General features: G+C 40.4%; 7 protein-coding genes and 1 long non-coding RNA gene across 10 annotated transcripts in view; 4 read left to right on the forward strand and 4 right to left on the reverse strand.

Annotated features, from left to right (window-relative positions):
• Positions 1 to 1,882, reverse strand: part of amn1 (antagonist of mitotic exit network 1 homolog (S. cerevisiae)) — a 22,949-nt gene extending 21,067 nt beyond the window's left edge. The window contains exon 1 of the mRNA XM_085411715.1: positions 1,696 to 1,882. The gene's annotated coding sequence lies outside the window, so the exon portion shown is untranslated. The remainder of the gene's footprint in view (positions 1 to 1,695) is intronic.
• A 40,881-nt stretch (positions 1,883 to 42,763) lies between these two features.
• Positions 42,764 to 71,508, reverse strand: slc41a2a (solute carrier family 41 member 2a). Its single transcript, XM_085411719.1, has 11 exons — positions 71,358 to 71,508; positions 70,096 to 70,514; positions 69,899 to 70,006; positions 59,748 to 59,819; positions 59,457 to 59,601; positions 54,152 to 54,298; positions 53,785 to 53,932; positions 53,474 to 53,553; positions 45,638 to 45,769; positions 45,411 to 45,559; positions 42,764 to 45,319 (listed from the first exon to the last, which is right to left on the reverse strand). Exons 2-11 carry the CDS (start codon positions 70,444 to 70,446, stop codon positions 45,143 to 45,145), a joined length of 1,509 nt encoding a protein of 502 aa, XP_085267845.1. The 5' UTR covers positions 70,447 to 70,514; positions 71,358 to 71,508; the 3' UTR covers positions 42,764 to 45,142.
• Positions 71,509 to 71,589: 81 nt separating this feature from the next.
• Positions 71,590 to 87,465, forward strand: washc4 (WASH complex subunit 4). Its single transcript, XM_085411716.1, has 33 exons — positions 71,590 to 71,743; positions 72,549 to 72,688; positions 72,790 to 72,843; positions 72,949 to 73,014; positions 73,209 to 73,254; positions 73,365 to 73,432; positions 73,517 to 73,599; positions 73,881 to 73,923; positions 74,010 to 74,113; positions 75,835 to 75,955; positions 76,048 to 76,171; positions 76,267 to 76,394; positions 76,513 to 76,673; positions 76,747 to 76,873; positions 77,766 to 77,891; positions 77,980 to 78,087; positions 79,426 to 79,572; positions 80,197 to 80,276; positions 81,673 to 81,778; positions 82,265 to 82,381; positions 82,464 to 82,632; positions 83,182 to 83,336; positions 83,422 to 83,496; positions 83,576 to 83,680; positions 83,773 to 83,907; positions 84,060 to 84,168; positions 84,255 to 84,321; positions 84,474 to 84,560; positions 85,625 to 85,772; positions 85,868 to 85,964; positions 86,074 to 86,270; positions 86,367 to 86,463; positions 86,601 to 87,465. The coding sequence occupies exons 1-33, from the start codon at positions 71,683 to 71,685 to the stop codon at positions 86,663 to 86,665; spliced, it is 3,516 nt and encodes a 1,171-aa protein (XP_085267842.1). The 5' UTR covers positions 71,590 to 71,682; the 3' UTR covers positions 86,666 to 87,465.
• A 174-nt stretch (positions 87,466 to 87,639) lies between these two features.
• On the reverse strand, positions 87,640 to 100,071 carry cnot2 (CCR4-NOT transcription complex, subunit 2). 2 transcript variants are annotated; one of them, XM_085411718.1, is made up of 15 exons: positions 99,949 to 100,071; positions 96,847 to 96,975; positions 96,680 to 96,752; positions 96,365 to 96,512; positions 96,102 to 96,284; positions 94,837 to 94,913; positions 94,279 to 94,368; positions 93,968 to 94,092; positions 93,724 to 93,841; positions 93,229 to 93,385; positions 92,566 to 92,627; positions 92,042 to 92,091; positions 91,853 to 91,953; positions 89,234 to 89,378; positions 87,640 to 89,151 (listed from the first exon to the last, which is right to left on the reverse strand). In XM_085411718.1, the coding sequence occupies exons 2-15, from the start codon at positions 96,961 to 96,963 to the stop codon at positions 89,065 to 89,067; spliced, it is 1,533 nt and encodes a 510-aa protein (XP_085267844.1). In that variant the 5' UTR covers positions 96,964 to 96,975; positions 99,949 to 100,071; the 3' UTR covers positions 87,640 to 89,064. The 2 variants fall into 2 exon arrangements, with proteins under 2 accessions (XP_085267844.1, XP_085267843.1); XM_085411717.1 differs by having other exon boundaries at positions 94,279 to 94,404.
• A 1,568-nt stretch (positions 100,072 to 101,639) lies between these two features.
• On the forward strand, positions 101,640 to 105,335 carry lrrc10 (leucine rich repeat containing 10). The gene is made up of 2 exons (XM_085411723.1): positions 101,640 to 101,834; positions 102,024 to 105,335. The coding sequence occupies exon 2, from the start codon at positions 102,099 to 102,101 to the stop codon at positions 102,966 to 102,968; it is 870 nt and encodes a 289-aa protein (XP_085267849.1). The 5' UTR covers positions 101,640 to 101,834; positions 102,024 to 102,098; the 3' UTR covers positions 102,969 to 105,335.
• Positions 105,336 to 105,662: 327 nt separating this feature from the next.
• LOC146664559 (seipin-like) lies at positions 105,663 to 107,858 on the reverse strand. The gene has a single exon (XM_085411722.1). It carries the CDS (start codon positions 107,639 to 107,641, stop codon positions 106,376 to 106,378), a length of 1,266 nt encoding a protein of 421 aa, XP_085267848.1. The 5' UTR covers positions 107,642 to 107,858; the 3' UTR covers positions 105,663 to 106,375.
• A 28-nt stretch (positions 107,859 to 107,886) lies between these two features.
• On the forward strand, positions 107,887 to 114,830 carry fnbp4 (formin binding protein 4). Of its 2 annotated transcripts, none has more exons than XM_085411720.1 (17): positions 107,887 to 108,112; positions 108,561 to 108,632; positions 108,751 to 108,881; positions 109,159 to 109,333; positions 109,742 to 109,889; positions 109,982 to 110,084; positions 110,190 to 110,534; positions 110,614 to 110,806; positions 110,900 to 111,039; positions 111,120 to 111,224; positions 111,562 to 111,695; positions 112,697 to 112,857; positions 113,037 to 113,338; positions 113,442 to 113,559; positions 113,709 to 113,902; positions 114,102 to 114,259; positions 114,404 to 114,830. In XM_085411720.1, the coding sequence occupies exons 1-17, from the start codon at positions 107,989 to 107,991 to the stop codon at positions 114,486 to 114,488; spliced, it is 2,688 nt and encodes an 895-aa protein (XP_085267846.1). In that variant the 5' UTR covers positions 107,887 to 107,988; the 3' UTR covers positions 114,489 to 114,830. The 2 variants fall into 2 exon arrangements, with proteins under 2 accessions (XP_085267846.1, XP_085267847.1); XM_085411721.1 differs by having other exon boundaries at positions 109,982 to 110,078.
• Positions 114,831 to 118,597: 3,767 nt separating this feature from the next.
• Positions 118,598 to 119,606, forward strand: LOC146664561 (uncharacterized). The gene is made up of 3 exons (XR_014912486.1): positions 118,598 to 118,758; positions 118,845 to 118,962; positions 119,094 to 119,606. It is a non-coding gene; the product is annotated as an uncharacterized LOC146664561 (long non-coding RNA).
• The last annotated feature ends 2,290 nt before the right edge of the window (positions 119,607 to 121,896 follow it).

Consider the following 121,896-nt stretch of genomic DNA (forward strand, 5'->3'; position numbering starts at 1 on the left):
TGCAGGCAGGCAAGGTGTTCAAATAGCTCACGACTTCAGGTTTTTTATTTCTGTATGATGAATTCTGCATTATTAAGTGATAAGAACAAGTAATCTGATGTCCTGTAATCATTATGAAACTATAATTTGAGATACAATAAATAAAATACGTTTTTGTACAAGGTATCGTATCGGATCAGTATCGCCGATACCACCCTCAATATTACTTGGTATCAGATCGGAAAGGAAATCAGTGGTATCGCACATCACTAGTATCGGCCTGTGTTTACTTGGTATCAGGTCAATACAGAAAAAATAATTATGGCAAAGCACAGCAAACCTCATCATCAAATGTTCTTGCTCTGTGGTGACTGGTTATCTGAAGAGGTTAGAAAATAATGCATTTTTAGCAGTTAATATCCTGAGAAAGGTAGCTGGGGTTAACTTGTGCAAACACGAATTTTATTTTTAATGTAATCTTACGAACAACATTTATTTCCCTCCACAGAGCAATAGTGAATGATCAGGGGTTTGCCATCAGTGATCAGAGAGTGGCTCGGAGACCATAAAACATCATTTTCAGACATTGACTGGCTGCCAGAGTCCACACTTCGGGATGTGCTGGAGATGTTAGAGCTGGTCCGACACTCCCCTTATGCTGGGCTTACACTGTGCGATTTTTGGCCCATTTTGAGCCGATTTTTGAGTCGTGCGACCGTTTTGGCGATCGGCCCGATTTTGGCCTTCATCGTCCGTCGTGCATCGTGTAGTATACGTGGGGTAACGAGAAGCGATTAACACCTCACGACCAGCTCCCGATCACCAATCGCTTGGTGACCGTCGTGAGGGTGTCACCGCAGCTTCTCACACTGCGAACGCGCAAACACAAATGTCAGCGAAAAAGACTGCGCAGCACAGCGGTGCAGCGTGTGATCTGGACACAAGCGATGGAGGCACAACTTGTAGAACTATGGCAAGCTCATCCGAGCCTTTTCGATGTGGCTTCACAAAATTATCACAACAACCGTGAAAATAGTTGGATTTACATTGCTGCTCAATCCCAGCTGCCTGATCAGTGTTTTTCATTAGCAATTTAGCAAAGTTGATGGTGGTGGTGCGCGTGTCTGTGTGAGTGAAAGACAGAGAGGGAGAGCGAGCGACAGAAATTCTGTTATAACCTTCCTTTTATGGACGCACAGTGTGAGCACTCTGGTCGCATCCAAGCATAGTATAGTGCGAGACCCTGCATCGTGACCTACCAACTTCTAACCCCTGCGAGTCAATCGTGCAGTTTGAGCAGAAGCTGAATAACGCGACTGAAAAAAAGAAAAAAAAAAATCGCACAGTGTAAGCCCAGCATTAGCGAAACGTTAACGCGACGCTGGATGCAGTATATTCAGACAGTCAGCCGACTTTACATTTTAGGTACATAACGCTGCTGAATGTAGCCCTCCAGCTAAACTGGCGGCTCTCCCGACGCTTAAAAAGGTTGTGCCTTTATTTTCAATGCAAGGCTTACATTTGTGCTTTACTCTTTCTTAAAATCGTAAAACTCAGTAACATCCGGTTTTAACGCTGATCAGTAACGTCGGATGTTAATATTAAAATTTAATGTAGTCTATTATGCTCATCCACAGCTTCACTCATGTGTGCAGGCAGCGTACACTACACAACATCTGTACTGTACTTGAGTATTTGAGCAACTAAGAAACTTACTTTTTCACGAATTCTGGCTGAGCCGCAGCGGTTTCAAATAGTCCGCATCCTCTTGGATAAAACAGCTTCTCTTTGTGGAAGTGGCGTGATTTCATCCATATCACATCCGGGTTTAATAAGGGAAAGTTTTAGTCCTTCTCCTGGGGTTGGTTAAACGCCATGGAGATTCAACTCTTTCACCTCGCGCTAACGCCCTCTGCTTATGAGTGTCGGCGGGTCGGAGACGTCATCGAAGGAGGCGGACCCCGACGAACACGTGTGGCTTCACAAAACAGGACCACGACTCATCTTCGCCCAGAGGAAGTACGAATGTTCGAGTTCCCACTCGGAAAGTCGATGCAGTCCCAGCAACAGTGCTGTGCCAAAATTAAGATTTTGGAGCCCATACCAAATACAGGGCCAGTATTATACCCGTACCCATACTTTTAACCTATAAAGGCAGTTTATGTAGGGGAGAGCATGATTGTAGTGATTTATGATATATTTAGTGATTTTCCACAATAATTAGTTAATACAACTAAACGCACCTTTCAGCTTTTCATGCATTTTGAAACTGTTTTTTTTTTCTGGAAACCTTAAACGTAAACGTGTCTAAGGGACCGAGCTCTAATTCTCCAGAGAATCTCATTCTTCGAAGCACCACCCAGAGCTTGTGACCAAAGGGACAAAGCAAATCAATTCAAGAGCTTCTGGGTTAGCTCTTCCTTCACATCAGACTGGTACAGTGTCCACATCACTGCAGAAACTACACAAATCTGTCAGTCACCTGCACTCTCCCCTTACGCACACGTACAACGACTAACAAGAGCTAAACACACACTGCAGCCACTTGTAGCACACAGATTTGCCTCATGCTCTCCTCAGGGAGAAACAAACAGTTGCTACATCTTGATGCATGCTCAATCATCCAGGTAAAGAAATCCCAAAAAGTTGATTCTGTTCATCTGGACGTAACGTTTTTTTCAATGGAAGAAACATTTCATCAGTTTCTTCATCATTATTATGCAAATTGTTCTGACCATTGGTCAACAACCATGAGTACAGCTCACAGAAAGTTGGGGAATGGTTGAAACCACATCATCGTAAGATGGTGATTTGCAGCCGTTTAGAGAGTTTTTCCCTTTTCATGTAAATGGCCCTCGGATTTGAGCAGGAAGTCAAGGAGGCCGTTAACATGAAAATGAAAAAAAAAACACCTCTGAATCGAGGAGGGGGACTAAGGGTCCATCTTTTTACATCTTACAATGCATCATTGCAGACTGAACAAAAACTGCAAATGCAGAAGCAGGAAGTGAAAATTAACCACAACCTTACTACTTCCACAAGAATAATAGCAGGGGATATCCAGGGGGGATAATAGCAGCCAGGTGCTGCTAATAAAATCAACTTGATTAAGTGAGTGCCAACAAGTGTGACCAGAAAAACAACGGTTTTGGCAGTTTGCTGGTCTGGAGAATTCAAATGGGTTAAGCAAAATGTGAACAACTATAAGGCCATTTCCAAACAATTTGAAGTTTGTCATTCTATTGTAAGAAATATTATTCTCATGTGGAAAATAGTAGTTGCCATTTTTATCAAGAGTGAGCATGCTAGCAAATTCTTCCCAAGATTAAACCGATCAATACTCAGAGAAATGACAAAAGTCCAAGTGCTGCATCTTGGAACATTCAGCCATCATTTAGCATGTTCAAGATCATAACATTAAAATTAGCAAAAGGCTTAACTGGTGTGTGGATGTTTTGAGAAAAAGTCTCTTTTCTAAAAGATTTTTCTTTGAACAATGTTGAGTCAAAAATTCTGAAATTTTGTTCACTTCTTAAATGAAATTTAAAAAACAAATACTGAAAAAAAAATGCCACATGAGAAGAGGAGAGTTTGTAACTGATCAGTCTATTGAACCTCTACAAATAGTCAAAAGCAAAAATCACATCTTTCATTTGAGGTTTCATTTATTTATTGTCCCAATATGCAGAATATTAGAATTTCACATATTCTCCTGCATGCTTTCGATGGGTGAAAGACACAGAGGCGGCAAGATGCATATTCAAAATCCAGGGGCGTAGATTTGGCATGGACGGAAGGGACATGTCCCCACCAATATCCAGCGATTATTGAATTGTCCCCACCAATAATTTGATCTCTTCGAGTAAAGAAAACAAACCCGATAGAAAGAAAAAAAACGATCTGTCAACGTCTCATTCACCCAGCGGTGCAGAAAGAGTTAAATTACGTTCTCTACTGGAGTCCTACCTCATGTGACAAATATGGCCAATGTGATTGGCTGTGCTTTTTAGGGAGTTCTGTTTAGTTTTAGCAGCGGCAAGCCTGCGCTGCCAGGAGGAGAGGAGGATGGCAGCAACAAGGAAGAACCTGGCTATAAGAAAGTATTTTTCAAAGAAACCTGTAAGTCACTTAAAGTCAAGTTCACTCATAAAATGTGTCCGTCATAATAACGTTACAGGCTATGCTAGGCTTTGGCCCACATCAGTCTAAAATTGTATGTAACCATGAATAACGTGTTTTGGAAACTAACTGCACAACAGGCAGCACTATCAGTTCTCTAAGTCTCAGAGCAGCATTTCTAATTTTGATTGAAACTGTCAGAGAAAACTGCAGACTCGAGTAAGCCAGGATATTAGTTTTAGAATTATGTCTAACGTTAAAATGTTGGTGACACAATAATTTCGTCCTAATGGCACTGACATATTCATAGGGTTAATTTTTGAGACAAAATATCATGAGGTAGTCATGATTTTGCAAATATTCCACCTTGTTTTAAAAATGCACTCACCCTACAAACATTACTGATGAGTCAAGATCTGCACAAACTGACAGAAACACTGAAGCAGCTACACATTTTATTCTTATTGTCATGTATGTCCTATTTGTCAGGTGACAGAGGCAGCTCTGCCATGTTGTAGCTCAGAGGTGAAGAGGCGAGGTCACAGATGACTGACTGATGATTTGGTGCTATAGATTAACTAGTATTTATCATCATAACAATTGTTAGGCTGCTGATGCAAATTGATTCGTTAGTGTATATTTGACAAAGAATCTGAATTGACATGTCTCACTTTTTATATGGCATGAATCAATGTATTATTTTATCAGGTAGCAATATGTCCTAGTGCAGGGGAAGAGCCAGGGCCAAAGCTGAGGCACATCAAGCACATAGTAATAATTTTAATCTGAGGATAAAACGCAGGTACTTAGGATGAAAGATACTTCAGTGCTCTCAGGAGACTAAAAAGATGGCTACGGTCAACAATGACTCAAATGAAATTAAACAATGCTGCTGTGTGTCCACCAGGAGAGACTGGACAGTATAGATGTAAAACAAACATGCCAGCAGTTTATCTCAGTTAACGAGAGGAGCAGGCATGTGTTCGGCTCCTTCACATAGTGGACATTGAAGTAATGATGTTAAGTGCTTAAAGTCATTTTCTTTTATTGTCATGACTGTATTTGAAGCTATTTTTATTTTTGTATGATACCTGATTTATATGGAATGTGGAAGTAAACTAAAGCCTAAAATACTTTAGTCAGTCATTTGTTTAATAGTAATTTAACATTATATAATTCGCATATAAAACTATGAATTGTAATTTTAAATGGTTTTAAAGCATGCAGAATAGCATATGTAGGCAAGTATATTTCTCTTTTTTTTTCTTTTTTTTTTTTATCAAGAAGCAAAGACAAAAAAAAAAAAAAAAAAAAAAGAAAAGGCAGGGTTCGATGGTAGAATCATCCGTCCCCACCAATGCCAAAACCAAATCTACGCCCTTGTCAAAATCCCAACAATTTAGAAGCTACGGTATATGCAAGATGCTGTAAGCCTACAAAAATCTTTGATGAGCAGTGTGAAACCACCTCATCTTTATTGATGGGGTTATTTCCAGCGTGCTCCATATTCTGATTAACCAAATGCATGGATCACCTTTTTAGATGTTAAAGATGCAGCAACCCTGTTCCCAGACAGGGCAGCAAATGCTGTCTCTGCTCAACCATAAATTCCCCCAAACCCTGCCCCCAAACAAATGTGCTGAGCAATAAAAAGGTTTCTGGTGGAGTCTGGAGAAGGCTTCAGTGTAGTGGGGGCGTTGCAACTTTAAACTGTATAAACACTGGAATGATGGCTTAAACAGTTTAATTCCACCAAGACCCAAGAATGACCTCCATGTTTAAACTTAGTGACAGGATGGATATGAAACATGCAGAGGAACCCCTCCCTCTACCCAATAAGCTGGTTGTCAGTTTGATTTGAATGAAGTTGGATGAAGAAACTGTGTTTTCCTCTTCTTTTGGAGACATTGTCATATGCTTAAATGCATGTAGAAATATATGTTATGACCTATTTGCTTCCATAGTTTGTTATAACCTCAAAATGAACACTGTACCTCCCACACACATGCACACACCTATAAAATGCAGAACTATATCTTTCCATATCATAAATCTGTAGCCAAACCAGAGGTGGGGGAAATAGTGCCTTTGTCTTACTTAAAATTATGTTTTAAAGACTAAAATAATACTATTTTTACGATCAACAATATATTAAAATCACACACTGCTTTTAAAGCTTTGATTTGGTTTTTTTTTTAACATTTGTGATTTTATTGCAAGCTGTCATGTTAAAATCTAGTTTTGTCCACCTGTAAGATTTATATTGCCCTGAACTCTCAAGATAATGATAAAAAATCATTTTAATGTGGTTATTCATGCCTTAATTAGAAATAAAGGGTTAAATAAATTGAAGCCACATCCAGAATAAAAAAATGTGATGATAAAGGAACACAGAACCCACTGTGGGATAACCTATGATGTAAATGCTCTGTATATTATCAGTAGTAATATACCTACACTACAAGGCTGAAAACTGATTAGATTAATGTCTGATGATCTTTTGTGCTTCTTCAAGAGAGAGATACTCCCATACAGCTTATGACAAAATTTAATCCGAAGTGATTGATGGCCCTAATCATGACCTTTTGACCTCCCCCCTCCCCCCCGGAAGTGTGTAATTTGATCCCCTAAGCGTGTCGAATTGCATCCGGAGAAGGGAGGGGGGAAACCTCCGGAAGCGCGCCATCTGTTGTTGGGGAAAAAAAAGTTTTTAGAGGGAGGGAGTGCAGCAGGGGAGGAGAATAAAAAGCAGAGAGGAGTCCGTCACAATTTCTAAGGCACAGACGCAAGATGGATTTCCTTCTGCAGCCCAGCAGCGTTCCTGTGTCCGATGAGATCTGCTCTCCCAAAGAAGAAGGCTTTGAATATGACATATTCAAATACAGCATATTTACTATGGAAGGCCTCGATCCGGACCTTATGACCCTACCGGAAATACTCCGGAAGTGTCTAGTCATTTTCAGACCTGATGCGTCATGTTCCCTAAGCATGAGGGGAGGGGTATGGTTCCTGAAGCACAGCGGTGATGCAGCAGATGATTCTGTGATGTATAGAGAGACAGAGCGGCAGTTAGTTTTCCGCAAACTCATAGTTTGAATTCTGTTTCGATATTATGACAATTTTCTCTGTTTTTTACAATAGCGGGTGTAATTTTACTTTCTTAAGCTGCACCGGCGTTTGTAATGGGAATAAAGACTGACTTCCTGTAGAGATTTCAATAGTATTTTATTTTCCTATAATACAGACGCTGTAAAAAACCTTTAAGATACACCATAGCTTGTGATGAAAAGAAGAACTTTCTATCCGCTTGTAACCTACAGGCTGCCTATGTGTAAAAAATGAATAAATATCCCTTAGTGAATACTACTTTTCCTTTTGAGAGACTGAAAAACAAACCATAATTGCCGCGACAGGCGATCTTGTTTCTCTCACACACACACACACACACACACACACACACACACACACACACCGCGGGTCAAGGAGGAGTGAGACGGCGGAAGAGTTTTTTTTTTTTCTTCATTACTTTTACAATGGGTTTTCTCAATAGATAGAAAATGATGACGCTGAGGAGTCAACATCCGATATTATCATTGCTTGTAACCCGGTAAATAATTTCGTACATCTCCCCATAAAACAAGTCTTAGTGGAAAAAAGCTCATATTCGAATAAGTTTATTAAAGCACCCCCCCTCTGTGGGAAAGAGTCAACCATGAGGCGAGTTTTGTCAACAGGAGACGGGTTTTGTCCATTTGGTAAAACAAATATCCGCCTCAAAGTCGTAATTTTACCGTTGCAGAATGTGGAAAACAGACAGCCCTCACAGGAGGCACCCAGGGGCCCACCTCACACACCATAGTTAAAATATTTAAATTTCAACTAAATTTGTAGTAATGATCGGATTTCCTCACTTATCTACACCACACTCCTTGTCCTTGATTTCTTATCGTTTCTTATCGTTCCTCTGTCCCTTAATAGAAACCACATATATAGAAACTATCCTCCCTTTCAGTTGTCTTTTGCACTTCCATATCGCAAAGCAGTTACTGTAGGTTATTTTCTGCTTATGCATTAATGTAATTAATTAACTTATTTATCCTTAAGTAAGGTAATGACTTGAGTTCTAATGCTTTTTGTCTCTTGAGTTAGCTGTCAATGTGGGATTTTTTTCCCCTTTTGTCCAGTTAAAGCTGCCTTTCATTCTTCAACACAGCTTAAACTCTAATAGGTAAGCTTTCTTGTAATTTCTTAGTTCTGCAGGCTTCTTGAAAGACATCCGAGACTCTTCTTTGGATGCTGGCTGCCTTTTGTTTTGTTTTCTGTCAAGATGATCCCACACTGCTTCGATTATCTTGAGGTTCGAACCCTGGAGAGATCAATCCATGACTGATGCGTTGTTTCATCCAGGCATACTTTGACTACATTGGCAGTATGTTTGCGATCATTGTCGTACTGAAAAATGAAGTTGAAGCCAATCAGACACTACGTGGTATTACATGGTCGATCAAAATCTGGTGGAACTTTTCTACATTCATAATTTGATTAATTTGGATAAGAGCTCCAACAACACTGGCTGAAATCCAGCCTCAAAGCACGGTAGAGTATCCACGCTGTGTTAAAGACGGCTATAGACATTCACTGTTGTATCTCTCTTCGGACCTCTTCCATGCATATTTCAAATTTGGATTCATTACTCCATAAGACATATTACAGCTGATTTCTTTTTCCAGTCAATTTCTTGTGTAATTTGGCACACCTCAGCCTTATTTTTCTCTGTTCTCCTTCCTTAAGAATGGCTGATTAACAGCCACCCTTCCAACTCAGATAACTTTTGATGAGGTTTCATGAAATGTTTACAGCACTTGAGTTACTCGCCACGGCCATCCTAAATGCTAAAAACACTCAACTTTAATTCTAAATTACGTAATTAACGTTAACCAGAAAAAACAAGCCAAAGTCGAAATGTTGCTGAGCTGACCTGTGGTATGCTATGTCTTCTAAAGCACGTATAATGTAAACAGAACTGGTCTTTGCACAGAAGCCTGTGGAGCTTCATAATTAACCTCAGTGTGTGAAGAGGACTCTCCATTTAATAATAGCTGTAATAAAATGTTCTGGCCGACGGTGTTAAACGCTGCACTTGGGTCTAGCAGGGAAGATTTCAACTTTTCAATATGAATGAAGGCTGAAAACTGATTAGATTAATGTCTGATGATCTTTTCTGTGCTTCTTCAAGTTTGTAACACCAAACATATTAAAGGATGATGTAAGGCTCACAGGAAGAGTTTAATTAGACACACATTTACTATTTTTCTTTATACTCTTTCTTTCTTGACATGTTTAATATGATTACTATCAGAGGAGAAAATGAACCTTGTGTAGTCTAAAAACTTTTTTATTTAATCAAACTGTAATGTTGTTGAACTCTGTCCGGGGATGGGCGTCCAGGTACACACCGGCTCACTCCTTGGCGGCCGCTTATCGGGGCCTGGAGCCTGGGGCTCGGTCACTCAGGCACGGCTGGCTGCCGGCGGAGCTCACGGGCGCGTCACTGCAACTCCCCCTGGCTTCTGCTCCGCGGCTGCTGAGTGAGCCCTCATCTGGGACTCTCCTCAGCTCTTTCCGGGACAGTGGCGCAGCTGCCCCTCTGTTGGTCTTCCTTGGTCTCTTGTGTTCTGGGGGCCTCTGGATGTCTGGAGTTTTGATCTCCTCCACACCTGCTTCACGCCCTGGAGGACGGGGCTGTGGCCCCCCCACACCCTCTAGCAGATTATTACATGAAGGAACCTTTTAAAAAAACAAAAAACAAGCGCGTCCATGCTCACAGGTGTACACACGGGTGATCACACCCACAAACTACACCCTTTTTGGCTCCTACCTCAAAGCACACTGTGTTCTGTTGATCTTATGTGCTGCACAATAATGTTTAATATTTAGTATTTACTGTCATATTCCCATATATCATTGTGATGTTGTTTATTCTATTACTCTTGTTCTCTTCTGCTTGCTTTCTTTTTTCTCTCTCAGCAGGTGATCCAGGTGATTGATATATGCATTTTTTTTCTCTGCCCGTTCTGTTGGTTTTTGTCTTTTGCCCTTCTCCCCCGTCCCTCTTCTCAGCTGTTTCTCTTTCCCTCTTTCTTTCTCCCCTTCTTTCCCCCAGTCAAGTCTGTCCCGTATTAAGAGAAAAGAAAAAGAAGAAAAGGAAAAAAAGAAAAAGGAATTCATTTCACGTTGAAATACCTGGAGAATTCAACTCTCCTGCGCTCTGTGAATGAAAGTCTCTGCAGTTTAACAAACCAGAGCTGACACTGCCATCCTGTCGTCTCATTAACTGACTCTGATAATGTAACCAGAAGGCCTCAACTTCCGTTCATCAGTGATAGCAGTGTTATTGATTATGTAATTATGTCATCCTCATTTCTCCCTTATGTGGTAGATTTTGAAGTTGATATTTTTGGATATATTGTCATCTTATAAGCATTGTCCTATCTGTGTTGAGCTTACAAATGAAGTGCCAGTAAGGAAAAAATAAATTTAAAGAATAATGAGGGCCAGACTAGACAAAAGATTTTCTTGATAGTCTACATCAGAGGTTAATTAGCAATGCATTAAATTAATTGGATGCAACTGAGGATATGATTGTTAACCAAGAAAAAATGGATTCAGTAGTAACAAAGCTTGAAGATGTATATAAAATTGCAGAGGTTTGATTTGGTATGTTGAAAAATGCTACCGTAACTATTATGAAGAGAAGAATTAGTTTAACATTGAGTGTAAGAAGGAATTGTGTTAAGGCAAAGACTTAAGGAAGTGTTAGAAACCTAATAAGTTCCAGATCCTGCTGAGAGAAAAAAAACAAAAAAAACTCTGACGGACGTGTCTTTTAATCTTGTCAACAAATCCTTAATCATCTAAATCTGCCATTTATCATCTTGTAAAATGTTCCCTCTGCTTCTGTTGCACATCTCCCCCCGGACACTCTCTGCTTCACCTGTCCTGTGCAGGTGGTCCAACCCCTGCCTGCCTCCTTAAACTGGGGTGTTTAAATCTCTTTACCTCTGTTGTGAACTTCACACAAAGTTTGTGGTAACAAAATCAAACTGACGAGGATCTCGTTTGAAAAACACACACACTCACGAGACAAAATAAAAACAGACTGCTCAAAGCAAAAGCAGAGCCCTCACAGCTGGTAGTACAAACACAGTGACAACATGCGTATTAGATACCCTCAGTGCCAAAAGCATAAATATGAAAAAATGTGATCACCAAGAATATCCTAAAAATGGCATTGAGGTGGGTGTTACAGTAAAGAAAAAAAAAAGTAGCCAAATTTTCATCGGAAAATGTTGAATTTTAGTAAAAACAATGCTCTGTAGTTTGATACTGTCGTTACAGACAAAGCAGATGTTTAAAGCCTTTGGACGCACATTTGAAATGCACTCATTCTCCTTATCAGCTGGAAACATTAAAGCCGTAAAATGACTTTTTCAAACGGATAAAAACTATTGAACAGCAGCAATGTTGAGCCTGTTCCAAAATTTGAATGTACATGTGTTGAAGGTGCGGGTCTTGTTGAATTATTAAACATACTTTCTTTAATTTTTCGAGCCACAAAAACAACAACTTTTAATTTTCTTCTGCTTGAGTCTCGGCCTCGGGTAGCTCTACTTATCATTGCTCAGTCAGTCGTCTGTTTGTGCTACTTTTTTTCAAGGAGCAGTGGATTATTGGTAAGGGTGACTTTATGTGTTTAGTTACTTAAGTGGAAGTACTGTGGAAAGTTTTACCTTACATACATAGATCTACCAGTACAGCTTCTGAGGTATCTGTTTACAAAATGTTATAATCTATTCAAAGGTTCTTTGCAATTTTACATTGATAAACATTATCCTTAACACATTTGGCCCACATAAAGTACTATGGCCATCACATTGTCATTTAGAATTGTTTAAATAACTCGTGTCTTAAGTCCTTCCATCAAACAGAAAATTAAAAAAAAAAAAACATGGTTCACTTTTATATCACAAAATGTTAGAAATATAAGCCGTTCATAACAACCTGAAAGGTTGGGAGTTTAAAATGCAAACCGATGGAAGCAGAAGTAGAAGACTATAATGTCTCAGAGCACACGGTGTCTATTAATGTGTAGACATGTATAAATAAGAGCTTAATAAAGATGCTTAATTTCTTAAGAAATAAACAGGTGGAGTGATCTTTATCAAAAGTGGATGTTGCATCTGTGGCTAAACCACTGTACCCAAAAAAACTTTAAAAATCTACTGTGTGTGAGGCTGTGTAAGTAAAGCTTGCCCTTCACACCTGCGTGTAATAAACCATTTGTTGGGGGTTGTGGATTTGGCACCTCAGCATTGTGAAAGTGGGGAAACATGTTTCTGGCTGTGCATAAGATTCCTCCTTACAACTTAGAATCTCAGTTCTAAATGAAATTCAGATGTTTTTTTAAGTATGGCTAATGTATTAATTGACTTCTAAGGCACACACACACACACACACACACACACACAAGAACAACACAGAGAAGAAGAAGAGGGGGTCGTTTTACTACACATCATAAAAACGCAATCATTCATCTTCCAACTGTATCTTTCTGTTCTGGCTTTAGAGTCATAGGTTGTTTACTGAGCCGTACTTTGGGAGTCATACTGTTGTGATACTGAGGAGAAAAGGGTAAGGTTTGATAGACTAAACCCTTACACACATAACTTGAAAAACCTAAAGAGTGTGTGAGACTGCTAGCTGTGTTGTTCAGCATTAAACTCATCTACAAATGTGTTAGTAAAGAGCGACTTGTACTTCTGTCCCATTAAGCAACGGTTTAACAAATTTCACTGCAAACTATAAAAGGAATCTGGATTTATATAGAACATAGTAGTGATGGATTAAGTGCAGGAAACACTAGTATAAGGTGTCTATTGAACAAATCTCCTTCAGCGTTCAAAATGACCAAAGTGAGGCCTACAGGCGTTTCTCTCGGTTGGTTGTGTTCAGGGAAAAAGCAGCTAAATACACTGAGACTGCTCCGCATTGTTAGTGAGTTAACTCTGGATATCTGTAGGTTTTGTCAAACTTGGAGTGAACAAAAGCAGAAAAACAGTAAAAGATGCAGACAGTGAAAGTCTGGTTTATTTCATGAACACAATGAAACATTTTACAGTCCACAGAGCAAAGTAGCATACATGATAAATAGATACACATAACATGAGAAGTAAAACTCGTCGTCTTACCACATGTTATATTCTGTAAACTTAAAATAACCACAGAAATTAGAGTTTAGTGTTTTAAAGTCATTATTAAAAACATGATCATCCCAGCAAAATACACTCCTAGACATAGAATACAGAGTTCTTTCATTAGTGAATTCTGAAACAAACCACCTGGCCTTTAACGAGCCTTTTCCAGGAGATAAAGGAAAAGGGAGGATGGGAGTAAGGAAGTGGTCTCGTCTCTGTGGTGTTTTCGACCTTGGGGTACCAGCCTGTGAGTCTTACACATTAATTCTTGGGTCACAGAGAAAGAGAAAAACAACTAGTAAATGGGCCTTATTGAGTAGCAGTTTCTCTGCACAACATCACCACAAAACATTATCCTGTAAATGCTACCATGGTATCAAAATATCACAACACTTACTATGTCAGTAAACTTTTTGAAAAGGAAGCTGCTGTAGATTTAAAGAAACACCTTAATTGAAGCAAAGGCAAAAAAATTGGAATGAATTTTATGTGACTGTAAAGCCAACAATAAGTGAAAATCCAAAAACGCCTCCAATCCTAATGATCTTCCCCCTCTCTCTCTCTCTCTGTGTGTGTGTGTCCTCACAGAAGGAAGGTCACGACAGGAGCTTTTTTCAATCAGTTTTTACAAGAAGTGTAGCTCATACAATGGTATAAATGTATTATTTGCGATACTTTATAAATATGAACCTCTAAAGATTGAGTTCGTGCACATTGTGAATCAAGAATCTAAATATTTGTATCACAATGATTTCTATAAAAGCATTTTGTTTATGGGGATAATGTGACAAATCTTTTGTGACCCTATTAATGATCAATGGTGATTAAAGAGGAACCCTGGCTCTGGACATTTTCATGACAAGTGACAGCGCAGACATCTACTAACGAGAGAACATGTTTTATCATCATAAACACGGTGATAAGACGCATCGTTAAAGCGTCACTTCAGTAATGTTGACTCATGTTTTTAATAATGACTTTAAAACACTAAACTCTAATTTCTGTGGTTATTTTAAGTTTACAGAATATAACATGTGGTAAGACGACGAGTTTTACTTCTCATGTTATGTGTATCTATTTATCATGTATGCTACTTTGCTCTGTGGACTGTAAAATGTTTCATTGTGTTCATGAAATAAACCAGACTTTCACTGTCTGCATCTTTTACTGTTTTTCTGCTTTTGTTCACTCCAAGTTTGACAAAACCTACAGATATCCAGAGTTAACTCACTAACAATGCGGAGCAGTCTCAGTGTATTTAGCTGCTTTTTCCCTGAACACAACCAACCGAGAGAAACGCCTGTAGGCCTCACTTTGGTCATTTTGAACGCTGAAGGAGATTTGTTCAATAGACACCTTATACTAGTGTTTCCTGCACTTAATCCATCACTACTATGTTCTATATAAATCCAGATTCCTTTTATAGTTTGCAGTGAAATTTGTTAAACCGTTGCTTAATGGGACAGAAGTACAAGTCGCTCTTTACTAACACATTTGTAGATGAGTTTAATGCTGAACAACACAGCTAGCAGTCTCACACACTCTTTAGGTTTTTCAAGTTATGTGTGTAAGGGTTTAGTCTATCAAACCTTACCCTTTTCTCCTCAGTATCACAACAGTATGACTCCCAAAGTACGGCTCAGTAAACAACCTATGAGTCTAAAGCCAGAACAGAAAGATACAGTTGGAAGATGAATGATTGCGTTTTTATGATGTGTAGTAAAACGACCCCCTCTTCTTCTTCTCTGTGTTGTTCTCGTGTGTGTGTGTGTGTGTGTGTGTGTGTGTGTGTGTGTGTGTGTGTGTGTGTGTGTGTGTGTGTGTGTGTGTGTGTGCCTTAGAAGTCAATTAATACATTAGCCATACTTAAAAAAACATCTGAATTTCATTTAGAACTGAGATTCTAAGTTGTAAGGAGGAATCTTATGCACAGCCAGAAACATGTTTCCCCACTTTCACAATGCTGAGGTGCCAAATCCACAACCCCCAACAAATGGTTTATTACACGCAGGTGTGAAGGGCAAGCTTTACTTACACAGCCTCACACACAGTAGATTTTTAAAGTTTTTTTGGGTACAGTGGTTTAGCCACAGATGCAACATCCACTTTTGATAAAGATCACTCCACCTGTTTATTTCTTAAGAAATTAAGCATCTTTATTAAGCTCTTATTTATACATGTCTACACATTAATAGACACCGTGTGCTCTGAGACATTATAGTCTTCTACTTCTGCTTCCATCGGTTTGCATTTTAAACTCCCAGCCTTTCAGGTTGTTATGAACGGCTTATATTTCTAACATTTTGTGATGTAAAAGTGAACCATGTTTTTTTTTTTTTAATTTTCTGTTTGATGGAAGGACTTAAGACACGAGTTATTTAAACAATTCTAAATGACAGTGTGATGGCCATAGTACTTTATGTGGGCCAAATGTGTTAAGGATAATGTTTATCAATGTAAAATTGCAAAGAACCTTTGAATAGATTATAACATTTTGTAAACAGTTACCTCAGAAGCTGTACTGGTAGATCTATGTATGTAAGGTAAAACTTTCCACAGTACTTCCACTTAAGTAGCTAAACACATAAAGTCACCCTTACCAATAATCCACTGCTCCTTGAAAAAAAGTAGCACAAACAGACGACTGACTGAGCAATGATAAGTAGAGCTACCCGAGGCCGAGACTCAAGCAGAAGAAAATTAAAAGTTGTTGTTTTTGTGGCTCGAAAAATTAAAGAAAGTATGTTTAATAATTCAACAAGACCCGCACCTTCAACACATGTACATTCAAATTTTGGAACAGGCTCAACATTGCTGCTGTTCAATAGTTTTTATCCGTTTGAAAAAGTCATTTTACGGCTTTAATGTTTCCAGCTGATAAGGAGAATGAGTGCATTTCAAATGAGCGTCCGAAGGCTTTAAACATCTGCTTTGTCTGTAACGACAGTATCAAACTACAGAGCATTGTTTTTACTAAAATTCAACATTTTCCGATGAAAATTTGGCTACTTTTTTTTTTCTTTACTGTAACACCCACCTCAATGCCATTTTTAGGATATTCTTGGTGATCACATTTTTTCATATTTATGCTTTTGGCACTGAGGGTATCTAATACGCATGTTGTCACTGTGTTTGTACTACCAGCTGTGAGGGCTCTGCTTTTGCTTTGAGCAGTCTGTTTTTATTTTGTCTCGTGAGTGTGTGTGTTTTTCAAACGAGATCCTCGTCAGTTTGATTTTGTTACCACAAACTTTGTGTGAAGTTCACAACAGAGGTAAAGAGATTTAAACACCCCAGTTTAAGGAGGCAGGCAGGGGTTGGACCACCTGCACAGGGCTGGTGAAGCAGAGAGTGTCCGGGGGGAGATGTGCAACAGAAGCAGAGGGAACATTTTACAAGATGATAAATGGCAGATTTAGATGATTAAGGATTTGTTGACAAGATTAAAAGACACGTCCGTCAGAGTTTTTTTTTTTTTTTTCTCTCAGCAGGATCTGGAACTTATTAGGTTTCTAACACTTCCTTAAGTCTTTGCCTTAACACAATTCCTTCTTACACTCAATGTTAAACTAATTCTTCTCTTCATAATAGTTACGGTAGCATTTTTCAACATACCAAATCAAACCTCTGCAATTTTATATACATCTTCAAGCTTTGTTACTACTGAATCCATTTTTTCTTGGTTAACAATCATATCCTCAGTTGCATCCAATTAATTTAATGCATTGCTAATTAACCTCTGATGTAGACTATCAAGAAAATCTTTTGTCTAGTCTGGCCCTCATTATTCTTTAAATTTATTTTTTCCTTACTGGCACTTCATTTGTAAGCTCAACACAGATAGGACAATGCTTATAAGATGACAATATATCCAAAAATATCAACTTCAAAATCTACCACATAAGGGAGAAATGAGGATGACATAATTACATAATCAATAACACTGCTATCACTGATGAACGGAAGTTGAGGCCTTCTGGTTACATTATCAGAGTCAGTTAATGAGACGACAGGATGGCAGTGTCAGCTCTGGTTTGTTAAACTGCAGAGACTTTCATTCACAGAGCGCAGGAGAGTTGAATACATTTATACCATTGTATGAGCTACACTTCTTGTAAAAACTGATTGAAAAAAGCTCCTGTCGTGACCTTCCTTCTGTGAGGACACACACACACACACACAGAGAGAGAGAGAGAGAGGGGGAAGATCATTAGGATTGGAGGCGTTTTTGGATTTTCACTTATTGTTGGCTTTACAGTCACATAAAATTCATTCCAATTTTTTTGCCTTTGCTTCAATTAAGGTGTTTCTTTAAATCTATAGCAGCTTCCTTTTCAAAAAGTTTACTGACATAGTAAGGAAGTAGCTAGGGAACTCAGTAAGTATGAGCAACAACAGCTTAGGGACTGTTTCTACAATAAAGAGGAATTCATCATCATCCGCAGTTCATCAAAAAAAAAAAAAGTGCCATTAAAAACAATTCAGCAGATCCTCAAAGTATGGATACAATCTGTTTTCAGCTGTAGAGGTACGCTTCATGTACTTATCAACATGCAGTTTAGAGGCTTGCATTTGAGTGCTTTGGTACTTGGGCCTCTTTTATTTAGCACGGTTATGCCATTGTGTATTTAGCTATATAAATATGCTCAAGAGTCTATTGTATGTTTGTCATGCAATTAAAAATTCAAAAATATAATTTTTAAATCAGTAACTTTGCAAATTTAGAGGAAATGTTTTTGGATAACAAATGTGTCACATTTTCAACAGGGTTTGAATAATCAGCGTTAACACAGAGACATTTATGCGCTGGGTATAACAGACATCCTTACCTTGGAGCAGAGAAACACGGTGTATTGTTGCTTTTCTCTATTGTATAAGCAGCGCCCGACTGTCAGAAACGCTCTGTGCGGGTAGCAAAGTCGGATCCAACGCACATCCAGGAATCCGTGTGAAAGAAAGGTCTCGCTGCAGCTAGGCTCTCAGGATAGTCAGGCTTTTATTTATATTTGCATTCTGGTGCGTTAAAGCAGCCTCTGTGTCCCGCTTGGATCCTCATTCCGAAAATTCAGATATTTAAATAAAATGGTGAATTGGCTAGTGATGAGGAGCCACTTAGATCCGTAAAATGAGGTTTGATTAAATTAAACTCTTATGAACAGCTATGAACTCTACCTCTCTGCTGATGTGTTCCAAACAAGCAATGTTTTCTACACGTCCAAACTGTGTGCTAACTACCTCACACCGCTGTGTCTGGGATCCGAAAAAATAAAAAGTTAAAACGCTATACCTTGCGGCAGTTGTGAAGTGCTGAGGAAACTACTGTGTGTCTGATGGGGTGTTTTTATATAGGTGGACTTGGTTTCAGTTGGCCTCTGACATGATAAGATAAAATAAAGGAAACTGATTGTAATGGAACTACAGTGCTGGGATGCTCTTGATAAGGGAGCCTCTTTTATTGTTTTATGACTTGTTTTGCTGACTGTTGAGGGCCTAACTGTAACCAACTCTGTCTAACTGTTGCAGAGTTAAGAATCTGTAGTTTTTAGAAGTAACACAAGAAAAGTTTATTTCTAAAGGAATACCTGTTGTTTGTGGTGCTCTATTTAAAACTATTAGTGTCATGAACCAAAGTTCAGCGCACAAGCTGGACCCAGAAGCAGAGCCAACACACACAGGAATACGAGAAAATAAACTTTATTTTAACTGAAGGTGTCCCGGGAGGGTAGAAGGAAAACGCGCGTGAAACTCGAGAAACCAAGGGACCGGGAGATGAGTCGCGCAGGAACGCCGAAAACGGGACTGTGGGAGGCTGCAACAGAAAAAGGACAAGAATTATTGGGGCGCGGGGAAATAGCAGCATACGTGGGGGAAGAGTATGAGTCTTACGGTGACAGCGGGGCCGTGGGAGCCGGAGGGAGGGGTGAGGGTCCGCGCTAAATTTGCAAAGTTACTGATTTAAAAATTATATTTTTGAATTTTTAATTGCATGACAAACATACAATAGACTCTTGAGCATATTTATATAGCTAAATACACAATGGTATAACCGTGCTAAATAAAAGAGGCCCAAGTACCAAAGCACTCTAATGCAAGCCTCTAAACTGCATGTTGATAAGTACATGAAGCGTACCTCTACAGCTGAAAACAGATTGTATCCATACTTTGAGGATCTGCTGAATTGTTTTTAATGGCATTTTTTTTTTTTTTTTGATGAACTGCAGATGATGATGAATTCCTCTTTATTGTAGAAACAGTCCCTAAGCTGTTGTTGCTCATACTTACTGAGTTCCCTAGCTACTTCCTTACTATGTCAGTAAACTTTTTGAAAAGGAAGCTGCTGTAGATTTAAAGAAACACCTTAATTGAAGCAAAGGCAAAAAAATTGGAATGAATTTTATGTGACTGTAAAGCCAACAATAAGTGAAAATCCAAAAACGCCTCCAATCCTAATGATCTTCCCCCTCTCTCTCTCTCTCTGTGTGTGTGTGTGTGTGTCCTCACAGAAGGAAGGTCACGACAGGAGCTTTTTTCAATCAGTTTTTACAAGAAGTGTAGCTCATACAATGGTATAAATGTATTATTTGCGATACTTTATAAATATGAACCTCTAAAGATTTTGAGTTCGTGCACATTGTGAATCAAGAATCTAAATATTTGTATCACAATGATTTCTATAAAAGCATTTTGTTTATGGGGATAATGTGACAAATCTTTTGTGACCCTATTAATGATCAATGGTGATTAAAGAGGAACCCTGGCTCTGGACATTTTCATGACAAGTGACAGCGCAGACATCTACTAATGAGAGAACCTGTTTTATCATCATAAACACGGTGATAAGACGCATCGTTAAAGCGTCACTTCAGTAATGTTGACTCATGTTTTTAATAGATGACTTAAAACACTAAACTCTAATTTCTGTGGTTATTTTAAGTTTACAGAATATAACATGTGGTAAGACGACGAGTTTTACTTCTCATGTTATGTGTATCTATTTATCATGTATGCTACTTTGCTCTGTGGACTGTAAAATGTTTCATTGTGTTCATGAAATAAACCAGACTTTCACTGTCTGCATCTTTTACTGTTTTTCTGCTTTTGTTCACTCCAAGTTTGACAAAACCTACAGATATCCAGAGTTAACTCACTAACAATGCGGAGCAGTCTCAGTGTATTTAGCTGCTTTTTCCCTGAACACAACCAACCGAGAGAAACGCCTGTAGGCCTCACTTTGGTCATTTTGAACGCTGAAGGAGATTTGTTCAATAGACACCTTATACTAGTGTTTCCTGCACTTAATCCATCACTACTATGTTCTATATAAATCCAGATTCCTTTTATAGTTTGCAGTGAAATTTGTTAAACCGTTGCTTAATGGGACAGAAGTACAAGTCGCTCTTTACTAACACATTTGTAGATGAGTTTAATGCTGAACAACACAGCTAGCAGTCTCACACACTCTTTAGGTTTTTCAAGTTATGTGTGTAAGGGTTTAGTCTATCAAACCTTACCCTTTTCTCCTCAGTATCACAACAGTATGACTCCCAAAGTACGGCTCAGTAAACAACCTATGAGTCTAAAGCCAGAACAGAAAGATACAGTTGGAAGATGAATGATTGCGTTTTTATGATGTGTAGTAAAACGACCCCCTCTTCTTCTTCTCTGTGTTGTTCTCGTGTGTGTGTGTGTGTGTGTGTGTGTGTGTGTGTGTGTGTGTGTGTGTGTGTGTGTGTGTGTGTGTGTGTGTGTGTGTGTGTGTGTGCCTTAGAAGTCAATTAATACATTAGCCATACTTAAAAAAACATCTGAATTTCATTTAGAACTGAGATTCTAAGTTGTAAGGAGGAATCTTATGCACAGCCAGAAACATGTTTCCCCACTTTCACAATGCTGAGGTGCCAAATCCACAACCCCCAACAAATGGTTTATTACACGCAGGTGTGAAGGGCAAGCTTTACTTACACAGCCTCACACACAGTAGATTTTTAAAGTTTTTTTGGGTACAGTGGTTTAGCCACAGATGCAACATCCACTTTTGATAAAGATCACTCCACCTGTTTATTTCTTAAGAAATTAAGCATCTTTATTAAGCTCTTATTTATACATGTCTACACATTAATAGACACCGTGTGCTCTGAGACATTATAGTCTTCTACTTCTGCTTCCATCGGTTTGCATTTTAAACTCCCAGCCTTTCAGGTTGTTATGAACGGCTTATATTTCTAACATTTTGTGATATAAAAGTGAACCATGTTTTTTTTTTTTTAATTTTCTGTTTGATGGAAGGACTTAAGACACGAGTTATTTAAACAATTCTAAATGACAGTGTGATGGCCATAGTACTTTATGTGGGCCAAATGTGTTAAGGATAATGTTTATCAATGTAAAATTGCAAAGAACCTTTGAATAGATTATAACATTTTGTAAACAGATACCTCAGAAGCTGTACTGGTAGATCTATGTATGTAAGGTAAAACTTTCCACAGTACTTCCACTTAAGTAGCTAAACACATAAAGTCACCCTTACCAATAATCCACTGCTCCTTGAAAAAAAGTAGCACAAACAGACGACTGACTGAGCAATGATAAGTAGAGCTACCCGAGGCCGAGACTCAAGCAGAAGAAAATTAAAAGTTGTTGTTTTTGTGGCTCGAAAAATTAAAGAAAGTATGTTTAATAATTCAACAAGACCCGCACCTTCAACACATGTACATTCAAATTTTGGAACAGGCTCAACATTGCTGCTGTTCAATAGTTTTTATCCGTTTGAAAAAGTCATTTTACGGCTTTAATGTTTCCAGCTGATAAGGAGAATGAGTGCATTTCAAATGTGCGTCCAAAGGCTTTAAACATCTGCTTTGTCTGTAACGACAGTATCAAACTACAGAGCATTGTTTTTACTAAAATTCAACATTTTCCGATGAAAATTTGGCTACTTTTTTTTTTCTTTACTGTAACACCCACCTCAATGCCATTTTTAGGATATTCTTGGTGATCACATTTTTTCATATTTATGCTTTTGGCACTGAGGGTATCTAATACGCATGTTGTCACTGTGTTTGTACTACCAGCTGTGAGGGCTCTGCTTTTGCTTTGAGCAGTCTGTTTTTATTTTGTCTCGTGAGTGTGTGTGTTTTTCAAACGAGATCCTCGTCAGTTTGATTTTGTTACCACAAACTTTGTGTGAAGTTCACAACAGAGGTAAAGAGATTTAAACACCCCAGTTTAAGGAGGCAGGCAGGGGTTGGACCACCTGCACAGGGCTGGTGAAGCAGAGAGTGTCCGGGGGGAGATGTGCAACAGAAGCAGAGGGAACATTTTACAAGATGATAAATGGCAGATTTAGATGATTAAGGATTTGTTGACAAGATTAAAAGACACGTCCGTCAGAGTTTTTTGTTTTTTTTTTGTTTTTTTTCTCTCAGCAGGATCTGGAACTTATTAGGTTTCTAACACTTCCTTAAGTCTTTGCCTTAACACAATTCCTTCTTACACTCAATGTTAAACTAATTCTTCTCTTCATAATAGTTACGGTAGCATTTTTCAACATACCAAATCAAACCTCTGCAATTTTATATACATCTTCAAGCTTTGTTACTACTGAATCCATTTTTTCTTGGTTAACAATCATATCCTCAGTTGCATCCAATTAATTTAATGCATTGCTAATTAACCTCTGATGTAGACTATCAAGAAAATCTTTTGTCTAGTCTGGCCCTCATTATTCTTTAAATTTATTTTTTCCTTACTGGCACTTCATTTGTAAGCTCAACACAGATAGGACAATGCTTATAAGATGACAATATATCCAAAAATATCAACTTCAAAATCTACCACATAAGGGAGAAATGAGGATGACATAATTACATAATCAATAACACTGCTATCACTGATGAACGGAAGTTGAGGCCTTCTGGTTACATTATCAGAGTCAGTTAATGAGACGACAGGATGGCAGTGTCAGCTCTGGTTTGTTAAACTGCAGAGACTTTCATTCACAGAGCGCAGGAGAGTTGAATACATTTATACCATTGTATGAGCTACACTTCTTGTAAAAACTGATTGAAAAAAGCTCCTGTCGTGACCTTCCTTCTGTGAGGACACACACACACACAGAGAGAGAGAGAGAGGGGGAAGATCATTAGGATTGGAGGCGTTTTTGGATTTTCACTTATTGTTGGCTTTACAGTCACATAAAATTCATTCCAATTTTTTTGCCTTTGCTTCAATTAAGGTGTTTCTTTAAATCTATAGCAGCTTCCTTTTCAAAAAGTTTACTGACATAGTAAGGAAGTAGCTAGGGAACTCAGTAAGTATGAGCAACAACAGCTTAGGGACTGTTTCTACAATAAAGAGGAATTCATCATCATCCGCAGTTCATCAAAAAAAAAAAAAGTGCCATTAAAAACAATTCAGCAGATCCTCAAAGTATGGATACAATCTGTTTTCAGCTGTAGAGGTACGCTTCATGTACTTATCAACATGCAGTTTAGAGGCTTGCATTAGAGTGCTTTGGTACTTGGGCCTCTTTTATTTAGCACGGTTATACCATTGTGTATTTAGCTATATAAATATGCTCAAGAGTCTATTGTATGTTTGTCATGCAATTAAAAATTCAAAAATATAATTTTTAAATCAGTAACTTTGCAAATTTAGAGGAAATGTTTTTGGATAACAAATGTGTCACATTTTCAACAGGGTTTGAATAATCAGCGTTAACACAGAGACATTTATGCGCTGGGTATAACAGACATCCTTACCTTGGAGCAGAGAAACACGGTGTATTGTTGCTTTTCTCTATTGTATAAGCAGCGCCCGACTGTCAGAAACGCTCTGTGTGGGTAGCAAAGTCGGATCCAACGCACATCCAGGAATCTGTGTGAAAGAAAGGTCTCGCTGCAGCTAGGCTCTCAGGATAGTCAGGCTTTTATTTATATTTGCATTCTGGTGCGTTAAAGCAGCCTCTGTGTCCCGCTTGGATCCTCATTCCGAAAATTCAGATATTTAAATAAAATGGTGAATTGGCTAGTGATGAGGAGCCACTTAGATCCGTAAAATGAGGTTTGATTAAATTAAACTCTTATGAACAGCTATGAACTCTACCTCTCTGCTGATGTGTTCCAAACAAGCAATGTTTTCTACACGTCCAAACTGTGTGCTAACTACCTCACACCGCTGTGTCTGGGATCCGAAAAAATAAAAAGTTAAAACGCTATACCTTGGGGGAATTGTGAAGTGCTGAGGAAACTACTGTGTGTCTGATGGGGTGTTTTTATATAGGTGGACTTGGTTTCAGTTGGCCTCTGACATGATAAGATAAAATAAAGGAAACTGATTGTAATGGAACTACAGTGCTGGGATGCTCTTGATAAGGGAGCCTCTTTTATTGTTTTATGACTTGTTTTGCTGACTGTTGAGGGCCTAACTGTAACCAACTCTGTCTAACTGTTGCAGAGTTAAGAATCTGTAGTTTTTAGAAGTAACACAAGAAAAGTTTATTTCTAAAGGAATACCTGTTGTTTGTGGTGCTCTATTTAAAACTATTAGTGTCATGAACCAAAGTTCAGCGCACAAGCTGGACCCAGAAGCAGAGCCAACACACACAGGAATACGAGAAAATAAACTTTATTTTAACTGAAGGTGTCCCGGGAGGGTAGAAGGAAAACGCGCGTGAAACTCGAGAAACCAAGGGACCGGGAGATGAGTCGCGCAGGAACGCCGAAAACGGGACTGTGGGAGGCTGCAACAGAAAAAGGACAAGAATTATTGGGGCGCGGGGAAATAGCAGCATACGTGGGGGAAGAGTATGAGTCTTACGGTGACAGCGGGGCCGTGGGAGCCGGAGGGAGGGGTGAGGGTCCGCGCTAAATTTGCAAAGTTACTGATTTAAAAATTATATTTTTGAATTTTTAATTGCATGACAAACATACAATAGACTCTTGAGCATATTTATATAGCTAAATACACAATGGTATAACCGTGCTAAATAAAAGAGGCCCAAGTACCAAAGCACTCTAATGCAAGCCTCTAAACTGCATGTTGATAAGTACATGAAGCGTACCTCTACAGCTGAAAACAGATTGTATCCATACTTTGAGGATCTGCTGAATTGTTTTTAATGGCACTTTTTTTTTTTTTTTTGATGAACTGCGGATGATGATGAATTCCTCTTTATTGTAGAAACAGTCCCTAAGCTGTTGTTGCTCATACTTACTGAGTTCCCTAGCTACTTCCTTACTATGTCAGTAAACTTTTTGAAAAGGAAGCTGCTGTAGATTTAAAGAAACACCTTAATTGAAGCAAAGGCAAAAAAATTGGAATGAATTTTATGTGACTGTAAAGCCAACAATAAGTGAAAATCCAAAAACGCCTCCAATCCTAATGATCTTCCCCCCCCCCCCCCCCCCCCCCCCCCCCCCCCCCTCTCTCTCTGTGTGTGTGTGTGTCCTCACAGAAGGAAGGTCACGACAGGAGCTTTTTTCAATCAGTTTTTACAAGAAGTGTAGCTCATACAATGGTATAAATGTATTATTTGCGATACTTTATAAATATGAACCTCTAAAGATTTTGAGTTCGTGCACATTGTGAATCAAGAATCTAAATATTTGTATCACAATGATTTCTATAAAAGCATTTTGTTTATGGGGATAATGTGACAAATCTTTTGTGACCCTATTAATGATCAATGGTGATTAAAGAGGAACCCTGGCTCTGGACATTTTCATGACAAGTGACAGCGCAGACATCTACTAACGAGAGAACATGTTTTATCATCATAAACACGGTGATAAGACGCATCGTTAAAGTGTCACTTCAGTAATGTTGACTCATGTTTTTAATAGATGACTTAAAACACTAAACTCTAATTTCTGTGGTTATTTTAAGTTTACAGAATATAACATGTGGTAAGACGACGAGTTTTACTTCTCATGTTATGTGTATCTATTTATCATGTATGCTACTTTGCTCTGTGGACTGTAAAATGTTTCATTGTGTTCATGAAATAAACCAGACTTTCACTGTCTGCATCTTTTACTGTTTTTCTGCTTTTGTTCACTCCAAGTTTGACAAAACCTACAGATATCCAGAGTTAACTCACTAACAATGCGGAGCAGTCTCAGTGTATTTAGCTGCTTTTTCCCTGAACACAACCAACCGAGAGAAACGCCTGTAGGCCTCACTTTGGTCATTTTGAACGCTGAAGGAGATTTGTTCAATAGACACCTTATACTAGTGTTTCCTGCACTTAATCCATCACTACTATGTTCTATATAAATCCAGATTCCTTTTATAGTTTGCAGTGAAATTTGTTAAACCGTTGCTTAATGGGACAGAAGTACAAGTCGCTCTTTACTAACACATTTGTAGATGAGTTTAATGCTGAACAACACAGCTAGCAGTCTCACACACTCTTTAGGTTTTTCAAGTTATGTGTGTAAGGGTTTAGTCTATCAAACCTTACCCTTTTCTCCTCAGTATCACAACAGTATGACTCCCAAAGTACGGCTCAGTAAACAACCTATGAGTCTAAAGCCAGAACAGAAAGATACAGTTGGAAGATGAATGATTGCGTTTTTATGATGTGTAGTAAAACGACCCCCTCTTCTTCTTCTCTGTGTTGTTCTCGTGTGTGTGTGTGTGTGTGTGTGTGTGTGTGTGTGTGTGTGTGTGTGTGTGTGTGTGTGTGTGTGTGTGCCCCTTAGAAGTCAATTAATACATTAGCCATACTTAAAAAAACATCTGAATTTCATTTAGAACTGAGATTCTAAGTTGTAAGGAGGAATCTTATGCACAGCCAGAAACATGTTTCCCCACTTTCACAATGCTGAGGTGCCAAATCCACAACCCCCAACAAATGGTTTATTACACGCAGGTGTGAAGGGCAAGCTTTACTTACACAGCCTCACACACAGTAGATTTTTAAAGTTTTTTTGGGTACAGTGGTTTAGCCACAGATGCAACATCCACTTTTGATAAAGATCACTCCACCTGTTTATTTCTTAAGAAATTAAGCATCTTTATTAAGCTCTTATTTATACATGTCTACACATTAATAGACACCGTGTGCTCTGAGACATTATAGTCTTCTACTTCTGCTTCCATCGGTTTGCATTTTAAACTCCCAGCCTTTCAGGTTGTTATGAACGGCTTATATTTCTAACATTTTGTGATATAAAAGTGAACCATGTTTTGTTTTTTTTTAATTTTCTGTTTGATGGAAGGACTTAAGACACGAGTTATTTAAACAATTCTAAATGACAGTGTGATGGCCATAGTACTTTATGTGGGCCAAATGTGTTAAGGATAATGTTTATCAATGTAAAATTGCAAAGAACCTTTGAATAGATTATAACATTTTGTAAACAGTTACCTCAGAAGCTGTACTGGTAGATCTATGTATGTAAGGTAAAACTTTCCACAGTACTTCCACTTAAGTAACTAAACACATAAAGTCACCCTTACCAATAATCCACTGCTCCTTGAAAAAAAGTAGCACAAACAGACGACTGACTGAGCAATGATAAGTAGAGCTACCCGAGGCCGAGACTCAAGCAGAAGAAAATTAAAAGTTGTTGTTTTTGTGGCTCGAAAAATTAAAGAAAGTATGTTTAATAATTCAACAAGACCCGCACCTTCAACACATGTACATTCAAATTTTGGAACAGGCTCAACATTGCTGCTGTTCAATAGTTTTTATCCGTTTGAAAAAGTCATTTTACGGCTTTAATGTTTCCAGCTGATAAGGAGAATGAGTGCATTTCAAATGTGCGTCCAAAGGCTTTAAACATCTGCTTTGTCTGTAACGACAGTATCAAACTACAGAGCATTGTTTTTACTAAAATTCAACATTTTCCGATGAAAATTTGGCTACTTTTTTTTTTCTTTACTGTAACACCCACCTCAATGCCATTTTTAGGATATTCTTGGTGATCACATTTTTTCATATTTATGCTTTTGGCACTGAGGGTATCTAATACGCATGTTGTCACTGTGTTTGTACTACCAGCTGTGAGGGCTCTGCTTTTGCTTTGAGCAGTCTGTTTTTATTTTGTCTCGTGAGTGTGTGTGTTTTTCAAACGAGATCCTCGTCAGTTTGATTTTGTTACCACAAACTTTGTGTGAAGTTCACAACAGAGGTAAAGAGATTTAAACACCCCAGTTTAAGGAGGCAGGCAGGGGTTGGACCACCTGCACAGGGCTGGTGAAGCAGAGAGTGTCCGGGGGGAGATGTGCAACAGAAGCAGAGGGAACATTTTACAAGATGATAAATGGCAGATTTAGATGATTAAGGATTTGTTGACAAGATTAAAAGACACGTCCGTCAGAGTTCTTTTTTTTTTTTTTGTTTTTTTTTTGTTTTTTTTCTCTCAGCAGGATCTGGAACTTATTAGGTTTCTAACACTTCCTTAAGTCTTTGCCTTAACACAATTCCTTCTTACACTCAATGTTAAACTAATTCTTCTCTTCATAATAGTTACGGTAGCATTTTTCAACATACCAAATCAAACCTCTGCAATTTTATATACATCTTCAAGCTTTGTTACTACTGAATCCATTTTTTCTTGGTTAACAATCATATCCTCAGTTGCATCCAATTAATTTAATGCATTGCTAATTAACCTCTGATGTAGACTATCAAGAAAATCTTTTGTCTAGTCTGGCCCTCATTATTCTTTAAATTTATTTTTTCCTTACTGGCACTTCATTTGTAAGCTCAACACAGATAGGACAATGCTTATAAGATGACAATATATCCAAAAATATCAACTTCAAAATCTACCACATAAGGGAGAAATGAGGATGACATAATTACATAATCAATAACACTGCTATCACTGATGAACGGAAGTTGAGGCCTTCTGGTTACATTATCAGAGTCAGTTAATGAGACGACAGGATGGCAGTGTCAGCTCTGGTTTGTTAAACTGCAGAGACTTTCATTCACAGAGCGCAGGAGAGTTGAATTCTCCAGGTATTTCAACGTGAAATGAATTCCTTTTTCTTTTTTTTCTTTTCTTCTTTTTCTTTTCTCTTAATACGGGACAGACTTGACTGGGGGAAAGAAGGGGAGAAAGAAAGAGGGAAAGAGAAACAGCTGAGAAGAGGGACGGGGGAGAAGGGCAAAAGACAAAAACCAACAGAACGGGCAGAGAAAAAAAATGCATATATCAATCACCTGGATCACCTGCTGAGAGAGAAAAAAGAAAGCAAGCAGAAGAGAACAAGAGTAATAGAATAAACAACATCACAATGATATATGGGAATATGACAGTAAATACTAAATATTAAACATTATTGTGCAGCACATAAGATCAACAGAACACAGTGTGCTTTGAGGTAGGAGCCAAAAAGGGTGTAGTTTGTGGGTGTGATCACCCGTGTGTACACCTGTGAGCATGGACGCGCTTGTTTTTTGTTTTTTTAAAAGGTTCCTTCATGTAATAATCTGCTAGAGGGTGTGGGGGGGCCACAGCCCCGTCCTCCAGGGCGTGAAGCAGGTGTGGAGGAGATCAAAACTCCAGACATCCAGAGGCCCCCAGAACACAAGAGACCAAGGAAGACCAACAGAGGGGCAGCTGCGCCACTGTCCCGGAAAGAGCTGAGGAGAGTCCCAGATGAGGGCTCACTCAGCAGCCGCGGAGCAGAAGCCAGCGGGAGTTGCAGTGACGCGCCCGTGAGCTCCGCCGGCAGCCAGCTGCGCCTGAGTGACCGAGCCCCAGGCCGAGAGGCCGGGGGCACCCCACCTCCGAAGTGGCCCGAGCGAGCCCCAGGCTCCAGGCCCCGATAAGCGGCCGCCAAGGAGTGAGCCGGTGTGTACCTGGACGCCCATCCCCGGACAGAGTTCAACAACATTACAGTTTGATTAAATAAAAAAGTTTTTAGACTACACAAGGTTCATTTTCTCCTCTGATAGTAATCATATTAAACATGTCAAGAAAGAAAGAGTATAAAGAAAAATAGTAAATGTGTGTCTAATTAAACTCTTCCTGTGAGCCTTACATCATCCTTTAATATGTTTGGTGTTACAAACTTGAAGAAGCACAGAAAAGATCATCAGACATTAATCTAATCAGTTTTCAGCCTTCATTCATATTGAAAAGTTGAAATCTTCCCTGCTAGACCCAAGTGCAGCGTTTAACACCGTCGGCCAGAACATTTTATTACAGCTATTATTAAATGGAGAGTCCTCTTCACACACTGAGGTTAATTATGAAGCTCCACAGGCTTCTGTGCAAAGACCAGTTCTGTTTACATTATACGTGCTTTAGAAGACATAGCATACCACAGGTCAGCTCAGCAACATTTCGACTTTGGCTTGTTTTTTCTGGTTAACGTTAATTACGTAATTTAGAATTAAAGTTGAGTGTTTTTAGCATTTAGGATGGCCGTGGCGAGTAACTCAAGTGCTGTAAACATTTCATGAAACCTCATCAAAAGTTATCTGAGTTGGAAGGGTGGCTGTTAATCAGCCATTCTTAAGGAAGGAGAACAGAGAAAAATAAGGCTGAGGTGTGCCAAATTACACAAGAAATTGACTGGAAAAAGAAATCAGCTGTAATATGTCTTATGGAGTAATGAATCCAAATTTGAAATATGCATGGAAGAGGTCCGAAGAGAGATACAACAGTGAATGTCTATAGCCGTCTTTAACACAGCGTGGATACTCTACCGTGCTTTGAGGCTGGATTTCAGCCAGTGTTGTTGGAGCTCTTATCCAAATTAATCAAATTATGAATGTAGAAAAGTTCCACCAGATTTTGATCGACCATGTAATACCACGTAGTGTCTGATTGGCTTCAACTTCATTTTTCAGTACGACAATGATCGCAAACATACTGCCAATGTAGTCAAAGTATGCCTGGATGAAACAACGCATCAGTCATGGATTGATCTCTCCAGGGTTCGAACCTCAAGATAATCGAAGCAGTGTGGGATCATCTTGACAGAAAACAAAACAAAAGGCAGCCAGCATCCAAAGAAGAGTCTCGGATGTCTTTCAAGAAGCCTGCAGAACTAAGAAATTACAAGAAAGCTTACCTATTAGAGTTTAAGCTGTGTTGAAGAATGAAAGGCAGCTTTAACTGGACAAAAGGGGAAAAAAATCCCACATTGACAGCTAACTCAAGAGACAAAAAGCATTAGAACTCAAGTCATTACCTTACTTAAGGATAAATAAGTTAATTAATTACATTAATGCATAAGCAGAAAATAACCTACAGTAACTGCTTTGCGATATGGAAGTGCAAAAGACAACTGAAAGGGAGGATAGTTTCTATATATGTGGTTTCTATTAAGGGACAGAGGAACGATAAGAAACGATAAGAAATCAAGGACAAGGAGTGTGGTGTAGATAAGTGAGGAAATCCAATCATTACTACAAATTTAGTTGAAATTTAAATATTTTAACTATGGTGTGTGAGGTGGGCCCCTGGGTGCCTCCTGTGAGGGCTGTCTGTTTTCCACATTCTGCAACGGTAAAATTACGACTTTGAGGCGGATATTTGTTTTACCAAATGGACAAAACCCGTCTCCTGTTGACAAAACTCGCCTCATGGTTGACTCTTTCCCACAGAGGGGGGGTGCTTTAATAAACTTATTCGAATATGAGCTTTTTTCCGCTAAGACTTGTTTTATGGGGAGATGTACGAAATTATTTACCGGGTTACAAGCAATGATAATATCGGATGTTGACTCCTCAGCGTCATCATTTTCTATCTATTGAGAAAACCCATTGTAAAAGTAATGAAGAAAAAAAAAAAACTCTTCCGCCGTCTCACTCCTCCTTGACCCGCGGTGTGTGTGTGTGTGTGTGTGTGTGTGTGTGTGTGTGTGTGTGTGTGTGTGTGTGTGTGTGTGTGTGTGTGTGTGTGTGTGTGTGAAACAAGATCGCCTGTCGCGGCAATTATGGTTTGTTTTTCAGTCTCTCAAAAGGAAAAGTAGTATTCACTAAGGGATATTTATTCATTTTTTACACATAGGCAGCCTGTAGGTTACAAGCGGATAGAAAGTTCTTCTTTTCATCACAAGCTATGGTGTATCTTAAAAGTTTTTTACAGCGTCTGTATTATAGGAAAATAAAATACTATTGAAATCTCTACAGGAAGTCAGTCTTTATTCCCATTACAAACGCCGGTGCAGCTTAAGAAAGTAAAATTACACCCGCTATTGTAAAAAACAGAGAAAATTGTCATAATATCGAAACAGAATTCAAACTATGAGTTTGCGGAAAACTAACTGCCGCTCTGTCTCTCTATACATCACAGAATCATCTGCTGCATCACCGCTGTGCTTCAGGAACCATACCCCTCCCCTCATGCTTAGGGAACATGACGCATCAGGTCTGAAAATGACTAGACACTTCCGGAGTATTTCCGGTAGGGTCATAAGGTCCGGATCGAGGCCTTCCATAGTAAATATGCTGTATTTGAATATGTCATATTCAAAGCCTTCTTCTTTGGGAGAGCAGATCTCATCGGACACAGGAACGCTGCTGGGCTGCAGAAGGAAATCCATCTTGCGTCTGTGCCTTAGAAATTGTGACGGACTCCTCTCTGCTTTTTATTCTCCTCCCCTGCTGCACTCCCTCCCTCTAAAAACTTTTTTTTTCCCAACAACAGATGGCGCGCTTCCGGAGGTTTCCCCCCTCCCTTCTCCGGATGCAATTCGACACGCTTAGCGACAGATGGCGCGCTTCCGGGGTTCACCCCCCTTCTCCGGATGCAATTCGTCACGCTTAGGGGATCAAATTACACACTTCCGGGGGGGAGGGGGGAGGTCAAAAGGTCATGATTAGGGCCATCAATCACTTCGGATTAAATTTTGTCATAAACCGTATGGGAGTATCTCTCTTACGTGATAAATAGATACACGTAACACGGACAGTGAGAAGTAAAACTCGTCGTCTTACCACATGTTATATTCTGTAAACTTAAAATAAACCACAGAAATGAGTGTTTAGTGTTTTAAAGTCATCTATTAAAACATGAGTCAACATTACTGAAGTGACACTTTAACGATGCTTCATATCATCGTGTTTATGATGATAAAACAGGTTCTCTCATTTGTAGATGTCTGCGCTGTCACTTGTCATGAAAATGTCCTGCGCCAGGGTTCAAGCTTCCTCTTCAGTTACCATTGATCATTAATAGGGTCACAAAAGATTTGTTACATTATCCCCATAAACAAAATGCTTTTATAGAAATCATTGTGACGTGTGCATGAACTCAAAATCTTTAGAGTTTCGTATTTATTAAGTATCGCAAAGAATACATTTATACCATTGTATGAGCTACACTTCTTGTAAAAAAATAAACTGATTGGTAATGCGTTTGAGAAAAGCTCCTGCTGGGACCTTCCTTCTGTGAGGGCACACACACACACACACACACAGGGGGGGGGGGGGGGATCATTAATACAAAGGATTGGAGCCGGTTTTTGGATTTTCACTTGTTGTTGGCTTTAATATGAACAGTCACATAAAATTCATTCCAATTTTTTGCCTTTGCTTCAATTAAGATGTTTCTTTAAATCTACAACAGCTTCCTGTTCAAAAAGTTTACTGACATAGTAAGGAAGTAGCTAGGGACCTCAGTAAGTATGAGCAATGTGGGATTATAATATTATAATATTAGTTTGCATTATTCTCCTGAATTAGAAGAAGGTGATAACTATTACATTTGTTAAACTGATTTGCATTACATTAGACTGCTGATTTATTGTGAATGAATGATATTGTTTTATGATGCATTATACTGCTGAGTTATGAGAAATACTGTTCGCAGAAAGTCATCGCCTTATTTGTCTGATTAGAAGAGAACAGAGCATACTGCCTGATCTCAGCAGGAGCAGATAAACAGGGAGCCAAGGCCATAGCTTAGGCGCAGTGTGAGAGAAAGAATGTGAATGTTTAGGCTTTTATGATTAGGTGGGGGCCACTAGAGGCTATAAGAGGTTGATCAATGCTCCACCATTTTGAGATCTGATGCTGTCTGCGTACAGTGTCCATCTCCCACGCGTGTGTTCATTAAAATCATCGTTTGACTCAACCCGGCCGGACCAGTGTTGTTATTTTGGTTTTCCTCTTGTATCCATCTCCAATTCTTTGAATCCGTAACAGTTTGGGGGCTCGTCCTGTGGTATTGGGGTGGAAGTTGGAGGCTTGGATGGTCCGAGGTGGTCAGATAGGCAGACATTATCCGGCAATCGTACTGAGTGGACAGGCGCCTTTATAAAAGAGGTATGCACAGGCCTGTTGATTTTATCCGAAGTGTGCTGAATTGGACGATAAAATTAAATGTCTATTCAGTAAAAGTTGCCGGTGAGTGTCTGTTTTGATTTTGATGAGAAAATGTCATGAGAATTGAAGTTAAAGTAATGATAATGAAACGTTGAAAGTGACAGTACTGAGGATTTAAAGCAGTTGGACTGCTAAGAGAATTTAAAGCAGTTGGACTGCTGAGTGAATTTAGTGTGATAGGGAATTGGTCATTTTGTGGGTTAGAGTCCCCATTGGTCAGACAGGTTGGACCTGCGTCAGTCATACTCTTGTTTTGGGGTGTTGACTGTTGTTTCAAAGTATTATAAATTTTTCAAGGACGGCAGTTAAGATAAGATAAGACTTTATTGATCCCACAACGGGGAAATTTTTGCGTCACCTCAGCTCAGGTACAGATATATGAAGGAAATACAAAAATACAATTAAGTACAATCAATGGGGGAAAAAAAGTAAGATAATACACTATATACAATGGTAGCATACACAGTATGTGATTATGGAGATAGTTGGAAATATGGAAGACAAACTATATAGCTTGGAAGGTCATGGAAGGTCCATTATGCATGAAGTGGTGACCGTGGATGTTCACAGTGTCCAGTGACTTATGGCATCATGATTGAGGAGTTATAGAGTCTAACTGCTGTTGGGATGAATGATCTGCGAAAGCGCTCCTTCTTCCAGCGAGGGTGTTTCAGTCTCTGACTAAAGGAGCTGCTCAGCCCACTCACATACTCATGCAGTGGGTGAGGTGGGTTGTTCATGATGGATGTCAGCTTTACTAACATCCTCCCCTCACCAACCAACTCCACAGACTCCAGGGGATATCCCAGCATGGAGCTAGACCTCCGCACCAGTTTGTCAATCCTGCTCCTGTCCCTGTCCGTGCATCCACTCCCCCAGCAGGCCACTGCATAGAAAAGGGCAGATGCTACCACAGTGTCATAGAATGTCCTTAACAGAGTCCTGCAGACTCCGAAGGACCTCAGTCTCCTCAGCAGGTGGAGTCGACTCTGGCCCGTCTTATACAGGACGTCTGTATTTGTAGTCCAGTCCAGTTTATTGTTGAGGTGAACACCCAGGTACTTATAAGAGTCCACTATCTCAATGTCTTTCCCTTGGATGTTCACCGGTGTTGTAGGGGGTGACTTCCTCCTGAAGTCTATGATCATCTCCTTTGTCTTGCTGGCGTTGATTTGGAGTACGTTGGTCTCACACCAGCCAACAAAGTCACTGATGACCCCCCTGTATTCCTGATCATTCCCGTCTGATACGCATCCAATGATGGCTGTATCATCTGAGAACTTCTGTATATGGCAATCGTCCGAATTATAACAGAAGTCTGAAGTGTAAAGGCTGAACAGGAAAGGTGAGAGAACCGTGCCCTGTGGTGCCCCCGTGCTGCAGATTACCACCTCAGACACACAGTCATGGAGCCTCACATACTGTGGTCTGTTGGTAAGGTAGTCGATGGTCCATGCAGTCAGCTGTTTGCCTACTCCGGCTCCCTCCAGCTTCCCTCTCAGTAGTGCGGGTTGGATGGTGTTGAAAGCACTGGAGAAGTCAAAAAACACGATCCTCACAGTGCTCCCCGCCTGCTCTAAGTGAGAGAGGGATCGGTGTACCAGGTAGATGACAGTGTCATCCACCCCAATTCCAGAACGGTAGGCGAACTGCAGGGGGTCCAACACTAAGCCTACCAGTGGCTGAAGGTGGTGCAGGATGAGCCTTTCCATGGTCTTCATCAGATGAGAAGTCAAGGTAACAGGCCTGAAGTGGTTGGGCTCCCTGGGGTGTGCGATTTTTGGCACCGGAACCACACAGGAAGTCTTCCACAGTTCAGGAACCCTCTCCAGGCCTCAGGCTCAGGTTGAAGATGTACAGGGCCACCTGACAGAGCTGGTCTGCACAGTCCCTGAGCAGTCTGGAACAGATTCCATCCGGACCTGCTGCCTTCCTTGCCTTCGTCCTCTTGAGCTGATTTCTCACCTGATCAGCTGTGAAGTAAGGCAAGGCAAATTTATTTGTATAGCACAATTCAACAACAAGGTGATTCAAAGTGCTTTACAGAGACATTAGAAACAAAAACAAATAAAAAGCATTATTTAAAATTGATTAAAACAAGCAAACTAACTAACTAACTAAACACACACATTTCACACCTGTTCGCGCGATCTGAACCCTTATCGTAAGGGGAGCTACCAGTCCTTCTGTGGACGAGCTACTTTCTATTTTAAATTCCCTGAATTTAAAATACTCTCTAGACCCAGTCTAGACCCAGTTGGGGAGCTACCCAGAGCTTTAGTCCCACACCTGTTCGCGCGATCTGAACCCTTATCGTAAGGGGAGCTACCAGTCCTTCTGTGGACGAGCTACTTTCTATTTTAAATTCCCTGAATTTAAAATACTCTCTAGACCCAGTCTAGACCCAGTTGGGGAGCTACCCAGAGCTCTAATCCCACACCTGTTCGCGCGATCTGAATCCTTATCGTAAGGGGAGCTACCAGTCCTTCTGTGGACGAGCTACAGTAGATGTGAGGCTGGGCTGGAGTGGGGGGTGGGGCTCGCTTTGTTGTGGATAGATGTGTAGATAGGGGTGAAGCAGAGTTGTGGTGAGAGGAGAGCTCAGGTGACAATGGCATTGCACCCGGAGGGGGAGGGGGGGGCAAATGGAGGGGGGGTTAATGGAACCTGGGGGGTGGGAGAGGTGATAAGTGGGCCAAAGTGGGCCATTGTCAAATCTGTTAAAAAACAGATTCAAGTCGTTAGCCCACCCCCGGCCAGCAGACACTGTGGCTCCTCCATTGTCCTGGAAATGTCCAGAGATTTGTTTCATGTTCCTCCAGACTTCTCTGACGTTTTTCTGTTGGAGTTGGTTTTTCATCTTCCTCCTGAAGCACTCCTTGCCTTCTCGGATCTTGTATTTAAGATCCTTTTGGACTTAAGTTCCTCCTTGTCTCCCGACCAGAAAGCACTCTTCTTCTTGTTCAGCAGGGCCTTCAGTTCTGGGGTGACCCACGGTTTATTGTTTGAGAAACACTGTATCTTCTTGGTAGGCACAGTGTTCTCAACACAGGAATTAATGTAGTCCGTGATGCAGTGAGTGAGGGCGTCTATGTCCTCACCGTGAGGCTTGCAGAGTTCCTGCCAGTCTGTGCATTCAAAACAGTCTCTTAAGGCCTCAGTGCATTCCTCAGACCACACCCTTATCACCTTCTTTGTGGGGGGGGGGGGGGGGGGGGGGGGATCCTCTTCACCATATGAGTGTAGGCGAGGTGGAGTAGGACCAGGTGGAGAAGGACCAGGTTGTGGTCTGAGTGGCCAAGCGGGGGGAGGGGTGATGCACTGTAAGCCTGCTTTGTGTTGGCAAACAATAGATCCAGGGTTTTGCTGTCCCTTGTATGGCAGTCAACGTACTGGGAGAAGTTTGGGAGAGGGACAGCTAGTGAGGCATGATTGAAGTCCCCAGAAATGATAATCAGGGACTGCGGATGTGCCATCTGTAGCTGAGAGACAGTGGAGTGAATGTAATCACAGGCTGCTGTAGCGTCGGCCGAGGGTGGGATGTAAACAGTCAGCACAATAATGTGTGAAAATTCCCTGGCCAGGTGGTATGGCCGGACGCTAACTGCCAACAGTTCATTGTCTTTGGTACAGCTCTGTTCCTTCACAGTGATGTGCCCGGGGTTACACCATCTCTCGTTGACATACATTGCTAGTCCCCCACCTCTCCTCTTACAACTCTCCATTGCATTCCGGTCCGCTCTAACCAGTTGAAAGCCATCCAGAGTTATGACAGTGTCCGGTGTGTGGTCCGTGAGCCATGTCTCGGTAAACAGGAGGAGGCTGCTCTGCTTGTACTCCCACTGCAGTCTGGTTAGCGCAATCCGGTTGTTCAGTGATGACGCGACGAATCCTACTTCCGGGTCTAAAGTAGTCTGCGTTTAATATGGCTTTTGTGTTGTTAACATGTTTAATGTTATGTATTTTCTTCTATTTGATCTCAAAAAGCTCCTAAAACAGTCAGTGATCCCTGTTGACCTCCCTCGGCTTTTATTATCACTAATCATTTATTTAAGCTCAGTTTTTAAAACCTTAGGATGTAACTAAGCGAAGCTCTCAGTTTACCGGTCGATCTACGTCCCTACCCTCACCTATGGCCACGAGCTGTGGGTAGTGACCGAAAGAACGAGATCGCGGATACAAGCGGCAGAAATGAGCTTCCTCCGAAGGGTGGCTGGCCTCTCCCTTAGAGATAGGGTGAGAAGTTCGGCCATCCGGGAGGGGCTCAGAGTAGAGCAGCTGCTGCTCCACATCGAAAGGAGCCAGCTGAGGTGGTTCGGGCATCTGACAAGGATGCCCCCTGGGCGCCTCCTGGGTGAGGTGTTCCAGGCATGTCCCACCGGGAGGAGGCCCCGGGGCAGACCCAGGACACGCTGGAGAGATTATATCTCTCGGCTGGCCTGGGAACGCCTTGGTATTCCCCCGGATAAGCTGGAGGAGGTGGCTGGGGAGAGGGAGGTCTGGGCCTCTTTGCTTAGGCTGCTGCCCCCGCGACCCGGCCTCGGATAAAGCGGATGAAGATGGATGGATGGATGGATGGATGGATGTAACTACAGCCCAGCCCATGCAGCAGTATATGAATGACTAACCTCGTATTGTGGATGGATTATCTCAGTTGTTCTCCTGGCTGAAGTTTGGTCCTTTTACAGCATCCTGCCATGCGATTACATTTGTTCCTGACCACCGAGAACACTCACGTTAAAAAAGTTAGCTTGTTTATATTATGCTAACATAGCTGTGTCGCTAGCGGTCACGTAGCACATCATTATATACCAGCTAGCCCAACTTCAGTAACCCTACAAACGTCACTGCTGTTTAGTTTTCTGTCTTCATTTATGCTGGAAGTGATAGCAGAGCTGTACGTTTTAATTTGTTTCCAAAACCCCGCAGTCAGGACATGCTATATTGTATTTAGATAGAAGCTAGCGAGCTAACGCCCTGCTAACTTCTAACTCCGTTAAATGTCATAAATTCCGTTTTCATGGATGCCTGGATGTTAAACTCAATTGTTACACCTGGTAGAGCAGAACGCTGATCATTTTATTAAAGATGAAAGACTTAAGACAGTTTTTCAACTCTCAGTAATGCCATAGTGATCGTTTGATATATGGACCTGCAGTGGAGTTTAGACCCAGACACGGCTAGTGACGTCAGACTGAACAATCGGATTAGCTCTTCCATCTTGTTGGGTAAAGATCTTACATTACCCATGAGAATGGATGGAATGCTTGGTTTGTACCGTCTCCTTCTTTCCTGGTATTTCACTCCAGCCCTGCGTCCCCTCCTCCAACGTCGTAATTCCTTCAGAATCTTGGGTCGCTCCTCCGGGAGTACTTTCCTGTTGCCCAGTGCTAGCAGCTGCTCCCTACTGTAAACAATGGCTTGGCTTACAGATTCTCCAGAAGTGGTGGTAAAAAAGTCCCAAAAAGAGTAGAAGACATACTACTATCTCTCACGAAAATTTGTGGGTCCATGTCCCGTTGCACAACAAATAAAACACAACCAAGAGTGTCGGGTAAAAACAACTTAAAGCACAAGAAAAAACAGAAATGAAAGAAAAAAGCTGGGAGCTGAGGAAACAGGCTGCCTACCGTGGAGCCATCTTGGACTGCTAGGAAGCGCATAGCCCGGACGTTACGGTCCCTCCTGGTCGCGGACGTGCGACCTTGACCTGTTGGCGAACAGGGTTAGTTCAGTTTGGCTTGACTGTGGGGTACAGGGCATCCTGGAATAAGCTAAGAGTTTGAGTCTCTTTACTGTTTGGAATGGTATCTGCGCTTTTTTTTTTTTTTTTTTTTTTTTTTTTTTTTTGGGCAGCAAAGGTTGGACCTTGGGTGTTGGACACTTTTAAATTGAGTTAGGGATTTTAGAGATGAGGCCAGAAACTGTTGGACAGATACTGGTTAATTGATCACAAAAAAGTTGGACTTTATCGGTTGGACCATTAACTTAAATTTGTCGAAATTGTTTAGGCGCTAAAGCTGTCAGGCCTGAGAGTGATTGTAAATATAAGACGTCTTTGTAATATAAAATAAGAGAGTTTGGTGTGAGAGGAGGCGGTGAAACGCTTAGAGTATTAACGGCTTTATAAACACTGTTGCAAACAATGATACATGCCTATAATTAAGACGCTGATTTGGCTGATTATAATATTACAAATAAAGTTTTGAATGACTACGGTGAATGTTTGATGTTTGGCTGGGTTCTGATATAGAAGAGACAAATCATGCATGATTTAGACCGGCACTTCAGTCGGCAGGGTAAGATTGAGTGATAAATACGGGGGGGATTTGTTTCAGTTTTGTGGTGTGAAGCAGGATTTATAAGATTTTTAAGTGGTTCTTGGTTCAGTTCAATAATATAAGCAGTTACATTTGATTTACTTTTGGTTTTATCATAATATAGGGTGTGATCAAGCACGAATTTCAGCACTAGATGTGGTGTAGTAATTTCATTTTATTTAGATTGTGAGATTATTCTCTTATCATATGTTATCTTATATTTGTAGTTAAAGTAGTTGAATTAGGATACTGCTGTAGGTCATATAATATCCTTTAGTCTAGATTGTGTGCGGTAGTTTCCATTATATTCTTGGGTTAAAAGAATGTGACCATTTTTGGATTTGTTAGACAGGTGTGCATTACCCTGTACCCTTGATCTGCTGTGAATGTGTTACACTGTTTCTTGACATTTCATACTGCTGAATCATGAAGAGAATGTTGTGTGCAGAGGACCTTGTGCCGATAATAGAAGAGACAGACCACATTCCATACCCCCACCTTTACAGAGAGCAGAAAGACAGGGAGCCGAGGTCATAACTTAGGCGCCGTAACAGAGAAAGAATGTGAATGTTTAGGCTTTCACGACTGGGTGGGGGCCACTAGAGACTATAAAAAGCGGAGTAGCCCGTCACCATTTTGAGATTTGCTGTGACCCTCTTCATGCATGTCTCCCCATCCGGATGGCTTGTGCTCATAAGTGTTGAATTGTATGGGAATAAATGATTGTTGATTGAGCATTTATACACCGAGTATTGTCCTTCCTTCAGCCCAAAGATTAAAAGAATTGGGAGATTTTAACAACTTGGTGCCTGGTGACCCGGATCTTTGGCGTGCTGAGGAGGGGCAGATTTGGCCTGTGGTGAGATCGTGGGGCGAGGCGAACAGAGGACCGGTCCAAATATAAAAAGGTAAGCACATCCTGTTGTATTATAAATACCAAATGTGCATATTGGGCTTTCCAAATTAATCTGTTCGCTGAGTTACACGTATTTTCACATTAAATTGTCGATGTCTGGTTTTCGGCGCGAGATACTAACAACATAAGTTGAGGCTGATTTCCAGTGTGTCATAGGAACTGGCTCTAGCAAGATACTAAAAACATTCTACGTTGAGACTAGAGTTGCAGCCCACGTTACCCTCCACATTTAACTTTGTCTATGACTGGCTTCTGTTGCAAGAAATGGGGAAAACTTCTAAGACGCGGCCAAAGTTTAGCATATGAAATAGAGGTGAAATAGAGTCTGGCTTATGGTGTGCTTGCATTTTCAAAGGTGAGCTCAGAGGTTTCTGTGTGTGTTTCTGCTTGTGAGACGCGCTCTTTGTGTGTTTCTGTGTGTGAAATATGAACATGGTGACAGTGACGGTTGATGTGTGAATGGGAGGACATTAGAGCAAAGACACATTTTAGGATCAAAGGTTGATGCCTAGTGGACCTGTGGAAATTAAGTTTGTTCATGGTGTGGCAACCCCCCTGTCTGTGGACGCACAGGCCGGTCCAGCGGCGTCTGGTTAGCCGAGGTGGCGACTTGGGACGTTAGAACCCCCACATAGCTACAGAGTAACACTGAAACTTCTGTGTAATCATGGGTTTACATTTATTCTGGACTAGAACAAGACACATTTTGCGAACAAAGGTTGAGTTCTATATTAGTAAAAGAGAAAGGTTGAATTCCTCGTTTCAGTGATTGAAATTGCTGTTTGCCTCTCCCCTGACGAGTGTGAAATTAAATAAAGAGGGAATTTGGAGCCACATAGAGATAGACGGGCATAATTGGGTGTAATACTCTGTGGTGTAAGAAAAAAGGAATAGAGGAGTTAAAGTAGTAAGAGGTGAGTAGTGGTGTGAAATATGTTGGGTTTTAAAACTGACGTAGAGAAAGGAGAAATAGAGGGAGAGTGGAGAATTATTGAGAAGCAGAGAGAGGAGTGTGTTGGGAGACTGGCATGCAGTCTGCACTGTAAAGGTGGGCGTGTTGCCTGCCGGTCTATTTAACAGTGATGAAGTTGATATTAAATAAATCTCTTAGTGTGTTAATACAGGTGGCTACGGACCTGGACCAACCGCCCCCCACAAGCACAGCGGCCGAAGCAAAAGTATAGTAGTGGTAACCACACCCAGCAAGAATCAGCAGCTGTGGAAAAGACAGCAGCGAGGAGAGAATTAGAGGAGAAATTAAGAGAAGTTTTAACACATAAAACTGGGGCCAACGGACTTGTGGAGGATGGGAAGGCGTCCGGAGCATCACAACAAAAGGTGAAACAAAAACACACACAAGCAGAGAAATGTGAGAGAAAGGCTCCTTTTAAGGTAACGCCTTGTTTGAGAAAAAAGTAAAAATAACCCGCCTACAAATGCACACACACGCAATGAAAAAACAGCTTACACTCATGAACATGTGTGTGTGTGTGTGTGTGTGTGTGTGTGTGTGTGTGTGTGTGTGTGTGAGAGAGAGAGAGAGAGAGAGAGAGAGAGAGAGAGATTTGTTTTTATGTTTTAAAATTTCTCATGAATTATTATGGAAGCTTGTCTTTGTAATCTTGTGCTTACTATCATTAATCATCATGTCTCAATTTAATGCCATAATTTCTTCATGCTTCTGAGCACATAATAGCTGTGTGCAGCTGTCATAGATATCATAGATAACATACTCGGAAGCAAGCAGGAAACAGTGACAGGAACATTTTATTTTGTGACTGCAGAGTCATCAAAGGTCAAATTATACTTTTCTGAGAGACAAATTTGATGTCGGTGCATACCAGACCCACGAGATCTTGGTTTAAAGGCGCCTTCATACTGTGCAGTTTCAGCAGTTTGTTGCGATCATGTGTGGCATGATGCCACAATGTGTGACGTGGATCACTAAATTTTGGCGAGAAGTCAAGATTAATGCATAAAGGTTGTATAATGATAACACAGACTCACGTAAGTATGATAGTGATAACAGCTGCAGAACACATCATACAAATAAGGCTTCTGGTGCAGCAGCTCAACTAGATTTTATTCTTTTTTGAAATCCCAAATGTTTTTCTTTCCCACACTTTACTTATATTTGTTACATTTAAGTTTGCTTTGTTTTTGAGTTTCTTGGGGTTTTTTGCACAAATAAGGGAACCGATTGATCCGTGCTCATTTTATTCTCCAGTTAGTCAGCTGACATAAGTCACTTTAAAAATCACAATAGTGAAATTGTGTCATGTTAAATGTTAAATTTCTTTCTTTTTTTAACACAGTGTGCTTTGAACCCGACTTTGTCCAAGAAATTTAAAAGCATCCCATTTTTGAACATCACACATTTGACTTCAATCTTTAGGTGAGCAATCCAGACTCAGAGGCAAAACTGTGGAGGGACTTTTCCCAGATATGGTCCCAAATTTCATAACTTTTGCACATACAGTTCTTGGGGCTGCTGTTAACTCTACTGGTAGACAAAGAAAGATTAAGAAGAATTTGTTTAACATTCAGTAGCTTCATTACTAGAGCCCCCAGATAGGTTTACAGCTGCTACATAGTACGTTATTGTGTTGTTACTAAGCTGGACTGTTCTGCCTTTTCTGTGTTCATTCATCAGCCTTTCTATTATCTCAAAACTATCTGAAACGGAAAGACAAGAGACACAGTAGCTGGTTTCTACCACTTAATGTACTTTTTCAGACATAGCAAAGTTACAATGTAGCAGAGCTACACTGAATACAAATTTGCAACATTATAAAAAAAGATTTAAAATGCAATACATCTGAATAGGCCTCCACATAATGTTTCATTGCACTTTCATTTCTGTACTAAGAGAAATTACAGGGGGAAAAAAAACATATTGTGACAACACACACACACACACACACACACACACACACAGTGAAGCACAAGATGAAAAAAATTGCACTCTCGCTGTCATGGTTTGTCTGTTTTCGTGACGTCCTGACTTTGTAAGTACATGATGGTTTGCAGTGGATTAGACAGACACAAAGATGTGAAATGTGCAAAAATTAAGAGTATTTGTATGTGTCCTGTAGGTGTGTTTCTTGTGTTTTAAATAAACACCTTAAGGCAGAAAACTGTGTTACTTGTTCATAAAGGTGAAGGCACATTTGTGTGTTGCAAATCTTCAGTATTACTTGCATTTTGCCTTTTAAAATAATAAGCACTATAAGGGTTTTGTTTTCTCATTTTGAATCTACACACTGCCTGGATCACCAATGCACCACAGCATGAGAAAAGCAATTGAAAGTAGAGCAGTCCCTAGAAGATCTCCAAGGGCTGTGAGGTAAGGTATTGAGTAACTGTCGGGGTCTTTACCCCTCCTCCACAAACAGTGAACCAAACAGTCAGCCATGCAGAGCAGAATTAACACCTAAAAAAAACAAAGAATGAGACATAAGATCACAGCAGACTAAGTTGCTCTATGCAAAGAGAAATAGCCTGTCAGTGCACATTTGACTTACCTGAATCAAAGATGCAAACAAGAAGGCGATGGTGAAGAGAGGACTTGGCAAAGTGTGGCCTCCTTTGATCAGGTGAATAACATGTAAGAAGATCAACTGACCAGGGATCACCAGGAGAAGCAGAATCTTAGCAGATCGATGGTTTGCTCCTGCCCAACAAAGGTGAACGTCAGATTGTGTTGGCAAACTGTGTTTATTATGTAAATTGTTTCAAATTTGATTTTTACCTGAACCAAAGAATGTGTGCCAAGGGTTGGAACAGCTCTGTCGACCCTCAGGCAACTGCCCCGGTGAGTATTTCAAATGCAGATGAGTTGAAATACGACTAGATTGTATGGAAACGAGATTTCCGCCAACACCTCATGAGAAAAGAAAAGGAGCATTTAAGCCAGCTTTTGTGCAAGTAAAGAATAAAGAATATGAACAAAAAAGGAGAACATTCAACTGGTGACCAACCTAATGTATGTATGCACTGTCAGGAAAAAAATAAAAAAATAAAAAAAAAATAAATATATATATATATATATATATATATATTTATTTATTTTTTATTTTTTTATTTATTTATTTATTTATTTATTTTTATTTTATATACATAACGTTGCACTTTTGCTGTAACAAACAAATTTCCCACCTGTGGGACTAATAAAGGTCATCTTATCTTATCTTATATTGTGTGCTGTGACAAAACAAGGGAAACTGCCACAATTAGCATGAGAGTCAAAAACTTTCTTTTTTTTTTAAATTCATTTCAGGCACAACAAAATACATATATTGAACATAAAGTGCACAAAACAAAAAACAAAAATTACCTGAAAAGGAGTGGGACGAAGAAAACTTATTAAATCCCACCCCTATACTCACTCATCAACAAAAACAATAAGCTTCCCACAGCTACGCCCATCGTTACAACCAAACAAACCATCAACAGCCGCGGGCACATGCAAGCATCTCAACGGCAGCTCGCAAACAACAATTAGAACCATCATAACTAAATACAGAATATATAATAATTATAAATTGCGTTACCACAGGTAACAGGCAATAATAATTACATAGTGACAAACACACATACATACATACATACATACATATATATCTACACACACATGTAGTAGTAGTATTTATTTATTGTCATTGTCAAGAACAATGAAATTGCGTTTGGGGCTTCCATACAACCCAAAAAAAGAAGAAAATAATAAATACCCCTTAAAACCCAAGTGTACATATTTAACCCAGTGTGACTCCAATGCAATAAGACAATCCTTAGCAATAATGTTCGTAGAAATTCAGACAAAGACCTGAGAAACATGACAAAATACAACAACGCAACCCATTCAATATTATTGTACTGTGAGATATGATATCAGATATGATAGTTATCTATTTACGAAAGAGGGGGGGGGGGGGCAGGAGGGGGAAGAGAATAAAGATATGATGCACCAATGCAGACCAGTTCATTGCTATTAAGAAGTTGGAGCCTCACAGCCTGTGGATACAGGCTGTTGGCCAGTCTGGATGTTCTGGCCTGTATAGACCTGTACCTTCTCCCTGAGGGCAGCAGATGGAAAAGGTGGTACGCAGGGTGATGTTGGTCCCGCAGGATACTGTGCACCCTCCTCAGACAGCGAGTGGGGAAGATATTACTGATCTCTGGCAGACTTGTTCCAATAATTCTGCCAGCTTCTCTCACCACCCGCTGGAGTGCTTGCTGGTCGGCCTTGGTGCAGCTGGGGAACCACACTAGAAATCCATGCGTCAGAACGCTGCTGATGGCACAGTTGTAGAAGTTCAACATCAGAGATCTGGGAATGTGTGCGCTCCGCAGTCTCCTCAGGTAGTAGAGGCGCTGTTGGGCCTTCCGTGCAACTGAGGTGATATGGTTGCCCCAGGACAGGTCCTCGGTCACAGTTACCCCCAAGAATTTAAAACTGCTCACCCTCTCCACCGCCTCACTGCCAATGAAGAGAGGCAGATGGTTGTTATGACCCCTCTTCCGGAAATCTACAATGATCTCCTTGGTCTTTTTGGTGTTTAAGACCAAGTTATTGTCGTGGCACCATGACTCTAGTTGTTGCACCTCTGTCCTATAGTTTGTCTCATCGTTGTTGGATATAAGTCCGAGCACTGTAGTGTCATCTGCAAACTTAACAATGAGATTGGACGCGCAGGAGGAAATACAGTCATGGGTGAAGAGAGTGTATAGCAGAGGGCTCAGAACACACCCCTGAGGGGCACCGGTGTTGACCACAAGGGTGGAAGAGGTGTTCTTACCCACTCTGACACTCTGTCTACGGTTAGTGAGGAAGTCCACAATCCAGTTGCACAGAGAGGAGTTAAGTCCCAGTTGGTGGAGTTTGGGACGGAGTTTGTATGGCCGGATATACAAACTCCGTCCCAAACTCCACCAACTATATATATGTACATACATACGCACACTTTTTTTTTTTTTTTTTTGGAATCCATACCAGCAATGGTAAGAGAACAGACATTACAGAGCACACTAAACCATCATTGAGTATACTGTGACCAGACCAACTGTTTGTAGAGGAATTTAAATCTATGAATGTTTTTGCATTGTTTCAGTTGTAAACTCAGACTATTCCAGATTTTCACACCACATACAGACACACAAAAACCTTTACGGGTTGTTCGAGTTCTGGGTAATTTGAATTCCCCGAAGCCTCTCACATTATAAACCCTTTCTCGAATTTCAAATATAATTTGTAAATTTGTAGGTAGAAGTTTATTAAAGGCTTTGTATAAGAATATAGATGTATTGTAATTAACCAGATCCTGACTTTGCCTGAAGAAAGAGTTTGTGAGTATGATCTAGATAACCAGCCTTGTGAATAATACGCAGTGCTCGTTTCTGTACTGTGACTAATGGATTAGTTGTATTTTTATATGTGTTTCTAAGAATTGTACTGTCCCAAAATCAGACTTCTGGTCATGTTTCAGAGCTACAAATACCATAAAATGTGACACAAACAAAAGGAAAAAATAGCATTTCCACCATAAGCTTCCTAAGAGAAAAACACAAAATGCTACTTTGCTGAAGGGAAAGTGGGAAGTAAAAATCCTCATTAATATTTTGACTAGTGTTTCATTGAATGAGAAATATTATGTGTGAAAAGTACCATAATTATTTACCCCACTATTTTCAGTTACTGTGTGTATTAAAATACATGTGTACAACTCAATTTGACCAAAGGACAGTTAACTTGTTAAAAAAATTCTAAAGCACTGGAATATCACATATATGGTACTAATAGATCATTTATTTTACATCACATGTATTTGTCTCACAACACAGAATGTTTTGAGAACTTTTTGAGCTTGAGTGATCTGTATCTATCTAAGACGAAGACTCTGTGTGGGTGTTGATGTTGTACTTAGACTCCACATGTAGCTTGGGAAATGGATTGTACCCATGCTGCTCAAGGTGTTTTTCATGGCAGAAGGATGGGCTGAATGGTTGCAATACACAAGGCCATGTGGCCTCATAAAAGGTTTATCAGAGCAAGAGCCACATTGGAGATACATTAGAGATAAGAAATAGGAAGAGAACAGTGAAGTATCTGCTCCATAGGTTGATTCTGTTCATCTGGACGTAGCGTTTTCAGTGGGAGAAAGATTTTGTCACTCATCCAAGTGACTTCTTCAGTCTCAGCTGACTGCAGGTTTCCCCAACCTTATAAACAGTACATTGCACCACTGAAGGAACAATGGGCTGGGAGGTCAGTTCCTTCATCATAATTATGCAAATTCTCATGACCATTGATCAACAACCACTGATCAATGGCCATGAGTACCATTCACAGAGAGTTGGGGAATGGCTGCAATCACAGCATTGTAAGATGGCGAAAGATGTACCCTTAGGCCCCCTCCTCGATTCAGAAATGGTCTTTCCCTTTTCACGTAAATGGCCTCCTGGACTCGGCGCTCAAACCTCCCTGTGCACGATGTGTACATCCTCATCATTGAAAGAGTGTCCACTGGCCTGTAGGTGTAAATAGACTGCAGAGTCCTGGCCTGACGAGGTAGCTCTTCTGTTTTGTGCCATCCGCTTCTCCAGAGGTTGTTTTATTTCTCTGATATATAAATCCTGGCAATCCTCCTGGCACTTAACAGCGCACACTATGCTCCTCTGTTTGTGTCAGCGGACCTGATCCTTGGGGTGGACCGATTTTTGGCACAGTGTGTTTTGGGTTTTAAAAGCCACAGAGACACGTATTTACTTACCTGGGTGATTGAGAATGCATCAAGATGTAAAGTATCAGATTTTCTGAACATCTGTCAGGGCAAGGAAATCACAGATTGGGCAACCTTGGTAGAAGCCGTGGAGCTGTTGATGTTGCTGGTCCGCATATTGATTTTGTTCAAGTCTGTTTGGTACAGCTTTTTGGTCCAGGAGTTCCTTTTGTTTATTTTCTCAACACATTATTAAAATTGTATTTCAGTAAATTATTTTCATGATTAAATTAGCATTTTTTTTTATTCAGTTTAGTGAATACAGGACTGTGTGGTCATAAAATGATTTCAATCTTCCATTAAGTTAAGCCCCTTATCTACAAGTAGAACACTGCACTGTGCTTCATCATAAATACTTATGAATAAGATAAAAAATAAATAAACTTCATGCCAATGGAAATACAAGTGTTTTCTAATAGTGTTCCCTAAATCTATGGAGGAGCAAACCTAACAAAACTTAAAAGAAAGAAACAAATGAATAAACAAAGAAGCAAAGAAATATGAAAAGAATCAGGGTGATTATGCATGTAAAAGTGGAAAAGCCCTTGCACAGAATTCTAAAGAACTTCACATATTTTTGGTGTCAAAGACTTGTTGCCTACAACAAGTAAGGACTATGCATATTCATGTATTCATGTTTTGAAAAGCAAATTGCTTTTAAGATAAAAGATCCCAGTTGTAGGATTGACTGTGCAAATTAAAGCTAAAGGAGAGAAGTCTTCCCCAGATCGCTCTCTGATTATCAGATTCTTATCCAGGTCGTCACACTTTCAGATCTTTAATAGGCCTTAAACTGTGGCGACAAGATAAAGTCCCAGCTGTGAGTGTGGAGTCCTTTTGAAATTTAACAGTCAGAGCGTCTGTGTAGACAGTGACGTGTGTTCGCAAGATAGAGTTTACTCGGGTCCCAGTGATGAAACTAAGTTTTTGCATCTTTTTTAAATGCTACAGCTCTGTTCTAGGATGCCCTCTGGACCCAGTGGAGGTGGTGAGTGACAGGAGAACGGCGGCTAAGCTGTCATCCCTGATGGACAACATCTCCCACCCCATGCAGCAGACTGTGACAGCACTGAGCAGCTCCTTCAGTGGGAGACTGCGGCACCCACGGTGTGGGACGGAGAGATTTCGCAGGTCTTTCCTCCCCACTGCTGTCAGACTCCATAATAAAGACTTTAACTGATCAAGCACACACATCCATACATATGCAATAATACCAAGTGCAATAATCCTTTCTGTCATCGTTGTATTTTTACTCAGTTGTATATAGTATTTGTATTTGTATTCTATTTTTATCTTATTGGATATTTATTTTATTTTATTCTACTGTATATAGTATTTTATTTTATTCTATTCTGTACAGTTGTGTACTGTATTTATTCTTATTGTATTCTAATTTTTGCCTCATAACTTTTGCACTGTCCACTTCCTGCTGTGACAAAACAAATTTCCCACGTGTGGGACTAATAAAGGTTATCTTATCTTATCTTATCTTATCCACTGCGATTGGTTGATAGAGTTGTTGTTGTTGTGTCTTTCAATAATGACATATAAAGTATCTTAATCTTACAGGGAATGGCTGTCAGCTGGTCATGTGAGACATGGTTTACCCAACATTTTATAGATTTTGATCATTTTGTTTAAAGGTGCAAGTTGCATGCAGTTTAAACATTTGGATCCCTTTGCAGGATTTGACTTAACCAATAGCTTGAGCCAAGAGCTTTGGTTAAATTCCAGGTCACGTTGTTAATTGTCTAGACTAAACCTACAGTTGTAGTTGGAAGTTTACATACATTCATTGGGGGTCTTTCAACTCTCTTTTTCCAGGGTGGTATGATTTTACACCATACATCTGTAACGTATTTAAAAACAAGAATTAGGTGCACAGGTTTGAACTTGTCACGGCTGCCGAGGCGAGCCGTGTGGAGTTAGAAGAAGGACCCAAGATGCAGGCAGTGGATGAGATGCCGGTGAGTTTATTTACACAGTGGTGAGAAGGCAAAACAGGCAAGAGGGAAGACAAAACTAAAGACCTGAACTGGGAAAGCTAAATGACAAACCTGAGATGAAACAAAAAAGGGAAGAGAGGCAGAGAGACGAGCAGGACACCGAGGAACACAGACTGACGCGGAGTTACACAGACGAACCGGCAACAGGCAGGAGAACACACAGGGCTTAAATACACACACCAGTAATCAGGGGATGAGAGACAGGAGGGCAACACAGCTGGGAGGAATCTGGGCTGACGGGACAGGGGAAACGTAAACTGATCACACTCACATACGACACGGACCTTCACAATAAAACAGGAAACTCAGATACATGGAACCAGACAAGACATTGAACTAAACAGACAGATTCACAAACAGATGGGGGGACACCATAGACAGACAGATACAGACTCAGAGGCAGATCGAAAATAACACAGAACTTAAACAATCATCATCTAGAAAATGATAACAAACTAAAAGCGCTGGGTCACCGACCCAGGACCATGACAGAACTTATTTTGGATTTTCCCTAATCCAGCAGTCCCCAACCCCTGGGGACCACTTTATCATTTTTTATCGTTATTTTGTAATTGTTTTTATCATTAACTTGGTTTCCCTGGGTCTTTTCCCATGTGGTATGAATACATCTCTTTTTTTGATACCGATACTGGTTTTGTTTGTATTTTTTTGTATTAGTGCGCGACACCTTAAAGGCCAGTCCGTGAAAATATGGTCGGACATAGACCGGCCTGTGGCGCAACTTTACTTTACTTATTTGCCATTGTAAAAATGTCTTTTAGTGACTCTATCAACTAATGGAAAGGGATAAAAGTGGCCTTTTAACAAGACACAAAAATAGTAACAAAAAGAACTATAAAAACTAGCAATTAAAAAAAACTACATACAAACAAAAGGAAGAAATAGCGTACAAAGAACGGGAATATATGCAAAGATTGGCTTGTTGCTATCTATCAGCAATACAGAACCACAAATGATTTTTCAACTCATATTACTGGTCATATTATTTTACAAGCAGAAATATAATACTTCTTTCACTGGAAGAGGTTTGAGTTCCAGGTAATACGGATGCATACGCAAACATCCTGGGCGAACCAGCACAAAACTGTCCTCGGAGAGTAAAAGGAACACTGCTGAAGAATATACAGCAATGCATATTAACTTATCTATCTTGGCTGACATTTTAACTTCCTCATAATAAATTTTTAGGGCCTGGCTTCAGCTCACTAAATCACCTCAAGTCGCAAATTTTGACACAAAGCTGTGGTGGTCCAGCTTTTCAGATCCAATTAATATCAAATCACTCATAAAGATCTTTTGGAAAAGAGTAGAATTCTTAGAACAGAGTTTATTAAACATTGTCATATGAACAGCAGAACAGTACATTTTGCAGCAAAAATAACACGTAGAAAGCAAGCAAAGCAAACTAAAGTGAAGCAACCTTGGGGTGTACAGCCTTAAAGCACATCTGGCAAAGACATACCAAAGGACAGACAGGAAAAAGGCAGCAGTCTGGGGTATATCGACCTTCCTCTTATATAGGATCAGCATTGGGTACCCTTTCATTCTTTGTTCTTTCTTTTCATCTTCAACTTATGATACATAACTTTCTGACCCTACCCCATTATTTCTCAAGGACCGGTCTTACAGCAGGATTATTTTTTTCACATGTTCGCTAAGAATAGAAATTATGATTATGCGAGCATTACCAAATTATGTACAAAATGTAGAATTGTCCATACATTACATCAATATGTTGTTATGATCTCAAATACAAGAACACAAATAAAGAGAACAACTCACCATTTATGACAGGGGCATAAACTATAATCCCTGCCAAGTTTGGATCTAATACAGTCTTGTCCAGAATAACTCCTCCAATACTAGAAGAAAGACAATCAAAATAATACCAGTAAGAGGTATGTGAGGGTATTCATAATATTTTTCTATTATCTTTTTCTAACATAAAGCAAACGAGTTAATGGTATCAAATGATCAAATTGTTATTATAGAAATTATCCATATGATGACTTACTGTTTGTTTGCTTTATTTAAAAATTCACACTAGAGAACACCATCAGGAAATCTGAACATGTGAAAGCAGCAGAGAGTACCTGCTGATGAGCATTGCTATAATGATGGGTTCCCAGCCTGTGTGCAGCAAGATTTCACTGGCTGGATGTTTGGATGAGGCAGCCACCCAGGCAGGAATCAGGCATAAAAACAATAGATTTACCAGATACAACACATATGGATAAAGTTCTGTCAAAAAGAAAAAAGAGATTATTTTGCCTTTTATTTTCTATCAGGATTTAGTTGAAAAAGTAAAGGCTGTGATCTTGGTGGACTTGGGTGAACTGGTGTCATTTGTTGGCCAAAAGTAAAAAATACATGACTTCTAGCACTTGCACCAAATATACAGCATTACTCTTCACTGTTTGTACATTCAAACCAGACCATGTTATGGCCCTTATCTCTCACCTATAAAGGAGTAGAACCACTGACTGAAGCATGCCAACAAGGCAAGAGTGATGAGATCTCCAAAGCTGGCTGCTATCGGTGTGGCCACATTGTCAGGGTTGATTCCTATCCGCTTGGAGCCAATGATCACTCCCACCATAACGATACCTTGAAGAAGTTAAAGACAAGCTAAAAGTGTTCAGTGTTCATTCTGCTTGAGCATTTGACCTTAAAAGATTTTCATTCAAATATTTCAGCTTTAATAGAATAAAGTAATATAGAGTCAAGAATGAATGGAAAGCAAGGGCCAGAGTTCATTCAGTTGTAACCAAAAACACATTTTAATGGGGAAAATTAGGAAAAAATTTTATCATTTTGTAGTATTCAGGTCACTGCTAGAACACTACGCCCAATAAATAATAGTAGTAATTGAATTATTTTAGACATTAGACATCAGTAGCTGTGAATATGTACTGTGTGCATTGTAGCTACAGAGCAATAAAGATGATATGAAATGATGTCTGTGAAGGTCCTCAGTAATCCACGTCATCATAGTCTACGGAGCTAAAAAAAACCGTGACATCTCATCCGAGAAGCTTCTTTAGTTCTAAGAGCAATTGGTGGAGAGTCCTACATTTTTAAGCCCTATTGGGAATGTTAATAAGAGGGTCGTGGACCCCCTATTGATCCCCTGCCTAATCACACGAGCCAAGGTGTGAAAATGGGAGTGGGTCACAATCAGACAAGTTTTATGTGTGAACCCATTGTGAGATCTAGCCCCACCCTATCATGTGATTTACTGAGGTCGAATAGCCCAAGACGTGAGTGGGTGTTAAGGCATCTTTGAACAGACGTAGGGTTTTCAGTGGCAGAAAGATTTCGTCACTCATCCAAGTGACTTCCTCAGTTTCAGCTGACTGCAGGTTTCCCCAATCTTATAAACAGTACATTTGCATAATGACTGAAACCAGCCCACTGAAGGAACAATGGGCTGGGAGGTCGGTTCCTTCATCATAATTATGCAAATTCTCATGACCATTGATCAACAACCACTGATCAATGGCCATGAGTACCATTCACAGAGAGTTGGGGAATGGCTGCAATCACAGCATTGTAAGATGGCGAAAGATGTACCCTTAGGCCCCCTCCTCGATTCAGAGATGGTCTTTACCTTTTCACGTCGGCGCTCAAACCTCCCTGTCCAGGATGTTACATCCTCATCATTGAAAGAGTGTCCACTGGCCTGTAGGTGTAATAGACCCATTTCTGTAATATATTTACATATCTATATTATTGCTAATATTTATTGTAATATATCTATATCACTAAAGCACTTCTGGATGGATGCAAACTGCATTTCGTTGCCCTGTACCTGTGCATGTGCAATGACAATAAAGTTGAATTCTATTCTATTCTATTCTAAATAGACTGCAGAGTCCTGGCCTGACGAGGTAGCTCTTCCGTGTTGTGCCATCCGCTTCTCCAGAGGTTGTTTTGTTTCCCTGATGTATAAATCCTGGCAATCCTCCTGAACATAACATATGTTAACATATGTTAACTTAAGATAGGTTAACATATGTTGTAACTTATGTTACTCTCACTGAAAACGCTACGTCCAGATGAACAGAATCAACCTTTGGAGACCTATTCTTGTTTTCACCCCTTGGCTCGTGTGATTAGGCAGAGGATCAATAGGGGGTCCACGGCCCTATTAGGGATACTCCCAATGCGTCTTAAAAATCTTGGGCTCTACACCAATTGCTCTTAGAACTGCAGAAGCTTCTGGGATAAGCGGTGAAACATCTTCAAGAAAGTCAAGAAATCCAGATGCTTTTTTTTTTCAAGCTCTTTAGACCATGATATGAAATTATATTGTTGGGTTTATCTAAGTACAAACCCTGCTGGAACAATTAGACAACCAACTGCAGCAGCAAAACAAGACACAAGACAAAGCTCGTTGTGTGATCACTCGCGAGGGAGGCCGACTAAAGCCAAGCGCTGTTCCTTCCACTTGAACGTTGTTGACCTCGGCCAGACTACAGGTGGCACTCCTTTTATTGTGATTACATGAATATGCATAGTCCCATTAACACGTGATAGTCTCAAACAGACATGTGCGTGTAAGACTTGTAACAGTCCAACTAAGACAAAAGACTGTTGTAACTGAACCTGAACCAAACCTGTCGTGAGGACTAAAAAACTGTGGAGCAACGAGGCTGTGGAGGAGCTTCACACGTGTTTGGAGTCTACAGACTGGGACACAATGAGGGCTCCTTCTAACAGCTTGGATGAGTTTACGGACAGTGTCACCTCCTATATCCACTTCTGTGAGGACAGCATTGTGCTATCACGCACTAGGGTGAGTTATAACAATGACAAACCCTGGTTTACTCCTAAACTCAAAAAGCTGTGGCTGGAAAAGAGAAAGGCGTTCAGAAGTGGAGACAGGGACTGCTACAGAGAGGCCAAGTACAGGTTCACTAAAGAAGTGGACGTTGCTAAACATCAGCACTCTGAGAAGATGCAGCAGCAGATCTCAGAGAATGACTCGGCCTCTGTGTGGAAAAGTTTTAGGAATATCACCAACTACAAGCGTAAAACCCCCCACTCCACTGCTGACTTGCTCTTGGCCAACACCCTTAACGACTTTTACTGCCGTTTTGACGAGCCATCAGGCAGCCTTCACACCTCCAACGGCCCCAACAATAGAGACACTTTGGACATTCATTCCCCGACCTCTCCCGTCTCCATAGAGATTGAAAATGTGACGTCATTCAGGGGTAAAACCGCAAAGGATTCTGGGAACGCGTGGCAAGCGGTACTAGCACATGCAGGCTTTCAATTGAAATCAATTACACAGCGATAAAAAGAAACACAAAAAATGTCAAGAAGCTGTTGTATTATTAACTGCAATAGCCGGTCGCATGACAGCCACGGGAAGCCGACGGGTAAAGAGATCGGTTGTTATCGGATTACGTCGTTGAAGAGAAATTGTTCAATCATGTTTCCGAAGTAACAAAGAGGCGACGGATGGCCTGGATTGCAGCCATTCGAAGACCAAATATAACGTCCCAGAACACTCCAGCTCACAGGTTAGTCTGCTCCAAGCATTCCCACAAAGGTCAGTCTTCTGTTGTAGTTAATACGTCATTTTTCATAACATAATTAGTGATATAGGTTACAAGCAAGTCTGGCGCTGAACAGAAATTGTCGCGCTATGCTCCTTTGTTTATTGTGCATAAATAGTGAATTGTCCTGACACAATATTGCGTTTCGCTTCTGTTATTACCATGGTACATTGAGAAAAACATATGCTTTTATTCACAGGATAAAACAGTTGTTTTGTGTCACTAATTGCCCAGTACGATTACAGCATACAGTATTATTGTCACTGCTACATTTCTGTAATGCGTACCAGAAATTATTTCCACTACTAATTAATTACCGTTAACCTCAAAGGTCCTATTAATAAACGGTTAACGAATGTGTATTTATGAAGACAATTTGTGAGACTGGTAAACTTACCTTTGTTCGTACAATGGTCTTTCATTCTACACGATGCATTTCAAGGTCCTGTACCCATCCGTCAGTAAACTGTACCTGGGCTTGTTGCAGTGACCTGAAGTTACTAAACTTCATGAGTGTATGCACTCACTCTAAGAACCGTATAATTATAAATCTGAGCGTGGTGAAAGTTGGGCAGCGCGCGAACGTCTTTTGTCCACTCTGTTTGCTCTTAAGGGTCTGACCCTTTCACTCCTTTGATTTTTTTCCTCGTATCTTTTCTTTGACTTTTCATCAAGTCTGTCTTTGTATGGACCGGCATTGTTCTCCTTCATTTTGTACATACCTTTTTTGGGGGGCAAAGAAAAAGCAAAAAGGTATTGGAACCGGAGAATGAACGTTTTGCGGTGCTGCAAATGCTTGCGTTTGATGCATTGCTTTGATTGTTTCCCACTAGTACCTGGCATGCAATGCGCGAAAATCACGTGGTCTGTCAATCTCTATAGAGCCATCACCACCATCAAACACTTCACCTACAACACCCCCCTCCACACCCCACACCAAGGAGGATTTCACACCACCTTCTCCCACTACAACCCTTCATATTCATGAAGCAGATGTGATGAAACAGTTCAAGAGTCTGAATGCTCGAAAAGCTCCTGGCTCAGACGGTGTGTCTCCTGCCACCCTCAGACACTGTGCAAACGAGCTGGCCCCAGTGTTCTCTGGCATTTTCAACTCCTCGCTGCAGGCATGTCATGTGCCTGCCTGCTTCAAGTCCTCTACCATGATCCCTGTCCCCAAGAAACCAAGGATCACTGGACTAAATGATTACAGACCTGTAGCTCTGACATCTGTGGTCATGAAGTCATTTGAGCGCCTGGTTCTCTCCTACCTCAAGACCCTCACGGCCCCCCTCCTGGACCCCCTGCAGTTTGCATACAGAGCCAGCAGGTCTGTAGACAATGCTATCAACTACACTTCATCCTGCAGCATTTGGACTCCCCAGGAACCTACGCCAGGATCCTGTTTGTGGACTTCAGCTCCGCCTTCAACACCATCCTTCCAGACCATCTCCAAGGCAAGCTTTCCCAGATGAATGTGCCTGATCCTATCTGCGGGTGGATTACTGACTTCCTGACGGACAGGAAGCAGCATGTGAGGCTGGGAAAGAACGTCTTAATGCTCAATTCTGATTTTTTTGATCAAATCCGATTTTTTTGTCTGCTTGTTCACACTACAAATAAAATGTGACAGCAAACGCGCTCTAGTGTGAAGCGGCCCACATGTGGAAAAGAAGATGATGGTCCTTAATATAAAGACTTCGGACTTCGGAGTCAGCTGCTATAAGAAGATCATTGGTTATTTTTATAAGTGCTGTTTCAGTGCTATGGGAGGGGCGAAAACCAGACTGGAAAACATTGATTGCAAATGAAAAATCCTTCATTTGCAATCAATGACCTCATGACCCTATATAAACAGGAAGTACTGGGGCGGCCCTTCCCACACACCTGGTTTAGATATAGGACCTGAATAAATGAACAAACATGGTAAGTGTAACCAAAGCAACATAAAGAAATATAATTTACCAGACATTTGCCTGTGAACAGAAGAAAATTCAAATGACCTGATGGTTAACAGTATTTGCTTTAAAAAACATATGCATGAATGTAATGGATGTAACTACTATTATGGTTGACTGTAAAATAACAAAGAATAAATTCTCAATATCGTTAAGGGACAAGTGGTAAATGAGTTCATGCCTAACCACTTTGTCACAGAGAGGTCAAGGACAGTGTAGTAATGGCAAGTTATTATTTACCTTGCAGCAGTGAAGCCACAAATGCAGTAGAAACACTGGTTGAGCATAGGAGCATTATATGATTAAAGGGCATCTGTCCTTCTGCCATCCAGCCCAACAGAGATGCCATTAGGGAAGCCAGCAGGCCCAGCACTGTAGCTTGTAGCTTGTTAAATGAAAAGAATAGTGAGAAAATATCATTCCTGGCAGACAAAATGTCATACTGCACAGATAAGCAGATATATTGAAATTTATCCATATATTTTGTCACAGTTTTTTATTTCCTTGTCTTTTTGAATGAAAATGATGTACCTGCTTGAGTGCCAGGTTTCCAGCAATCAGCATCCACTTTTCTCTGGGAGAGTCCATTTTTCCTGCATTCACCTGACAACATCAAACATTTTATCTCCTTAAAAAATGTGCTTCTACAATTTAATTACATGACAAACCCATTTAGCTGATGGAGATACTATCCATCTATCTTCTCTCGTTTATCCAATTCAGTGTTGCAGGAGGTCTGAAACCTATCCCATCTATCACAGGACAAAGGGTAGGGGACAGCATGGACAAACTTGTATACACTGAACATGTATACTATATAATCATATATACTGACATACACTATATGCCTACACTAGCGTTTTTATATATTGGGCTCACCATGTGTCAAGAGATGTATTCTAAATACACTTCTTCAGCTGAGAGTCAGAGAGTGGAGACACACAGTTTTACTTGCAGCACGAGAGTGAGGGCTCCAGGACTCGCACTCTGCCACTGCCCTGGTCTTTATTTATATACAACAGTAGGTGCGTTCGTTTATTGCATTGGAATGTGGATGTGTATATGTGTGTGTGTGCGTGTGCCAGGAGAGGCTCCTCTACCTGGTACAAAGTGAAACTGCTTGTTAAGCTCTTATCTAGCAGGTACTGTTCCTTCCCTGCATGATAACGGGTCACAGTGAATTAAAACAACAGTCTGAGTCATAAAGAGGTCATCATGCAGTATTCTATCATATGCAAACTTATATTATTAAAAGATTATACTGACTACTAAGTACAATTTTCTATTGACACCATGTTAAGCATTTAACAGCATAATTAAGATTAATTTGTAACTTGTGATTGTGTTATGACCTGTGGTGACATGCCAAGACAAAGGGTTAATCGAAGTTGGCCCTGCTGAAGATGCACCTCTGACAGCCTACACTGTCCAAAGTTGTCAAAAACCTGTCATGAATAAAATTTATAGCTTACTTTTGGCAGCAAAACTGACAAAACTGTCAGGCAGATTAATCGTTTCTACTGCGAAGCCGTCCTTGCACCTGTTGTTTCTGAATTTCTCACTCACTTTGGCCATAAAAGGACTGATTAAAATGATGGATGAAAAGGTCTGGGAAGGGGTGCCAGGAAGTTATATAAGACAAGTGCTGAAGATCAAAAAGAGAACAAAAATGAGTAAAATCAACATATTAACTGGAGTTAATATGTTAAAGTATCGATGTTTGTAAAATTGGGAAAATACCTATCGTTTTAATTTAAAACTAAATAAGTAAAAAGACAAGAAATGGAAAGTTACCCAGCACCAGGATGATGGTTTGTGGACTCCTATAAAAAAGTCAGGTAAGCTTTTTCCATCAGTTACCTTGTATGTCTCTGCTGTTTGTGCTTAAAGGCTCTACACCCCATGGGTTTGCTTTGCTGCTTTGCTATGTGTTGTGATGTACTGTTCTGCTGTTCATATGACTGTGTTTAATAAACTCCGTTTAAAGTACTGTGCTCTTTTCCAGAGGATCTTTTGAGGCAAATTTGATTTTAATAGACTCTAACAAAACGGGATTTCCTCGTCATTAGCTGGATAACAGTTATCATGTTATCATACGATCCGACAAGATCACCAGTCTATTGCAGCGCTAATTCAGAAACAGACAATCATACGTGCACACATTCTCACTCTCAACTATGACCAGTTAACAATGACCAGTTAATTTGATTCTATACATATATTTGGGGTGGAAGCAAGAGTTACCCGGAGAGAACCTACAAAAACGTGAGGAGAGCATGCAAACTCCAGACAGTGGGGCCTCAGGTGGCCAGTGGATTCAAATCCAGGACCTTCCTGCTGTGAGGCAACAGTAAGAAGACCAGAGTTGGGTAGTAATGAGCAACAGTGGGGCAAAAAAGTATTTAGTCAGCCACCAATTGTGCAAGTTCCCCCACCTAAAATGATGACAGAGGTCAGTAATTTGCACCAGAGGTACACTTCAACTGTGAGAGACAGAATGTGAAAAAAAAATCCATGAATCCACATGGTAGGATTTGTAAAGAATTTATTCGTAAATCAGGGTGGAAAATAAGTATTTGGTCAATAACAAAAATACAACTCAATACTTTGTAACATAACCTTTGTTGGCAATAACAGAGGTCAAACGTTTACTATAGGTCTTTACCAGGTTTGCACACACAGTAGCTGGTATTTTGGCCCATTCCTCCATGCAGATCTTCTCGAGAGCAGTGATGTTTTGGGGCTGTCGCCGAGCAACACGGACTTTCAACTCCCGCCACAGATTTTCTATGGGGTTGAGGTCTGGAGACTGGCTAGGCCACTCCAGGACTTTCAAATGCTTCTTACGGAGCCACTCCTTTGTTGCCCGGGCGGTGTGTTTTGGATCATTGTCATGTTGGAAGACCCAGCCTCGTTTCATCTTCAAAGTTCTCACTGATGGAAGGAGGTTTTGGCTCAAAATCTCACGATACATGGCCCCATTCATTCTGTCCTTAACACGGATCAGTCGTCCTGTCCCCTTGGCAGGAAAACAGCCCCATAGCATGATGTTTCCACCCCCATGCTTCACAGTAGGTATGGTGTTCTTGGGATGCAACTCAGTATTCTTCTTCCTCCAAACACGACGAGTTGAGTTTATACCAAAAAGTTCTACTTTGGTTTCATCTGACCACATGACATTCTCCCAATCCTCTGCTGTATCATCCATGTGCTCTCTGGCAAACTTCAGACGGGCCTGGACATGCACTGGCTTCAGCAGCGGAACACGTCTGGCACTGCGGGATTTGATTCCCTGCCGTTGTAGTGTGTTACTGATGGTGACCTTTGTTACTTTGGTCCCAGCTCTCTGCAGGTCATTCACCAGGTCCCCCCGTGTGGTTCTGGGATCTTTGCTCACCGTTCTCATGATCATTTTGACCCCACGGGATGAGATCTTGCGTGGAGCCCCAGATCGAGGGAGATTATCAGTGGTCTTGTATGTCTTCCATTTTCTGATGATTGCTCCCACAGTTGATTTTTTCACACCAAGCTGCTTGCCTATTGTAGATTCACTCTTCCCAGTCTGGTGCAGGTCTACAATACTTTTCCTGGTGTCCTTCGAAAGCTCTTTGGTCTTGGCCATGGCGGAGTTTGGAGTCTGACTGTTTGAGGCTGTGGACAGGTGTCTTTTATACAGATGAGTTCAAACAGGTGCCATTCATACAGGTAACGAGTGGGGGACAGAAAAGCTTCTTACAGAAGACGTTACAGGTCTGTGAGAGCCAGAGATTTTCCTTGTTTGAGGTGACCAAATACTTATTTTCCACCCTGATTTACGAATAAATTCTTTACAAATCCTACCATGTGGATTCAAGGATTTTTTTCCACATTCTGTCTCTCACAGTTGAAGTGTACCTCTGGTGCAAAGTACTGACCTCTGTCATCATTTTAAGTGGGGGAACTTGCACAATACTTTTTTGCCCCACTGTACATTTACTCTGTTCCATTTACTTGAGTAAGTTTTTGAAAAAAGTATACTTCTAAAAGGACCATTGAACCATACTTTTTACTTTTACTTGAGTAAAGGGGGGCTTGAGCAGAGGGAGGGGGACTCTGTATTTAGGTGCATGAGGCCTGGTGCAACAACGGGACAATTATAAACAGTCACTGCTCCCCGAACCTCGAGTACATGTCAGTAAAATGCCGGCCTTTTTTTCTACCAAGATGGCTAACAGTAGTGATCATCACCGCTGTGTACATGCCACCTGACACGACGTGTAAACACAACGCTGTCTATCCTGCTGAACACCATTAACAAACAGCAGCAGGTCCACCCTGAAGGTGTTTACATATTTGCAGGTAACTTTAATAAGGCCGACATAAAGACTGTACTCCCAAAGTTCTATCAGCATGTAAAATGTCCCACCAGGGGAGAGAACACCCTAGATCATATTTACTCCAACATCAAGCATGCATATTGTAGGGATTAGAGAAATTATTTTACTGCTATTGTCCAGATTACCATTGCATTAATAATACAGTTTACAGTATTGATATTGTATTCAGATGTTTAAACATATTGGTACCCAATTAGCCTTTATTACAGGTGCAGCTATAACCACCTTAAACTGCTGAGTTGAATCTATATTCTTAAATGCTTTTGAATGCTTTTTATAATCTTAAATGTTTATAGGCAGATTACATTGCATTATATGAAAGGCTCACCTTTGAATATAATCTGGGCCTAAAAGTCTTGACAGGAAACTGCAGGTTTGCAGTTATATAAGAATATACTTTTATATTATTTTATTAAAGATCACCTCCTCCAGGGTGGAGAGCTTCCTGCCAACAACCACAACCAGGCTCCACCATCAGCCAGCAGGCCCAGCCAGGCTCCCCCATCAGCCAGCAGGCCACAGCCAGGCTCCACCATCAGCCAGCAGGCCCAGCCAGGCTCCACCATCAGCCAGCAGGCCACAGCCAGGCTCCCCCATCAGCCAGCAGGCCCAGCCAGGCTCCCCCATCAGCCAGCAGGCCACAGCCAGGCTCCTCCATTAAGCTTCTAGTAGTGGTTCTTGCTTATGAGATTTATTCAATATATTACACATATAGTTTCAGTTGTGTACGTGCTGGCCTTCTGTCTGATGAAAGGTTATGAGCAGAGGTGAGACAAAGTGCAGCTGAGGTCGTGACATATACACACACACACACACACACACACAGTTGATAGATTTAGTTATAGGTGAGAGGTTAATCATGTTTTTCTTGCAACTGCAAAACTGTCTCTGCAAAAAAGAACAGTTTCTTGCAGGATGTGGGCCTGATGTTTCAGACGATAAGCGAGTGTCCGGCAGCGACAGAAAGACACCTGCCGTGGAGACGGAGACAATGTTCTTTTCAAACTGTGTTAAAAGTCATTGTGGTTTTGATTTGACGTATGCATGTAATGTATCTGATGACGCATGAGGGGGCGTTAACCCTGATGAATCAAAAGCAATCTGAAGTGTCTTTTTGGGTGGAGATCTACAGCTGATGTTTTGCAGTGTACATCTCACCACGCTGCGTGTGGTCATTAAAATCAATTGTTTGACCAAGCTCTTCTGGACCATGGTTGTTTTTACTCTCCTCCTCAATATTTGAACCCTTAACAGAGTCATACCCCTCCCCCACCTTGGCCAGTCCGACCACCTCTCCCTCCTGCTCTTCCCAGCCTACACCCCCCTCAAACACAGTGCCAGGCCCACCACAAAAACTGTTAAAAGCTGGCCTGAAAATGCTCTCTCCAAACAGCAGGACTGCTTCACAAAATCAGATTAGAATCAGAACACCAGGACCTAGAAACTTTCACAGGATCAGTACTGGACTATATCAAGTTCTGTATTGGAACTGTGACTGTGGACAAAAGCATTTGGGTTTTCCCAAATCAAAAACCCTGCATACTTTCACCAGAATCTTGAACCTCTCACTGATCAGGCAGCCATCCCATCCTAGTCACTCTTGGCCTCTCCCCTCTCACATGTGCCTGGATAAAGGACTTTCTTACAAACGGACTCGGCCCTCATCTCTCCTCCACTCGCACACTGAGCACTGGGTCCCCACAGGGCTGTGTGCTGAGCCCCCTCCAGTATTCTCTCTACACCCAAAAATAACCTGGAACTGAACACTAAGAAAACCAAAGAGGTCATTGTCGACTTCAGGAGGCACAGCACGGACTCAACCCCCCTATACATCCTCATCTCCGCTGACATCTCCTGGACAGACAACATCTCAGCAGTAGTCAAGAAGTAGTCAAGAAGGCCAAACAGTGGCTGCACTTCCTGAGGGTCCTCAGGAAGTACAAGCTGGACTCCAACTTGCTGCTGACCTTCTACCGCTCGTCCATTGAGAGCCTGCTAACATACTGAATCACAGTATGGTATGGCAGCTGCACTAAGGCAGACAGAGCGAGGCTTCAGAGTGTAGTCGAGGCAGCACAGAAGATCATTGGCTGCCCTCTTCCCCTCCCTGATGGACATTTATTTCTCCTGCTGCCTCAGCAGAGCAGCACACATCATCAAAAACCGTTCCCAGCCTGGTTTTAGCCTCAGCACAAAGACCCACAGCCTCAAGAACAGATTCTTCCCAAAGGCCATAACCACCCTTAACTCATACATGCGCCAATAACACAGTCCCACCCCCAATTTTTCCATTTACCTCTATAAACCACGACCGTGCAATACCAAATTCTATGTGCAATAACCCGAATCGTATATACATAACACTATTTATTTACATATTTACTTTTTTACTCTGGATTGTATATTTGTACATTTTATATACTTTTTCTGTTAATACTGTTCAGATGTATATAGTGCTGCAGAACTGTGCACCCCCCAGCCCACCCACACATGTTTGCACTGAGTTGGAGATGCTCTGTATCTCACTGTACAACTGTATAGTGATATTTGACACTTTTTTAAATAATTCATTTCACACATTAGATAACTACTAATAATGGATCATCCCGCCAGTGGAGTTACCTGTAACTCTTTCACCAATCAGATATAGCCATCCAGTCACATGACCAGTGTGGAGATACAGAAATTATTTTACTGCTACAATATAACCCGCATTATTAACATTGCATTAATAATATACCCTACAGCATTGATATTGCATTAAAGATGTTTATTAAAGCTACTGCCACCATATTAACCTTTTTATTACAGGTGCAGCCATAATCATTTTATACACATTGCATGTTTGTGCTCATTCAGAGTTGATGCTCAGTCTATTAAAGAAGGTTTTAAGCTTCGTGAAGCGCTATGTCTTCACATACTGTGTAGGTGACTTGGAGCACAGAAGGATTGCGTACATGCTTACGACACGCATATAATCCAGAAACCTGTCAGGCCAAAGGCCTGAAATTCATTTAGCTTCTAACCGCATTTTAGTTTGCTTAGTAACAGATGACAGAAGACAAGTCAAGAAAAGGACAAGCTCTCAGGGACCATCTAGGCTTGCAACTCATTGCCGTGTATGGAAGGTGTTATAGAAAGAGGAACTTCTGTGTCTGTTTTTAGCCATCTAAGATGTACCTTTTAATCTAATCGATGTATTTGATCTGTAGTCGACGTGAGAAGGGGCATTAACCCTGATGTTATAAAATCATTTTCAAGTGTATTCTTAGCAGGAGTCGTGTGCTGATGTGATGCTGCATACTTCTTCTCCTGCGTGTGTTTTAATAAACTCATTGTTTGATTGCACTCTTCTGGGCTTCTGTTGGTTTGTTTCATTGCTCAACATTTTTTGGATTCGGGACACCAGTTACAAACTGTGACGGGCAGGGCGGACCAAGCCTTTCAAACTAGCGGACACACGGAAAGAAGAAACACAGAAGACAACTGCCCCAAAAACTCTGTAACATAAAAATGAAACTAGATCTTATTGATTTACTGCAAAAGGACTCTAGAAGTAAAAGTTGCACGGCTTTTGTCTTGCAATCTAATCATTCAAATTAATGGGTAGTTTTGACAGTTTTTTGCTGCATTTTGACAGGTTTATGACTTATAGTTTGTAAACAAAAAAAAGGGGTCCAGATGGAGATTATTATTAGTTATGGATTACTTTGACAACACAAATTGTCCAAAGTTTTAGAAATTCCTAATTAGTAAGATTTGTGGTTAATTTTTTGCACTATAACTTATTTTCATAAAAGCCATAAAAATGTCAAGTAGGATTTATTACTTTTAACTGTAAGACTGGCACAACAGCCATTGTTTCTGATCCTACGAGCTGACCCTGACTATAAATCTGTCAAAGTAATGAAGACGGCCTATAAGGTCTGGGAATAATGCCCAGAAAGTTATGTTATGTTATTGGTTGTCATTTGCTTTGTGTTCTTTTCCTTCTCTGTTGTTGTAAAGTTTTGTTTTATTGTTTATATGACTGTTCAACAAACTCTGTTCTTTTCCAGAGGATCTTTTGGAGCGATTTGATTTTTAATTGGATCTTTAAAAAAATGAATCCACAAGTGACAGGTTTGATAAAGTTTATATACAAGATCCAACAGTTTCTCTCCAGCTAGCTTAAGTGTCTGGTTTTTCAAATACATACTAAGCCTTTAAACAACATATGTTTTTCCAGATCGTCTTTCCTGTGCATCTCTGTGCATTCTTGTGTGTCATAAAATGCAAGTTGCAGAGTCAAATGGAGACTGGAATCTTTATTGAGGCAATGCATCCAAGAGAGGCATCATTAATCTCTGCAGGGAAGGGCAACAGGAGAAGATGCAAACTGAAACTTTAAATAGATACAGGAGGTATTTATGAAGAGTAGAAAGGCTGGGATTAAAGAGCACACCTTAAACTATGTGTGATGATAACAAAAGAAGCAAAGCAAAGGACAAGGCACCAGATACAGAGGACTAACAAAATAATACAGGAAGTAAGTGAATGGAGAATCTACAGTCGTTGCTCTGAACACTGAAAAGTCAACTCTGCTAGGTTTTACAATGGGTGATTTGCACTACCGTAACTCTTCGACCAGTTGGGACTTAGGAGACATTTCAAATGGTTAGTGAAAGAGAAGACGAGGTTTACGAAACATTACATGTGCATCATTAGAATGCACGAGCCATGACGGTTCAATCACAGGTAAGAATTGATGACGCATGAAGCAGAGATGCGGGTGTGGAGAAGTGGCAATGCCTAAAAACACCTGGAACTTTGTAATATAAAAGGGACAATATATTAAAAAAACAGAGTGGTCTTAGGCTCAAAAAATGTTTTTGTACATATTTAGTATAGTTCATATTTAAAGCTGATGTTGTGTTACATTTGTTCATGTTGAATATCAGTTTCCACTTAACTATAAATCTGAAAAAACTGAGTCTATTTTGTGTTTTTTCCCACTTTAAACTGTTCCATTGTCATAACAATACAATAATGTAAAATGACTGTCAGATATTGAAAGCGGAGGTTATTCTGAAAAGTGCAAAAGCATTCGCTTATAGTATGATTTCTGACCCTTTTACAGCCAAAATTACCAAATAAGTCCAGGCTGCCTGTATGTATATTAATGTATACATAGCAAGAAAAGGAAGCAGTTTACTATCAATTATTTACTATCTATTATAAAACACTACTCTTAAGCAGTGGTGTTTCAAAGACATCATTATGTTCTGACTTTATTGAGTTGCATTTTGGTAAAACCTATATGGATTTGGTAAAGTGATCAGAATAGGATTCCCTTAACTGGCAGTAATGTGTTTGAAAGTTCTACTGTGTGAAAAAAGATCTTGACTTTCTTTATTTATAACTTTATTATTTAAGTTTATTTCTGTTCGTACTTTTAACTGTTGAAAATTATTCTGATAATTTAATCACCAAAACCAATCTCTGATGATAACACCTCTGTGATGTGTGTGTGTGTGTGTGTGTGTGTGTGTGTGTGTGTGTGTGTGTGTGTGTGTGTGTGTGTGTGTGTGTGTGTGTGTGTGTGTTTGCATTATGCACTCGCTCCAGGGCACCGAAACACAGGGTAATGAATATCTTGGACTAATGCCCCCATATCCTCTGGCTTTTCAGCCCAAAAAAGAAAGACATGTAGCCATGTGTTGTTGCTATGGCCCCTTCTGCAGATAGAACAAAAGACAATACTTGATCCTGGCACGATGGCATTTCCCTTTGCCACCAGTTGACACTGATACTTGTGTCTCATGAACTAGCAAACATGTCTAGTCTGGTAGGGTCGTGCATGGGTTGAGGGGGTGGGGGTTTTAAATATCTACTACTGTAATATTAGTAACAGAAAGGGGAAAAAATTTGATTCTTGTGATTTGAAAAATGAATGTGCTCCAGTGTTACAGTGCAGATTGTGGATGTTAGGGAAAATGTTGCAAATAAATTTGGTAACAATTGAAAATGGTATTTTCTAAAAACAATGTGCAGTCAAATAAACATTTTTGGAGTATTGTTGGAATTTATTTGTCTCAGTATGATCCACATGTATGATAAAAAAAAAAAAGGGGGGGGGGGGGGGGGGGAATTATAATTGAGAATTTGGCTGTTGTCAGTATACCCTTCCATTGTATCATTTTTTTTTTACTAATCTTTAACTTTTTAAATCATAACTTTATTTAATAGAATGAATAGTGGTTGTCTTTATGTTTTTAAACTCAAGCTTGTAGTTTTTCAGTAAAATATGTAAAATTACACACTCACAGCAGTCGAGAGTCTTGAAGCCAGAGTCATTTCCAAGTTTCCCTTCATGCCTAAAACAGCTGGGACCAGAATTAAGATCTCTGTGATTTCTTGGAACACCTCCCAGCTCTGCCCAAAAAACATATAAATAAAATACATATTGCAAAATATTTATGTAAAGAAAACAATTTTAAACATTGCAGTGTTCTGTTCCTGACCTGAGCAATATCGAGCAGTATCCCGGCAGAAACTGTTCCAAGCCCAGCCAACAGAAATGGCACCAGAATCTGCACAACCATGGAACAGATGGACTCTTCGGGTGCACCTGAGACATTTGCATCTCTTGGTTGAGGGGATCTGGTGAGCCGTGACCTGCCATAAAGCTGATTTGGGAGCAAAAAATCTGTCTCGGTGTACTCCTCTGGCTCATAATAGATATTTTCATTAGAAGTAAAATGCTGTGAGTTTCCAGAGAACTGGGATAAAGATGTGTTGGATCTGTTTTGTTGGCTTGGGGAAACAGAATCACTGTGGGTCAGTTTTGTATCCTGTGACTCTTGGACAACCATGGTGCAAACTTTGGTTCAGCAATATGTTGCTCCAGCTGCTCCTACGCCAATGATTAGAAAAAGTTGATCTAAATAGGAAATAGAAAAACTTGTGTCATTGCCAAGTGTGCAACTTTCATATAGAGATAGAGAGAGGGTTTCTTGTACAAGCCTGTTTCAGAATCATCTGATTGCAAGGATTGCTTGAATTATCATTCTTCATGCCCGTTTCACATCAGTATCACTGAGGCTGCATTGTCTTGCAGAGACAGTGCTCTTTATTTGAAATTCCTTAGACATGACCAGGTACTAAACCACTGAGGTTGGCAGTTTATAAGATGGGAAATGGACAAAATGTGTTACTTTTTAGCTACTTTTTATCACAAGCTAAAATAAAAAATTACAGACTATGTCAGAATCGAATTCGTCCTTTTTTTTGTTTTGTTTTTTTATTTTGTTATTCTTCTTTTCAGTTGGGAATGTTAATATAACAAAAATACAGTATCTTATAATCACAAGACATCCAACATATAATAACAAAGATATACTTTTATTAAGATAAGAGTTTAAGCAGGTTCTAATTAACAAACCCTTAAATGATCAAAAACATACAAATATCTAACAGTACTAATCCAAATATAAATAATTTTGTTCTTAGTTTTTACGGTTATCAATGCGGACTCTTGTATTGCTGAACCCACCAGATACACTTAAAAAAGTGTATCCGGTTTGAAGATTAACATCAAATTGGTTAAGGACAGAAAAAAGGACTCCGTTGAGAATTTTGCACTGCTTACTTTTTCCTGGTGTTTCGCCATCTCTCCAGTACCTCTGATAACAAACTCCCTTGATAATGAAACATTTCTTGTTTTAATCTAAGACACTCCAGTCTCTTTTTTTCCAAGTTAAAAAACAATGAAAATGTGCCTTACCCTTTTCTTACACCATAAGTGAACAACAGGAGGGCATCTCTTCTGGCACACTGCTGCTGAGCGTGACTCTTCCTTGTGGTTTCTGTTAATGTCTGAATGGTGTGTTCAATCTCCAGTGTGGCAATATTCTAACAACCCATCACCACACACACCTATCTGTCTGTCTATCCTGAGTGTCAACTCGTCTAGTGTTCCTTCCTCAGAGACTCAGTTTCCCATGAGCATTAGCGGCCTTTCGGAGAATCATGAGATCCATCATGGGATCGTGTAGTACTACTTTTTAGCAGCGCTGTGTTTGGGGTTTTCGCTTATTCATTCTAGCACCATGGCGGTGGAAATCATCTCACCCGACTGGGAGTTTGACCGTTTTGACGATGGTTCACAAAGTAAGTGCTCAATTGAGCCCTGACATGCAAAGAAAGACTGTGGCAGGCTAAAGTTTACTACTTTAGCATCAACCGCTAGCTCAAGTTGCTAGCTCGATGCGTTGCAGCTGGGCTTCGTATTAGTGAAAGAAACTGCACACTGCTGTTTAATTCCCAAAATGTATGTTTAGTAAATGCCATCAAAATAAAAGTAAGTATTTACTACCCCCGGAATAATTAAAACTGAAGGAGTAAATTAGTGGAATTAATAGCTAGCTGTAGCTGGCGAACGTAAATCGACGCAGTTTGTCACGTACAGCTGATCGATCTGACAGCTGGTTTTGACTGTGTAGTTAACGCCGTACTCTTTCGCTTACTCACATTTAATTTACTTGTTTGTTTTTTTCTTTAATGTTATGTTTAGGGCGAGAAAACTGCCCAGTGCTTTCCTGTGTTTATCTCCTTGTGACTTTCCTTCTCAGGCTCTCAAAATATTTATTTACGACAACCTGAACGAACGACCTACATGTGCCGTTACTCAACTACATTTATTGGAAAATGTAGTTTGGTAACACCTTGTAACCAGGCATAGTGTAGATTTACGCATTTTAGGTTAAATTTAGAATCTATTGGGCATCTGAATCATGCTTTAAGTTTTAAATGACAGTTACAAGTGTCTCTTTCTTTAATGAAAATCTAGTAGTGCAAGAGCAGCATTGTTGCTTATAAAATGTTGTAAACTTGTAAAGGAAGGGCAGAAAATCAACCCATATTTTTTTTCTGGTTTGACAACGTTACTGACTTTTACTAACCTTCCTCCCAACAGAGATACACACAGAGGTTCAACTGAAGAACTACAGGAAGTTTCTGGAGGAGTACACCTCTCAGCTGAAGGGTATTGAAGAGGCTCTGGATGAGTCCATTGGAGATGTATGGGACTTTACTCTGGACCCCATCGCCCTTAAGGTAAAACCCCCAAATATACTGGCTTGGTTGAAAAGACTGACATTGCTTTTACACAGTTATAACTTGCGTAATTTCCTTCCTTATACTTTATGCCCTTTCAGCTTCTTCCCTATGAGCAGTCATCCTTATTAGAATTAATTAAAACTGACAATAAGGTAAGTAAAGACAAACAAATTAGTCATTTTTCATTTTCATATCCACAGAGTTGTTCTTTTTTTAAAAAACAAAACAAAAACAAATGTCACTTTGGTTGTGTGCAGGTCCTGAACAAAGTTATCACAGTTTATGCTGCTCTCTGTAGTGAAGTTAAGAAGCTTAAATATGAGGTAAGTGTGGTCAAACAGCTCAGTTACTTTGTGCATGGCTTATGATTATGTCATGTTTATATCGGCATGTCTGCATACTCTTGACTAAGGTGGAAGTAAAGCTACTGTTACTTTCAGCAATTTTAGTAGCTCTTTTTTTTTTAACTTTGTTTTCTTTAAGATATTAATTTAGCCTCGTTTTGTTGCTTTTCAAGGCAGAAACCAAATTCTACAATGGCCTATTGTACTATGGAGAAGGAGGTAATCTGTCAACTTTTACTGTTTCATGTTGTTTTTGTTCTAGGTTTGCCCTCTGTGATACACAGTGCTTATTAAGATTAAAAAAAGGCATGTGTGAATTTCTCTTACAGTGTCTGAAACCAGTGTTGTTGAGGGGGAGTCCCAGATTCAGATGGGCAGATTCATCTCATTCCTACAGGTGGGTAGTAACTGATTTCTGCCATAACCTTATTTACTGATGTCTGGAAGACAGAAATATTTATTTTCCTTTGTCCTTTCATAGGAGCTGTCCTGCTTTGTATCCAGATGTTATGAAGTGGTGGTCAGTATTGTGCATCAGCTGGCAGCACTCTACAACAGCAACAAGTATGAACCATGAATACATGACCATAATGTTACAGTCATTGCACTATTTTTGCAGGATTGCAGAGAGAGGTTGTGTGCACTTTATATTTAATGAAAGTCCTCAGCTACTCTGCAATGACAGTCTCATTGTATCCAACCTACCTCATATTAGATAAGTGGTTGTGAATGGCCTGACTTGGGTATTTGCTATAGCGAATGAAGCATGAGCTGGTTCCCAGGCTGTATTTTGCTCTGTCATGGTCAAACAGAATGTACTAAACTATCTTTCTTCTAAATTACAGGGGTGCAACAAAAATCATAGAATCCTCTGGTGTCCATTTCCAGGTAGGGTTCAAATTTTGTGAGACCTTTAGTATTTGCAGATGTTACTCAGTCATTTATACCATGTCTGCCCTGCTTTTCCTTTGCAGATAGTATACGAACACCTGGGAGAGTTGTTGGTGGTGCTGCTCACACTTGATGAGATTATGGAAAATCACAACACACTAAGAGACCACTGGAAGATGTATAAAAGGTAATTACCCAGTAAGCTATGATGGCATGTGACATACAGTGTAAAAGATGCAATGAAGCAGTTCCACATCTCTGGCCAGAAATCACCACATTCGGACAGGAAAGGGTATAGAATGCTATAAAAGCACATTTCTCTTGTGGTTTTTTTTGTTTGTTTTTATTTTAGTCTAAAAATAGGTAAACGAGTTAAGTTTCTGTAAAAACAAAAAACAGTTTGCATACATGATGCTGAGGAGCAGGCAGGACTCGCCAAACACAACAACCTCCATTCATGTATGTTGAGGTTTCTGTCCTTACCTTCACTCTAGAATGATCGCTGTTTTCCTCGTGTCACACAAGTGTCTCATTGCATAGTCATAGTTTATAAGCTACAGTTTAATGATCACTTGACCTGTTAAATAGTACACTGTAGACATGTGTTTTCATAAATATGAAGAGAATGTGACCTGTAATTATGAAAGTAAAGCAAAATATATCTGCCACAATACAGAACTGCATCCCAGTCTTTTGTTCACATAAGTACTGGGGTTTGATTTATCATTTGTAGGTTTTTCTTCCACACACTCACACAATCACACGTACATATATGTGCACTTACACTCAGTGGTAAATATATGCATCTGGTTTTGTTCCCTGCTTGGGTCGTGGAATCTATATATTCAGTTACAGACATGTAACTGAATATGGGGCAAATCTTATACTGGCCCCAAGATTTCTGGAGTTTGTTTTTTGCAAAGTGGCCTTCATATAGGCCAGCCCCTTAAGTGAAAACATATGTTAAAATCTACATACTTGTTGGAGTTAGCCGATGTTTTTCTTCCTTTTTCATGCGAGGAGTTCCCACGTATGTGTGGGAACTCCTCGCACTAGATCTGAAAAGCATCTCTGTAGTCTTCCTCTTTTCCTCTGACCTGGTAACGCCATATTCAGCATTCTTTGTCCAGTGTAGTCATCTGCACGTCCAAACCGTCTCAGCCTTTTCACTTTGTCTTTACACTGCTCAACCTGAGCTGATATACTATACTTTTGATATACTCATTTCTAATCCTCCCCATTGTTAGAGTCAAATTGTTGAATGGCTGTAGCTCAGGTGGTAGAGCGGGTCACCTACTCACCGCAAGGTCGGTGGTTTGATCCCAGGCTCCTCCAGTCTACATGCCAAATATCCTTGGGCAAGATACTAACCCCATGTTTGCCTACTGGTGGTGGTCAGAGGGCCCGGTGGCGGCAGTGTCTGGCAGCCTCACCTCTGTCAGTGCTGCCCCAGGGCAGCTATGGCTACAGTGTAGCTTGCCATCACCAATGGGTGAATGACTGATTGTAGTGTAAAGCGCTTTGGGGTCCTTAGGAGCGCTTTACTTAGGGACTAAGTAAATTTGTTTAAGTAAATTTTATTTCTGTCACAGAAATAAAAGGCTGCAGAGGAAGCTGGTTCTTCGAAGTGTTCTGACACCGACGGCAGAAGGGCTGTTCTGAGATCCTTCCCTTGCTAGCATGTGAAAAACTGGTTGAGCTGTTCGTCTTGCTTCGTTAACAGGAATACGTTTCTGAAACAGCAGGGCCTGTGGAAGTGCAGACCCAACACCCATCCTGGTCACTCTCACTGAAAAACCCAAGCTCTACCTCTGTCTATGCCACCATCTCCAAACCATACATTATAGAAGGTCTCACGAGCATCTTGCAATCCTTCCTGTTCACTCTTGCTGTTTATCCCTTACACAGGTTACTGAAATCTGTGCACCATAACCCTGGGAAATTTTCCATTCCTGAAGACAAGCTGAAACCTTTTGAGAAGCTCTTGCTCAAGCTGGAGGGGCAACTGCTGGATGGCATGATACTCCAGGTGACTTTCCCTTAATTTATTATTATATTGGTGTTAAGTAGAGGTTTTTGGGAAGATAATATGATGAACATTATTCGTATGATCTGCAACAGGCCTGTGTCGAACAAAGATTTGATGATCCTGGGGAGGGAGTAGCAGTTTCCAAAAACAGTGCCTTTGCTGAGGAGTTTGCCTTCAATATTCGCACCATATTTGCAAGTGTTGAATCCAAAATTGGTCAGTTGTTTCTTCTTCCACAATAGACTAGTTTCCTTTAAGTTGTTCTTCAGAGCCGGACTTATTTCTGGTTGTGTTTCTTTTCTCTTTTTCAGGTGAACCTTCAGAAATTGACCAGAGAGACAAATATGCTGGTGTCTGTGGTCTCTTTGTGCTTCACTTTCACATTTTCAGGAGTGTTGACAAAAAGCTTTACAAGGCGCTGCTCGATGTCTGTAAAAAGGTGGATTTCTGTTCTTGGACTTTTTATTACTTGTTCAGTGGGAGTCCCTGCTCATTGTTTTCTTTGATCTGGCCTGAGAACTAAAAGTCTGCTCTTGTGTGTCAACATCTTCACTTAGGTTCCAGCAGTCACTCTGGTTGCAAACATCATCTGGTTTCCCGACACTTTCCTCACCAATAAGGTCCCTGCTGCAGCTAAACTGATGGATAGGAAGAGTCTACAGGCCATCAAAGCACAGAGAGACACATACCTGCAACAAAGAGCGCAGACATTAACAAAGTGAGTAAAGCTGAATGTCAGCCACATTTATTAAATATAAAGTGAAGTATCTAAACATATTGTTTGTGTTCAGGGACATTCAGTCCTACTATCTGTTTGTTACTTCTTGGATGATGAAGATGGAGTCCATCTTGTACAAAGAACAAAAAAGTGAGAAGTTGCAAGAGGACCTTAACAGCAGGTGTAATGTGTTTGTACAGGTGAGTAGTGTGTTGGGTTTATCTAGGCACAAACCCCGCTGGAACACAAGACACTCAACTGCAAGACAAGACAAGAAGGCGCTCTCCGTGTTTAGTGGCTTGCGAGGGAAGTCAGCCAAAGTTGAGGAAAAGATTCCTTCACCCGAACTCAGCCAACTTCGACTGATTCCTTCGCTACAGCTCTTTTTATTGTCAGCGAGCAATCATTCATGAATATGCAATTACAAATACATGTGACATTCTTAAGCAGGCATATCTGAAGAGTGTGTGTGTGTGTGTGTGTGTGTGTGTGTGTGTGTGTGTGTGTAACCACTATAAATTGACATATGGCCTTTCAATGAACTTAAACTGTGTGTATGAGGTATGCAGGAAAGCAGAAGTAAGCGTCTCGCTAAATGATAGGAACAGGAACTTGCAACAGGTCATGTCTCAGACGAACATTTAAAGGTGTGAAGTCTTGCACTCTTAAGAAACAGAACAATCTAGTTCCTAAAGCTATAATGGAAATTATAACATCGAGGCTGCTTCCTCTCATCTCATGGTACACGAGTGCACACAGAATCTTATCAGACCTAATAAGGATATGATTTTTATCAGCATACAGATGATTATATATTTCTAAGCATAAATGATTGTGTTCCTAAGCACAAATGACAATATAAAAAATATCAATTCCAACAAATGACTTTTTATTTTGTATAATCTCTGAATGCATGAATGATTTTTTTTTTCTTTTTTTTACATTGAGTATCTTCTCACCGCAGAAGTAACTTTATTGATTTGTCGTCTTCAGTTAGATAAATCTACTTCCTGTTTCATTTCATAAAGTTGTGTGGAGCTTTACATTCATGTTTGACCCGTTATTTAGCAAAGTGTTGTGTTTCATTTATAGGGTATTCTGTATGCTTACACCGTCAGTACCATTATCAAGACGACCATGAACATGTACGTGTCGATGCAGCGGCCCATGACCAAGACATCGGTCAAAGCTCTCTGTCGACTAGTTGAGTTACTCAAGGTGTGTGTGTGTGTTTGAGTGTTGCCCCTCTGTTTAAATACCTGTTGCATTGAGAAAAATAATGAATGTCATGTGACTCTCCTCTCAGGCTGTGGAGCACACGTTTCACAGACGCTCTATGGTTGTTGCTGACTCCGTTTCTCACATCACTCAGCAGCTGCAGGCGCTGGCGCTCAGTGCCATCAGCATTGCCAAGGTAAACGAAACAAGCAATAAATCCTGTCAATGTTGCCTTAAGGCAACTGTTGTTGTAATTTGGCACTATATAAATAAAATTTATGAGTTGAATTGATGATTACAGTTATGTTACCATTTCCACTACGTTTTCTGTCAAGGTTGCTCAGAGTTGAATTTCATAAATGTTTTTTTTAGAGATGAAGCTTGAGCAAAGAAGAACCCTGTCAGGGGTAGACATTTGTTCAAACACAAGTAAGAGAAATAAGACACTGCAGACCGACTCAGAGAGTATTAGAATACGTGCGCACGGGTGAATGTCTCTGGGAAGACACACACACAGAGTGCAGGCTCGGTTGCTTTATTTATAGTGAAAGTAAGTTTACATAGTACTTCCTCTTTTAACAGAAAGGGGAGAGGTCGGGCATTATCTCAGCTTATCTGACCTTGCTCACATACACTGAAAATAACAATGCAGAAGTATATCATGCTTATCTGACATCACACACTGAGGTAAGGAATGCATTATGTTCTCTTTAACAATAAGCTTGGTTATGTGAAAATATATGAACACACAAAATATAAGGCACACTTGATTATATTGTATTATAGAGATTTGGTTATATTGTATAATGTAGAAAATCTCTTGACAAACCCCTTAGATTTCAGTACAGATGTGGGTTGCTGTCTTTAAAATGGTTATGATGGAACATTTCTAGTTTATTCTTTATTTGGGTTTAGGTGCTTAAAATTTCCATTGTAGAAGTTTTATGTAGCTTCATCTCTAGGTTGAATGACAGGCGTGCAAATATGACCTGATATAGCCTGCTTAACTTTGTTATCTGGTGACTGTTAGGGCATAGAAGGAGGAAACTCCCAGAAAGACCAGTGCCAGGTGCTTCCTGCAACATAGGGTGTAGGAGTTTGCTTCCTGCCCAGGTATTGCACAGCAACAGCATGGTGGGGGGGAGACAAGAAACTGCGGAAAGAAGTTCTTACAGGGTGTGTGTGTGTGTGTGTGTGTGTGTGTGTGTGTGTGTGTGTGTGTGTGATATTATAAAAGGGTTGCTGCAACGTCTTAAGGGCAGAGCTCTCATGACTGTATAACTGTGAATGCAGAAATAAAAGGCTTCCCTACAGCTGATCGCATTGCAAACTTTATTAACAGAAAATTCCATGACATGGTAAAACTGACATTAGTGCAGATGTGCTCTTTGAATGCGTTTTCTGAATGGTGTACCATTATTGTAGGGTCTACCTTACAGTATAAAGAGCCTTGAGGCAACTGTTGTTGTGATTTTGTGCTGTATAAATAACATTGAATTGAAGCATTTAATAAAAATGTCTTCTCTCCCTCAAGAAAAGGGTGATCTCTGACAAGAAGTACAGTGAGCAGCGGTTGGATGTGCTGTCCTCTTTGGTGCTGGCAGAAAATGCTTTGAGTGGTCCCAGCACAAAGGAGCGACGCCTTGTGGTGTCTCTGGCTCTCTGCGTCGGCACTCAGCTGGTAAGTCAGGAGGAGACTTCATTTTATACACAAACCGTCAATAGAAAATTGTACTTAGTAGTCAGTATAATCTTTTAATAATATAAGTTTACATATGGTAGTGATAGGATGTGCGATCCTTAATAGTCTGCAAAAGCTTTGCGTGCATTCCAGAGTGCTCTGGCATTCACACCCACATCCTAGGAGCGTGGGAAAGGTCGTACCTTGTCTTATTGTTTTACGGTAGGATTAACGTAGCTATGTCGGTTTTAGTCTAAGTGCCTTTTTTACATATAGATGAACTATTGGATTTTCCAGACCAGCAGGTTTAAGGGAAGTCGTTTATGGGGTCACACTCTGACACACACACACACGCACACACACATACATATACACCTCCACATTCCAATGTAAGGAACAAACACCCACTGATGTATAAATAAAGACCAGGGCAGTCTCTCAGTGCGAGTCTTTGAGCCTCACTCTTGTGTGTGAGCTCTGGTGGCTGCCCTTGCTAGCAAGAAAACTGTGTTTCTCCTCTCTGATTCTCAGCTGAAGATGTGTTTTAGAATACATCTCTTGACAGAAACAATTTTTCCTTCGTATTTTCTTTTCTTCTTCATTGTCATCTTAATTTTATTCCAGAAAACTTTCAAGGATGAGGAGCTTCTTCCGCTGCAGCTTGTACTGAAGAAGCTGGATCTGATTAGTGAGCTAAGTGAAAGGTGAGACCTTTTCCCTCTTTTGTCATGCGCCACAGTGCAGGACACTGTTTGGGGGATGGATGGAACCAGCCTTAAGTTGAAATGACACTGTGGAGATCAGGGAAATTATTTTGCTGCTATTGTTAATGGTCATCGTCATTACCATTGCATTAATAATATAATCTACAGCATTGATATTGCATTCAGATGTTTAAACAGTGTGTGTCTTTCAGAAAGACTAAGTTGCAGGCTGACAGGAAATTGCAGGTTTGCAGAGTGTGCCTTTTGCAGAAGTGAAACTAAAAGCAGAGTCTAAGTGCAGGTTATTCTGAGGATTACATGTGAGGATGAGCCTCTGTTCTGGTGAAAGGTCAGAAGTGCAACGGGTGAGATGAGAGAGCATTTAAGGACGAGACACACATACAGTTAGTGGGATCATTTATAGGTGAGAGGTTAGTCATGTTTGTTTGCAACTGCGAAATTGTCTCTGCAAAAGAGGAACAGTTTCTTGCAGGATGTGGGTCTGGTGTTCCAGACGAGAAGTGAAAGTCAAAAGGTTGACAGGAAACATCTGCCATGAAGATAGAGACAATGTTCCTTTTTAAACTGTGTTAAAAGTCACTGTGGTCTGGGAACCTATGCATATATTGTATCTGATGACGCATGAGGGGGCGTCATTAAATTCAAACCCTGATGGTATAAAATATCTGCTTAATGCTTTGATTAGTCGGAGATCAGCGCTGTCTGCGAACGGAGCTGGTCCCCCCACGCGTGTATTTCATTAAAATCAATTGTTTGACCAAGCTCTTCTGGACCATGGTTGTTTGTACTCTCCTTCCTCAATTTTGAACCTTAACAACACACAATTGTAAACTCATAACAATAAAAAAAGAAGAACTAGAGCAGGTTGACAAAGTGGGGGGGGAAAAAAATGACGATCAAAAAAATCAAAGCAGCCTTTTATAATTAGAAGTGGTTGGAATAAACCACTCTAGTGGTCTACTCTATTCACTACAGCATACTTCGTGCCAGTGTGTGTGTCTAGTGCTTTGCTGAAAACAGTGCAAGTGTCTACACACAGCAGGACATACTTATAGAGGTCCAGTACCACGTGTCGGACGGACAGAAGAATCCAAAATGCACCATTTAGAACTCTCATGTGTCTCATGCCACTAATCTAAAGCCAACAAACACATCCATTCAGACACTGATCCAAATGTTCAGCACAAGCACATGCTGGCAGGTGACTCACTGATTATTTGTTGAAGCTCACAGCCATCTGGCATCTCGGTGAAGTTTCCATTAGATGGTGTGGAAATATTTGGCGCAGATGGGACTGATTCAGTCTCATCTTTCACCTACCTTAAGATTATCCCTGCATGCTAAAATATTCAACAAAGTGTTCTTTGTTCCTCAGGGTCAAGCTTCAGTGTGACTGCAGTTTCCTGTACTGGCACCGAGCTGTGTTTCCCATCTATCTAGATGATGTATATGACAACGCCGTAGACGCAGCACGAATACATGTAAGCAGACAGACCTGTGATGAACATGACACAGTGAAACTCTGAAACATTGTGGTGTAACTCAAAAACAGTTGAGGAAATCTCTAGAAAATGTACAAAGACACTTTACAAGTCCTTGGCCCTCAACTACAGCAACATCTGCTTTCATTGCACCTTTATAAGGGCTGTTTATCACACAGGACTGAGTGCAGTGTTCACTGGGTCAGATTGACCCTGGCAAAACACATTATTCTTTCCCCGCTAATTTCTTAACTCACACTTGTTGAGTAGAGTACACACATACCAGCAGAAAGTAAGAGGTGTAACCATACACAAGATAGAAATGTATGAGTAATAGGTTACATATTGCTTCACATCATATTCACTACACAATACTTCGTGCTAGTGTGTGTATTTTTTGTCTTTATTTTAGTGAGGTTTTGAGTGTTATCTCATTTTTGGCTATTCTGCTGTTCTGTCCATCTGCACGGTGATTGGCGTGAGCAGTACATGTTCAGTGCACTAAGGGACAGTGTGCTGTCTATGATGCACTCCAAACACATGGAGTCATGTGACCAGCTGCTGGAGAGCTACGACAAGGAGATCATGGACGTGTTCAAGGAGGTGAGAGCGTGCTCTGAACAGGCTTCTTTCGTGGCTATTTTAAGGCTTTTATTTGTTAAGATTCTTTCTTCCTGTGTTGTAGCACCTGCTCGACAAGCTGTGTAAGGAGATTGAGAAGGACCTGCGTCTCTCTGTTCACACGCACCTGAAGCTTGATGACAGGAACCCTTTTAAAGTTGGCATGAAGGATCTGGCCCACTTCTTCTCCCTCAAGCCCATTCGATTCTTCAATCGTTTCATTCATATCAAAGGTGCAAAAGAACTTTTCATACGTCTGTGCCCTCAAACCATGTTTACTCCTGTTTTTTGCTTTTAGTTTTAGCCATGGGAAACGCTTAATGTTTTTTTGTGGGTGGGGACACTTTAAAGAATATATTTTTAGTCACCTGTATGGTTATTTGTGAAGACATCTGTTATTTTTCTAAAGTCATTTGAATTTTTAAAAAGTGTCCTATCATTTTTATTCTTTTCATTATTTTTTTAATGTAAGGTGTGCGTTTGATTTGCACTCTCAAATTTTTAATAGTACAGTGACTTCTTATGCACCAACAACATGAACTAAACTCTTGTCTTGTGCCATTCTGTGCTGTGGCACACACACGTTTTTTGCATTGCAGAAAAGCACAATACAAACATCCCTTTTTGCTCTCTGAAGGTTGCTGCTATTGCTTTCTGGTGACTTAGTCCCAAGTTATAGTAAATATAAAAAGGTCCTCCATAAGTGATTTGTTCTTTGCATGAATGTTTCTTTAACAGTAAACCGTTTACTGCAATACTGTAAGGTTTTTAATGTGCTACAGCCTATGTGACGCACTACCTGGATAAAACGTTCTACAACCTGACGACTGTCGCTCTGCATGACTGGGCCACCTACAGTGAGATGAGAAACCTTGCTACACAGCGCTATGGACTCACAATGACAGAGGCTCATCTGCCCAGCCAGACGCTAGAGCAGGTCTGTTTGGTTACACCTCCTCCCTCATGAGCAGAGGTGGAGATTTACATAGACAAATTAACTAAATCCTCCTTGTTCTCACCAGGGTTTGGATGTTTTGGAGATCATGAGGAACATTCATGTTTTTGTCTCACGATACCTTTATAACCTCAACAACCAGGTCAGAGTCCATACGGATTTTTCTCCCATTGAATCGCAAAGTGTTGCTGCCTCTGCAGTTATAATTGTTTTTGTGACAGATCTTCATTGAGAAGGCAAGCAACAACAAGCACTTGAACACCATCAACATCCGTCACATCGCCAACTCCATCCGAACACACGGTACAGGAATCATGAACACCACTGTGAGTTTCCAGCAGAAAACAACAGCATGTGTTTTGACATTCTCATATGTGGATGTAAGGCCTGTTTTATATTTCCTCTATTCTTCCGTCAGGTGAATTTCACCTACCAGTTTCTGCAAAAGAAGTTTTACATCTTCAGTCAGTTTATGTACGACGAACACATCAAGTCCAGACTCATCAAAGACATACGTTTCTTCAGAGAAACAAAGGACCAGTCTGATCAGAAGGTGCAGTCTTCTCTGTCTTTCCATTTTCAGTCATTTTAAGTGAACAGAAGTTTGGCAGAGGGGGAAGACCCTGGAGCCAGGGAGTAAAAGTAGAGCTGTCATTGCTCGGGCTAAGCTGTCACAGTACCATATGTCTTGTCTTGTTGTTACAGTATCCGTTTGAGCGAGCAGAGAAGTTTAACCGTGGCATCAGGAAACTGGGCATCACTCCTGATGGACAGAGCTACCTGGACCAGTTTAGACAGCTGATCAGCCAGATCGGTGAGGATGCTTTTATTGGTTTCTGGTATTAAACATTAAACTGCAGTTGCATGCAAAGACAACACAATTTCACACTGTTCTTTCAGGTAACGCCATGGGCTATGTACGTATGATCCGTTCTGGAGGCCTTCATTGTTGCAGCAGCGCAATCAGGTATAATAAAAGGAATTTGAGTGAAAGTTTATATGGCTTCAGTTAGAAGGAATTACTGATATATTGTGTAAACGTGAGGTTAAATGTGATTTTACATCAGAAACATTTTTATCTTGCTATTGGAAACATTTTCTTTTTCATTATTGCTTCAGATTTGTCCCAGATCTGGAGGATATAGTCAACTTTGAGGAGCTGGTGAAAGAAGAGGGACTGTCAGAGGAGACCCAAAAGGCTGCTGGGTGAGTTATCTGTAAAAAGTCAGTCAGTCGCTTCTTGTGTGTCACTGTTTGCTGAGCAGGCCCTTTATTTTGGAAGGACGGTGCATCAATGAATTTTAAGTCATATGTCAGCTTCAGAGTGTAATCCAACAATCCTGCACCTAGCAGTTAGTGCTGTGTGCATTGCTGTTATTGTACCAGCAGGGGGCACCAAAGATAGGAAAAAGATAACTGAAGTGCTTCCCACATTGTTTTCAGTTTATCATTTAAATTCTAAAAGAAAAGGGAAAGGTTTGATGTTGATAAATTACAACTCTAAATTATAGCAAAAGAGTATGATTGTTGGAGTGATATTTTATGATTGTCAATTGTACTTAGAAACATATAATCGATTGCATAGTGATACAATGTCTGATCCTTAGTAGTCTGCAAAGAGTCTGTGTGCGTTCCAGAGTGCTCTGGCGTACCACACACATCCTAAGGTCATGAGAGAGGTCGTACCTTCTCTTTCTGAGACATAGTATGGGAGGACACCTACTCTGTATCTGTTTGAGTACAAGGGCCCTTTGTTTAGGTGGACCGCTGGACTCCTGGCGCCAGCTTTGGGGAGTCGTTCTTGGGGTCATATTTTAAACCCCCACACACACACACACACACACACACACACACACACACACACACACACACACACACACACACAGACTGGTACTCTTTGTTCACATGCATGCCTGTTTAAGATGTCATATGTTAATGAAACCATGCAATGATGATTTGTAATGATGGAAAAAATGTAAAGGAAATAAATCACATCACATCCCGGCCAAACACCGGAGTGATCTCTGCCGATGGCCACCGCCGTATTGCAATGTTACATAAAAGTTATATGTAACATTGTTATATATAATCACAATTGAATTGAAATGAACACATACTGTATTTTTCCCATATAGTTTCATATATTATCTACTGTGGGGGTAATAAATTCAAGTTTCACCCTGCACTTTTCCAAAATATGTATTCCTTCAATGTAATTCCTTCTTTGCTGTCATTTATTTGCTTTCTATTATGATTATTATGCTTCACAGCATCCTGGACTCTGTTTTGGGAGATCTGACCAGCAACTCTGCCGAGGGGACGGAGTACTTCAAGATGCTGGTGGCCGTGTTTGCGCCTGAGTTTCGCAGTGCAAAGAACATGCACCTGAGGAACTTCTACATGATTGTACCACCGCTGGTCAGTGCTGATGCTGTTTTGCTACATGTCATGTTCTCTTCACTTGAAATCAGTTTGTACTTACTTACATTTATTGCAACAAATCTCACTCCTAGACGGTGAATTTTGTGGAGCACTCCATCAGCTGCAAAGAGAAACTCAACAAGAAAAACAAATCTGGAGCTGCTTTTACAGACGACGGCTTTGCAATGGGTGAGCAGACAAACCTGATAATACACACGGACATCATTAATCCTTTCTTCTGTACTGGCCTTGGACGTACTCTCCTCTTTTTCTGTCCCCTCTCTGCCTCCTCTCTCAGGTGTGGCGTACATTCTGAAGCTACTGGACCAGTATCTAGAGTTTGACTCTTTGCACTGGTTCCAGTCTGTCAGAGACAAGTACAAGAAAGAGATGAATGCAGTGGTGAAAGAGCAGAGCGTTCAGTCTGCCAACCAGGATGAAAAGTTGCTGCAAACCATGAATCTCACCCAGAAGAGGCTGGACGTGTACCTCCAGGTACATTTTGGTTTCAAGAAGTTTAACTGCTGGTTGGCGTGGTTGTGAGCCTGGCACTGAGATGTGTTTCTGAACTGTTTTCCCTTTTCATTTCAGGAGTTTGAGCTTCTCTACTTCTCTTTAAGCAGCGCCCGGATCTTCTTCAGAGCTGACAAGACAGCAGCTGAGGAAACTCAGGAGAAGAAAGATAAAGGTTAGCAGTTTGTGGGGTTCTTATTAAAGTCCTTTAATTATGCAAAACCACTGGCACACTCCCACCGTCATGTATGCTTTTTGTAGATAATTTTTCAAGAGATGGAAAGATTAAAGTTGTCATTTTATTTCCAACAGAAAATGCTGCCAAAGCAGGAAGTTCTGCAGATAGTTCCACCCCCGCTGACCCTGCCTCGAAGTGAGCCTCGCTGTCAGATCACTGTCACGTACTGAAGAGGAGAGCTCAGCAGCAGGCTGCGTTCGTGTGTCCATTTCAGGGATTTAAAATAACTGGAAGATGTTGAAAACGGTAGAAAGACAATGACTTTAAAACGCTTTGTGTTCTGTCACAGCACGGTCGTCTTCATTAGACAAAGAATGTGTACTTAAAGTGCTAATCAGGATATCACCCCTGCATCTAATAACTCACTTTGTATTAGTAGCATTTACAAATGCAGCAGCGTTTTAAAAAGATGAACCGGCTTAACAAATCTAATGTAAAAGTGTATCTTTTGATATTTTTACTCAGTCTGGATGAACGTATTTTTACTACTGCACTGTCAGTCATGAACTAGTTTGGATCTTTGTTTCAATTAACTGGTGTGCTGCCTATTTGTTGGTGTCCACTGTACTTATTGTGATTCTTTATGGCCTTCAATGGAAACTTTGAAATGAAGTCTCTTGTGAATGTTTTCAATGTATAATTTCACATTTGTGTGCCATAACGGTGTACCATTTCTTGGTCCACTTTATACATTGTATGAATTAGGGCGTGTATGTGCCTTTCTAAACTGTGGATACTTGTTTTGATAACATAATTTGGAAATAATTCATCCGATGCAAAAGATACAGCGCTAAAATTAAATTATTTTATACTGCTGCTCTGAAGGTGTATCATTACATTTGTTTTCCAGTTTTGTATCTTAAGCATGTGGTACGTGTGTAATTACATTCCATGTATTAACTAAAGGAATAAAAAATAAACTTTGCATTTTCAGCAGAATTTAATGGCTCATTTCAGAGTCTGTATTAAAAGGTGTGAAAAGTCGAGTGTCTGCTGTGGATGATTTCTCTAAACTGTCTTACAAATTTGAATTTAATTTTCTCTGTTGCACTGCACAGTATTAACAAATCAGAGGCCAATTTTAGTAAGATACTCAATAAACAAGACACACGGTTCAGGAAAGCCTTTTTCTGCTTTAATACAAAGAAATTAAGATTTTAAATTCAGAAAATACAAGATTGGTCTGTTTTTTTTGTTTTTTTTCCTCATGTCTTTTTTCCGTTTGCTATGAAATGCTGCTGTCCACCACTGTTCAATCAGCTTAAAATGAAATGCATCCTTTTGGTTGTGTTTGAGTCGAAATTCAGGGGATGATAATGATCTCTAGGTTTATTTAATTTTTTAATGGTGGGGCTTAGATTCAGGCCTTTCCTCATGTGACATTTTAATATTTTTTAGTTTGATGCAAGTGCCCAGTGTCATGTGACACCCTGTCCAGCAGATCCCGAAAACTCCTGTCGCATCCACATATTGCATCCATGCTTACCTCATAAAAACGAGGTACAAGTCAGGGCAAAATTTCTTCCAAAATAAATGTCATATATATATATATGTATATATATATATATATATACACACACACACATACATATATGTAGCAATCATATATACACATTCGTACATACATATACTAATTTATGTGATGCAAAGAAAAAAAATGTACACATTTCTTACAAAATTGTAACAAAGACTGGAAAGAGTTCTGTTTGCTCTGGAGCAAAGTCGTGTAGATGTTCAGCCTCTGAGGACTTCTCCATCAAAGTAGTCTCCTACATTTGTGTCCATGTTTGGGCAGCACAGACGTCACAGAGAGACGAAGAAACTGTATGTGACAGAAAAGGTTTGGTGACGCAAAAACAGGGTGGAAGGATGAATGTAAATTGAAAGGAGGGAGGCTAAAAAGGTGAAACGTATAGATGTGGGAGAATTGCATGAGCTCCCTGACTCAAAACATCAACAACAAAAGAAAAGCAAATAACAATAGAAAAGAGGGGGAGAAATTATCAGGGGGTGTTCACATAAAAAAAGGACAAACAAATTTTGTGTTCTTTTATTACTAAATATAGTGCAACAATAAACATTGCATTTCTTTCACCCTTTAACTTGCTTCCTAGGATGTCAACGTTTCTTTTCCCCGTCTTTAATTCAGTTAACACTTGGTATAAATACAAAGAATAACCTTTGTTCTGTCACTGCCCTGTGCCACAAGGTCAGTCCTCCTTTCAGAGAAAAAACAGGCTTCAGATTCAGAGACGTAAACATAACACAGACCCTGCTCAAAACAAGAGAGGAGGAAAAAAAAACAAAAAAAACAAAAACAGGAGGAACATGAAGAATAAAAACAAAACATTCGTTGGTGTTTTGGGGCAGCTTGTAAATTTGAAAATGCAGGGCAGTTTTAATGGTGGTGATGACCCCTACAGTCAAAGAGCCAAATCCTCGAGGAATAAAAAAAACCAAGCTGTGTGGACCTCCTCGTCCCTCCTGGACAACGGTGTCGTGTACAGGAACAGCTGCGGCCTTTGGACTGGTTGGGCCTTAGAAGGCCTGCTGGGCTGGGTTGTAGTTGAATGTTGTTGGCACGTGAGGCCTCTCTTCCAGCTTGTCGTACTCCAGATGAAATTCCTTAGAGAAACAGATAGTTTTAAGATAATAGCTCTAATCCTCAAAACTAAAAATAATAAAACTTGATAATATCAACTCTTACCTTGGCTACTTTCCTCCAGTTAAGACAATCAAAAAAGTAGTAGGTACCCCTCTCATAGGTGTTAGTCTTCAGTGTAGGCTCCATGCCAGGTGCCCTAGTTATCCAAACCCGTTCCTCTTTGTGGTACCTCCAGTCCCGGTTAAAGCTGGAGAGTGAAGAACACATTAATAAGTATTACAATAAATAAATAAATAAATAAAACGCTGCCACCTGGTGGCTAACCAGGGACCAAGAAAGATTCATTTCAAGAGTTTCACTCACACTTCCAGCTATTTCTACAAAAACTAAAAATGATTATGTTCATACAAAAGAAGAAAAATTATTCCATAAACAAACAATATTGTACCTTGTTAAGTGTTAATCTAAGAGTACACAGCAGAATCGATCATCATTTTAAAGCTTTACAAGCGTTTTTTCCAAAGGTTTGTTTATAAGAGATGTACTTGTGTAGTTCGACTTTAAAACCCTGACTTGGCCGTTTCGAGCACTGCCATGTAGGGCTGGGCCATATTATACCGTTCACGGTAATACCGGTATAATGTTAGGCAACGATAGGAAAATGAAATATCGCGATAGAATGGGAGTAAAACGCGCATGCGCAGTGCCTTTGTTTTCATACGCACATGGCCGATTGTTGAGTGAAACAGATGAACCAGAATTGGTTTGTAAAAATGGTGCAACTTCCGTGATGTGGAACTGGTTTGGTGTTTGTCCGTCAGATACACGACAAAGCACATTTTTTGCAGAACATGCAAGCGGCCGTTGTTATTGTCATATTTGTCGGACTAAGATGCTCTTAAATCTGGGAGTAATCTGGGTCCTAAACTCCGTATTCTTCAGGTCAAACAACACTGCAGCATCACTTAGAGTTAAAAACTGTCTAAATTCTTTCATCTTTAATAAAACGATCAGCATTGCTGCTTTACCAGGTGTAACTATGAAGTTTAACTTCCAGGCATCCATGAAAACTAAAGTTATTACATTTAACGGAGTTAGAAGTTAGCAGGAAGCTAGTGGAAGTTAGCTCGCTAGTTTCGCTAGTTACCTAAGCATGATATAGCATGTTCTGACTGAGAGATTTCTGAAAAAAATCAAACGTACAGCTCTGCTATCACTTCCAACATAAATGAAGACAGGAAACTAAACAGCAGTGACGTTTGTAGGGTTACTGAAGTTGGGCTAGCTGGTATATAATGATGTGCTACGTGATCGCTAGCGACACAGCTATGTTAGCATAACATAAACAGTGAAGCTGGAGGACGAACACTAACACTTTTCCACTTATAAAAGTTAATGTGAAGGTTCTTCATGGTTAGAGACAAATGCAATCGCATGGCAGGATGCTGTAAACGGACCAAACTTCAGTCAGGAGAACAACTGAGATAATCCATCCACAATACGAGGTTAGTCATTAATAGACTGCAACAACATGGGAATAGAGCAGCTGCCAGAGAATTCAACATTAATGAATCAATGGTACAGAAGTGGAGGAAGCAAGAAGAATGAGTTTAATAAAGTTTGATTTATCTGACTGCTTTGTTTCGCTTAATGTGCCTTATAATCCCGTGCACCTTATGGTCCGAAAAATACGTACTGCACACTGCAGTTTAATGTTGCAAAGCACCTCTTTTTAACTTCAGTGGATATTATACATGGTTATGCTCAGGATATGTCAGCCCATTTCTACTGGAAATGCCTTTTGGTTAAACTTTCAGCAAGGAATTTGCATTTGCACTGTTACATTTTTATAAAGCTTTAATGTACATAAAAACCAGCTTCTTGTTTAAGTGAAAATAAATGGAAGGTTGTCTTTTTGCGCTAGTAATGTTGTGGAGTTGTATTTTGTCTCGCATCAATTATATCGTCGGTTATATCGTTATCGCAAATTTTCAAATATATATCGTGATAAATATTTTTGGCCATATCGCCCTGCTCTACTGCCATGTAGTGTTTTTGAAATCTGGTCACAACTGAGGGGTGGAAATAACAGAACCTGTTGTGTCATCTATTCAACTCCAAATAGGACAAAAAACAGAAACTGAGATAAACAGATTACCTCAAGTGATGAGTATGGTTCATTTTCCCCCCCATGGACTTCTACACAAGAAGAAGTCATTAAGAATGAATGCAGATTTGAAAACACTTCTGCATACCCTTTACTTTTTAGATCAGCAAGCTATGTTCATCGTTAATAAGTAGTCTAGGCTTTTTCTTAATGTGCGTTGGTTCAACCCTCCTGGCTTCCGCTCTCAGTTGTGTCTTCCGAGGCCTTTGGACTGAACGGGCCTTAGAAGGCCTACTGAGCTGGGTTGTAGATGAATGTTGCTGAACTTGTGTGTCAGGAAAAAGTCAATTATATTTGCATCTGCTGAGAGAATCCCTGTGGTTTAGAATTTAGATTCAGTTTTATATAATGTTCTAGCTTGTTTTTCTGTTTACGGATTGCTTAATTTCCTCTTCACAAAACTGTCTCATCTGCTCGCCAGTGAAACGTTTTTAATACGAAGCAGCAACTGCAAAGACTGTCGACTTTACACGACTCCTTTAAACTTCTTTGCTAAGTAAGGTGATCATCTCCTGGACAGACAAACACCTTTCTAGCAAAAAGTCAGTACTCACAGCTCCACTGCTGCCAGAAGCTGTAGCAGATCTCCTCCATTCATGTAGTACAGGTAGAACAACAGGTCTTCACCGTATCGAGACAGTTTGATGGCAGCCAACTAGAGTCAAGACAAGACAGTATAGATTAATTTTATTTTACTACATTAATCTTTGAACCGCTTACATTGAGCTCAAGTTCATGGTTACCTTGTCCCTTATGTGGATATTTGTTAAATACTCCGATGGAACATGGAAGTCTAAAAATGCAGATACAGATATAGGTTAGCAGCACACACAAGAGTGTCTAAAGCAGTGTGTAACTGTTTTAATTCACTGTGGCTTTGAAAATTTATGCTACCGATATGCCAAAAATGTGGTCTCCAGGTCGGATAAAAAAAGCAAAAACCAGGAGGCCTGCCAGAATCTAAATCTTATTAATTAACTCTGTCAACAGCCAACTACTTGTAATAAAATAGTTGAAGGTTTTTTTAGCTGCACTAATTTTAAAGGGCCACATGTATGTCTGTACTTTAATTTCCACAACAACAGTTTTTGTTAAAAAAGAAAAAAAAAAAACATGACTAAAAATGTAAATATTTTACAAAAATACTAAGATTGCATTGCATCCTTTCTCTGCTCCTCCTCAGCACTAATGCAAATGTCTTGACACCTGCTCTGACTCTGGTCTTGAAAGCTACTCAGGACTGTCATACATCAAATTAATGTCTTACCGATGTCTTGAGGTCGACAAGGTGCGGAAGCCCAAGGAGAGGCAAACTTGGGGTACAAGTTTCTGTCAAAGAGTTTAGTTGCAATCAGTTCTTGCTAGTATTAATATCAAAAGCAGACTGTTTGCTAAACGTTTTAGATAAAACAGGAAGAAATGTCAAAAACTCTGAAAATACCAACTTTTACCAACCTACTGATGCAGTCAGCAGGGGGCAAACTTAACTAATGGAGTCTCTTTCCTCTTATTTCTTTATTACCTCTGAGTAAGAATGAAATTTGATGTATATCAAAAATCATAGACCCTGAAACTTAAAAGACCAGCGTGTATGATTTAGTGCTCCTCCCGTGACTGTTACAAATGCAAAAGGTTCCTAATGTATAAAAATGACAGTGAAGGGACTCACCCCTTCTGCAGATAATAAAAAGCTAATTCTAAGGCAACAAAGACACTGCGCCTCTTGTATTCAGCCACTGATACATTAATGACAATACGATTACATCCATCCAAAGAAACGGTGGGGAACTAAATAGATTCATTCATTAAAAATAAAAGCAGACAGATGTAACATGCATTATTGGACTAAAAATTTTTATTGTTTCTTTGTGTGTGTGTTTTTTATAGGAAAAATCAGTATGTATTTGCAGGGTAATGAAATTTGTCTTACTCTGGTGAGTTTAAGTTGAGTCCCAGTGTTGTGAGGTCACTTCCTAACGCCAGATGGACCATCCCCGGATCAGTCTCTGCTGCCCGGATAAACGTCAGTAGGCCAATCATGCCAAATTGATCCGTCACCATTCCTGCGGGAATGTTCGTCACCCGACCTGCAGCAGCAAGACAACTCAAGATTAAAACAAACTGTAGAAACTGGACTCTGAGCTAGATTCAGTACTTAATGTCAAATCACCTCTGCATTAATAACTACACTTTGTGAACAAACCAACTAAATACCTCTTTGAACTCATGATCACAGGTAAATTAATGGAAAAGTGATTATGGCTGTGTTACAATGAACGTTATTTTGTTGGTTTCCTCACTGTAGCTTAGTTGATAATTATCTAACCCCAAATGCAGGTTAGCACGTCCAACTGCCTCACTCAAGGCAATTAAGAAGGGTTGTTTTGGTGGAATAGCAGCAATACGATTGGCAGTGAAGACTCACCATCAGGCAACACCTGAATCCCTTTCTTCTGGTTGTTGTTCTGTGCTGAGGCCGTCTTGTCTCCGGGAAACTTGGGCCCATCTGCATTGGATGTGCTCTTGTTTGTGGAGTTCAAGTTCTAAAGGGAAGGGGGAAAAAATCAATAGGCAGGAAAAATAATGCATGTATTTATTTCAATTCTTTTGATCTGTACCCTTCTCACAAAAAAAATAAAAAAGTTCTGCCAGTGTGCTGTGTGACTTACAGTTTTGCTGTCATCGTTGTTCAACGTGGGATCCTTATAGTTTGGCCCAGGCAGTGCAGGGAAGTCCTCATTGTGGATGGAGAAATCCTGTGTCTGCTCAGTTGATGGCTTTGTCACCATGCCAACTTGATGATGAAAGTGTAACAGCAAAGAAAAAAACAAAACAAACAAAATGGTACAATCAGCAATGATAGTCTGTCGTGTGCAGTGTAACAAAAGCTTAGCTAACATTATGAAGCTCATCTGATGGAATGTGCTGTCAGTGATTCATGTGAGGAAAATAAGACACTTTCTACAGTCTAATGGCTTACCATAAGGCGCTCGTCCAGTCAGTGGGTTGAGAACTGGTGTAGGGTTTCCGGTCCCTTCTCTCCGACTCCTATCTGCTAATGCAGGGAAGTCTGACAAATCCAGTCCTGTTACATTTTCACTCCCATCTGTTACACAAGGACAATACAAACATGTGAATCCTTAAATACACTATTTTTGTAAATATGTAATAATGTAGCCTTATTGTAAAGTAGATTAAGGATGTAGCAGCTCTCCCCTTTTTTGATGTGTATTTATGTAACAGTTTAAAAAGAGTCAGATCAGTTTAATGAGATTTTTATTCAGACCTAATTTCCTGCAATTCATTTCAAGGATACACAGTTTATGTATGATGGGTAGCACTGTTTGCTGCTGTTAACTCTTGTAAGACCCTAACAGCAGCATTAATGGAAAGCTGTGATTTTGTGCAGGAAACAGTATTATTTATCAGGCTGTGGCTGTTTTTTATGCTTTAAACACACACAGACAGAGCAATGTTAGTCTAAAAGTAGCTGAAACCTAATGGTTACCTGATGGTTAGACAAAAGTGAACAACCAACCTGTGCCGTTGAAGATGTTGCTTGATAATGAGTTGTTCATGAAAGCTTGATTGCGGTTCATCCCAAATCCTGACATGCTGCACAGACAGAAAAAAATAAGAAAAAAGAAAGAAAAAGGATACAAACATTTCCTTAATTAGAAAAAGATGTTTTAGAAAGCAACTGTACACACAAAAGGACACACCGAAGGTAACCCATGCCAGCACTATGAAGCAAGATTTGAGCTCATCCAGGTAACTTCAAGGTTAACCCTGGCTTTTCATTATTACAAAGGTGGTACATCACCATGGTAACTTACATCCTAACCTGTTTCAGAGCATATTACGTTCACAGTTAAAGATAAACAGGTACAAAACCAGTGCCTACTCATCAATCAGTTTTATGCAAAATGTCACTGTTCCTTGGATTTCAGTGCATGGATAAAGTTGTGTAGTTCACTGTGTTGGATTAGAAACAGATTCTTAGACATAAGTTTATTTTTCCTGTTGGGTGCAAACCATTTTATTGTTCTAAATTTACAAACGGGGCGCCTATTTTTACTTATTTGTTTTGAACTTTTTTTGTTTCTTTTTTTAAAATCTCAGACCGGGATAAAGCTGAAAGATTAAAAAAAAAAAAACATCTTGTGTACATCGAAACTTTAATGTAAAGTAAATATTCACTGTATTAGTTTCTCCTGTTCTTGATTGAGCTGTGATAGCTGTGAGGTGCCTGTTAACTTCAGCAGCTTGCATTCTTACCCGCTTTCTTTCAGGCTGTAATAGGCTAAACTTTATTAATACAGTAGGACTCTGGGAGTCTCCCTGATCAAACACTTAAAGCGCACATACATTCATATGGCGCTTTTAATACTACGCTACTATTTAATAAAAATTAAAAAAAACTCTCTCTCACACACACACACCACACACACAGGTTTGGGTTCAGCATGTATTATTTTCTTCAGATTTTTCCTCATATTACAGTTTTGTCATTTTCTGCAAAATCAGCTGCTCTGCTGCCAACAGACTTATCCACATTTCAGATTGGTCAAAAGCTGTAAACAGCACCTCTTTCATGCTGGTAGCTAGATTGAGAAACCCTGGGTTGCCTTGTTAAGTTGATAATCAGCTTCTTGTGACTGCTTGGCTCAATCACCAGTTTTAAGATAACTGAACCCAGATAGCAGAAAGACATCCTGTGTATGTTGAATTTGCATCATAGTACAGGGCCATGTTCCTTTGAAACACTGGTGGATATGTGCAATAAATACTAAATCCATCTACCTGTTTATGGTAAAGGGCTGGCGTGCTGGCTGCTGTTTGGGCATACAGATGATACTGGGTGAGCTACGGTTGGGGCTTCCCAGCCCCGAGCTGCCCATGCTGTTGGTCCTGCCGCTTATCCCAATGCCTTGACCGACCTGAGAGTGATTCAGCACGTTCCTCGAATTCATCGGTAACGTCCCCCTGTTAAAACATCATCGTCCAATTTAGTGAATTCAAAGTTTTCTTAAACAGCACGATTAATCAGTCAAGTTCACACTCACCTGCTTGGTGATGGTGGGGTATGGAGAGACATGGTGGGGACTCCTGTTGTGGGGGTGATATGACTCGGTAGCTGCGACCCTTGCGTTAGACTTCGGTTTAACTGAGGTGTGTTGTTTCCCATGCCTCTTACTGAGAAGCCGAGTGCACCTGCACAAAGACAAAAGAAAGCTTTTCAGTTATCTGTTCAAATAACACAATCAAACTTTAAGTAACTCTAGTTCAGAGGTAAAAAGCAGAATTGTCTTTACGATTTTAAGTCCATCACAAATGACAAAACTGATGTAACAGGCTGTAAGATAAAGGTCAGCACTCACTTTGTGGACCATATAAACTCGCACCGAGCTGCGACAGCTGACCCGATGACGATGGTGAGGGAGAGGACAGCATCTGGAGAAAAACATTCAAGGACAGAACAGAGTAAGATAAATGTGGAAAAAAAATCTCAACAGGTAAGAAAGGTGTACCAGCACACAAAACTCACATCTTTATCCGACCGATGTGGAAACATCGTCGGCTGGTTGTAGTACATGCTTTCATCGGTAAAGTCGTTATCGACAACGTCAACGAACTCTACAAATTTCTTTCTAGCACCAAACATGCCTTTTGTCACCTGAAGAGAGAGAAAGGAACATTAATTAAAATGTGCATGTGAAAGAAAGCAGACGCTCAAGAGTGAACTTTTTGAACTTATACTGTGGCTTAGATTTGAATTTTAATTCTCTTTAGATTTCTACTTGAACTAGATAAAATTCAGAGCCAGTAAGGTTCAACCTATATATATATATATATATATATATATATATATATATATATATATATATAGTACATATATTTATTAGTTTCAGATGTAGCCATTCTTGTATTTTGCTTGTTTACATTATTGTATTTTGCACAACTCTGTTGCTTGTGAAGCTCGCACACAAGAATTTCACTCACATGTGCTGTACCAATGTACCTGCACATGTGATGTGACAATAAAAGTGATTTGATTTGACCTATACAATATTTTCTGGTCAACTTCTACACTAGCCTAAAAATGTTATGGTTTCAAAATTGGACATTAAATTTTTTTTTTAGTTTTAGTATTTATAGAATAATTCTTGCAGCATTCATTCAGGCAGTCAGCGTGGCAATTGCCTGATCTCTGCTCACAGTTGCAGCAGCAGGGTAAGAATTAGGAACAGGGGTACGCATTTTCTGCTAAAGACTCTCTCCGAAATGGTCCGTCGGCCAAATTGGTTTGGTCAAGATAATGCACAGACAAACATATGTCACCACTAGTACCCTGCACCTTATACTACTCTACTAAGTCTGTGATGGGGAGAAGAAATTAGCAAGGAGACATTGCAGGGATCAGAAGTGGATAATAAATTGGCATCAAGCAATCCAAACCACCCGTTAAGGTGTATTGTGTGTCCTAAAACCCCCTCAGCATTCCTCTGGGGTAAGGAAGGTGGAAGCAGGTTCAGAAGGGTAAGCAGGCAGGGGGTGAATCCCAGTTTTGGTTCCTCCTGGGTTTTGAATAGGAGTCAGCTCAAGGCATACTGGCTAATAGGTAAGGATTAGAGTTAAAGAAGCACATACGGGGAATTAAGATTAGAATTTAGCTCCTAGGGTTAGAGTCTTGTATCAGACTGCCAATTGCACCTTGTGTTGATGGCAACTTGGCCTTGGAACACTACTGACTCATTACTCCTGTTTTGCTATACTTATTTGTATTTGGGATTTTATTTTATTTTTTACATGAGTACTTGTTGCATTTTTAATCCCTGTGACTACATTTTAAACTTAGAGCAAGGGTCAGGGAGCAAGTGAAAATAACAAATTTGCATAGATTATGTTTAGCAGAAGTACTTTCTCAGTTATAATGAGAGCACCTTGGAAACCAGAGAAATCTGTTCTAATCTGGTAAGACTACTGGGCTGAAATTTTTGTTATGCAGTACAACTTGTTAGGCTTCCTCAATCCAGAATGGTAGCTGAATAAAAATAACTATTTCTTCATTTCTGTGATTAAGCATTCTACATGTTTGATTTTGTACTATTGTGAAATATGTCAATACCTTCCAGAAACTGTCTCTAACTAATAACTAATGTTATTCTTTTTTGTTAGTCTATGAGACGGTTTTTTTTAAACACATTTGAATAATTCTTGGAACTTTTTACTGTATTTGCTCCCATTTAAAGAACCTGATTCACTTTCATGGTAAAAGAAGCCAGTTCTCTTTAACAGATTCTCAGATATTCGAGTTCAAACACTGCTTTAGATATCAAATCAATGTGTGGGGGGAAACACACACGTATATATCATCGACAAGCCTAAATCCACAGACGATCTGTGGTTAGTTGTCCAAGATGTTTAGAACAACCTACCAGCCGAGCTCCGTCAAAAACTGTGTGCAAGTATACCTAAAAGAATTGATGCTGTTTTGAAGGCAAAGGGTGGCCACACCAAATACTGATTTGATTTAGATTTCTCTTTTGTTCCTTCACTGCATTTTGTTGTTTGATTAAAATAAATGATTAACACTTGCATTTTTGAAAGCATTCTTTGTTTACAGCATCTTTCCTCACCTGCCTAAAACTTTTGCACAGTACTGTATATCTCAAGTACTTTATATTTAAAGTACTTCCTATGCGATGCTGAAATTTCACAGCAATCAGTCTATATGTTTAAACTTTGGACTACACTTTTTTAGGCAAATCAAAGACGGCTGAGCAGAAAATGTTGTTAAAAACCCCAATGATCTGAGACTGAATAGCCCATGTCTGAAACTAACAGCACCGCATTGTATTGTTTGTGCAACTGGAACTTTACTGCCGCCACACAGCGTTGATATTTCATAACCTTTGTATAAACAAAAAGATATCTTATATGACTGCAAGGCTAAGTTAAATGGAAGCATCTGGAAATGCAATATGTTATAATTTCTTTGTAATTCAATGGGCTACAACTGGCACCTTACGGTTCTTAAAATAAACTTTTGAATAGTTGCTTTCTCTACGAATTTAAAATGAAGATTGATTTATTTGACTTTTACAACAAAAAAAACAAAAACTGCAGCCCTACGATACCTGTTAACTAAATGAGATGACAGCAGAACTGGTTGTTAAGTTCCATCCCGTTAAACTTTACTATTGATGTGTTTAACAGCAACAAAGCTAACAGGCTAGCCAACACTAGTTTAGGTAGCTAACATTAGCAGGCTAGGTGCTTGTCACTTTGAGTTAGCTTAGCTAGCTTAACGTCAGCTTGCTAACTGGCTACTCTAAAAACAACCAAAGTAACAGAGCGTTTAAACTGAGAAATACACAGTGGTTTAGCTACCAGTAACACTGGCCCTCTTTGCCTCCGTTTATCCACTGTCAGCTGTGTGTTTTCACGGCTCAGTTTATGCTCCGATTGCAGGCAGTGCAGTAGGAGCAGATAGACCAATAGCGACAATCTGCGGATGCTAAAGGCTAACGACGTGCTACGTATTTAAACGAAAGAAAGCAAGGGAGGTAAAAAGCTCCAGCTGACGGAGTTTAATTTACATAGGGCAATTTTAACATAAGAACAAAAATAAGTAAAATAATCTCACCGCATCAATTTCCCTTCGCTTCGTTAGATCCAAGATGGCTGTGAGTATTCTCAATCGAAAGAGGTCTAGCCTTTACCCCCTGACCTTACAACCTGCTGATCACTTCCGTACACAAAAACGAACACATCTGATAGTTTCCCTAACAGGGTGCTGGGAGAAGAACCAACAGATATCCAGAAAAGTACTTCACGGAGGGGGAAAGAAAAAAAGAAGATTTTGCAGTCATTTAAAGCAAATATGACACTGTCGAGTTTTTGTCTCCCTCGTGTGAACATCAGGTGTCTCACTCCAGTAAAATAAATGTGTGGATTTACATACTGCAGAGGATGTGATTGTCAGCAATAAAAGTTTGGTTACCAACCACATTTGACACATATCTCATAGAGTATCCCAAATCTCACAGGTTTCTGTGCAAAAACATGAACTTTGCATGTTGACAAGGGCCTTATGTCACAACTGGGTTTTTGGTTGTTTTTTACTTAACGTTTTTTGTTTGTTTGTTTTTACTCTACATTTAATCAAATTAGCACACAACAAACTGGGGGCTATATCTGTTCATATCTTACATAAAATGAGTAGTTGAGAAAAGCCTGGTAGTCAGAGGTATTTTAAAGTGGACCTGCAGGAGCTAACACTGTTCACAGTGGCATGAATTACTCAGTGAGGTTGGAAAACAGCAGCTTCACATGAATTTAATATGGCCCGGAAACTTAAAACCACATTGTATGGACTTCCTCAGCAGATGGCGTCTTAAGGCTGTTATAATGATCCTTTATCAGTTAGTTTGCCAAACACTTAAAGTGTTTGGCAAACCATCAATCATCATTATTTATCTGCTGAGGAAAAGAACTGGACATAGCTGAAAGCTTTGGGAACAACAAGTAAGCCTAGTGTAAGGGGGGGAAATAAATGGGTTTTACAGTAGAAAAGGCAGGTATAAAATTAATGATGTTTCCATTCCAGTTACTTCACCCTGGAACCATATATTATATCTGTGCTTCCCTTCCTGTGAGATATCCAGATTTTTAATATGAACAGGATCTTTTATGACAGTCACACTATTGTGCTCTGGCAGTAAGTGGCTGCGGGAAAGTGATAAAAACAGTGTGTCAGTGAGTGAAAGCAGATGAGGGTCAACTATTGCCCCCTCAGATAAGGACAATGAAATCCCTTCCTAATTTTATCTAGTTGGAAAATAGCCCCAATGAAGATATGTCAGATAGCATGGACACTTCACACCTCTTGTAAGATATCCAGCTTACTTACAGGATATTCATCTTTGAGTATAAGCTTGCATGAAGATTGTTTGGATTTGGAGGATTTGACTTGCTATGTGTTCATTCTAAATGAACCCATTTCCAAGACTATACAATGTGGCATTGGCAAAACACAGATCTACAGAGATTTTCCATAACTGAAAACATAGTATACTCTAATCAAAGTAATCTGATATCCCTGCAAACACTGGCAAATTGCTAAGAACATTTCACCTGTTGAGCCCAGTGGCTTCCACCCAAGACTGCCTCTGGGATGATTACAGCAGAATGCAAATGACCTTTGTTGCTCTTTCATCACAAAGCACTTATTCTGCTTATCCATGTCACCCTGCCCCTCCCTGTTTCTCTCTCTCCCACCTCTGTCATCTCAGAGAAGAAGAGGGGAAAGTCATTAGGCACAAATGGGGAGGAGAGAGCTAGTGGTTGCTATAGCCATGAGAGTCTGGCAGAGCTTGGAGCCACAGAGAGATAGTGAGAGGACTGCACTGGGAAATATCTGCCCAGGGAATACAATAAGTTTTCAGCTCATTAAGTTGGATAAACAAATGGCTTACTGTAGGAGATACTGGGAGTCATACTGGATATCATCAGCAAGACATTAGAAAGAAGGTATTTTGAATTTTTTGTATGAACATCTTAACACTTACAATGTTTTTCTGTTTAATTTTATTATATATTACCTTGACACAACACCCCCTTTATTACATTAAAGGATGCACTTCATAATATAACTGATGTGTCATCCTCCTTCCTAAGCTGTTGTATGATTTCACTGTTTCTTTTTTCTTGATTATCAAGATGAATAAACGCAGAGGGGAAGTGGAGGAGCGTTAATGGAACACCATGAAATTCACTTGAAGATAAAGGAGATGGATGTCGAGTAACAGTCTTGTGGCAGAAACAGTAAGAAAAATGGGCAATGCCATGAGAAGTATTCTCGCCTTCATTCCTTCTGAACGCTGCCAGCGCTTCTTAGTTGGGGACCTGAAGGAGATGCCACTAGATCGGACCCTGGACCTGAGTAGCCGACAGCTGCGAAAGCTGCCTGTTGCTGCCTGTCTCTTCAATGAGTTGGTGAAGCTTTACCTGAGTGACAACAACCTCAGCAGCTTACCGGCTGAAGTGCAGAGCCTGAGAAAGCTGCAGCTTCTGGCCCTCGATTTTAACTGCTTTGAGGAGCTCCCACTAGCCATATGCAGGTTGCCCCAGCTTAGTATTCTTTACTTGGGTAATAACAGGCTTTATCACCTCCCCGTAGAGCTGAGAGAGCTTAGGGAACTTAGCACTCTGTGGCTGGAGACTAATTGCTTCACTGTTTTCCCTAAGGTTGTTTGTGAGCTCTCAAATCTAAAGACCCTGCACCTCGGATATAACCAGATACGGAGTTTACCCAAAGAATTTGGACGGCTGCACGAGCTGCGAAGTATTTGGCTTGCTGGGAACCAACTGCCAGATTTCCCACCAGTGTTACTTGAAATGCACTCTCTGGCTGTTGTTGATGTAGATCGGAACAGAATACGTCATTTTCCTAGCCTTTCTCACATGCAGGGGTTAAAACTTGTGATCTATGACCACAACCCCTGTGTTAATGCCCCAGCAGTGGCTGAGGGAGTCAGAAGGGTTGGGCGATGGGCTGATAGCTCAGATGACGAGCAGGAAGATGATGCTTCAAAAGCAGCAAGTGAGACTACAGCTGAGGTTGTCGAAGTCCATCCTGAAGAGCAACAGAACATTCAAGGTTAAGGACCAAAGTGACCTTCAGCTGTGGGGAGCCGGGATTGACTGGCCAGGCTCGAGTGGCGTCCTGGAGCACTTAAAGCAGAGTGGCATGACAAATACCGTCAGGGTGATGGTATTTGGTCCATATATGGTAAAGCCAATCATTTAAAAGGGAAAGCTCACCTCTGAAATCAAATCTACACACACACACCCTCAACTGGCCTGCTGTGCTACTTGTCTATCAGATTGTTTGGTGAGAGTTGGCCAGTTTTAGATATACTAGTTATGTTTGCATTTACATATCTTAGGATTATGACTTTATTTTGGATTGAACTGTCCTTATAAAGGCCATAAAGTAATGAAATCCAAAATGCATAGTCTGTAAAATGGGATATTTGAATCACGACATAAAAGCAACATTTAAAAAAACAAAATAAAAAGACTGCATGCCTTGAAATTATTCATTTCAACACCGTAAACTTTTTAATTGATCTTTTCCCTCTGGAATGTTGCATGTATTATATTGTTTGTGTATTGCCAAGTTCACATAGTATGTTTGCAAGGCAATGTGTCAAAACAGGCATTAACATTATTCTAGTAAATCAGCCATGCAGCTGTTGCTGTCCAGTGATCTGAGAATTAGTTTCTACTTTTATACTTTTATAGTCAGTATAATTCACAGTTTGTGACTTCTGATTTTACAATGCAAAGCATTAGAAAACATTTTGTTCCAGCAGTGCAAGATAGTATCTGCACCTGCTGAGGATTTTAATACCAGAGATGGATAGTTTAAGTCAATTAGTGCACTCTGTATCCAGACCAATGCATAATTCATCGACTAGATTGGAGCTGTGGCTTTGAATAAAGACTGCTAATGGGCCATAATGTCGTTGCTGTAAGGTTCTGGTTTGAAACAGATCATACATGCAATTTTGCAATTCCCCTGTGTACCAGGAAAATGTTCTGTAAACAAGCTTAAAAGTAATTCCACGATATATGATCTGGGCATTTGGAAACTTTCTAAACAAAATGCATAAAAAAAAAAAAGATTGAAAGGGCTTGAAATTGTTTTTTCTTCTGGAAATGTGATTATTTACGACTGGTTTCTGTGCTTCCACCTTTCATAGATCTTTATATTATTCTATAAATATGTATTTGATTTTTTAAATATATGAATGCATAATATTTTACCTAAATGTATACTTATATTACGTTATAGTATTTATTATGATTTCAGGTAATCTTTTACATTTGTATGGTCCTATTATAAACTACATATATATCAATCTGATTTTGTTATGTTTTATGTGCTTAACATTATGTTTTAATGTAACAATGGAATAAACTTATTTAATCTTATATTAAACACAACACCTATTTTGTTTTTTAAATCAGTATAGTTAAATTTGGTTTGTGAATGTATAAACATCTTTATGTTTAGTCATTCAAAAGCATTCACCAGAGTTTTGGTACGTTTTTACCTTTATAACAAAATCAGACGTCATGTGAAGTTGCAGGATTTTTTTCAAACCAATAGCTGTAATGTTATTTAATCTATGCTTAAGTGTGACACATACCTATATATAGATTTCATGCTTAATACAAGCCAACAGCATCAATGTTAACCCTTTAAGTATCTGCAGATCACAACTTATTACAAACCATTTGAGTTTGCATTGCTGCTCTCTCTGCACACACACACTCACTGACCACTTTATTGGGTACACTGTGCTAGCACCAGGTTCAATCTGCTTTTCCCTTAAAAAACTGTGTTAATTCGCATAGATTCAACAAGATGCTGGAAACATTCCTCTGAGCTTTTGGTCTATGCTGAAATGATAGCATCACATGATAAAAATCTCCTGTAGCGCCACATGTCAAAGGTGCTATGGGATTGAGATCTGATAAGTGTGTAATTCACTGTCAGTTTGAAGAAACGAGTTTGGGCTTTGTGTACCCTGCTGGAACTAGCCATCAGAAGTTGCTTAGAATTTCCAGTAAATTATCTGTACAAGAGATTGGAACAAAAAGAAGTAAACATATTTTTGTTTAAAATGTTAAAAACCCAGTATTCAGGACATGTTTACTGGAGATACAAGTTAACTTATCTTGTCGATGATTTTACATTTCTCAAATGTATATGTAATGTAATGTAAATTTGTTATTAAGTAATTTACTGTAAGACTGCAAGACAGTCATCAGATTTCTCTATAGGAATTAAAAATTCAGTTGGTAGCTAGAGTTGCTTTATTATGGTGACAATAAAGAAGTTAACTGTGTTTAATTTGTTTAACACATAACATCTACTCGTATTTTCTCAGGATACAAGATGAGAGATTATGAGTGCATTATATTACATACATAAATATCTTTGGTTCAAAGTCCAACGAAAACACAACTTGCCCACTTCCTTTACTTAAACTTACTTGGATCCAAAGCACCCCTGAAGTGCAGGTTAAACACATGGAGGCTGAGCCACATACTAACATCAGCTTCAATTCTACAGTAACTTTACTATTCCTCTTATTCTCCATAGTCATTAATGATAAATAAAGAAAGTTTCACATGTATCAATAAACTTATATTACTTAAAAGACCCATCTAAAATGTTCTGGTGCTTGGTTGTGATGAAAACTGAATAAATAATATTTTTTAACAAACAGCAGAACGCAAACTGCACTTAATAATAAAGACCTCATAGAATGAACCACAAGTGTATAAAAGAGTCAAGCTTTAACTAAATATGCCACACTAGGTAAGTCATGTGGTACACTGAAAAAGAACATGTATTTATAATATTAAAACAAACAAACAAACAAAACATAATTTTTTTTAGATCCCTCAGGCTGGGCTCTTTGCACCTTTTACCATAGCTGTCTTTTTACACCAAAATTTCCAAATCTAATTGGTCTCTCAATGACCCTTTGAGAAAATGCATCAGTCTTTTGCAGTTTTGTTTCAATTGCAAAGCATTTACTTTCAAAAGTGGCATCATATTTAATGATGTTTGAACTGAGAAGTAAGGGTAACACATGAGGAGATTGAACTGACTTAAAAGGGTGTGTTAAGCTGTTGGCATTATGTGACGATAGAGAAAACTGTTAGACAAGCCAGATCTGGAATGTAGCACCTCTTGATGTGGGAAAGAATAAACTCAAATGTAACAAAGACAAGAATTGTAAGACCAGAAGAAAGAAATAAGCAGCACTAAAAGTTACAAAAAAAACCCTCTTGTCAAAATGAGAAGTGTTCCAGCTAAAACAATGTGGCTAGTACTGATTACAGTCATGCATGTGAATTTGATCAAATTGGAACAGTAGGTATGCTTCAATCTATCACGATCTGCCAAATCACATTCAAACTGCTAAAGAGTGATAATGGAATATATAAGCATATCCTACAGGTACTGTAACTGTGTGAGGTGACAGGGTTCAAAGGCTCATCCAGGGTCCAGGTCTCTGCCGTAGTACTGTTTCACCCAGCTGAGGTGGAGAATTCTCTTCCACCTCTGGCCCATCAGACTCATGAGACTCCTCTTCCTTGCTATCTGGAACATCAGGCCCCAAGGAATCTGGGATTACAGAGGCATTCTTTGACAGCTCAGTGCCTGTGCCAGTCTCCTGAAAATCAGATGACTCACTCACAGATCCAGTCACTTTAGAAGAATTAAGTTCCTTCTGAGAGTTTTCCCTCTCCATGCGCTTTCGGACCTCTTCTCTCCTCTGCTGGATGCGGGTGTCGTCTCCCATCATAACCCTGACTCTCACTTGATCTGGAGGCCAGAGTCCACCCCATATAAACTGCAGGTAGCTGAACAGCACAATGACACTGAGGAAGGCAAAGTTGGTCGCTACGCCAATCACTGCAGATGTCAGGGGGAAGTTATACAGAACATATCGAATGCCAGTGAAGTAAGCGTGGATACGGAGCTGAGATGAGTAGATCTGAACCTGTTTTGAGTGGATCTCAATGACTGCACCAATAGTGGGTTGATAAGCGTTGGTCTTGAAGTCTGAGAACAGCTCCACCTCTATGAGCTGCTTCTGCTCCGCCATGCCAGTGACGAGAAGAGGAGCGAACACTAAGGTACTCATAGTCTGCAGAAGCTTAGAGCGGTAATGCAGCATTGTAGATCTTCCAACTGATGAGACAGTCGTTCCACCCTTGGTATAACAAGACATCTTTACCATGAACATACCCAGCTCTTCATTCACTGGCGATTCAGGCATTTCCAACTCCAAAGATATTCGGTAAGGCTGACCATTGGCCATCACCTGATCTCTGCCATTCTTCATGAAAGAGATGTTGGCTGTGGGGAAGGAGCAAAGTCTCGTCTCCGAGGTATCACAGTCAGCAGTGTAGAAGAAGTGCACTGGGGTGGAGAAGCTCACGGTAGGCATATAAGAGTAATAAAAGCTCCCATAGAGAAAGATGGACACCCAGAGCAGCAGCACTAGGACACAAAAAAGGATGGCTGCCTGAAGCAGTGTCCGTCGGGCTTTGAGGAGCGTGACAGCTGCCACATCGTGCAGCCAGTGCAGAAGTGGTCCCATGGCACCTCCTAATGTTTCCGAACCGGAACTCACCGACCTTCTTCTGGTCCCGTTCTGGACAGTCGTTGCTCCTTGGATTCCCGTGGACCGCTGCCTCAGCGGAAGGTCCCTACCTTGATGCATCAGTGGGTGGGTCTCCTCCATAACCGTGTAATCGCTTATCTTCACCCTCCATTTCAAGTCTGGTTAACCGGCTACACGCTAACCGTGATAGTTGCAGCTACCGTCACGGGCGAAATAAACTACTCGGCAAAAACAAATATCCTGTTTTTCTAAAGTCTGGACTGTGTTGGTTTCACTCAGACTGTGAATTTAAGATAGCAAATTAGCCTACCGGGTTACACAGTGAATTTCCGGAGACTATGCTCAAAACGCTACACCGTGACCCGGAAGTGAAAAGCTTTTGTGCCAGCTCGAAGCAGCGACGTAGAAAAAAAGCAGTAATTAACGTCGCCAGCGAAGGAAGCAGGCCTACAAACACATAAACAGAGATGGGGAAGAAAAGTCGCCTCCCTGGAGGAGCCGTCGGTCGGAGAACTATATTGCAGCTTTCCCCACCCGGGAACCGCGGCGTGAATGTTGGAGAGAGAGAAGAAGCGCCCTCGGGATCTGATGGTATTTTATCTCAGTAGCATGTTAGCGGCAGGCTAGCCTAGTGCTAAATACCTGAGGTGCGAACAACGGGCTCATCTGATTATCATTAATTACAATAATACTGTTATTTTTATATTTAGCTGTCCAGTTACTTAACATATGCTGCAAATATACACCGTCGCTGAGAAACTGCAGCTGAGAGCTGTAGTTATTATGAATTATTTTTCTAATTTTAGCTTCTACTAGAAGCTATAGGCTAGTGCGCTAAGCTAACAGTTCGGGGAACATCATCACTTTATCTTACAAAATATGTTAGAAGATAGGATAGGATCAGCTAGCCAAAAAGAAATGGGGGAATGATCTGTGGGATCGATACCCTTAGACCGCGATGCTTTTTATTTAGTCTATGAATACCTGTAATGTTAAAAGCGATAATACTTTACTACAAAACTTTGGTTTTTTTCCCCAGATGAACAGGATGGGGATGGGCATAGATTCGTGAGACGCACAAACATCAAGGCTCCAGCAGTAAAAGCTACAGGTGAAGTGTTTTTCTCTCCCTCTCTCTTTTCGTGTGTGTTGCTGCAGTCATTCTCAAGCAGCAGATTCAAGACTTTATTTCATTTCGCTGAACAAAGCTTTTTTGCTTTCCCTTGTAGAGGGGTTGTCTTTGCTCGGAGCCTATGAGGATAGCGATGAAGAGGATGCGGGAGATTCTCATCGGTCAGCCGCAAATTCTCAACACAATCAGTCAGGTGACATCGACAGCACACTGGCCAATTTCATGGCTGTAAGTATGATGAGGATACTGTAAGCCAGTCTCTTATTATTTATGTTGAGCTAATAAAGGTGTAGATTAATGACAAGTAGGTTAAAGTCAACTTCTACTTCATAACTTTATAAAATTGTTTGTTTTTCCTGATTTTTCAAATAACTTATGCAGATTTTATACTCTCTGAGCTCCTTATTCATTATTAAATCATATACTCTATGTAAAGCCTAGTGCTTTGACCCGTGTGGTTTATTCACGCAACTAAAAACTTGCCGTCTGTGTTTTCTGGTTGCAGGAAATTGATGCAATCACAACTCAGCCAAGTTCAGATGATGCACCAACTCATCAGTCAGTTCCAAGTGCTACTCCACCCAAACCTGAGGTTAATACTCAGCAGCCAGCTGCTGGTGAAGGACAGAATCAGCAAGGCACAGACTTTGAGTACAATACACAGTACTCACTAGCCGGCGGTAATTATCTCTGCTGCATTAAAATATCAAGTGTGCATGTCCTTAGTGAACTGATTTATATTTCTTCACCAAAAATAATTTGTATATTAATGTATTTATATTCATATGAAAAGAAAACTGTATTTTTCTAATGTTATAGTCTTGATTACATAAAGTATTTAACAATGTGCTACATTGATTATATAAAGAGATCAATCACGCATTGGTTACTTTCAAAAGGGACGGTTTGATATTGATGTCTACTAACCATTAAACGCAGCCGATTTATTTATTTTTTTGTTAATATCTTCTTTGCTCTAACTGAGAACACTGGAGGGTTTTTTTTTTTGTCTTATTTTGTTTGTTTGTTAATTTTTGAGATTATGTTTTGGTGGTTTTTAAAGTCCCATGTATTTGCTTGTATTTCAGTGGGTGTAGAGATGGGAGACTGGCAGGAGGTGTGGGACGAGAACTCTGGTTGCTATTATTACTGGAACACACTGACCAATGAAGTGTCCTGGGAGCTGCCACACTATCTAGCTGATCAGGTGCAAAGCCTGGGACATTATACCAACAGGTAGGAGACATTAAGAGTATTAAACAAAGTGTTTGAAAATTATGTTTATTTCTGACACCTGATAATTGTGGGTATTCTGCTTTTATTTATAGCTCGAGTGTCAATGGAAATGGCACAGCTCATGCAGGTTATTGCACAGAAGAAAATGCTGTATCTGCTGCCACAACAACATCAGCAAAAGAGACAAAAGTAAAGGCATGTTCCATCTGTCCCCAATTCAACTATTCAGCTAGTTTCTGTTTTGTTTAAATACCCTCACTTTGATACTAAATATGACTTGCACTGTGTTTTTCTTTAAAGGAGGTAATTGAAAGCGTTGTAGGCCTCACAAGTGAAGAGGAAGAGCGCCAGGGAGTTGCTGCAGCACTCCTCGCTCCTCTGATCCCCTCTGAAGTGAAGGAAGCAGAAGAGAAATGGAGGAAAAGACTGCTTAAAGGCCTGGATGAGAGTGAGAATAGCTTGGATTCTGACGGAGATGGCGTTCGTCTTACAGGATCTCCTTCTACCCCTCTGAGGGACTCAGACTCAGCTCCCATTGTCCAGAAAGATGGATGCACCAAGAAGCAATCTGGAGACAACTCTGAAGGTGATGAAGAGGCAGAAGAGGACACCATGGAGTTAGAACTGGCTCTGGAAAGGAAAAAGGTGTGTATTTAATGCAGCAAAAGGAATATCTTTGAAACTTTCTTTTGGCACACAGAATAATCAAACACCTGACTCTTAGGCTGAGCTACGAGCACTGGAGGAGGGTGATGTCAGTGCTGGGGGCTCCAGTCCTTGTTCTGAGAATAGCCAAGAAGCCTCCGGTCCTCGTGGTGTTCTGCTGAAGAAGAACCGGTGGAAGACTTCTTTCCTCAGTGCTGCCAGCCCCGACTCTAACAGTAGAAGCTCAGATATACCGGATAACACAGAGACCGGTTAGTTTAAACATTAACACATGAGAGAAGTGGGTGGAATAACATAAAAAAAATTCTATCTACATAATTTTATGCCTCTCTTGTTTCTTGTAGCACTTCCTAAAGTCTTAGAAAGTGTTGAGGAAGGAGAAGACAATGAAGTGGAAAATTCTGAGGACAAAATGGGTTCAAAACCTTCCGTGAAGGAGGAGGGGGAGACATCTGAGCTCAAAGAGGAAACTCCTGAGCTCAAGGTAACAACACTACTACTATTACTAACAAACAGTAATTGTGCACTCTCTTTTGAGAAGTATTTTAATGGTAAAAAATGTAGTTTCAGATCGGTGAACTGGCAAACACCTTAATCAGCAAGATGGAGTTTCTTGGGATAAATAAGAAAGGGATCTCAAACTTTCAGCTGCTTCTGCTACAAACTGAGGTGCGTGGATATTCATTTTCTAAGCAATGTCATCCTAACTTCCATTTGCTGCTTTTCTAATGCGACTTTTAAAATATTTAACATTTAATTTTGTTTCACATGATTTTGCACAGGCACGCGGTAGTATTTAATATTTAAAATCTTCATAATAATTCATCATAAGGTGTCATTCTGGAAACTTACTGTAATTACTCTTCCATATTACTCATCTATCCTGCAGCTCTTCTGTCTGTATCTGTCTCTTGAGCCCTTTAGTTATATTTTATGGGCTTTTGTCTAATTTTTGTCTCTGTCCCTCGTCTTTCTTCTTTTGTTCTTTATTTCATTTTTCCCCCAGACACGGGTTGCTGATTGGAGGGAGGGCGCTCTGAATGGAGTCTATCTTCGCCGCCGGCTGCAGGAAGCTGCCGAACACATAAAATATTACGAACTTAACGCCACCCCTAAAGGCTGGTCCTGCCACTGGGACAGGTACGCGCTCCTTACCTTTCACATCTCTAAACTCCCCAGCCCCCCAAAAATCTTACCGTGTGACTACACATCCCTCAGTGCTGAGGTTGCAGACTTTGTAACATGACTTGGGGAGAAGCTTAACCAGTCCGAGTGGATCAAAATACTTACCAGAAACAGACTCTTCAGGTTTTTGTGATGCAGTCCTTTGCGTACACTGATAAGGGAGCATCCACTCTGGGCCTGCCTGCTTCGTGTTAAATACACCTGCCACAGAGAGGACTCTTAGTCCCTTAACAGACTCTTAAGCCTTTTGTTGTAAAAGGGCATTTGTAAACTGATTATGGGTCCAGTCAGTGGAAAAACTGGGAGGGGGTGTATGGTAGGAAGGTTTGGTTGCGTGGGACAGCTTTGCACTTTACAGGACTACAACCCCCTGAATGCAATGCTGAAAGAGTGATGCCCTGGAAGCGACGAGTGTCACGCATCAAATAAAAGGTGAAGATGGAGCAATGACGGGAATCCAGCAGGTCAGACCAACTCTATTTCATATGTTTTCCTGTTTTTCCATTTACTTCTTTCTGACATAAAATGAGTTGAATTTGTGCTTCTTATTTTATGCCCTATGGTTGTTGTTGCTGCTGCTGCTGCTGATAATAATAATGGTACTTCCTCCCCGGCGTCTTCCTGTGTCTGGGAGGGAATGGTTGTCTAAAACAAAAGAAATGTGACAACCATGGTGTGAGCTGCTGAATGCTGCTTTCAGGACCTAGAGATGATTTGTTTGTTTATTTATTCCTGAGAGCAAGGTGGGTTCCCTATCCACAACCATAACCACACTCTTAATTCGGCCTTTGTTCAGGACAGTTAAAAGCACTGTCCATACCAACATTCCTAGTCCTTAATTGTGGCCATACTGTCCACTCCCTTGCCCTTCTGTCCCAGGGTATCAAGCTACACAGCAAGTATGTAGACCAGTGGTTGAGACTTGTGCCTTCTATCTCTGTTGTCCCACTCTCTAGAGAGCACAGGCGGTATTTCTATGTGAAGGACCGGACCGGTGCCTCCCAGTGGGATTTTCCAACAGAGGATGACAAGGAGGAGGACCTGAAAGATGGCGAGGGTACTCAGACACAGACTTCAAGCCAGGTGGATACCAAAACAAGTGCATCAGGTGTCACAGGTAAATCTGTTATTACTGCTGCTGATCTTAGACTAGGAGAAAATTACTGGGGAGTGGAAAGGAAAATAACTGCAATAAAGTCTGTTCAATACATATTTCTTTGCTGTAATTGCATAATAATGTTAATCTCCCTTTTTTTTTTTTTTTTTTTTTTTTTATTGTTTTATTTTTAAACAAAGGATCTACATGTCCTCCTACTGCCCCGCCACCGCTACCTCCTCAGCCCAATCCATCATCCTTCTGGTCCCCATCCCAACCTCCACTTCCTGACAGCCCTCCTCCACCATCCAACTACCCCCCACCTCCACCACTCCCCCCAGGCTCACCACCTCCCCCACCTCCCCCTCCTGACAGTGATGGAGAGATCATGGAGGTGGAGATGGAGATGGATGATGACAATGATGAAGAGCCTCCAGCCCCTGGAACTGAGGAAGATGGCAGTGGGAAGCCTCCTTTGCCGCCAGGCTCTGCTAGCACGAAGGTGTGGAAGTAGTTATGATTCTAATTACATTAGTGTTTTCATTTTTTTCAGAAGAACAGCCATCAGCTTTAGCTTTATATTGTATTTGTTGTCATTTACACAGGCTGTCGAGTCATCGGGTCCCCTGGGAAAGGGTCAAAAACGTAAAGCTGGTCAGATGAATAAAACCATTACAATTGGCAGCAGTCCCATTCTGTACACCCAGCCAGCTGCCAGTGCAGGTAAAAAAAAAAAAAAAAAAAGTTTCATTACACGTCCATCATAATGAAAACAAAAGGCAAAGCTACCCTGAATAAGGGACAGTACATGTACACAATTGGTTAATTTAATATGTTTACAAAGTAGCAATAAAGTTTCTCCTTGTCTGCAGCCCCTCTAATGTCAGCAACTGCCTACTGGGGTATGCCGGCCGTCACTGCCCCTTTGGTACCTTGTGAACCTCCAGCTCCACCTGTCCCAGTTCTGCCTCCACAACCACCACTGCCACCATCTCAGCCACCCTTTGAACCTACTGGGGCAAAAACTCTGCCCACAGACAAGAGCAAGAAAACCAAAAAGGATAAGGTTAGTATTGGAGTTAAAATCAGCTGACCAAGAAGTCTTTCATTCCGGAGTGTTCATCATGGTTTGTCTTTTGTTAGACTAATTGTTCTCAAAAAAAAATTCCTTTCCATGAAGCCGTCCCTTTGATGCAATACTTAAAATGACATTCAGGAAAACATGCAGTTCACGTTTTCCATTTGACACACTTCTCTCTCTCTAGCCCAAGAAAAGTAAGACCAAAATGCCTTCTCTGGTGAAGAAGTGGCAGAGTATACAGAAGGAGTTGGATGAGGAAGAAAAGAGCAGTTCCAGTGATGAAGATAGAGATCTGCTCAACAAGAAAAGTATTGAAGAGTGGAAGCAACAGCAGCTCAGCACGTATGTGGTTATGCCCTTTCCTTTTACTTTAGGTTTTCATTTTTTTATTTTTTAAAATGAGCTTTACTTGTTTTTACTGCTTTCTCGCCCAGTTTTACTCTTATTTCAGTGATTATAAATGTAACTTTTTTTCAATTTTTACAGAGGAAAAGCTTCAAAGAATGCCAACTTTGAGGCACTGCCCGAGGACTGGCGGGAACGCCTGAAGAAAAGGAAGATGAACACGTAACATCAGGTCTGGGTCATACACTGTCCAGGCAATGTTTTTAAAAACCACTCCAACCACTGTCATTAGGTTATCCTTCCCCAGCTTAGGGTTTTCTCTAAACTTGAACTTTTACTTGTCCGTGATGAAGACATTTAGAAGCCCTTACATGGCAGGCCATGAATGTCCTCCTGGTTTTTGTAGCCACCACTGTAAATGTGCCAAATGTCTCGAGTAAATCGGTATATCAAGTGTTTCATGGCTATTTTGTATAGCCCCTTGTAGATGATCACCCATTTGTTTTGGAGGATTTTATTTTGAGCATTTTTACAATGTTGTATATAAAATGTATAATGGGATAAGCCATGTTTGTGGAGGGGAGGGGGGGGGGACTTCGTTGAACTTGTATATTTTGTAAAAAATTATTAAAATGTTTCTAAAGTGATCTTTTTTTTTTTTTTTCTTTTGCATTTTTGTTCTGTTTTGTTTTCCCTCCCACCATCTCAATCACAATACTACAATGACTAGGGCATACAACTATACAAACGGCACAAGAGTGCATTTGGATCAGTCTTTTTTTTTTTTTTTCTTCTTCTTCTTTTTTTTTTAGGGTTTTATGACAAAGTCGATACTACATTCATTGTTCTGTGTGTTAGTTATGGGCAGGAGGAGACGTACAGAGCTCTGCATCTGAATCCAAGTCTAGAAGTACAAGAACTTGGGTGTCCTTAAGGATAACAGGCTGAACTGGAAGAGCAAAACGGGAATTATTGGGAGATGAGCAGGCTCTTTCCTAAGTAAGCTGTAAATCCTTCAGTATGTGCAGATGGAGACATTCTGTCACTCACCAGTGGTGAGTGCAGTTTGTACTGTGGTCTGCTGGGGGAACAGGATCAGAGCTGATGATACCCACAGACTGATTAACCCTCTGAGTCTGATCAAAATCACTACCCTTTCAGCTTGTTCGTGGCCACCTACAGATTAGGTCTGTAATTTTTAGTGCAGAGAGAGCAAAAACATAAAAACTCCCTCTCAAACTGTTCGTGGCCAAAAATGGCCACCCCTTGTTTACATTTACAGAATACTATAAAATTATTATATATTAAAACATTTTTCTACTTAGACCAACTTCATTTTTTAAATGAAAACCAGTCCTAGTCATGAAAACCATTTTTATTCCTGTGAGTAATGACCCCAATAAAAGAAACTCCCACTTTGTTAGTCATGCCAAAAACGGCCTTTTATTGCTTGTTTGTACAAAATACATCCTCTTTCTGTGTGTGTGTGTGTGTGTGTGTGTGTGTGTGTGTGTGTGTACACGTGTACTCAGGGAAGGCAGGACACGCAAACCACAGCAGAGTGATCTTTGCAGACACTCTTTTCACAGCTGGAGCAAGTGGTTGCCGTTCTTCTTCTGTTTATACACAGTTCGCACCTTTTCCTCGTTTTGTTGATGGGCTTTGGGTCAGACTCTGTTTCTGATTCTGACTGCTGTATCTCAGCAACAATAGCAGCGGCTGCTTTTGAGCGTGGGGCACAAGGCCGTCTTGCAATTTCTGGAGTCACCAGCATGTAGCCCAGCTCCTCCAGGAACACCCTTCGTTTGTGGGTCTTGGTGGACTCCCACTCAGGATTCACTGCTTTCCACAGGACAAAGCCATTGTATGCTGAGATGTCCAGAAGATTGTAGAACAGAGCCAGTGGCCAGCGACTGGTTTTCCTCCGACAACTGTAGGTGCCGACAACCTTGTCTAGGTTATCCACTCCACCTTTACACTTGTTGTAATCAAGGATTGCTGCTGGCTTCTTCTTTTCCCCATCACTGACTGCTGGTTCCCTATGCTTTGTGCTCAAAAGAAGCACATTCTTCCCTTGCTTGGGCATGTAGGAGACTGCCATGGTTGTTTTGGTGAAGGCAAAGAGAGATGAAAGAATCTTCCTCTGTCTCAGCTGAACAAGCTGGGGAGGGAGCTCTGGTTTGTTTCCCCTGATTGTGCCAACCAGAGCTACTTTTCTTCTGAGCAGCTCCTCTGCCAAGCTGAACGATGTAAAGAAGTTGTCACAAGTGACAGTGTGTCCTTTGAGCCCCTCTGTCAGTTGTAGCACAACTCTCATTCCCTGATTAACTTCCCGGGAACTTCCAGATTTTCCTGTGTAAATTTCCATCTTCCAAGCATAGGAGGTTGCCACATCACAGATCACCCAGATTTTAATGCCATATTTTGCAGGCTTCTTGGGCATATACTGCCGAAATCCACATCGACCTTTGAATCCAACCATCTGCTCATCGACACAGACGTCAACTCCTGGATTGAACAGCAGGGGGAGACGAGCAACCCACTTTTCCCACAGGACGCGAAATGCAGCAAGCTTATCGTTCCTGAAACATCTCGGGCGGGCGAGCTTGTCATCAAAGCGGATGTTAGCGCTGATCTGGGCGTAGCGATAGTGGGGCATTGTAGCACGGAATATTGCCCGTCCGGTCTTGTCAGCCCACAAACCACGCGATGCTTCATGCCTTGAGCGGTAGACACCAGCGAGAATCAAAGTCCCAATGTACGCTCTCATCTCCACATCATCCACATCCCTCCAATTCTCACACTTTCGCCTCCCATGCAGGTTTGTGTAGGTGCACAGCAGCTGAATGATCTCTTCTGTCACAAACAGGTCAAATGCAGATCTCAGGGTGCTAATGCGGGTAACTGCATACAGGGTGGGCCCTGGAGTGATACCAGTGGGTACTGGATTGTAGCGCATGGTCTCCTCAGCAGTGGGAAACCACTCAATATTCCCAGAACGAGACATCCACTCGGCCCCCGGCGCCCCGGCGTCTGCCGCTTCTCCTACCGTCTCTTCCATTAGCCGCTCTACCTCGACTGCTGTCTTTGTATCATTCTCACTTGCTGAAGAAGAGGAATCGGGCACTGGATGGTAATCCTCATCACTGGTAGTGATGCTGTCATTCTCTGAGGAGACTGATGCAGCGGATTCCTCGTCATCTTCGCTCTCTGAGTGCCTCACATAGTCAGGTGCTTGAAGCAGTGAATATGACCGTCTTGCCATCTTGCCAGAGCAAAAATGATCTTGAAGCTGCTGGGTTTATTTATAGCTTTGACTATGACTTATGACTGCACCTGTATAAACCCCAGGACAGAATTACAAACAGTCCCAGTTTGTTGTTGTTTATGCTACAGCTACAGCTTTGAATTTTGCAGAGTGTCCTGTGAGTTCTTTCTCTGTGTTGCGGGAATTACTGTCTTGCGTGTGACTGGGTGCAGTAAGGAGTGTATGTGATGTGTGTGAGCATTGACTGTAGAAAACATGGACGACGCGACAGCTCCCCAAAAATGAAGCCAAAACGTCCCTATCGCCCCCTGCAGTATAAGTCATAAACCCGCCTCCTCCATGTTAGCGAATGGGAGTGGGGTCAGACTAAAATAAATTAATTCTCCTTAGATATTTTTTTCCAAAGATTATTTCTTTTCTTTTCAATAGTTCTCATCACGCTGTTTGATGTCCAAGGGGTCTCCTTTCCCATAAGTTTGATTCTAATTCCTACCACGGTGACGTTAAATTGGGCTGAAACGTACGGTGGCCCTGAGAGGCCAAACGGACTGCAACTTCAGAAAACACGTGCAAAAAGAAAAATGCTGCAAAAAGAAAAATGCTGCAAAAAGGAAAACGCTGCAAAAAGAAAGACGCTGCACTGCAACTTCAAGAAAAACGCTGCACTGCAAAAAGAAAAACGCTACAAAGAGAAAAGCGCTGCAAAAGCACAACGGAAATAGGAAAAAAGACAACGGAAAGCTTCATTTCTAAGGCTACATTAAACATTATCTTTGTTAGAATTACCTTTGAATGTATATTCCAGATATCTGTAGCATTATTAGAATCATGAGATTACAACACTAGTGATGTGACGTTCTGTATCGAGGTTTCAAAGCTTGTGTCGAGTAATGGAGAGGGCGTTTCCGCGATGCGCGTATCGAGGCTTGCTTCATTTATGGGAGGAGCTGAAAATGATGACGTCCGAAGCCTCGCTGCCCGGCTGTACCACGTGACTGGTTCATGAAGTGGTTCGAACTTTGCCACGAGATATGACAGCGATATAAACCCCTCAGACTTCATTCAAAATGTGGGTGTTTGATGGAGAGTTGCGGTTAGTGAGAGTTTGGAGACAGTTTGGAGGTTTATGAGAGTGAGGAGAGAAAGTCAGGAGAGAATGGAGCCAGCTAAGAAGAGGAGGATGTCCTCCCCTGTGTGGGAACATTTTGATTTTATTCCTCCCAACAAGGTATGTAAATTTCTACAGAAGATATATTTTCATAATACTGATGGTGCAATACAATTTATGTTAAGCTGTCTTGACTTTTGTACAAGGTGAAGTGTTTGCTATGTGCCAGGGAGCTGGGATATAACAACAACACCTCATCCATGCTTAGGCACTACAGAGCTTTGCATGAGAATAAGGGGAACACCGATTGTGGAGCAAGACCAGGTGAGCCATCAAATGCCATGATAATATAGCATGCAGTAATGTTACTAAATGATATAACAATATTATACAGCTGTAATAAGTTACGTGTGTGATGTTTATATTTGTGCTTTGTCTTTATTGTCTTTCCTCAGGAGAACAATCTCAAATAGATGAAGACCTGGTTAGCATGGTGATTGAGGACTCACAGCCATTTAGCATTGTGGAGGACAAAGGATTTAAAAGATTTGTTAAACCATTAAATCCTAGCTATGTTCTCCCCACTAAAAAGGCCATAAAAGCAGTGAAAATTTAGTTTTTATAGAATAAAATGTGAACAGGCAGGACTGAGGCTCAAAGCCTCAATGTGTAGCTGTCCATACCTCAACGTTACAAAAGCACAACTACTGTCCACACCCCAACCACACCTCACCTCACAGTAAATGATCATTTCCATTTTAAGCATTTCCAAATGATCATTTTCCATACTGCCAGTATAAATATACACAGTATACTGCATCACTACAATATACATGTTTTACACACTCCTTTTGTTGTTGACATTTACAGGCTGTGTGCAAAAGGCCACACTCTTCAAATTCATGCCAACTAATATTTTTACGTCCAGTAGGTGTCCTACTAGAGCAAATGAAGCTTCAAGAAGCTTTGCGCTGGGATGAACCAATTGGATGAAAAGTCAAGTCAAGTCAAGTCAAGTATGTATTTATTGTCATTGTCAAAGAACAATGAAATTGCGTTTGGGGCTTCCGTACAACCCGTAAAAAAAAAATACCCCTTAAAACCCAAGTGTAAATATTTAACCCAGTGTGACTTCAGTGCAATGAGACAATCCTTAGCAACAACATGAGAACAAGACAGGTAATGTTCATAGGACATTCAGACAAAGACCTGAGAAACATGACAAAATGCAACAATGCAACCCGTTCAATATTATTATACTGTGAGATATGATGGTTGTCTATTTAAGAAAGAGGGGGGGGGGGGGGGGGGGGGCAGGGGGGAAAGAGAATAAAGATATAATGCACCAATGCAAACCAGTTCATTGCTATTGAGAAGTTGGATATGGTTATTGTCCGTGAGAGGGGGGCAGAATTCAGGAGCCTCACAGCCTGTGGATACAGGCTGTTGGCCAGTCTGGATGTTCTGGCCTGTATAGACCTGTACCTTCTCCCTGAGGGCAGCAGGTGGAAAAGGTGGCGCGCAGGGTGATGTTGGTCCCGCAGGATACTGTGCACCCTCCTCAGACAGCGAGTGGGGAAGATATTACTGATCTCTGGCAGAATTGTTCCAATAATTCTGCCAGCTTCTTTCACCACCCGCTGGAGTGCTTGCTGGTCGGCCTTGGTGCAGCTGGGGAACCACACTAGAAATCCATGCGTCAGAACGCTGCTGATGGCACAGTTGTAGAAGTTCAACATCAGAGGTCTGGGAATGTGTGCGCTCCGCAGTCTCCTCAGGTAGTAGAGGCGCTGTTGGGCCTTCCGTGCAACTAAGGTGATATGGTTGCCCCAGGACAGGTCCTCAGTTACAGTTACCCCCAAGAATTTAAAACTGCTCACCCTCTCCACCGCCTCACTACCAATGAAGAGAGGCAGATGGTTGTTATGACCCTTCCTCCGGAAATCTACAGTGCTTCATGAAGCTTCATCTGCCCATCACTACTGACATCCACTTAACCACAGCTAAAAAAAAAGAAATTTAAAGCAAACTTACCGCAACATGTTTCCTCAGGTTAGATGTTGAGTTTTTGTACGCTGAAACGTCGGTTTGCTTTGGCTCACACAGAAGACACCGCATTATATAGCTGTCCTTTTGTACTCCTTTAAAGTGAAACATGCTTTGCATATGCGGCCAAGGGTGTTTGTCCTGTTCAGTGTTAGCGGAGACGGTTGCCATTTTTTGATGTATTTCTTCCGTCCGTCTTTGGAAGTTGAAAGGCTTGGGCTACTCGGCCTGCCATTTTATAGTGGATCACTTAACAAAAAGGCTATGAAAACTATTACTATTTGTAGTAATTACAAATTATTTGAATGTTTGTAATTCTTTGTATTACACCCCCTGGCATATGTTAATTTTGTTCTGATTGTATATGAAGGAAACGGTTTCCAGGGCCTAATCCGTGGATCGGCTTCCTCCGAGGCGTGGACGTCTATCAGCAGAGAATGTACCTTCACCTATCAGCAGAGAATGTCCCTTAGTCTGTAACACAGTCAAATATATTCTCAAGTAATATTCAAGCATGCCATTCAGCGTGTTAGTACGAGCTCGGGAGCAGCTTGGGAGAACAAGAAAACAGAGACTGCTTCAGGTTGTCTTCCCAAATTGACTCAACTTTATTCACAAGTACAACAGTTTATATAGAGGGTAAAATTCATGAGACAGCAGATTATCAGTTTAAACCAGTACAGACCAAGATAAGGGAGCGTCTTCCTGCCCTTGGGTGAAGAAGCATCCTTTGTATAGTTTATCAGTTCAGCTACAATTGTGATTATCTCAGCGACATATTTTCAAGGCACGAAATAAAGAGTTCTTTCATTAGTGAATTCTGAAACAAACCATTTGGCCTTCAACAGGCGTCTCCTAAGAGATTTAGAAACTAATGTAGCTGAGGGAGTGATCTCTGTGGTATTTCAACCTTGTACCAGCCTGTGATTCTCACACATCAATTCTTGGGTCAAAGAGAAAAATAACTAAAACAAAGGGGCCTTATTGAATGACAGAGTTTTCCTGTATAATGTCACTATAAAACAATATCCAGTAAATGCTCCCATGGTACTAAAATACCTAACAGTATACATGTTCTGTATACTGTTTCTTAATAAAGTTTAATATTTAAAAAAAATAAAATAAAATACTAGGCCTGCCATTTTATATCTGGTCATGTGACCGCATGGCTACGTCTGATTGGTGAAAGAGTTACCGGTAGCTCCAAGTGGC

Source organism: Rhamphochromis longiceps, linkage group LG7 (assembly GCF_057381845.1).
Source record: "Rhamphochromis longiceps isolate RC_006_pf linkage group LG7, R_longiceps_female_GT1.1, whole genome shotgun sequence".
Classification (NCBI taxonomy): domain Eukaryota; kingdom Metazoa; phylum Chordata; class Actinopteri; order Cichliformes; family Cichlidae; genus Rhamphochromis; species Rhamphochromis longiceps.

What these genes read in the sequence shown, in the direction of transcription:
- LOC146664559 (XM_085411722.1), bottom strand. Translation starts at nt 107,641, where the DNA reads ATGGAGGAGACCCACCCACTGATGCATCAAGGTAGGGACCTTCCGCTG.
- slc41a2a (XM_085411719.1), bottom strand. Translation starts at nt 70,446, where the DNA reads ATGGTTGTCCAAGAGTCACAGGATACAAAACTGACCCACAGTGATTCT. An exon ending in GAAACCTGGCACTCAAGCAG is followed by an intron (nt 59,602 to 59,747) that starts GTACATCATTTT and finishes TCATTTAACAAG; the next exon opens with CTACAAGCTACAGTGCTGGG. An exon ending in GTGGTTCTACTCCTTTATAG is followed by an intron (nt 53,933 to 54,151) that starts GTGAGAGATAAG and finishes TCTTTTTGACAG; the next exon opens with AACTTTATCCATATGTGTTG.
- washc4 (XM_085411716.1), top strand. Translation starts at nt 71,683, where the DNA reads ATGGCGGTGGAAATCATCTCACCCGACTGGGAGTTTGACCGTTTTGAC. An exon ending in TTTTGACGATGGTTCACAAA is followed by an intron (nt 71,744 to 72,548) that starts GTAAGTGCTCAA and finishes TCCTCCCAACAG; the next exon opens with AGATACACACAGAGGTTCAA. An exon ending in AGAGCGCAGACATTAACAAA is followed by an intron (nt 76,674 to 76,746) that starts GTGAGTAAAGCT and finishes GTTTGTGTTCAG; the next exon opens with GGACATTCAGTCCTACTATC.
- cnot2 (XM_085411717.1), bottom strand. Translation starts at nt 96,963, where the DNA reads ATGTTTGGTGCTAGAAAGAAATTTGTAGAGTTCGTTGACGTTGTCGAT. An exon ending in GACTGGACGAGCGCCTTATG is followed by an intron (nt 94,093 to 94,278) that starts GTAAGCCATTAG and finishes TTCATCATCAAG; the next exon opens with TTGGCATGGTGACAAAGCCA. An exon ending in GATTCAGGTGTTGCCTGATG is followed by an intron (nt 93,386 to 93,723) that starts GTGAGTCTTCAC and finishes TTGCTGCTGCAG; the next exon opens with GTCGGGTGACGAACATTCCC.
- fnbp4 (XM_085411720.1), top strand. Translation starts at nt 107,989, where the DNA reads ATGGGGAAGAAAAGTCGCCTCCCTGGAGGAGCCGTCGGTCGGAGAACT. An exon ending in AGCGCCCTCGGGATCTGATG is followed by an intron (nt 108,113 to 108,560) that starts GTATTTTATCTC and finishes TTTTTTCCCCAG; the next exon opens with ATGAACAGGATGGGGATGGG. An exon ending in TCCAGCAGTAAAAGCTACAG is followed by an intron (nt 108,633 to 108,750) that starts GTGAAGTGTTTT and finishes TTTCCCTTGTAG; the next exon opens with AGGGGTTGTCTTTGCTCGGA.
- lrrc10 (XM_085411723.1), top strand. Translation starts at nt 102,099, where the DNA reads ATGTCGAGTAACAGTCTTGTGGCAGAAACAGTAAGAAAAATGGGCAAT.